A 144,179-nucleotide genomic window follows, 5' to 3' on the forward strand; every position below is an offset into this window, starting at 1 on the left:
TTTTTTTTTTATTTGTGTAATATGTAGATCAGTGGGCCCAAAGATGATTCTGGGTCTCTAAGAGATAAATTCCATCAATTTCAGTCGTCCCACGCATGGTCTTAGCTAGGGGTTCCATAGCTAAAATGTACAATAATGGTGACAATGGACACCACTGTCTGGTACCCTTAGACAACAGGAACGTATCAGAAACAAAGCCTGACACGTATATCCCACCTGGTCATTTTTAACAAGCGACTGAACAAATAAAGCCATTTGGTTCACTTATATTTTAGCATAGAATTTAGTTCGGTTTTTATTAATGAGATTAGACGAAAATTAGAACATTTGTCTGTTGACTTTTATTGGCTTTGACAAAGTGACTATTCTGACTTTTAAGGCCTCTTCTGGTATAACACCCCCCGGTGGTAAAGCGCCCTCTAGCGGTAAAGTGCCCTCTAGTGGTAAAGGTCATATGTTGCCTTTGAGACCGTATGGTAGCCCAGGAATGAAAATTACCCCCATGATGGCATACCATTTGCAATATTAGACAACCCAAGGTATTGCAAATGGGGTATGTCCAGCCTTTTTTAGTAGCCACTTAGTCACAAACACCAGCCAGAATTGGCGTTCAAATTAGTTTTTTGTATTTTTCACACATAAACAAATATTAACACTAACTTTGGCCAGTGTTTGTGACCAAGTGGCTACTAAAAAAGACTGGACATACCCCATTTACAATACCTTGGGTTGTCTACTTTTGCAAATGGTATGCCATCATGGGGGTAATTCTCATTCCTGGGCTAGCATACGGTCTCAAAGGCAACGTAATCAATCTGGCGAATTTCAATGTGAAAAAACTGAAAAATGAAACATGCTATATTTGACCCTGTAACTTCCCAAAACACCATAAAACCTGTACATAGGGGGTACTGTTTTACATGTGAGACTTTGCTGAATACAAATATGTGTATTTTATTGCAGTAAAAGCAAACATTATTATGACATTCACAGTTAAAATGTCACATAGAACTAAAAATGTTTTTTAAATTCTTATTTTCTCCATGTTTTTATATTTTATTCATAAATTATGTTTCATACCTAAATAAAAAAAAAAGCCATGTTTCCCCTGAATAAAATGATATATAATAAGGGTGGGTGCATTTAATATGAAAGAGGCGAATTACGCCTGAACAGACATATAGCGCAAATTCAAGTTTTTGTTTACATTTTGTTTTGAGCACAACATGTACATTTGGCTCAGTCCTTAAGGGGTTAAAGTAATTGTTACAGTTTTTTTCAACTAAGATTTTATTCTCACCCTCTGCAATTAAATAATTACTCACCTTCCAAGACCTGTGTGTGTTTGCCAAAAATTTCACAGAAAGATGTAAAATTAAGGGAGCGTGACCAGACCAGCTGATGGGTAGAATATCAGATCTTGTAACAAAGGATACCTTGGATTCATTAACCAAGAACCTGTCAATTCCTATAGCAGTATATGCAATAATTATTGCCATTAACATAATTATTATTTTAGTGCTTTCCTTATCCATATCCTTATGTTATGTCCTTTTACATGCATGGTTTGCAAAACTGGACATAATGTTGTAGATCTCCCCACTGATCAGTAAATTGGATATCAAGTGGCTGTATACATCTAGTTGATGTCCTGTAGTAGATCCTGCACTCTAAGTGGAAAGGGTTTCATTGCATACAGTTTTTAAAGATGGTATTGGTATTGGTAGTCACAGAACTCAACTTAAAGGAACAGTCAGGGGACCGTAACAAATTCACCACGAACAGCTTGAGAAAAATAGGCACATGTCTCAAGCTAAATGGGGAGCTACTGTTTGAAGAATCTGTGAGCAGGGGAAGGACATAATTTGAAGCTAAACAGACGACAACGAGACGATATTGGGGTTAAACCACTCATGAAAGAATTAGCCCTAAAGGTAAGCCAGAGCCAGGGACTTCCTGGCACCAAAACAATTTAATTAAGATGAAGCTGTTATGGTTGCCAAAGGTTCCCTATAAATTCTCATGTGAGTTTATTAGACCATATGGCCAGATTTGACTGCTACTAATACTAAGCTATAAAGCAAGTTACATTTAGTTGCAAGAACTCAAACCCTGTGAGGGAAAACTGTAAGAAAGGTTAAAGTATTAAAGAGAAACAAAGACTCACTATGAATACAAAATAGGACAATGACCTAGATTAGCACTAAACTCCTCCCTGATTTCAATTGTTAATGAAACGTTTTAAAGTTAATGGTTCATGTTCCTACTTTAGTTCTCATCATTAAGTAATTTTGTATTGGCAGACACGCTCAAATAAAACAATGAGATGAATGTTGTGATAGGTGCATGAAAATACATCTCAACTACGTCTGGGTAATTGGATGCAGTGGCGGGCAGGCAGACTTGTCAGGATTCAATTGTTATTGCCAAATGTAAAATTGTAAGACATGTTTTTTTTCCATTGGGTACACCCTTGTGTTTTGTTTTCAACCGTAGACTGTTTGTAGTTTTAATAAACAGTATACCATTACAATTATAAGACTACTATTGCGAACATGTTAAAGAATCAGTTATGCAACTTGTGATGAGACTTCGCTGTCAGACTTAGACCAATAATACATGTGATTAAGGTATACTGACGCCACAGACAATCAGATGTTTCTATAAAAGATCTATGATTTTCTTTAAAGCCTACAATAAGTTGCCAGAAGTCAGAAAAATAGCTAGAAAGAAAGTGCCTTAAATGTGGAAATAATTAAATTGCGATGTGTAATTTCAAGTTACGACTAGTGAGCGAAGGTTGTTAGATTTTATTGGCTTTCCTTTTGTGGAATCAAAACATATTATTTTTCTACTTGTATTAAAATGGAAAAAAATATTTTCCATAAATACCACATTTATAGAATAGAATAGATCCTTGTCCAGGATTTTTTTAGATGGTGTCACGGAAAAATAGTAAGTTATTTTAACCTTTTCTGTAGCACAGCAAGTTATTTTAACCTTTTTTTCTATCCAGGCATGATAACCATAACATTTACTATTTTATAATATGTAAGACCAATGTATTCACTAATTATTAAATTGTAGTGAATTGAAAGTGAAATTGCAAGATTTAGGCCAAATAAGCTGATTTGGAAAACATTCCACTTTGTCTATGGCTAGTTTGGTTTAGTTTAGCCTTAGAATTTAGTGATCTCATTTAAAGTGATTTTTGGCTAAACCTGTTTTTTTATTCATACTGCCCTATTGGGCTATATTCACTTGGTCCACCTCCTCCTTAAGTTAAGTAAATATGCAATAAACTTACCTGAAACCAGCACCTGCCATAGTTCCCTTTGTTGGTCTCCATGCCCCATCCTCACTCCATCACCAGCTAAGAGTGCAAACGTGTTCTGAGCCAGAAAGGGCAGAGGGAGTGGACTGGAGAGGGATGAAAAAAAAATTGAGGAACATTAAGGACTACCAGGAGGCGAGAAGTGCTCAAAGAAGGAAGGGAGGAGATTTAGGTAACCCCTTGCAGGCTGTTACAGCTGTTGTCAGTGCACTGTGCATGCTGATGACAGACTTAATTTGTGCACGTCTGGAAACCAACCGGAAACTTTGTTCTGGGCTGCCTAAGTCTCGTGTCCCAAGGGTGTAACCAGGGCTGGTGAAAGGATTTTTGCCGCCCTAGGCAAAATAAAAATTTGCTCCCCCCATATGCGCTGCCCACCATGTGACATCACAATGCCCCACCCATATTATCTGCCATATGAACCAATGCCAGTGCTGCACACAGTGTGTGTTCACATTAAAAAGCCTGCAGGGACAGGCTATAGTCACCAGAACCACTTCATTAAGCTGCAGTGGTTCTGGGGACTAAAGTGTCCCTTTAATGTGAGGTAAATTAGAGATTAGTGCCACAAATAATATACTAGATTGCCTACTTACAACCAGATGAAGATGGTGATGGGCTCTGGCTGCAGTTTGGCTCCACTGGTCTGGTGTAGAACAGGCTCTCTGGAGGCTGTTTGTAACTGTGGTCACAAAATTCAATGTTCTGGGGGAACGGGAAGCAGCTCCATTTTTGGGGCCCCTTACACAGCTCAAGGTCTGGGCGACAAGGCCTGTCGGTAAGTATGCCAATAAGGTCCACCCATAAGTCCACCTACATGTTCCACCCATTACTTCGCTTACAGGGAGTGCTGTGTGTAGGGGATGTGTTATGTGTTATTGTAGAGGATCTAATGTGTGTGCTTATGGAATGTAGAGTCTCCCCCCCTCCCCAGGTGGTCTCTATTCTCCTCTCTCCCCAGGTGGTCTCTCCTCTCCCCCCACCCAGTCTCTCCCAGGTGTGCCTCCTACCTCTAGTGTAGCGTGGCCGAGCTCTGCTCCGGTCCGCTGTACAGGAGCTTTTGTTTCCTGTCACTGAGTGTGCACTTCCTGTCAGTCTGGCTGGGTACAGGAAACGGATGCTCCTGTACTGCGGACCGGAGCAGAGCTCGGCCCCGCTGCACTGAGGGACTGACAGGAGGGAGCACTGTACGCTTCCCCCATGCCGATCACTCATATCTTGCACCCCCGGGCCAGTGCGCCCTATTGGACCCTGCACGGGCAGTCATGCAGCCGCCTAAGGCTCTCTATAGTCGCCTATAGGAAGCACCGGCCCTGGGTGTAACTAGACCCCAACACATAAGTGCAGATTGCTCCTTATGTACAGCATCTCAAGCAGAAAATACACACATACAGATTTCTTCCTCCATGATCACTTCTAAAAGCAGAGGTGGTCATGGTGCTTGGAGTAACTCTTTACAATTCCCCACAATTTACTGATTAATGAATGAGCCCTATAATATTGAAGACTGAAACTCCCAATGCATTCAATATATTTACAGCAAACAAATGAAGACTCAAATAGAACACAAACAAGCCGTCTGATTAAATGCTATGAAGGATTTTAATAAATACTATCAGTAAAGAAATGGATGTGCCGCTGTTGGGTTTTCTGCCAAGAGAAACATGAGTACAAGATTAGAAGAATGAAAAATCACATCATATTTAGAATCTACAAGAATAATTTACACATTATATTAATAGTTTGCTGATAATTTACATTTAGTCATTAGCTAGCAGTAGTTAATTTTAACAAGGCAGAAACCTAAATGAGGGGAGAGGTTGAACATCCCCAGATTGGTATATTTTATTTGACCATACCTAAACAAGCACATCATAACTTCTTCAAGGTCATGTTATTGACAATGATATTTTATCGTGTATATATACAAAATACCATGCGAGTTCATCATAAACATTCAAAATTCATCAGATGACATATAGGACAATTTGACTTCACCTGGATCTAGATTGCACACAGTGATTGAGGTATGGATGCCAACTTAGCCTTCAAGACTAAGATCTTGCAATTTAGGTACCATATGGGTTTACTTCCACTAAATAACTTCCATTATATTTATGATCTAATTAGAAAATATTCATGTTACCAACCAGAGAATGAAGGAAGAGCTATAGGTTGTAGTTTATGCCAGGATCATGGTTTGTGACATTGCTTGTGTCCCTTTAAGTGTAATGTAGCTCTCTTGCTTAAAGAAAAAAAAATGATATGGCCTAAATCAGGCTTCCCCAAACTCCGGCCCTCCAGATGTTGGTGAACTACAACTGCCATGATTCTATAAATGAAATAGATAGGCTGAGAATCATGGGTGTTGTAGTTCCGCAACATCTGGAGGGCCGGAGTTTGGGGAACCCTGGCCTAAATGAACAGAATTCTGTTTTCACTAACATGCTATATGACATGCCATATTGTAAAAGCATTATATTTGGCTGTTTGTACTAAACATACAGCTTCACTTCTCCGCAGATATTTTGTACTTTGTTATGAGTCCATAAACTCATTGGGGTAGGATGTCTCTTTATCTGTATCCATTGTTATAACTTGTTACAACAATTACTTGTATGTCTTGTTAACCCACTGTACAGCATTGGGGTTCGGTTGTGATTTAATAATAATAATAATAATAATAATAGTATAATGTAGACCTACATGCCAGTACAAGGATTTTTATTTTCCCATGCAAACATCAAATAAATTGCATTGAAATATACATATAAAATCTTTTAATTTTGCTAATTTGTGTATATATTGGCTATTTACCACTTATTTTAGTATGTTTAACGTTATGATTATTTGGCATTAGAGATGTCCCAAACTCTTCGCCGGGAACTGTTCGCTGACGAACATAGCTTGTTCGCGGTCGCCGCGGCGGGCGAACATATGCGATGTTCGGTCCGCCCCCTATTCATCATGGAGGTGGGAGGGTCTGGGAGGGAGGGTCTGCTGCTGATTGGCTGGAATGTGTCTGCTGACTGTGAGCTACAGGGTCAAAGTTTACTCAATGATGACGAATAGGGGCGGACCGAACATCGCATATGTTCGTCAGCGAATAGTTCCTGGCGAACTGTTTGGGACATCTCTATTTGGCAGGTAAAAGTTATTTTATTGGTTTAAAAATAGCAGCATACATTAATGCAGCTGAATTAACTTTTCTCTTTTTAGTAAGTATTTTTAATGTTTTAATGGCTAAAACATAACAGTTTACCTTTCTTTCATAGGTTATAGAGATCTCTCTCGGTTATATTTAATTAGCTTGCATTACAAACAATTCTAACACTTTGTCAATCTCATTATAAAGTACGCAATCAATTTGTGACCCACATTGCACTTAGGTCCATGCAGTTTTTTCAAACACGGTTTAAGTTAGTACCACTTAACCCATTTTGCTTGAAACAAAGGAAGTTATTGTTAACCCACATGGGAAAAGAAACCTCTTATGTCATAACTAAGAGCTGTGAGGACTGCAGAAGGACAGGCTATTGTAAGGACTGAAATTCCAAGCATCACAGCCCACATCCATTCCACTAAGCATAGATATTAGTTTCAAACCCAGTTTCCTGGAGAGATTACACTCGGATGCATATTCAGTGGTGGCCAAAGCTGGCAAACTCTCTACTCTGTTAGGGAACACAAGAGACCAGCAGTAAACTAGATGATTTATCTTAGGATGAGAGCTGACAATGTGTAGTTGATCTAGTTCTGAAAAGTCAACTTCTCATCGCTTGATTGAAACACTATTCAATTTATTTAAACAGGTTGAGTGGGACCACATCAACAGCACATATCATCCTCATCTATGCCCAAGTTTTAACACATTAGTGCATACTTAAAAAAAAAAAAAAAAAAAGCTTTTTTAAAGTGTTATCCATTATACTTGTGCATGGGGGGAAAAAAATTGTTTCGACTGAACCACTTTGTGTGACAATAAAAAATTATTAGGACAGCCGAATTTCGGACATGTGGCAGTTCGGCGCATCCAAATATCTTTAATGAAAAAAAAATATTTCCGAAACTAAATTAGACAAACCAAATTTTGCAGTACACTTATAGATGCATTTCTCTACTATTTTGTTCACAGATCAGCTAAAACAGGATCAAATAGAGGGAAAAAGAGGAGCAGTAAAAAAATATAATCTTTCCTTATATTTATTGTATATTTATTAAATGTACAATATATAAATATTTTTTACTGCTCGTACTCTTTTTCCCTCTATTTGTCACTTCTCACTTGATCTGTGCATAAAATCAATATTTAGTGGCTGTCCTCTAGCCATCAATCATCATTTTCCCATCAATTATCTCTTTTTGGTGCCATGAACAGAATTTCAAATCAGAAATCAAAACCCACATGCTTATCCATTGCGCAAGCCATTTGTGTCTATATTAGTTAATATGGCGGTTTGGGAATTCATACAATAACCTGATTGGCCCAAATTTGGACAAACTACAGTACATAACAAAAAATATGTCTATCACCCATTGATATGAGAAGTTAACTATTTAGAACTAGGGATGTGCAAGGGGAAAATTTTCGGTTTGGTTCGGCATTCCGAAATTTGGGACTTCGGCAATTCGGAACTTCGGCATTTCGGCATTTCGGCATTTCGAAACATCGGCATTTCGGGACTTCAGGAGTTCTCTTTCAGCTGCTTAGTAGATAACTCCCTAATTCCCATGGTATTAGGGAGTTATCTACCAAAAGGCTGAAAGATCTAAATTGGTCTTTCAGACAAATTTACTAATACTAAGCAAAAACTACTTAGTATTAGTAAATTCTGCCCCTACTTGCTATACTGCGAGTAGGGGCATGTCTATCAAACGTGGACCCCTCCCGAGCCCGCATCTGTGCCGTGCGAGTGGGGGCTTTTAAACTGAAGGGGGGACCTATTGCCCCCCCAGCCCCCACCCCTGAGCGGCGGGTGGGGGCCCTAAATCGGAAAAACGAGGAGGGGACCTATTACCCTCCCCCTGTCCCCCACCCCTGAGCGGTGGGTGGGGGCCCTAAATTACTCCAAGGGGGGCCTATTGTCCTCCTCCCAGCCCCCACCCCTGAGCGGCGGGTAGGGGCCCTAAAGAAGAATAAGGGGGGACCTATTGTTCAGGTTAGAAACCCCCACTTGCGCGGCATGGGTGGGGGCTCGGGAGGGGGGACACTTTTTTTTTTTACAGTGAGAAGCCACAGGCTGCTCACTGTTTACTAGACATGCCCCTACTCGCGGTATAGCGAGTAGGGGCATAATTTTCTAATACTAAGTAATCTTTACTATTAGTATATTTGGCTGAAAGACCAATTTAGGTCTTTCAGCCTTTTAGTAGATAGCTCCCTAATACCGTGGGAATTAGTGAGTTATCTACTTATTCATTCCTGTCATTACATTGACAGGCTAAGTAACTTACATTTTATATGAATGTATGTTACTTGATTGTTGTAAGTGTTGCAAATGCTTACAGCTGAATCCTGGCTATGTTTGTATACTTTCTATTTAAACTTGCATACAATGTAACATTCTTCATTCTTCCACTGGGTAGGTATATTAGTACTTCGACAACACTGTGCTTTGGAACTTCGGCACTTCGACACTTCAGAACTTCGGTAACTTCGGCACTTTAGCACTTCGGAACTTCAGCACTTTGGAAATTCGGCAATTTCGGAACTTCAGAACTTCGGCAACTCGGAACTTGGCCAATTCAGCTATTATCAGAATGTCAGAATTGCCCAAAATTCGTCCGAATTAACATTCGGAATGAAATGAATTGCACATGTCTATTTAGAACTGTTATGCTGTAGGATATGTTAACTAACCAACTGGTATTTTAAAGGTTAAACCTACTTAATTCACTGTCATCAAGTAGTAAGAAATGGTGGCAACACATAAGATGCTGACACCTGTAGTATGTGTGAGATCTCTATGCATTGAATTCATCATACCATAGTCATGCACAGCCTGAGCTATAAATATGTTAAAGGGGCACAACAGTGTCAGGAACACAAATGTGTATTCCTGACACTACAGTTCTAAAACCACCATTTAGGTGGTTAACCCCCCTAACTTCTGTTGAGGAAGGTGATTAACTCACCTTTTTCCAGTGCTGCACGGAGCTCCTCACATCTAGAGCTGCCCCAATCCTCCTCCTTTGCTGATATTGATGATCTCAGCAAATTAGAAAGGCTTTCCCATAGGATTGGGGAAAGGACAGCCTCTCCGTGCAGAGCGTGGAGCCACTGAATGGTCTGAACCAGGGAGCACCTCTAGTGGCTGTCTGTGGAGTGGCCACTAGAGGTGTTCCTATGCTGTAATGTTAACACTGCCTTTTTTCTGCATCATGCATCCAAACAGTGGGACAATGTCATTGCAACTATGTTTTTGAAGCTGGTGCGTATGCATCTTGTGTTATAACATATTTATATTACAAATTATATTCTATACGGGTTTCCTTGTTTCTGATTCACAATTATAAGAACATTGAAATGCATTGTTTTTGTGATTGCAATTTCCTAACTTGACAAATTATTCATTCAGCTTTAAAGAGTTTGTATCTTAGAAAGAGTTTATATCTCAGAAAGACTTTGTATATGAGTTTGTATTTAAGTGTGGGAAGGAGTCCCTCTCAGAAATTACTCTGGAATGCCATGTCTGGATAGAAATTGGCATAGCTCTGTAATAAAGTTCTCATAGTAAAGAGACTTAGCCCTTTGACATTAACCCTATGAATTATATCCAGTGTTCTCCTGAGGTCTCTTTTTCTGAGCACTTCTGTTTGCTTTTCTTACATACAGACACAGAATTACATTGCAGTTTTATTACAGTAATTGGAATCCTTCAGACCTACAGTTGTGGGGTATTATTTATGCTTTCTTGCTTTATTTCCATATACTTTGTCACTGCAATACTGTACACTTGAAATAAAGCATTTATTATTTTCATGATGCAAACAGTGGTTGTGAGTGGGATACAGCATGAATAATGTAATACAAATATAAAAAAGAGACTGTATTAGAAGAGTCTATGCAAATGTTGACAAAATAATTTCTGGTGCATTTAATAGATTCAAAAATCTCTTTTTTAAAAAACAAAATTATTGTTATAAAAACTAAAAAAGTCACATGTCCATTGGAACACTGCTGATGAGATGAGATATTCCGATCTGGTCTTTGTGGACAGCATTTACTTGTCCAGAAAAGAATTATCGGAAATGTAACTTATTCCAAAGAACAATTTCAATCATCACATTGTATGATTTAACCCCTTAAGGACACATGACATGTGTGACATGTCATGATTCCCTTTTATTCCAAGTTTTGTCCTTAAGGGGTTAAACTGCTCTTTCAACTGATAGTACCTATACTATGGATACTGTCAGTTTATACACAGCCTGGTTCACTGTGTATTGAACTGTTCAGGGAATGGAGAGAGAGTACTGCCTATTGTTCATATGGCATGCAGATGCCTCACAATAGGAACAAAAGTGGCTACAGCAACCAGGAACTAAATGTGGCTGGCTGCAGTGACTGGCTGGCTGCTGCTAGCAGCTGTGGCTTGCAGACTGGTGTGGCTGGCAGGCCTCTTTCTTCCTGCGGCCCCTATGTGCAACTGTTTCTCCCCTCCCAGTGGCGTACCTACCACGGTCGCAGGGGTTGCAGCTGCGACCTGGCCCCTCACTCCAGGGGGGCTGGTTGCAGCCACAACCCCTGCAACCATGGGCCGCCTTGATACCTTCCGGACCGGTGCACAGGTCTGCGGGTGTGTGGCAGGAGGGGAGAGCTGTGCTGTCTGAATGTGTGTGTGTATGTGTATGTGTGTGCCTGTAAGTGTGTGTGTGTGTGTGTGTGTGTGTCTGTGAGTGAGTGTATGTGTGTGTGTCTGAGTGTGTGTGTCTGTGTGTGTCTTAGTGTGTGTATAATGTGGGTGTCTGTGAGTGTGTGTTTGTGTGTGTGTGTGTGTGTCTGTGTGTGTGTCTGTGTGTGTTTCTGAGAGTGTGTGTATCTGTGAGTGTATGTGTGTTTATGTGTCTGAGTGTGTGTCTGTGTGTGTGTATGTGCCTGTGAGTGTATGTGTGTATATGACTGTGAGTGTGTGTATATGAGTGCATGTGTGTGTCTGTATGTATGTGTGTGTGTATGTCTGTCTGTGTGTCTGTATGTCTGTATGTGTGTGTGTGTGTTGCTACATGTAAATGTGTGTGTGTCTGTATGTGTGTGTCTACATGTATGTGTCTGTGTGTGTGTGTCCAGTGGCGGCTCTAGACTTTGTGAGGCCTTAGGCGAAACTCAAACATGAGACCCCCACTAACACCTAAAGTTAAAAATAGGGGTTGCATTGTGTGTATAAGGTGCTGTTGTTGTATTTAAGGACGAGCTTGCAGCGCTGGATACAGAGAGCTAGTCTCTGTATTCATCGTTCAGAGGCTTGCAGTGTAGCGGCTCCCTGTGCCGCCGCATTATGATTTCTCTGACTCTAGTTATGACATAATATGAAAACTAACTTAATTTGCAATAAACAAATTTCATTAGCAATTATGCCAATCATTTATACATGACTGAGGGGTATGGTTACATAGCCTTGCAGTCGTGTATACATAAGTGCCGGTGTATGTATATATGAGTGTATCTGGCATTGTCTACCTATGTGTGACAGGGTTTGGGGTGAGTGTTGCACAGTTGGAGTACAGGATTGTAAGGGTTTATGTAATAGGGTGAGTGTGGCATGGTGAAGGGGGTGAGTGGGACAGACTGATAGAGGATGAGTGACAGGGTCGGGGGGTGAGTGTGACAGTGCAAGAGAAGGTGAGTCTGACAGGGTTGATGGGGGGGTTATTGCAATAGGGTAGGTGTGGCAAAGCAAGGAGTATTGTATGGTTGCAGTGGGTGAGAGTGACAGGATTAGGAGGGGTTATGAAAGTTTGGCTGGGTGTAGGGGGCGGCAGTGTGTGGGGTCTGAAAGTGTTTGGGAATGGTGATAGTGTATGTGAAGGGGGTGTCAGTGTGTGTGGTAATAGGGTACGGGTGGGGAATGACCAGGTGTGCGGTGGAAGGCTGTGACAGTGCGTGTGTGTGGGAAGGCTGTGATTGGGTGGGTGTGGGGTGACAGGGTAGAGGATCTGTGAGAGGGTAGGAGACTTTGACAGGACAGGGGGTAGTGGGGGGGCTGATGCAGGGGGTGGTGGGGCAGGTGGTGGTAGGGGGCTGTGACAGGGTAGTGGGGTGGTAGGAGGACAGTAGGAGGGCAGAGGGTGGCTGGGGCAGAGGGTGGTAGGGTTCCCCTGGGGCAGGGGGGTTATGACAAAGCACGGGGTGGGAGGACGGCAGTGACAGGGTACGGGGTGGTAGGGTGGCTGTGACAGGGGGTTGCAGGAGGGCAGTGACAGGATACGGGGTGGTAGGGAGCAGAAGGTGGTAGGGTGGCTGTGACAGGGCAGGGGATGGTAGGGGGCATAGGATGGTAGGAGGGCAGAGGGTGGTAGGGTGGCTGGGGCAGGGGGTGGTAAGAGGGCAGAGGGTGGCTGCGCCAGGGGGTGGTAGGAGGACAGAGGGTGGCTGGGGCGGTAGGGGGGACTATGACAGGGCAGGGGGTGGTAGGAGGACAGTGACAGGGTAGTAGGAGGGCAGAGGGTGGCTGGGTCAGTGGTGGTGGGGTGACTGGGGCAGAGGGTGGCTGGGGCAGTGGTGGTGGGGTGGCTGGGGCAGTGGTGGTGGGGTGGCTGGGGCAGAGGGTGGCTGGGGCAGTGGTGGTGGAGTGGCTGGGGCAGTGGGTGGCTGGGGCAGTGGTGGTGGGGTGGCTGGGGCAGAGGGTGGCTGGGGCAGTGGTGGTGGGGTGACTGGGGCAGAGGGTGGCTGGGGCAGTGGTGGTGGAGTGGCTGGGGCAGTGGGTGGCTGGGGCAGTGGTGGTGGGGTGGCTGGGGCAGAGGGTGGCTGGGGCAGTGGTGGTGGGGTGACTGGGGCAGAGGGAGGCTGGGGCAGTGGTGGTGGAGTGGCTGGGGCAGAGGGTGGCTGGGGCAGTGGTGGTGGGGTGACTGGGGCAGAGGGTGGCTGGGGCAGTGGTGGTGGGGTGACTGGGGCAGAGGGTGGCTGGGGCAGTGGTGGTGGGGTGACTGGGGCAGAGGGTGGGTGGGGCAGTGGTGGTGGAGTGGCTGGGGCAGTGGGTGGCTGGGGCAGTGGTGGTGGGGTGGCTGGGGCAGAGGCTGGCTGGGTTAGTGGTGGTGGGGTGACTGGGGCAGAGGGTGGCTGGGGCAGTGGTGGTGGAGTGGCTGGGGCAGAGGGTGGCTGGGGCAGTGGTGGTGGGGTGACTGGGGCAGAGGGTGGCTGGGGCAGTGGTGGTGGAGTGGCTGGGGCAGAGGGTGGCTGGGGCAGTGGTGGTGGGGTGGCTGGGGCAGTGGTGGTGGGGTGGCTGGGGCAGAGGGTGGCTGGGGCAGTGGTGGTGGGGTGGCTGGGGTAGTGGGTGGTGGGGGCAGTGGTGGTGGGGTGGCTGGGTCAGAGGGTGGCTGGGGCAGTGGTGGTGGGGTGGCTGGGGCAGAGGGTGGTAGAAGGGCAGGGTGGGGAGCAGAGGCATAAATACCTTAGGATCCCTGGTGGTCCAGTGGGCGGCCAGGCTGTTTCCCTGGTGGTCCGGTGGGCTCCCTTTACGGTCTGCAGCTCCGCCGGGTGCAGAGCTGCAGACCACGTGGTAAGTTTAGTCTCGCGATCTCAGCCAGTCAGAGCGTTGCCGTGGTAACCCGCGGCAACGCTCTGATTGGCTGAGATCGCGAGACCCACTCAGTCTGCAGCTCTGCGCTCGGCGGAGCTGCAGACAGGCTGGCTCTCCCGGGCAGGCATAGGAGGGGCCTCGCACCCGGCGGCATTAAGGGCAAGCCGCCGGGCACCCTCCTGTGTCGGGTCCTCGGTCTGTGACCGAGGACCCGACCTGTCACACTGCCCTAAGGCGATTTAGGCGGCCGCGAGGCCCCCATCAGCGCGAGGCCTTAGGCGGCCGCCTAAATCGCCTAATTAGAGAGCCGCCTCTGTGTGTGTCTGCATGTGTATCTATTTATTTGCATGTAGGGGGACGGGGATGTATGGGGTGGGAGGTAGATGTATGGGGGGGTGCCCAGGACAATTTTTACACCGGGGCCCCATGATTTCTAGTTACACATCTGCCTGCCTCCTGTGTGTCTCTTTTCCTCCTTTCCCTCTGTGTGTCTCTTACCCCCAGCCTTCCTGTGTGTCTGTTTTTCCTCCCCAGACTTTCTATGTGCTTCTTTGTCCCCATCAAGCCCCACTGTGTGTCTCTTTTTCCCCTAGCTCTTCAGTGTGCCTCTTTGTCCCCCCCTCAGCCCCTCTGTATGTCTTTTTGTGCTCCTCAGCTCCTCTGTGAATGTCTTTGTGCCCCCCACCCACCTGTGTGTCTCTTTGTCCCCTAGCCCTTCTGTCTGTGTGTGTGTGTGTGTTAGTCCCCCCTATCTTACTCGGCCTCTCCACGTGTGTCTTTGTCCCTCCTCAGCCCCTCTGTGTCTCTTTGTGTCCCCTCAGCCCCTCTGTGTCTCTTTGTGCCCCCTCAGGCCCTCTGTGTGTCTTCCCCCCCCCTCAGTCCTTCTGAGTTTCTTTGTGCCCCCTCAGCCCCTCTGTTTGTCTTACTTCCCCAAGCCTCTCCATGTGCCCCCTCCTTTTGTGCTCTTCTTTGATCTCCCACACCTCCTGTACACTTATTTTGCCCCCTTCCCTCCTATGCCCTTTTTTGTCCCCCCTTCCCATCCTGAGCCTTTCTTTTATCTGCCCTCCCTCCTGTGCCTGTTCAGTCTCACATCCCTCCATGTAGAGTGGCCAAGTCCTGTTACTTCCTGGTGGTTTAGCTATCTGGAGCTGATCTCAAGATGCAGGCAATTGCCCAGAGGACTTGCCTTGCCAAGACTTCTCATTGGGAAGTTTGTGATAGGTCAGCCACAGAAAGTCTTGGCTGGGGAAGGCAATATATCTGCAGCTTTTGCAAGCTGCTTTTGATATACCTCCAATGGAAAAACTACATAATTAAATGCATACATGTTTTCTAGGGTTATGTGACGAGACCAATCTCGCCACTGTGCATTGGAGGAGCCTTGTTGCCTGCCTGCTGCCTTTTGACTATGGACCGGCATTTAAATACTTTATTTTCCTATGCAGAAAGGTCTATTCATGTATTTCTGCCCTAGCATTCGGTAGATTCTCGGATTTACAGAATGAACTCATTTAACCAAGATAGCTATGCCATGGAGCCTATTCGTGTAATAAAAGACTTTGGCTCCATGGCAATTGAACTGTATGTGTGTAGTCTGAGCGCCATTCAGTAATAATGTGCGCTCAGACCTAAGCTATCTGGGGATATGTTGCATGTCTGTATTTTATGTAATAAATGTAACCTTGTGTATTTTATTGGATTTTACTGTATTTTGCTACCATGTGGCTAATGGAGTTTTGCCTCTGTCCTTGGAGATAATTGGATTACTTCTCAATTATCTCCAGGATAGAAGACTCTGTGGAACTGGTTTTGGGCAGAAAAGCCATGCTTCATTTGGTCACAAAGGACTTTGATCTATCTTTTGAACCACTGGACCAATTTGTATGATTTTGACGTATGTTTGTATTTGGAGTATGCTGATTCTGAAAATGTAAGTTTTATGTGAATAATGTGGAAGAACTGTATTTCTCTGCCTGTGATAATTACATTACCCATTGTGTAAGGTAATTGTATCACAGGCAGAGGGGAGGATTTTGTGTGGGAGTGTCTGAGTGTATTGTACATGTTTATTGGTTGTTTTCCAAAACCCTGTGGGTGGTACTAATGTGTATATAAGAACAATAAACCCATAGCTCTGGCTGTTCCTGCTTGACCCTCAAAATGGAGCCTTGTCTTGTTCTTGGGGGGATTTATTGTATGCTGTTCCAGTTTGACTGCTAGGAGTATAAACCTATTCATATGGTTTTTCCTATTTGGCTGTTTACAGCATTTGTATGGTTCCGGTTCAGTTGTTTACGGCATTCATATGCTTCTCTGGCTCGTTGTATTGGTGTCTACAGTAGCTGTGCCTGTGTCTCTGGAAGGGAAGATCTACTAAACGGCTGTTAACCCCCTTTTATGCCTGGGGGTGCCGTTACAGGTTATAGCTGCTAAATAGTGGGGGGGGGGGGAGGGGGTAGGGGGGGAGGGGGGGGAGGAGGGTTGTTTTTGTTTAATTGGGCGATGCATTGTCCATTTAAGGTCTTATAAACTATCAACCTTTCATAGGTATGGAAACCCAGATGCAAAAAAAAATTAAAAAAAAACGTTTCACAGCAGTAGCCTGACAAAACCATTGTGAATTCATTATATTAGCTCTTTGTAAAACTAGCAGTGTTTTCAGTAAACAGTGAATTTTTGGGTAGTAGCCATGGACTTTCACATTTTTAGGCTAGCATAACCAAATCTCAATTTTTTTTTCATGCTTGATGATCCTGGTGAAAAATGTGAAAATCCTGTGTTAGTTCTCTACAGGAATAAAACTGTTTTTTGTTGTATCTTTTTTCTATGGATTGGTTGAAGACCACCTGGATGGAGGAGAAGACAATCAAACAGTTCTTTCAAATATGGGGAACTTACAGTCACACACTGCATGATTACCTAAAGCGTATACTGAAAGCAGCTTATATAGGACTCAAATGTACTAGGACAATAGTCCCATACATCTCTAACAATAGATGGTCTTAGGGACATGAGAAAGTCATGGTTAGCGTGACTGCTGACAAGTGTGAAATCACCATTGTTTGGAGTGTCATTTTGTTATTCTTTTTATGTTTTGACATGTTTTTCTGCCATGTCAGGTTGGTTGGTAAGGGGAGTGGGGAGGGAGATCTTCAAAAAAAAAACCACACAAACAAAACTTTTGCTATGACAACATATTGCTCACAATATGTCATGATGTCAATCTACAGCTTCCATATAAATTGCTTCATACCTGTATTTCATGGGTTACCCTGTACACATGTGTTCTGTACTTCCTTGTATTGGAACAACTTAAAATCAAAATCTCACAGAGCTGGTTTAGGTCACACCCTGCAAAATAACCTTTCAATTCTAATGTTCTGGAAAAGATCAATATAATAATAATAATAATCTAGCTATGAGCATCAGATTGCCTGCTACAGTGTGATCCCTTCAAACATGTAGTTGTGATTTGTTCGGCATGTAGGATACATTGAGGATCCAATAGTTTTTTTGGTTGCAGATTTCCATTAAAGAAGGTCTCCCTTGAGGCCAGTGTTTTGTGATCGTTTAAGTAACTTTAGAATTTAATTTAAATGCAGAATGCATATTTATTTCACAGAAGAGTAACAGGTGTTGGCAGCGTTCCTATTGCAGGAAGTCATCAATCTTCATCCAGGCATGATTTAATTAGAATTAAAATTTGTTTCTAAAGGAAGGATGACTTACCTACCGGGAGGTAATGCAGTGTAACAATTTCACTAAATGATAAACTTAGCATTTTGGCAATGCGATTACATTACTTATGTCTCATAAGTGGTCAGTGGCCTTAGAATGATTTGTATCATAGACATTGTAACTGTATATTGGGCAAGAAAAACACTAAAGGATAAAGTAGACAATGTTGGCCTTTTTTTTTAACTGAAATCCTATGTGGATTAGATGCAGTATGTTATACTTAAAGACTAGATTTAACCTGGAAAGTGACATTATAATTGTTATTGTGTGAGACCACAGGAAAAAAGTTAATATATGAATATAAAGGCTTTCATCACCAGACTGCATGGGTGCTTTGGAAATGCATTTGGAATTCTAGTCGATTAAGATGTGTCGTGGTGACTGCTAGCAAATTAGCTAGTAATTAACATGGGGGTTAATAACAATTTATGGAAAAATCTGTTGCATCTGCAGTGCTTGATGTAGGAAAATGGTTATGAACTGCATTTTACAATAAGCCCAATTTGTACAAATGACTGACTAATATCATAAAAAGCGTATTTCACAAAATTAGGGGTAGGAGTAGGGGTAGGGTTATGGGTAGGGTTAGGGTTAGGCTTAGGGGTAGGGTTAGATTCCTGTCATCATTCCCTTAATTTTCCCTCCCTCTTCTGTTTTGCCACTTTAAGAAATCCAAAGCACTTCGGCACTTCCGAAATTCGGTACTTTGGCATTTCGGTTCGGCACTTCCGAAATTCGTCAATTCGGCACTTCGGCAGTTTGGTTCGGTAAAGCACTTTGGAAATTTGGCACTTCGGAAATTCGGCAATTCAGACATTCCGAAGCATCCAAATGTCCGAAATGCCGAAATTCGTCCGAATATAAATTCGGACCGAAACAAATTGCACATGTTTAGTTTACACAGTGGAGTTCCAGGCTGGAGTAAGTCTGTTACTGAACTGGTACTAAGGATCATGTGAGAAGATAAAGTGCCTAGCCTCATGCACCAATTAGAGATTTCACCATACCATCTCCCAGTGTCCTTGAAACTAACAAGGAGCAGAAATGGAAGCCATAGGAGCTACCTCCACAAATCGAAGTTATCCATTGGTGCATTAACTACATGCCCATCGTGGCCTTCTGGTAGTTGTTATGAAAGTGCTGGGGGGCTGTAGTCTGTGCAAATCCACCTTAATAGGTGAGGAGCTACGTGCAGTGCACCTGTCTTGATTCACTTCTGGTGCTGCCCCTCTCTTGACTACGGCCAGAAGGCCATGGCCTTGTGGAAAAGTCGGGCCTGAATTCGGAGAGCCTCTCTCCCTTTTATAGGGCATCTGGAAAATTAAAAGAGCCATGTTAGTTCCAAAATGGAGAAGATAATGTAGCCTGTCCCTTGGGCAACATAGGATACTGTATTTTTACATTAGATTAACAAGGGAAGATGACAATCTAGCCTTTCTTTTTTGCTGAATTGTTGCCAAAATCAGACATTGCCCTTGGTTATCAGGATCCAATCCAGTGCACCAAACTTTCTCTAAGCTTTATGTAAGAGGGAGAGCTGTTCATATACAAACCTATTAATATAATGTAACCACATTAATTCATTTGATGCTCTTTCTTTTTCAATTGAATGAACCATGTTTTTTATGTTTAGGTTTCATTGAAATATGCTGCCATTCTCTTTTCTTATTCTCAAAGGTCAATTACACTCATTTACACAGCTTCTGACAGAGAGCAGCCGTTAATTAGAGATTGTTTTAATTGAATAAAAGACGCAGTTTGAATAAGTTAATTTAAGGTCATTTATGACTCACTAGTGTGATGCAGTTAGAAGATAAATTATTTTTCTATGAGTATCCTTATCTTCCATTGCACCTTCCAAAACGGTGTGCGATTGCATTTATTTATCAAGTCAAACGTAATTTATTTCATATATGTAATAGACTTAAAAATACATAATGCTTCAGCATTAATATGAATCTGAATTTTCATTGCATTAATCATTTTCTTGGAGAATTATAAATACACATTTGACACCATAATAAAAAAGTATTACTATTATTATTGGAATTATTATTTATTATTGGAATTTATATAGCGTTAACATTAGCAATTAGCAGTGCTTTAAAAAATTTATGTGAGGACCAATCTAATGTTCCTCATTTACATTGATTTATGAGGACACTTGAGATGATTTGTGTAACTATAGTGGTTTGGGTGACTATAATGTTCTTTTGATAATTTTAGATAAGCTGATTTTAGTAAACTGAACTAAGAGAATCTGACTACTTCATGATCTGCACCACAAACAGATCTATATCAAACTCAAGCCCTGCAAGTCAAGTTGGTCTCCTACCTGCATGTTTAAAATCAGGACTAGTCAAAAAAACCTCAACTGCTGGAGTGAACCAGACTAGTTAAGTGTACAACTGGATATGATGAACGAAATAATACTGGTAATGTGACAAATACCGTCTAGTGAAACACCAATAAATAGTAGTGAGAATCTAGCCAAAATGGCTTACCTCTATGTACAAACAATAAATAAAAGAATGATGCCTATGGACCTACAGGGCTCCCGAGTAGCTAACTGGCTGGTGACTTTAATCAGTACAAAGAAATGGTCAAACCCAGAGCTAGGGGCCCATACAGTAGGTATGAGTCAAATGACAAGCATAGGTATCAGGGGTGCTGTCACGTTCAGCTAAACACGGTGCTTGGATCGTGCAGCTGCAAGAGGGGCTATGAACTTGGTAACCAGTATAGTATAAAATCTGATCGGCGGTATACCAAGCGATAGTCCCACTGAAAAGGGGGGTGTCAAAGATGAGTTAATAAATACTTCACATAGATGACATAGGGAAGAGGCATATAAATAGGACCTCCCCCTCTATAACTCGATACCTGTAACGCTGAACAAATAATGGTTACAGTATATAGTCGAGAAGCCCCAGTCAGTACTACTGAGGTATACTCAGCAGATACAAAACGTGACCCAAACCCTAGTACAGATGGGAGGTAAAAAACACACAAAAGGGTGACTACATGTGCATAACCATACTTAGTATGTTGGTTGCCTACACATGGTGATAGAGATCCCTAAGTGAAAAAAAGTGAGTAGAACAGAGAGCCCTTAGAGCCCGACGCGCGTTTCGGTGCTCGCTCTGGATGCACCTTCGTCAGGGGCTAATTTGAGACTGGTCAGAAGTCTCCTTTTAAATGTATTCAAGTCCCAGCCACTTGCTAATTGTCCAATGGAACCGCCGGAATTCAGCGCCAAGCCAACCACGTGGGCGTATGTAAATGCCCTGGGTGGATGGACCAATCACTAATCTTCACGTCAGACGTCATCTGACGTTTTCTTTCGTATACACTTTTTCTTATTAACACCAGTTTGTTAACCCAATGTGTACCGAGTGGATTTTGTCCTTTTGGCTACTATCATAACGATACATGTGTGGAGTTGTAGCATTTTGCTACAGAACCGTGTTATTAATCTAATCTTTAGATATTGTTACGGGTTTCAGATACACTTAGATCGAGAGTTCGTCTAAAGTGTTGACATATAGTATTTTGCTTAGCTCTTCCAGCCTCGGAAAAAACTGAACACATCCCCATCGCTCTGTCCGATTTGTCCCTTAGGGTATTAAGATCGGATGGAGTGGCTCCTAACATGTAACGATTACTGAGAACCTCCACTGTATTTGGAGTGCCAGTCTTATGCTGACAGCTAGTATAGCATGATAGAGAGATCCTTTCATCTTAGGACTAGGGAGGGTCTAACAGTTCCCGAAATATCTTTAGCATCTGCATCTAGACTGGGTACACAGCTTCCCTATTGCAAAAGAGCTTCGGATATACTACCCTTTAAATAGCGAGGGATGTCAATAAAACAAGCCTCATGCTGTTATGTAGGGTATGTATACCTCCACATAGGAAACTTGTGTTGCCTAGTGCATGTATAGGGTTTTGATCGTGAGCACCATATATTGAGTGGCAGTGCTAGCTGGCAGAGCGCCGCAAAATGTACCAATACTCGCCCTACCATGTCCACCAGGACCGATAGAAAGATAGTACGCATAGTGTTCTATTTGTACTGTGGCTATGTACTGGCGTGTTACAGGTTAGGAGGTAGATAGTACGCCCTACGTGTGGATGATCAAATAACGTTGTGATGCTTTGGAGTCAACTCCCTTAGGTCATCTTGGTGCAAACAACTCCATAGACATACATACTATGTTGGGTAACAACCCCTCTGTTACATAGGGGATAATGGAAAGTAATCACTTATTAGTGTATAGATGTCTATACACAGGTAGGTGTATGTCATCCAGTATACTGTGCACCATTTGGACATAGTGGGTTCTGTCCATTATCACCAGGTTCCCCCCCTTGTCTGATGGTTTGATGATGATCATTTCATTTCTTTTGAGTTTACCTAAGGCTTTCATTTCCAAGGGGTTCAGATTATTTGGCTGAAAGGGGTACTGGGAATTCGTGTCCAGTGCTTCAATCTCTTTACAGGATAGTTCCACAAATAAGTCTATATACTTGTAATCAGGTATATAGGGTGTAAACCTGCTTTTTGGTTTTAAATTGGTGAACGGTGCTTGCTGTGTACTGAATGGTTCATTATTGCTGAGCAGTTCTACTAAGCTGTCTAGCAAGTCCATGTCCCTCGCTTCCAAGCCTAGTCTTGATGCTTGTTTAGTTCTTTTAATGCAATGATATTTATGGAGAGCTAGTTTTCTAGCAAATAAGTGGATATCTTTGGTCCAACTAAAGCTATCGAATGTCGGTGTTGGATAGTGAGTTCATTTCATCCCAAGAAGTATTATACTGGACATACACAGTATTTGCGGATGAATGTCTCGCCATTCCTAACCAATACTATGATCCGTACCCTCCCGTAAAGTGCCTTGATAAATCCAGCTTCCTAAAGCACGCTATACTAATCACTACCAATTTTAATATAAATGTATATACTGTAAATACCTGTAAATATCTAGTTCTATTAGTCACTACTATAACTATCACCTTTTGTATTCCAAGTCCTTTGCCCAACCGCCCAGCCCCTGCACAGCCTCTAATCTCCACCCCACATAGTATAGACATCTATACACTAATAAGTGATTACTTTCCATTATCCCCTATGTAACAGAGGGGTTGTTACCCAACATAGTATGTATGTCTATGGAGTTGTTTGCACCAAGATGACCTAAGGGAGTTGACTCCAAAGCATCACAACGTTATTTGATCATCCACACGTAGGGCGTACTATCTACCTCCTAACCTGTAACACGCCAGTACATAGCCACAGTACAAATAGAACACTATGCGTACTATCTTTCTATCGGTCCTGGTGGACATGGTAGGGCGAGTATTGGTACATTTTGCGGCGCTCTGCCAGCTAGCACTGCCACTCAATATATGGTGCTCACGATCAAAACCCTATACATGCACTAGGCAACACAAGTTTCCTATGTGGAGGTATACATACCCTACATAACAGCATGAGGCTTGTTTTATTGACATCCCTCGCTATTTAAAGGGTAGTATATCCGAAGCTCTTTTGCAATAGGGAAGCTGTGTACCCAGTCTAGATGCAGATGCTAAAGATATTTCGGGAACTGTTAGACCCTCCCTAGTCCTAAGATGAAAGGATCTCTCTATCATGCTATACTAGCTGTCAGCATAAGACTGGCACTCCAAATACAGTGGAGGTTCTCAGTAATCGTTACATGTTAGGAGCCACTCCATCCGATCTTAATACCCTAAGGGACAAATCGGACAGAGCGATGGGGATGTGTTCAGTTTTTTCCGAGGCTGGAAGAGCTAAGCAAAATACTATATGTCAACACTTTAGACGAACTCTCGATCTAAGTGTATCTGAAACCCGTAACAATATCTAAAGATTAGATTAATAACACGGTTCTGTAGCAAAATGCTACAACTCCACACATGTATCGTTATGATAGTAGCCAAAAGGACAAAATCCACTCGGTACACATTGGGTTAACAAACTGGTGTTAATAAGAAAAAGTGTATACGAAAGAAAACGTCAGATGACGTCTGACGTGAAGATTAGTGATTGGTCCATCCACCCAGGGCATTTACATACGCCCACGTGGTTGGCTTGGCGCTGAATTCCGGCGGTTCCATTGGACAATTAGCAAGTGGCTGGGACTTGAATACATTTAAAAGGAGACTTCTGACCAGTCTCAAATTAGCCCCTGACGAAGGTGCATCCAGAGCGAGCACCGAAACGCGCGTCGGGCTCTAAGGGCTCTCTGTTCTACTCACTTTTTTTCACTTAGGGATCTCTATCACCATGTGTAGGCAACCAACATACTAAGTATGGTTATGCACATGTAGTCACCCTTTTGTGTGTTTTTTACCTCCCATCTGTACTAGGGTTTGGGTCACGTTTTGTATCTGCTGAGTATACCTCAGTAGTACTGACTGGGGCTTCTCGACTATATACTGTAACCATTATTTGTTCAGCGTTACAGGTATCGAGTTATAGAGGGGGAGGTCCTATTTATATGCCTCTTCCCTATGTCATCTATGTGAAGTATTTATTAACTCATCTTTGACACCCCCCTTTTCAGTGGGACTATCGCTTGGTATACCGCCGATCAGATTTTATACTATACTGGTTACCAAGTTCATAGCCCCTCTTGCAGCTGCACGATCCAAGCACCGTGTTTAGCTGAACGTGACAGCACCCCTGATACCTATGCTTGTCATTTGACTCATACCTACTGTATGGGCCCCTAGCTCTGGGTTTGACCATTTCTTTGTACTGATTAAAGTCACCAGCCAGTTAGCTACTCGGGAGCCCTGTAGGTCCATAGGCATCATTCTTTTATTTATTGTTTGTACATAGAGGTAAGCCATTTTGGCTAGATTCTCACTACTATTTATTGGTGTTTCACTAGACGGTATTTGTCACATTACCAGTATTATTTCGTTCATCATATCCAGTTGTACACTTAACTAGTCTGGTTCACTCCAGCAGTTGAGGTTTTTTTGACTATTCTAAGCTATAGGGGTTAAGCCCCAGGACACCCCTGGAGTGTCCCAATAGGTGCTCCTCCACCAGTGAATTGGTCCATATTCGTTTGGACCTTCCTCACAGGTGGAACATTTGTTAAATTCATTAAAATCAGGACTATTGTATATTTCGTTTTGTTTTATTAATGTAAGTACACTACTGTATATCATATCGTATTACGGTTTACTGTGGCACAACCTATTTTTATTTTTACTGTAAACTATTGAGCTTAATGTAACCTGTTCATTTATTTTACCAGTTTCTGCAAGTGCTCACAATTTCAGGCGGTGTCGTCAGGGCCGGATTAACATAGGGGCTGATGGAGCTGCAGCTCCAGGCCCAGGCCCATGGAATAGGCCCATTGGTTTAAAAAAAAAAAAAAAATTTTACTTTTTTTTTTTTTTTTTTTTACACACTACTCTTAGGGTTGCCAGGTATTTCTCATGTATTTCTTAGGGTTGCCAGGTATTTCTCAGAAGTATTTCTCAGGTATTTGAGGCTGCCTAGCCGGTGCTGGTATTGCAGTAATACCGGCAATACAAATGTCTGTCTCAGTATAAACATAGATTATTCTGCAATACCAGCGCCGGCCAGTAGGGGTCGCTGTTTGTGTGGAGAGAGGCAGTGATAAGAAGTTACGGCATCTCTCTCCCTGCCTCTCTCTACTCACTGATCCGTGGGGAGCAGCTCTGCACAGAGAGTCCAGACAGCAGCTCCGAGACATGGGGACGCTGAGACATTGGGACACTGGGGAACATGGGGACCCTGAGCATGGACGTCCGCATGAATTGTTCCGGGGGGGGGAAGGGGAGGCATAATTGTAATGACATCCATGCTTGGCCCCTTTTTGACAGTGTCATGAAGGGGAGGAGCATAGTCATTTTCACATAAAGCAAGGATGAATAGCGTTTTCACAACTATGGTGTCAGGAATATATGTTTGTATTCCTGACACTATATTGTTCCTTTCATCAAATTACAGGAACATTCTGGTCACCATAACAACTTTATCTAAATGAAAATGCTGTGATGCAAGGAGGCCCCTGGGTGCTCTTTCTTTGAAGGGGTGAAACCGCTCTCAAATGGTTTACCCCCAAAGGCTTCCTTCAGCTCCAGATCTCCAGGTCGCTCAGTGGTATTCGACTTCTGAAACAGAGTGTCAGGAAGTGCAGATTGACGTTGGGCATGGGTGCCGCTGCTTGGCTAGAGTGGTCAGCTGACACTCTAAGCCAATCGCTAGTTCCCGATTCATAAAAATGTTTTAAGTGGGGAGCTACTGATTGGCTTAGAGTGCTAGCTGACCCATCTAGCCAATCAGCGGCACCCCTACCCAGCGGCCCTCTGTGTTTCCTGACACTCAGTAAATAAAAGTGAACACATTAACAATGATATTGTTTGTTTTTACTTGGGGAGATGAGAAGGTCCAAAGTTTCCCTGCCAGGCCCAGGTACCAACGCCTTATGATGTGGTGTCCAGAATGAAGTGCTCCAATCTCATTTTCTTCTCCTTCATTTGACACAGTCTTCTTTGTCTTCTGAGGCTCCTTCTGCTCCTTTCTGCTTATTTTGCGCCCTTCTGCTCCTTTCTCTTTCTGATCCCTTTCTGCTCCTTGATGGCTCTTCCTGCTCCTTGATGGCTCTTCCTGCCCCTTCCTGCTTCTTGCAGACCCTTCCTGCTTCTTCCTGCCCTTCCTGCTTCTTTCTGCCCCTTCCAGCTTCTTGCAGCCCCTTGCTGATCCTTTCTGTTCCTTCTGATTCTTCCTGCCCCTTCCTGCTCCTTGCTGCCCCTTCCTGCTCCTTGCAGACCCTTCCTGCTCCTTGCAGACCCTTCCGGCTTTTTGCAGACCCTTCCTACTCATTTCTGCCCCTTCTTTCTCCTTGCTGCCCCTTCCTACTCCTAGCAGACCCTTACTACTCCTTGCTGACCCCTCCTGCCCCTTGCTGACCCCTCCTGCCCCTTGCTGACCCCTCCTGCCCCTTGCTGACCCCTCCTGCTCCTTGCTGACCCCTCCTGCTCCTTGCAGACCCTTCCTGCTCCTTGCAGACCCTTCCTGCTCCTTGCAGACCCTTCCTGCTCCCTCTTCCTACTCCTTGCTGCCTCTTCCTACTCCTTGCTGCCTCTTCCTACTCCTTGCTGCCCCTTCCTACTCATTGCTGTCCCTTCCTGCTCCTTGCTGCCTCTTCCTGCTCCTTGCTGCCTCTTCCTGCTCCTTGCTGCCTCTTCCTACTCCTTGCTGCATCTTCCTACTCCTTGCTGACCCCTCTTGCTCCTTGCAGACCCTTCCTACTCCTTGCAGACCGTCCCTACCCCTTCCTGCTGCCCCTTCCTATTCCTTGCTGACCCCTCCTGCCTCTTGCAGACCCTTTCTACTCCTTGCTGACCCCTCCTGCTCCTTGCTGCTCCTTCTACTTTACCCTCCTGCTCCTTGAAAACCTTTCGACCCCTTCCTGCTCCTTGCTGCCTCTTCCTGCTCCTTGCTGCCTCTTCCTACTCCTTGCTGCATCTTCCTACTCCTTGCTGACCCCTCTTGCTCCTTGCAGACCCTTCCTACTCCTTGCAGACCGTCCCTACCCCTTCCTGCTGCCCCTTCCTATTCCTTGCTGACCCCTCCTGCCTCTTGCAGACCCTTTCTACTCCTTGCTGACCCCTCCTGCTCCTTGCTGCTCCTTCTACTTTACCCTCCTGCTCCTTGAAAACCTTTCGACACCTTCCTGCTTCTTGCTGCCCCTTTCTATTCCTTGCTGACCCCTCCTGCCCCTTGCAGAACCTTTCTGCTCCTTCTACTTTACCTTCCTCTATGCGGTCTCCCCCACCCCCCATGCCTCACTTACCTGCTCTGTAGGCTGCTTCTGTGCTGCTCCCCTGCAGTTTCAGTGATGAGAGAGAGGCAGGGATAAGCTGTAGCTTCCTGCCTTTCTCAATTCACAGTGCCACCTACTGGCCAGCGCTGGTATTGCACTGTATTCTCACACTAAAATGAAAAATAGCAGCACAAGCTGAAAAATCCGGGGGGGGGCAAGTATCCCCCTTAACCCCCCCACCATTCGGATACCCATGACCCTGAGACACTAGGGACACAGTGGCCCCTAGTCTGTGTCCCCATGTCTCCCAGCCACTGTCCCTAGTGTCTCAGTGTCCCCATGTCTCCCAGTGTCTCCTAGTGACATCAGGACACTGGGAGACATGAGGACACAGACTCTAAGGGACACTGGGAGACATGGGGATACAAACACTAGGGGACACTGGGCGACATGGGGACACTGAGAGGCATGGAGACACAGGGAGACATGGGGACACTGGGCGACTTTGAGACATAGGAGACATGGCAGTGTCCCCATGTCTCCCAGCCAGTGTCCCTAGTATCTCAGTATCGCCATGTGTCCCTGGTGTCTCTCAGTGTCTGTAGTGTGCCAGTGTCCCTAGTGTCTCAGTGTTCCCTAGACTCCGAAAGTCCCCTAGTCTCCCAATGTCTCTGTGTCCCCATGTCTCCTAGTGTCTCAGTGTCGCCTAGTATAAAAGAAAAAATCTCAGGCACTCACTGTGATAGATTTAGGCAGGTTTATTGGACACCGCAACGTTTCGACCTGTACCCAGGTCTTTATCAAGTCTCCAATGTCCCCTATGTATCAGTGTCCCCTATGTATCAGTGTCTCAGTGCCCCATGTCTCTCAGTGCCCATAGTGTCTCTGTGCCCGTAGTGTCTCAGTGTCCCCTAGTATAAAAGAAAAAAATTTCAGGCACTCACTGTGATAGCTTTAAGCAGGTTTATTGGACACCGCAACATTGTGACATGGGGACACTGGGAGACATGAGGACACAAACACTAAGGGACTGGGAGATATAGGGACACAGACATTCCCCCTTTTTGTGTATGTTCGCCCTTTCGGCCGTTCTGGTTATGTGATTTGTGTCAGTAGCCCACCTTTTTACCGCATCCATAGACTTCCTGCTTTACTGGACACTGCTGTTAGGGGGTATGGGTTTACTTGAAAGATGAAAGCATGAGATTAGCAAAGGGTATGTGTTTTCTCATAGTTGCATCCTATGAGTTTCCCTACAGCATCATCTCCATCAGACACATGACGCTTAGGAGGTAGGACTTTTTTAGTGTTTTTGGTCAATAATATTTTCTAATTAGGCCCATCATAATTATCAGCACCAGGCCCACTGGGCTCTTAATCCGGCCCTGGGTGTCGTTGTATGACCCGCTACAGACACGAATGTATATCTTCTCTTAAATCAAAATAGGCATTAATTTGTTATGATGTCATACATCTTCTAAAGCTATAACAGAAGCAAGGATAAGGGAAAATAACAAAGGGGAGAAAAAGAAAAAGGGAATATTTTAAAGTCGCTCAATCGTGCAACGGTCTATAATGCATACTATGCGTATATCTTTTTTGTTAATTTTTCTTAATTTGTTCTCTTTATTATATTAGACTGATACGACATATTTCGGATGGCAATAACCTATGATTTATAGTTAATTAACCTTGCCAAATTCTTTACCACGCAGGTCTGCCTTATCACATATTGTGCCTTATTGCCATTTACTAACGGTAGTATCCAGTTTGTTGATGGCCATATGCTGTTCCTTCACATGGTGATCATGTGATAGGCTGCGTCCCAGATGCCTAGATCATAAGCCATGCGACTAGCCTACTTGTCTAGACCTAGATAGGCGGTGGCGCAACCGGGACAGGCACTTTAATGCAACACCGGTTTATATACTTCACCGTGAGCCTAAAGATGCCTGCACATTCAGTTACCAAGTTTTAAGCTAACGACAACAACCACAGGCTATCTTGCCATATGCAGAAAGGGGTGCGGGGAGACAGAGTCTGTAGAATTGTTCTCAGATCCAGTGATATATAGAATGAACAAAGAAACTTAAAATAGTGTAGTATATTAAAAATCTTGGTGAAGTATAGATAACAGAAATGCACTTACAATTTTCTGGAGCTTATGTTCAGCTCCAGATTGATGCGCATGGACGGAACAATCCCCGTCTGTGGATATAATGGTAGATCCAGGTACTTCTTGGTGAGTTTTTTGTTCTCAGGTTGTGAATTGTTGTACCATTGGTCGGCAGTCAGATGTCCTCAGTATACAGGGATGATAAAAACAGACTATAGTGCTCTCTGTATGTAATGAGCTGATTTAAAGAAAAAAAAAAGTACCAACACCAACAGAGAGCAAATACAGGTATTGCTCAATCCTATAAGGCTTGGGTGGTATGATCCCCACCAAGGATGTTCCTGTGAGAATCTTCAGCCTGTGGCTGCTCACTGTTAAAAAATAAATAAAATAGGTCCCCCCCTTTTTTTTTATTGCGTCGGTTATTATGTTTTTTTATTTGGCCTTTTTTGGGGCTGAAAAAAAGAAGATTTTAGAAGAAAGAAAACATTGAATGGTACTTTTTTTGTGTTTTTTTACAGGTACTTAGTTAAAGGTCCCCCCCACTCATTATTTTTAGGATGAGGGGGGTAGGTAGGGAAATAATTTATTTGGGGGGAGAGGGGATGACTAGGGGTTTGAGGACCCCTAGTCACCTGGGGGGGACATTTTTAGGGCCCCTACCCGCCGCTCAGGGGTCGGGGGGAGGACAATAGGTCCCCCCATTGGTATTTAGGGCCCCCACCCACCGCTCAGGGGTGGGGGCCAGGGGGGAGGACATTAGGTCCCCCCTTATTCCAATTTAGGGCCCCCACCCGCTGCTCAGGGGTGGGGGCCAGGGGGGGAGGACCTTAGGTCCCCCACCTTTATTAGTATTTAGGGCCCCCACCCACCGCTCAGGGGTGGGGGCCAGGGGGAGGACGTTAGGTCCCCCCCTTATTCCAATTTAGGGGCCCCACCCACCACTCAGGGGTGGGGGCCAGGGGGGAGGACATTAGGTCCCCCCTTATTTTACTGTAGGGCCCCCACCCAGCGCTCAGGGGTGGGGGCAAGGGGGGAGGACATTAGGACACCCACCTATTATAATTTAGGGCCCCCCACCCACCGCTCAGGGGTGCGGGCCAGGGAGGAGGACTTTAGGTACCCCCACTTATTAGTATTTAGGGCCCCCACCCACCGCTCAGGGGTGGGGGCCAGGGGGGAGGACAATAAGTTGTTGTTTTTTAACAGTGAGCAGCCACAGGCGAGTAGAGGCAAAATTTACTAATACTAAGTAATTTTTACTTAGTATTAGTAAATTGGGCTGAAAGACCAATTTAGGTCTTTCAAGCCTTTTGGTAGATAACTCCCTAATACCGTGGGAATTAGGGAGTTATCTACTAAGTGGCTGCAAGAGAAGTCCCGAAGTGCCGAAGTCCCGAAATTCCGAAATGCAGAAGTTCCGAAATTCCGAAGTTCCGAAGTGTCGAAGTGTCGAAGTGCCAAAGTTCCGAAGTGCTGAAGTGCCGAAGTTCCGAAGTTGCCGAAGTTCCCGAAGTGCCGAAGTGTTGAAGTGCCGAAGTCCCGAATTGCGAAAGTCCCGAATTTCAGAATGCCAAACCGAACCGAAAACTTTCCCATGCACATGCCAAGTCTCACCAGTGTTCTGTATAATGGCATGAGCACTTCCCTCTTTCTATTGCTAATACTTCTCCTTATACAACCAAGAATTCTGCTAGCATTTCCTGCTGATCTATTAGATTGTCTGCCTACCTTTAAGTCATCTGAAATAATTACTACTAAATCCCTTTCCTCAGATGTTGAGGTTAAAATATTCTGTACTCTGCCCTTGGGTTTTTACGTCCAAGATGCATTATCTTGCACTTATCCACATTAAATGTCAGTTGCCACAACTCTGACCATTTTTCTAGTTTACCTAAATCATTTCCCATTTGGCTTATCCCTCCTGGATCATCAACCCTGTTACATATCTTAGTATCATCAGCAAAAATACATACCTTACTATTAAGACCTTCTACAATATCACTAATAAAATTATTAAATAGAATGGGTCCAAGTACAGATCCCTGAGGTGCCCCACTGGTGACAAGACAATGCTTCGAATATACACAATTGACTACAACCCTCTGTTGCCTGTCACTCAGCCACTGCCTTACCCATTAATCAATATTGGAATCCAAACTTCAAGATTGCAGTTTATTGATAAGCATTCTATGTGCACCAGTTTTTAAAAGCCTTACTGAAATCTAGGTAAGCAATGTCTACTGCACCACCCTAAACTATAGCGTTAACATAAGATTTGCTTTGGTTAGAATCTTATAGGGATAATGATAGAGTAATGATGGACTGCAGATACAGTCCGTGTAGTAATTGTGGCTATGTAGTAAAACTATTCCCACAACTTGTTTAGATCTCATAAGAAGTTGGAATGTCTATTTTTGCATTTAATTCTACCCCACCTGCAGGAAGGTTATTCCATAATAATTGTTGGTTATTCACCAGTTAAGTGAGAGACGTTTTCTAGAAAACTTTCAAGGTTTTTGACCTTCTGGTAGAAGAGCTGACAGTTGTCTCCAGAAATAAAGTGTTCAGTTAGAGGGATGTAAATACTCCTTTGTCACCTGTTAGTCGCCCATTTAGAACTTTACAGCCAGTATGGGGAATTACTCAAGTATGTAGGACCTGGAATAGCACAGCACATAGATAGTCTTTATGAGGAGCAGATGTTATTAATTACTTCTCCTATTCCTATCTTCTTTGCCCTTTGAATGCTTGAAAATTGCATGAGGTCACCTCCAGTATTTTATCAAAGTTGGCTTTCATGCAAAGTTAAAATGGCAACTGCCTAAAACTGCATGTTTGGAATGGACATAAATAAGCCTTCACCCTTTGCCCATTTTCCTGTACCTCAGTAATAACACAAGCGAGTAGTGATAGGCAGGCTATGTGCATTTTCTGGCACACATCCTCTGAGTTGAGGGGACCTACTGAGTGAACACATGGAGGAAGATATTAACCTTCAAAAAAAACTAATACTGTTTCCTTCAGTGCTCTTCTGTGCCCATACAACGTGTAATCCAGCATTGTCTTACAATGGTGGTGATATTTGCATAACATTTAAGTCAAGGCCACTATTGGTTCTCTCATCATCATCGGCATAGTATCACGACTACTAATGTGATCCAACACACAAAATTATGTAACATTTACATAGAATAGAAAAATAGACAGAACGTAAACCAGTCCTTAGAATGGCCAGATTAATACGTTGAAAGACAGAGAATGGTCAAGGGAAAGCTGAGGTCAAGGAAGCCAGAAATACACAAGATTGATAAGAAAGCTAAGTCAGGGAAACCAGAGATCGGAATAGTCAGGAATAGCCAAAGTCAGAATACCGGGAATATAAATAACAAGGACAAGAAAACGCACTTTCGGGAACCAGGAACGGAAACCACGACAGATCAATGAACTAGGGAATTTCAGGGGTTTAAATATCCCTCCTTGGGCTGTGATTGGTCAGGGCATGGCCTATGACCCCAGAACGTGGGTGTGCGTCGAATTTGTGATGATACACGCACATTCGCGTGACCTTTGGAGACGGAACTACAAATGGCCACGACCTCGTGGTCGGCGCCATTTTGGATCCCGTGTTTAAAGGGGATGGACGCCCCAGCGGGTCGGCTCCTGGCTTGCTGCTGAACAGGTAATCTCTTAAACCTGTCAGTGTGATCTCACCGATCGGGTGCAACCACTTGCAGTCGCGAGCCGTGGGCCGTGACAGTACCCTTCACTTGAAGACTACTCACCATGCGGGAAGGAGCCGGCTTGTTAGGAAACCGGTTGTGGAATGACCGGACAAGATGAGGAGTGTGGTCTCTATCAGCAACGATCCAAGAGCGTTCCTCAGGTCCATAACCATTCCAATACACCAAATAAGACAACACGCCTCTAGGCACCCTGGAATCCAGTATGGAACGGACCTCAAATTCCTCCTGGCCTCCAACAACCAGATAAGGAGGAGGTACGAACTGCTTGGAGTACCACTTGCAAGTAAGCGGTTTCAATAAAGACACATGGAATGTGTTCGATATCTGCAAATGTACAGGAAGAGTGAGAGAGTACGACACAGGATTAATGCGCCGAAGGACTCAGAAAGGACCCTTAAAGCGAGGAGCCAATTTTATGGAAAGTACATTCAATTTGATATGACGCGTGGAAAGCCAGACCCTGTCCCCAACTTGATAGACAGGATTGGCACCACGCCTCTTGTCTGACTGAACTTCACTACATCTGAAGGCTCATTGTAACACTTCGTGTACCGAAGCCCAAGTTTCATGGATAGAAGTCAAACGGACGTCTAAAGCAGGAATGTTAGTGTCTGAAAAATCAGAGGGTAATACAGTGGGGTGATAACAATTATTTAAAAAAAAAGGAGTTAACCCCTTAAGGACCAAACTTCTGGAATAAAAGGGAATCATGACATGTCACACATGTCATGTGTCCTTAAGGGGTTAAAGGACTTATGGGCTGCATTGTTTCTAGCAAATTCAGCCATGGGCAGGAGTTCTGACCAGTTAGTCTGATTGGCATCAATAAAGCAACATAAATAGGACTCTAAGGCTTGATTGTCTCTCTCCGCCACGCCATTAGTCTCAGGGTGATACGAAGAGGAAAAAGAAAGTTATATGCCCAACTGTTTGTAGAAAGCATGCCAAAATCTAGAAATACATTGGGTACCTCTGTCTATGAGACTATGTTTTTCGGTATCCCATGTAGCCTAAAGATTTCACGTAAGAATACTTGGACAAGATCCTGGGATGATGGCAGTTTTTTGTGAGGTATAAAATGTGCCATCTTGGAGAAACCGTCCACTACCATAAAGATAGTGTTATACTCATTAGAACCTGGGAGATTAACAATGAAATCCATTGCCATAGGCGTCTGGTATTGGAAGTGACTGTAACAACCCAGGAGGTGATTTGTGGGGAACCTTTGACACAGCACAAATTCTACATGCTCCCACATAATCCTTGACATCACCTCTAAGTGACGGCTACCAAAACTTTCTAGTAAAGGCAGAGAGGGTGTATACCAGGATGTCCAGCTGTTACGTTATCATGGTATAACCTGAGTATCTCAGATCTCTGTGTTGGTGAGGCAAACAGTTTATTTGAAGGCTTCTCTGCTGGTGCCTGAGTTTGATCTGCTATTATGGCACAAAGGAGCGGAGAAGACAATTCCGAAACTGTCGTAGCTATAAGACACTCATATGATAGGAGATGTCTTTTGGTCTGGAAGCTCATCAGTATCATACTGTCTAGACAGAGCATCGGCCTTATTATTCTTAGTGCCTGGTCTGTAAGTAATAACAAAAAGTGACCATCTAGCCTATCTGGAAGACAATCTCTTAGCGTCCCCAATATAAGCCAGATTCTTATGATCCGTGAAAATCAAAAGTGACTCTTTGGAACCTTCTAAGAGATGCCTCCATTCTTTAAGATCTAGAATAATGGCCAATATTTCCCTGTTCCCAAAGTCGTAGTTTTTCTCAGCAGGAGATAACTTTTTGGAGAAAAACCCACAGGGATGCAGAGCCTTATCAGGGTTTTCTTGTTGAGACTGGGTGGCTTATACACTTGTCTTGGACGCATCGACCTCTAAAATAAACGGTTTGGCAGGATCTGAATGTGCTAAAATGGGTGCTGAGACAAATAAAGATTTCAGTTTTTCAACTGCCTCTATTGCTTCCTTTGGCCATGAATTACTGTTAGCTCCTTTTCGGGTAAGGTTGGTGATAGGAGAAATTTCAGATGAGAAGCCTTTGATGAACCTGCGATAATAATTAGCAAATCCAATAAAGCGTTGTACGGCTTTATGACCCTTGGGTAAGGCTACTGTAATACTGCGTCCAGTTTGCGTGGGTCGATCTTAAAACCAAAGGGGCATATTACATGTCCAAAAAACTGGCACTTTTCTAACTTACCTTAAAGGTAATTTTTTGCAGGGTTTTAAGTAGGGTTTTCACATGTTCGTGATGGGTACGAAGGTCTGGAGAATAGATGAGAATGTCATCCAGGTACACCAACACGAACGTGTGGAGTAATTCTTTTAGGACATCATTGATCAGGTCTTGAAATACCACTGGAGCATTGCACAAACCAAACGGCATAACCAGCTACTTATAATGCCCCATTACATAGTTACATAGCTGAAAAGAGACTTGCGTCCATCAAGTTCAGCCTTCCTCACATATGCTTTTGCTGTTGATCCAAAAGAAGGCAAAAAAACCCAGTCTGAAGCGCTTCCAATTTTGCAACAAACTAGGAAAAAATTCCTTCTTGACCCCAAATTAGCAGTCAGATGTCTCCTTGGATCAAGCAGCTATTACCCCACTAATTAGAAATTGTATCCCTGTATGTTATGTTTTTGCAAGTATTTATCCAATTGCAATTTAAACATCTGTATAGACTCTGACAAAACCACCTCTTCCGGCAATGAATTCCATATCCTTATTGCTCTTACTGTAAAAAAAACTTTTCTTTGCCTTAGATGAAATCTCCTTTCTTCAAGCCTAAATGTGTGACCTCGTGTCCTATGTATAGCCCTGTTTATGAATAGATTTCCAGATAATGGTTTGTACTGGCCCCGAATATATTTGTATAATGTTATCATATCCCCTCTAAGGCGCCGTTTTTCCAAACTGAAGATATTTAAATGTTTTAACCTTTTTTCATAACTAAAATGCTCCATTCCTTTTATCAATTTTGTAGCTTGTCTCTGCACTTTTTCTAGTGCCATGATATCCTTCTTTAGAACAGGTGCCCAAAATTGCACAGCATATTCAAGGTGTGGTCTTACCAGCGATTTATAATGAGGCAAAATTATATTTTCATCTCGAGAATTTATGCCCCTATTTATACATGACAAAACCTTACTGGCCTTAGCAACGGCAGATTGACATTGCATATTGCTACCTAATTTGTTGTCTATAACAATTCCCAAATCCTTCTCATGTGTGGTAGTTCACTACCATTTAGGGTGTAAATTGCTTGTGCATTCTTAACCCCGAAGTGCATAATTTTGCATTTTTCTACGTTAAATTTCATCTGCCATTTTAGTGCCCAGTCCCCCAATCTATCCAAATCCCTCTGCAGCAAGGCAACATCCTGCTCACATTTTATTACTTTACAAAGTTTTGTGTCATCTGCAAACACTGATACATGGCTTTCAATGCCCATTTCAAGATCATTTATAAATATGTTAAATAGAAGCGGTCCCAAAACAGAACCCTGAGGGACACCACTTACCACTTTTGTCCAGTGTGAAAATTTACCATTTATGACAACTCGCTGTACTCTATCCTTAAGCCAATGTTCTACCCAAGAACAAGAATATTCATCTAGACCAATTTCTTTTTAGTTTGAAGACTAACCTATTGTGAGGAACCGTATCAAATGCCTTGGCAAAATCCAAGTAGATCACATCCACTGCAACACCCTGATCTATATTTCTACTTACTTCTTCGTAGAATGCAATTAGGTTAGTTTGACATGACCTATGTTTCATAAAACCATGCTGATTATTGCTAATAACACAGTTCTTCCCAATGAATTCTTGAATATTATCCCTTAATAGCCGTTCAAATAATTTCCCAGTCACAGAAGTTAAGCTCACAGGTCTATAATTTCCAGGCAAGGATTTTGAACCCTTTTTAAATATAGGAACAACATCTGCCTTCCTCCAATCCTCCGGTACAATACCTGAAACAAAAGAATCTTGAAAAATTAAATACAGAGGTTCACTTATTTCCCCACTTAGCTCCTTAAGTACTCGTGGGTGGATACCGTCAGGCCCCGGAGCTTTATTTACATTAATTTTCTTTAATAGCTGTAGCACCTTGTCTCGAGTTATCCAATCACAAGTTATCTGCAAGTTTGTTGCAGCAATCATATGCATATCTCTTGCCATAGGATCCTCATTAATATATACCGAAGAAAAATAGTTATTTAAAATGTCTGCCTTTTCCTGGTCTTCATTGACTAACAGACCCATCTCTGTTTTCAGTGTACCTACACTTTCATTTTTTGTTTTTTTAGAATTAATGTACTTGAAAAAATGTTTGGGGTTGGTTTTGCATTCTTTGGCTATCAATTTCTCATTTTCTAGTTTAGCCACTTTAATTGCCTTTTTGCAAGTATTATTGGCTTCCTTATATCTTATATAGGATGCATCTGATTGGTCCGATTTAAATGCTTTAAAAGCCCTTTTCTTATTTTTAATCTCTTGTTTTACTTCTCTACTAAGCCACATTGGTTTTAATTTGTTTCTTTTATATTTATTAAACAACAAAAAGGACAGATGTGGTCAGATTCAAGAAATCAAATGAAACTAACCGCATCTCTGGAAATAACTATAGCGGCAGTGTCTAGGATTATAATGCTGGCTGTCGGTAACAGGTGTAGCTGTGAACCGCTAAGGGTGTCACTATAGACCCATGAGCAGAAAAAATGCTACTAAATACCAAAATGAAGTATATACAAAAAGTTACTGCTAAATGCAAAAAATAAATAAAGTATATACAGTGGTACTAGGATTCCACGCCTGTCAATAGAAGGATATGTATAGGTAGGGATATAATGAGCCAAATGGCAACAGCAACTCACCCCTAATTATCAGCTTTAATATAGTGCACTATAAGGAGATGAGAAAAATCCCCAAGTCCCAACCATAAATACCTCCTATAGAGATAGTAGTAGATACAGGGTAAACAGAGGCTCCAAATGAGGCTAGTACAGGGGTGAAGGGAGATTGAGGAGGGTATGCAGTGTTAATAGCAGTCAAATTCGGACTGCTAGTTTTAAATTTAAACAACCTCTCTCCCTGTAAATCCTGTACAAAAAGGATTATAGGTCCCCAAATCACAACCATAAATACCTCTTACAAAAAAATACTAATGATAGGTAACAGGTGTAGCTGTGAACCGCTAAGGGTGTCACTATAGACCCATGAGCAGAAAAAAAAAAAATGCTACTAAATACCAAAATGAAGTATATACAAAAAGTTACTGCTAAATGCAAAAAATAAATAAAGTATATACAGTGGTACTAGGATTCCACGCCTGTCAATAGAAGGATATGTATAGGTAGGGATATAATGAGCCAAATGGCAACAGCAACTCACCCCTAATTATCAGCTTTAATATAGTGCACTATAAGGAGATGAGAAAAATCCCCAAGTCCCAACCATAAATACCTCCTATAGAGATAGTAGTAGATACAGGGTAAACAGAGGCTCCAAATGAGGCTAGTACAGGGGTGAAGGGAGATTGAGGAGGGTATGCAGTGTTAATAGCAGTCAAATTCGGACTGCTAGTTTTAAATTTAAACAACCTCTCTCCCTGTAAATCCTGTACAAAAAGGATTATAGGTCCCCAAATCACAACCATAAATACCTCTTACAACAAAATACTAATGATAGATACAGAGTAGACAGAGGCTCCAATTGGAGCTAGTACAGAGGTAAAGGGAGATTGAGGACGGTAGACAGTCATAATAACAGTCAAATTCGGACTGCTGGTTTAATTTATAAAGCCTCTCTCCCTGTTAATCTAGCTAGACAGGCATAGAAAAGAAAGAGTAAATCAAATATACATTAAGTGATTAACATGGTGCTAAAACCACCAGTGCCCAGTGCTCATATCCGTGATATGAGGAAAAAACAAATTGCCCAACGTACGTTTCGGTGCTAAAAAGGAGCACCTTCGTCAGGGGCTAACATTAGACTGTTAATGAGTCTCTTTTATATGTGATGTGCCAGGAGGCATGAGTACCTTTGACCAATAGGAGCAGGGGGAGTGTGATATCAGCTGTACTACATTCACTCTAATCTCCAGGGTAACATGAGATGTTGTGGGGGCGGGGCTTGATGCCGGTCACATGGTCCGACGTGTCAGACCCTATCCATCTGAAGTTAGTGGGCGGGTCGTGAGATGAGATGGGCCGGCCAAACCCCCATTTAACCCCATATATTACTGTGACAGCTCTAAAAACTCACAAACCCTGGATGTAAAACACTGCAGAAATGCAGAAAATGAATGTTCCGATATATCCGGACCTGGTACAGTCAATTCTGCATCCCTATGGTCCTATGTAAGGTATTCATGACAAAAAATTAATAATAAAGATGAAAAACATGACAGAGTAAAAAATAAAAAATAAATAAGTAAAGAAATATATACAAATCTACACTAAACACTACACGCTATATTACAAAATGTACAAGTGTATCAGGCAAAAATGAGCTTAATTAGATATAAATTGCAAATATGTCAGAGATCAATGGGGGTGTGGGGACATAGTATCCAGTCTGTTGCACTCAATCTTCGATGAAGGGTGTGTATGAAAAACCCTCGTTGAGTCCAGATGGTGACAATGTTTTAAGTTTATAAATCCAAAAACTCTCCCTTTGGAGTAGTTTTTTGTCTAAATCTCCCCTTCTTGGACCCAGGGTGACACTTTCAATTCCGCAAAATCTTATCCCCTCAGAAGATCCCCCATGATGGAGTTTCAAATGTTTTGAAACTGGGGTGTCAATTAATCTTTTTGGGTTAATAGAGGTCACGTGCTCCCTTATCCTCAGTTTAAACATACGGGAAGTTTTTCCCACGTATAATTTGTTGCATGAGCATGAGAGTAGGTATACAAGACCTTTAGATTGGCAATTGAAAAAGTGGCGAACTTTAAATTCTTGTGTCCCTAGGGAGTCTGGAAAGGTTTTCGAAGGACGGCGTATGAATTTGCACGCCTTACACTTTCCACATTGATATGTGCCTAGGACTGGAGACTTTAACCAAGAAATTTTCTGGGTGTTCGATTTCAGGTGACTTGGGACTAGGATGTCCCTAATGTTTCGTCCTCTGCGTGCTGTTACAGACGCCTTAGTTGTGATCACCTTCTGTAGGTGTGGGTCTTGGTGCAATAGGGGCCAGTATCTATCCAGGATACTCATAATTTGATGCCAGCCTGCATCATAATTCCCTATGCATCTTATGGTTTCTTGATTAGACTGGACGTTTTTATTAGTTAGGAGGTCTTTACGGTCTACCAACAGTGCACGTTTATATGCGGATTTAAGGCATCTGTTTGGGTATCCTTTTTGTTTAAATTGAAGCTGTAAGGTTTTTGCCTTCAATTTAAAATCTTCTATAGTGGTGCAGTTGCGTCTTAAACGCAAATACTGCCCTATTGGGATACCTTTTTTAAGGGAGGGTGGATGGTGACTTGTCCACTCCAATAAGCTGTTGGTTGACGTGGGTTTCCGGAAGAGGGTAGATGTGAGTACCCCCTTGTCTGACAGACAGATAGTTAAATCAAGAAAATTGATTTGGTTACCACCTAACTCACTTGTCAGTCTCAGATTGATGGAGTTAGAGTTCAGAATGTTTACAAATTCTAGAAAGAGGTCAGGGGTGTCTGTCCATATGATCAACACATCGTCGATGTAGCGTTTCCATATTTTTATACACTTAGTGTATTTTGTCATGTGTTCATTAAATACCATTGTACTCTCCCACCACCCCAGGTGGAGGTTAGCATATGAGGGGGCACAAGCCGTCCCCATAGCAGTGCCTCTCACCTGGTGGTAGTGTTTACCCTGGAAGATAAAATAGTTATGTGTCAGAATGAAGGACATCAAGTCTTGGACCAGTTCATTATGTCTAAGTGAGACAGGAGGTTTGCTATCAAGTATTGCTCTAAGATGTCTTAGACCCACCTCGTGTGGTATTGAGCTGTAAAGGCTCTCCACGTCGAGACTACACAAAATAGCGTGGCCATTGATCTTAATTCCTTCGATGGTATTTAAAGTATGCTTGGTGTCCCTTAGATGTGAGGCATTACTTCCTCGGGTTATCCGGGGTTGTCGGCACAGGTGTACACCCAGAGACACTGAACTTTTTGTTCTCTGTTTTCCCGTTTTATATTTATTACCCAATGGTACATACTGTGAAATGTACCTTTCTAATATTTGTTTGAATAGTTTCCATTTTTCCTCAGTGTTTTTATCACTAAGGCGTTTATGCCAGTCGATATGTTGTAGAGCTGCCCTAATTAAAATTGGCTTTTTTAAAATTATACGTTTTAATATACCCCACATGCTTTTGCTTTTTTGAGTTTATTTCAAAAGTTACCATATTGTGATCACTATTTCCCAAATGCTCCCCTACTTGAATGTTGGTTAAAAGATTAACATTGTTTGTTATAACGAGATCCAGACAAGCATCCTTTCTAGTTGGTCCTTGCACCAGTTGAGACATAAAGGTGTCATTTAACACATTCAAAAAACGGATTCCTCTAGCTGAAGTACTAGTCCCTCTATCCCAATTTATGTCCGGGTAATTAAAATCTCCAATAATGAATGTGTTCCCCCGATTTGCAGCTTCACCAATTTGCTCTAACAGCAGTTCTTCCTCATTAATATTTACATTTGGTGGTTTATAACATATCCCAACCAATAACGTATTTCCCTTTGTTTGCCCCAAACAGATATCTACCCATAAAGCTTCCACATTTTCCTCGTCACACTCCACATGCCTAAGATTTGACTTGAACTCATGGCTGACATACAAACATACCCCACCACCCTTCTTGTTTTTCCTATCCCTCCTAAATAATGTGTACCCATCTAAGTTAACTGCCCAGTCATGTGTCTTATCCCACCATGTTTCTGTTATGCCTATTATATCGTATTGTTTAGTGTATGCTATTGCCTCTAGTTCCCCCATTTTGTTATATAGGCTCCTTGCATTAGTAAGCATACATTTAATATTACCATGAGTCATTTGTACTTTTTGTGAATCAATATTACATACCTCCTCTGTTCTGAGCTTCCCCCTCCCCCCATCTCCACCACCATTGTTCTGGTATTGAACTCCGTCTTCCACTCATGCCCATCCTTAATTCTAACTAAATTATTCTAGGTCTCCCTTTTTTTTAGAGACAAAGAAAATCCCATCCCCAGCAGGAGAGGAGGATCTCCGTATGTGCGCTTTCCTCAGAGAGTCTTTTATGTATTCCTCTAAACAGATCACAGAGTTTCTTGCGGAGATAGTGCATATACTCCTCCTTTCGGAGGCATGGTTCCGGGCAAAAGGTCAATAGAACAATCATAAGACCGATGAGGTGGTAAAGTCTCTGACTGTACTTTATTGAATACCTCTTTTAATTCCAGATACTGAGTTGGAATCTCTCTTTACAAGCGAGGGGCAGTAGGTACATTGATAGTGCCAATGCGTTGTGGCATAAGGCTCTTACAAAGACCCTTGCAATCCTCTCCCCATTCCACTATCTCCCCTTTGATTCAGTCTAGGTGAGGGTTGTGTTTCTGGAGCCATGGGAAACCGAGTATTATGGGACATGAAGGAGATGAGATAACCTGAAAAACCATATCCTCAGAGTGTAATATGCATACTAAAACAGTGATAGGAAAGGTCTCCTGGGTGATAAGAGGCTGAGAAAGAGTTCTCCCATCAATGGCTTCAAGTGCTATAGGTCTGTTTCTCGGCCTTAATGGCAAGAGGTGTTTAGCAGAGAACTTCCTATCAATGAAATTCTCCGGTGCCCCAGAGTCAATCACAGCCTCACACTGAATAGTGGTGTCATTGCACCGGAGACTAAGTTTAACCAGGAAACGGTTCTTAGTTAATTTAGGGGACATATACATCACACCTAAGTCTGAACTGTCCTTAGGTGCGCATGTTTTCTGGACGTACAGGGCATGAAATACTAAGATGGCCCTTTTTGCCACAATATAAACATAAACCCTTGTTTCTTCTATACTGTCTTTCTGCTTCAGTAAGTTTGGTTACCCCAACTGCATGGGTTCAGTTTCTGAAGGTGGAACAGGAACAGATATGACAGGATTAGAAAAACGAGGGGCTAGAGACAGGGTAGCATGTCTAGTTCATTTGTTTCTCCCTCTTTCTCTCAATCTGTTATTTATGTCAATCATATAGGTCAGTGATGGCGAACCTATGGCACGCGTGCCACAGGTGGCACGCCGGGCCCTTTCTGTGGGCACGCGGCCACAGGTCCGCCATCACTGCAGAGTAGGCACCTGCCTGCCCGAAACGGCAGGCGCCTACTCTGCTTCCGGTTCGGGAGGCAGGGGAAGGATCTGTGATGCTGATCCCTGTCCTCCCGCGCGATGCTGTGTGGAGCGTTGCCGAGCGTTACCATGGCAACGCTCCACACAGCATCGCGCGGGAAGACAGAGGGTTCAGCATCACAGATCCCTCCCCTGCCTCCCGAACCGGAAGCACTGCCTGCCACCACCGGACCACCAGGGATGGCTGTGTGTCCCCCCCCCACTTCATTAAAGGTAAGATGGAGGGGGGGGGATACTGACACACAGCACCCCTACCCCCCCAGAAGTACCCTTACCCCCCCATCTCCCCAGCACCACCCCTAGCCCCCACAGCACCACCCCACCCCCCAGAAGTACCCTTACCCCCCACAGCACCCCCCCCAGAAGTACCCTTACCCCCCACAGCACCCCCCACCCCCCAGAAGTACCCTTACCCCCCACAGCACCCCCCCACCCCTCCAGAAGTACCCTTACCCCCCAGCACCACCCCTCCAGAAGTACCCTATCTCCCCAGCACCACCCCTACCACCCACAGCACCCCCCCAGCAGCACCCTACCCCCCCAGAAGTACCCTTACCCCCCACAGCACCACCCCTATCTCCCCAGCACCACCACTACCCCCCACAGCACCACCTCTACCCCCCCAGCAGTACCCCTACCACCCCCAGCAGTACCCCTACCCCCCCACACACAGCACCCCTACCCACGCACAGCACCCCTATACTCCCCCAGCAGTACCCCTACCCCCCCACACAGTACCCCTACCCCCACACAGTACCCCTACCCCCCACACAGTACCCCTACCACCCCACACAGTACCCCTACCCCCCCACACAGTACCCCTACCCCTCAGCAGTACCCCTACTTCCCAGCAGTACCCCTACCCCCCACACACAGCACCCCTACCCACACACAGCATCCCTACCCCCCCCCCCACAGCACCCCTACCCCCTACAGCACCCCTACCCCCCACACACAGTATCCCTACCCCCCACAGCAGTACCCATACCCCGCCAGCAGTATCCCTACCCCCCAGCAGTACCCCTGCCTCCCACACAGCACAGCACCCGTCTCACACCCACACAGCACAGCACCCGTCTCACACACACATACAGCACCCCTACCCCACGCACAGCACCCCCCTCACACACACACACAGCACCCCCCTCACACACACACACAGCACCCCACACACACACACACACAGCACCCCCCCCCAAACACACACACACAACACCCCCCCCCCACACACAACACCCCCCCCACACACACACACAGCACCCCCCCCACACACACACACAGCACCCCCCCCCACACACACACACAGCACCCCCCCCACACACACACAGCACCCCCCCAAACACACACACACAGCACCCCCCCCAAACACACACAGCACCCCCCCCCCACACTTACACAGCACTTACACACCACACAGCACCCCCCCAAACACACAGCACCCCCCTCACACACACACACAGCACCCCCCCCACACTTACACAGCACTTACACACCACACAGCACCCCCCCAAACACACAGCACGCACAGCACCCGTCTCACACACACACACAGCACCCCCCTCACACACAACACAACACCCCTCATACACACACACACTTACACAGCACCCCTCATACACTTACACAGCACCCCTCATACACACACACAGCACCCCTCACATACAACACCCCCCCCCCCACACACACACGCACCCCCCCCCCTCCCCACACACACACACGCACCCCCCCCCCCCACACGCAATTGCCGTGTTGGCACTTTAAGGAAAAAAAAGTTGGCATGTATTGCGGTTTGGGCACTCGGGCTCAAAAAGGTTCGCCATCACTGATATAGGTGATAAACCTGTTAAAATTGACAGGAAAGTCTCTAGCTGCGGTCTCATCAAATACATTCTCAGATAGACCCTCTAAAAAAGCAGTAACCAGCCCGCTGTTGGTCCAGTCTACTTCAGAGGCTAACATTCTAAACTCAATGGCATAATCAGTCACAGAGCGATTACCTTGCTTGATTCTCATCAAGGCTTTGGCTGCATTCTTTTCTCTTCCCATAGGTTCAAAGGTCGCTAATAATGAATTGTAATTACGGGCGATGAAGTTGCCGCTTTTCCAGGCTTACCCATTAGCTGGTTCATAAGGTAGCCAATCTTTGATCTATCTGATGAAAAAAAAACTAGGAGAAGCCTCGAAATGATATTCAATTTTGTTGAGGAATCCCCTACATTCTTTAGAATCACCTGCAAAATGAGGAGGAGGAGGAGAAAAGGTTATGGAGGGAGCTTTATAAACCATAGGGACCGGTGGCAGAGTAAGTGGCTGTACTTGAGGTCACTCAAGATGAGACATTTGTTGGAGCAAGGTCTGGAATGCTTGGGCAAATTGGTCTAGCCTGTGATCCATATCCTCCACCCTACTCTCACAGGCTATCATATGCTTACATAGTTCTGCAGGATCCATGGCCATGTTGTAATATTACGACTACTAATGTGATCCAACACGCAAAACTATGTAACATCTACATAAAATAGAAAAATAGACAGAACGTAATCCGGTCCTTAGAATGGTCGCATTAATACGTTGAAAGACAGAGAATGCTCAAGGGAAAGCCATTTCAAAGAAGCCAGAAATATAAAGGGGATGGACGCCACAACAGGTCGGCTCCCGGCATGCTGCTGAACAGATAATCTCTTAAACCTGTCAGTGTGGACGCACGATCGGGTGTGACCAAGTGCAGCCGCGAGCTGAGGGCCGTGACACATAATAATTTCTCCTCATTCATGATGACTGTAAGGCAGTTAATTAAATGACTGTAAGGCAGTAACTCACAATCAAATGCTTTTATTTACATCCATTTACATCCATTTAAAATGTATAACAAAACAAAAGCAAAGAGGAAAAAGGAAACTTTGAAAACTTACAAACTCACTATCCAGCAGGCCAAAAGGGCAAATTTACTCGCAGGTCTTGTGCGGTAAAAGGACCTCTATGCCGCTATATAGCACTGTACCGAGTTGTTAAAGTACAGTGAACGAAACTGCTGCCTTGCCAGACTCCACAGGAATGTACTGAAACACAATGGGACTGTTTAATTTTAAAGCATGGACCTTGCCCTTAAACAGAAACAATTGCAAATGACATTTTAGCACTTATCGACTTGGCTGCGAGACAGTGTGATAAGCATGGGAAAAGTCCTAATCCTTTAATTCAAAATATGTGCTGTTAACGACCAACTATCTGAAAATTAAGTTTTTAAATCTACAGTTTCACTGATGGTCTCATGAGTTAAAAAAAAAAAAAAAGAAATACATTTCACAATGTTTATTGATGTTAAAAGCTCTTCTATTTTAGCTGTGGTTTATCTTGAAGCATTCTGGCTTGTGCCTTGTTTTTCTTCAATTTATTTGTTGCCAATTTCAACAAAGCTAATTAAAATCCAATGCAACAAGTTCTTAATTATTTGTTTTTCTTGACCACTTTGTATCTTTATGTATTAGGAAATAGATATTTAATATCAGTGCTTGTATTTATGTTCTTGCTGTTGGCCAACAGATCAATAGAATTTCTGGAGCAGGCCCAGCCATTGATTTATTAATAGTTTTTTTTTGTTTTTTTGTGAAGGAAAATAGTACACAGCAGGACATAAAAAATAATCCTTTATATAATGCTGCATCATGAGTAACGTCAAATTATTTTTCTGGTTCTGAATTATGTAGATCAAACAGCTGGCTCGAGAAAGTAATTTATAATGAACTTGAATACCAAAAGTATTCAAAAAAAGTAAATTAATAAGATTGTCGTATTTACTGCTTGCTTTATTTTACCATAAGCAAACTCTGCTGTTTAAGAATAATAAAACTAAATTAATTGAAGAATCAAAGGGACACTGTAGGCACTCAAACCACTTCAGCTAATTGAAGTGATCTGGGTGCTGTGTCCCTATTGCACTTAGTGCTGCAATGTAAAATATTGCAGTTCCAGAGAACTGCATTGTTTTCATAGCAGCTCTAAGTCTGTCCTCAATGGCTATGTACCAGACAGCTACTGGGGGTGCTTCTGCAATCGAAAGGGACCTTTGGTCCGTTATCTGGCGCTGGACGTCTTCAAACTCGGTATAAGGACCTCCAGCATCAGATTTTCCCCACAGGAAAGCATTGAATAATGCTTTCCTATGGGGAAAGCCTAATGCGAGTGTGGCCATTGCCCCGCATGCGCATTGTGTCTCCTCCGCTGGCTGAATACGGTGGGAGAGGAGCGTTGGCGGAGCCTGACCTAGCGCCAAGGGACATCAACGCTGGATTCAGGTAAGTAGATGAAGGGATTTAAATCCCTTCAGCCCCTAGGGAGAGGGGTGCGAAAGAGGGAAGCTCATTAGAAACCTATACAGGGAGTGCAGAATTATTAGGCAAGTTGTATTTTTGAGGATTAATTTTATTATTGAACAACAACCTTGTTCTCAATGAACCCAAAAAACTCATTAATATCAAAGCTGAATATTTTTGGAAGTAGTTTTTAGTTTGTTTTTAGTTATAGCTATTTTAGGGGGATATCTGTGTGTGCAGGTGACTATTACTGTGCATAATTATTAGGCAACTTAACAAAAAACAAATATATACCCATTTCAATTATTTATTTTTACCAGTGAAACCAATATAACATCTCAACATTCACAAATATACATTTCTGACATTCAAAAACATAACAAAAACAAATCAGTGACCAATATAGCCGCCTTTCTTTGCAAGGACACTCAAAAGCCTGCCATCCATGGATTATGTCAATGTTTTGATCTGTTCACCATCAACATTGCATGCAGCAGCAACCACAGCCTCCCAGACACTGTTCAGAGAGGTGTACTGTTTTCCCTCCTTGTAAATCTCACATTTGATGATGGACCACAGGTTCTCAATGGGGTTCAGATCAGGTGAACAAGGAGGCCATGTCATTAGATTTTCTTCTTTTATACCCTTTCTTGCCAGCCACGCTGTGGAGTACTTGGACGCGTGTGATGGAGCATTGTCCTGCATGAAAATCATGTTTTTCTTGAAGGATGCAGACTTCTTCCTGTACCACTGCTTGAAGAAGGTGTCTTCCAGAAACTGGCAGTAGGACTGGGAGTTGAGCTTGACTCCATCCTCAACCCGAAAAGGCCCCACAAGCTCATCTTTGATGATACCAGCCCAAACCAGTACTCCACCTCCACCTTGCTGGCGTCTGAGTCGGACTGGAGCTCTCTGCCCTTTACCAATCCAGCCACGGGCCCATCCATCTGGCCCATCAAGACTCTCATTTCATCAGTCCATAAAACCTTAGAAAAATCAGTCTTGAGATATTTCTTGGCCCAGTCTTGACGTTTCAGCTTGTGTGTCTTGTTCAGTGGTGGTCGTCTTTCAGCCTTTCTTACTTTGGCCATGTCTCTGAGTATTGCACACCTTGTGCTTTTGGGCACTCCAGTGATGTTGCAGCTCTGAAATATGGCCAAACTGGTGGCAAGTGGCATCTTGGCAGCTGCACGCTTGACTTTTCTCAGTTCATGGGCAGTTATTTTGCGCCTTGGTTTCTCCACACGTTTCTTGCGACCCTGTTGACTATTTTGAATGAAACGCTTGATTGTTCGATGACCACGCTTCTGAAGCTTTGCAATTTTAAGAGTGCTGCATCCCTCTACAAGATATCTCACTATTTTTGACTTTTCTGAGCCTGTCAAGGCCCATTTTGCCAAAGGAAAGGAAGTTGCCTAATAATTATGCACACCTGATATAGGGTGTTGATGTCATTAGACCACACCCCTTCTCATTACAGAGATGCACATCACCTAATATGCTTAATTGGTAGTAGGCTTTCGAGCCTATACAGCTTGGAGTAAGACAACATGCATAAAGAGGATGATGTGGTCAAAATACTAATTTGCCTAATAATTCTGCACTCCCTGTAGTGTCAGGAAAACGGCTTTAATTGGTTTAATTATCATTTGATTCATTTAATTTACTTTAAATTCCTGTAAATTCACATTTTTGTGAAAACCCTCCTAATCATTCATATGTTCATTTCTTTAGTTTTTCACATTTGTTCCTGTGTCTGGGGGATAAGCTAGTAAGTTTACTTACTTGCATGGAAATTACATAAAACAGAAAAATGGACTGCAAGTATTTTACCAAAATAATCAAATTTGGAGAGAAAAAAGTTAAGTGAGTAAAATCCTGCACATTGCAACTCTGTACAGCTTACACACAATCACCTGGCTCATAACTCATTTGTGGCTTTGCAAAGCAGACTGGCTTTTGTGAGTAAAGGGTAAGGGAGGTGCCACTGTTGAAGAATGGCATCCGCTTGGCTGATGCCCAGCTCAACTCAGTTTTGTTTGAACACGTTTTAAACGTAGATGTGTAATACACACATATAATAACTCTTACCTCAACTCTTACATAAGTTATGACTAATCATACCCTTCCTAGCCTGCTAACCTTCTGCCACACAAACAACGCAACCAAACTATCATATAAGGTTTAAATGCTTACTAACATCCACAAACACTGATGGAAATGTGGTAAGGGAGCGGTCTTAATTTTTTGTATTTAGAATCTTTCCATCCATTGAAATTCACTATTATACTGCTCTATATATTTTTATTTTGTTCCAGGTATCGTGATTTTTTGTTAAATATATACAGGTTGTATGTATATATTTATTATTCACTTTTTGGTGATATTTTACGCGGTTTTCCCTTTTTAAATGTATTCTGTTTTTCTTGCATTATTATTGAGTGTCCAAAGGGAACACTTTTTCCATCAAGGGTCTATTTGTGTTTTAGAGCATTTAGGGATTGTTTTCTGTATTTTGCACTCTGATACCCAGCCCAATTTAGCTCTTCTCACCTTAATTACTTTTGCTGGCTGGCTTCTGCAGTGGCTGGTTGGGTGTTGCAGCTGGCTCGCAGTCTAGATGATATGTCCGGCTGCCAGGCACGATGCTGTGTCCGGCTGGCAGGCTGGCTAGTTGCTGTGGCTGGCAGGCTGCTGTGACTGGTTGGCAGGCAGGCTGGTTGCAGTGGCTGGCAGGCCTTTTTCTTCCCTCAGCAGGAGTCTCTTCTCCCCCAACCCCTTTGTGTGTCTCTTTTTCCCCTTCTCCTCTGTGTGGCTCTGTTTGTCTTTGTGTCCCCCGCTCTTCTGTGTGTTTCTTTGTGCCTCATCGCCCCTTTCTGTGTCTTTTTGTGCCCCAGCCCTTCTGTGTGTCTGTTTGTGCTCCCTCCTCCTTTGCCCTTCTTTTGTCGCCCTCCCCTTGTGTGCCCTTCTTTTGACTTCCCAACACTTTGGTGCACTTCTCTCCCCCCTCCCGTTCTGTGCTCTCTTTAGCCCTTTAGCTCCCATTGTGTGCATAATTTAGCTCCCCTCCAGGGATTTTAATTACCTCCCCTCCCCTGCCCTCCTTTGCCCACCTCACCTTCTGTGCCCCCTTTAATCCTCCTCACATGCTGTGCCCTTATTTGGCACCCCTCCTATGCTTTTATTTAGTCTCTCTCATTTTCTCTGCTCCCTTTAGCCCCCTCCACTCTATAGATCCTCTCACCACTACTCCTTAGCCCCCTCCCTTTCAATCTTTAGATCCCCTTTCTTTCACTTTTAGTCCCCCCTCTCCTTCACTCTCTAGTCCACCTCCCCTTCAATTGTAGTAACCCTTCCCTTTACCCTTTAGCCGCCCTCCCCTTCAATCTTTAGTCCCCCTCCCCTTCACTCTTTAGCCCTCTTCTCTTCAATGTTTACCCTGTTTTTCAATCTTTAGCCTCCTCCACCTCAATCTTTAGCCCCCATCTCCTTTACTATTTACCCCCCTCCTCTTTACTCTTTAATCATCCTCCCCTTTAATCTTTAGTCCCCCTCCCGTCCACTCTTTAGCCCCTCTCCCCTGTGCCGGCTCAGTCCACGTCAGAGGAGCCTCTGCTTCCTGTACCTGGTCTGACAGGAAGCAGTGTATGCTTTCTCAATTTAGTGTAAAAAAATTAAAACCACTGGTCTTTTTTAAAACAATGAATCATACAAAAAATGGTCTACCATTTTTTTTTTTTCAGACAGTACCCGCCAGTAGATTTCTATTGCAGTTCCTGTAACTCAGGCCTTGGTACATTAGTCATCATCAATGTTTTCTCTTTTCTCTTCTTATTTTCTCCCCTTTTTCCTTCCTAATAAGTCCACCTATCTTATTAAAGTATATAAAACATTTATCTATCAAAAAAAAATAAAAAAATACACTACAAACACAAAGATGGTGACAAATTTTCTTTCTATTGGTCCTCTATAATATTCCTATATTAATACTTGGGTTAGCTTTGTTATTACTTTTACTTTATTCTCCTTGTATTTCCTAATTTATTTGTTAGATTAAGTTACACAGTCAGCTTATTTAGCCATTTATCTATATCAACAATCTTTTTTTTCTTCAGATTTCTATTTACACCTCCTTCCATTTTTAACTGTAGGATTAGTTGTTTTTTTACAGTTAACCCAGTTTGGTTACTTCTATCTTCTATCTTCTAGATATAGAAATCTTTGCTGCTATTAAGGCATGAGTAAAGAAATATTGCAGATCCATGTTGTATTGGCTAAAATTTAGGTGCAGTATAAGCATTTCAGGAAAGAAGGATAATTTAGTTCCAGTTATTTCTTGAATTTTACTTAGAAACAATTTCCCAAATTCTTTTATCAGAGGACAGCTCCATCAAATATGTAACGAGTCTCCTACCGCTTTATCACACCTCCAACAGATGTCTGATATGTTCTGATCTATTTTATTCATACGGCTAGGAACCAGATAGAGTCTGTTTATTATCTTAAAATGTAACTCCACTAAGTTTAACCCCTTAAGGACACATGACGTGTGTGACACGTCATAATTCCCTTTTATTCCAGAAGTTTGGTCCTTAAGGGGTTAAACATTTAATATGTTTAGCAACTGTTAGCCATGCTTTTTTCCCACTCTTTTTTGTCAAACTTTTTTATTTTCAAATCTTTCTCCCATTTCTCTATGGCCGGGAATGTAAGATCTTCTTCCCCATGTCTAAGTATCGAGTTGCACTTTTTTAATAGATTTCTCATATCTTTCGCTTTTATTAAGTTACTTAATTTACAATTAGCTTCTGATTTTTCTCTATCTAATACTTTACTTAGGTAGCTTTTAATCCTTATATAATTATATTTTTCATTTTCTGGAAGAGCAAATTTAGTACGTATTTGTTCATATGGTTTGAGATTTGATCCTGTCATTAAATCTTCTATAGTTTGTATGCCTGCTTTGGTCCAATTTTTTAAATTTAGATCCTCCATGTTATTTTCCAGTATTAGGATCGGTAAAGTGTTGATAATACGATTTTTGAGTCCCATATTTTTCCTTATCTTACTCCATGATTCTCTAATATCTTGTAACACCATGCTTTCGGAGCTTGGCTGACAATTATCCGTATTCTTTTTTTGAGTGAACCAAAAGAGAGGTAGCAGATCTTTATTATTTGACATTTCTTTTTCTATTGCATACCATCTCTCTAATTTAGACTTGTGAAATAATACAATGAAAAAGAGTACTCGCTTGGTAATACTGTTGAATTATTGCAAGTCCTACTCCTCCATTGGCTTGATTTATCGCTAAGAATTTTCTTGCCATTCTTGGTTTCTTTGCTTGCCATATAAATTTGGAGAAGAATTGTTGGATTATTAACAGCCAACTATCGGGTACTCTCAAAGGGATCATTCTGAACAAATACAACCACTTTGGCAGGATATAAGATCTAATTATATTTATGCGGCCCCACCATGAAAATTCCAGATTTCTCCAGTCTTTTAGTAGCTTATTCATTTTGAGAAGTAATGGGAGAAAATTGATCTCAACTATTTTCCGTTGATCTGTACAAATATTTATTCCCAGATAATTAAATGATTTCTCAATCCAGACAAAATCAAACCTCTTTTTTATCTCTTTTTTTCTTCTTCAATATTTACGTTACTCACTAGGATAGTTGATTTGTCTGTATTTACTTTATAACCTGAGGCCTGTGAGATTTTTTTTTATAATTGTCATAAGCTGTGTTATTGATTGTAAAGGGTTTTCAAAAGTTATAATCACATCATCAGCGTAAAGGTTTATTTTTATATTTTCTTTCTTATGATCAAAACCTGAAATTTTTTTTTCTTGTCTAATGGCTGATGCCAGAGGTTCTAAAGATATTATGTAAAGTAGCGGGGATAAGGGACACCCCTGTCTTGTTCCATTGGACAATGGGAACCACTCTGATCTAAAGCCATTTCCCATAATTCTTGCTGTTGGTACGGTATATAGAGCTGAGATATTCTCGAGAAGTCTTCCCTCCAATCCAAATGACTGTAGTGATTGTCTCATGAACTCCCAGTGGACCCTGTCGAATGCTTTCTCTGCATCCAATGACAGGGTCAACATGGGAGTTCCTGTCTTCCAAGCGGAGTTCAAAATGTCAACTAGTCTTCTGATATTATGTGTTGGTGACCTACCTGGGACAACCCCAACTTGATCTCTATTAATCACCTCTGATATAATTTGTTTTAAACGTTCTGCTATCATGGCCGAGTACAGTTTAATATCAGTATTCAAAAGAGAGATTGGACGATAGTTCTTTATTTTCTCTACATCCTTTTCTTGCTTAGGGATTGGTACTATATTTGCTTGCAGCAATTCTGCCGGTATGCTATTAGGTGTTACAAAAGAGTTGAAGACTTCAGTTAAATCCATTTTGATATTATCTCTTAGTAATTTATAAAAAAAAAAAAGGTTGTCAAATCCGTCTGGCCCTGTGGATTTATTATTTTTTAATTTGTTAATACAAAAGATCAGTTCTTCTTCTTGAAATGCTTTATTGAGCGCATGTAATTGTGTATGCGTAATTTTTGGACTGTTAATGTTCCCAAGGAATTCGCTGATATTCGCCTTTTCAATAGGATCTTGGGTATTATATAATTCCTGATAATAATTCTTGAAGGCTTCTGCTATTTTTTCCGGTCTTATGGATGATTTTGGTAATGATTCTTTTAGATTTTTCTTTTTTTAGTCTATTTGTCATTAATGCTTCTGCTCTATTTCCGGTGTAGTACCATTTCTGTTTAAAGTAAATCAGAGCTTTATTAGCCTTTTTCTTAAGATGTTCGTTTATTAATTTTTCAGTATCTGTTATTGAGTTAGTGATACTACACGATGGGTTCTTTCTATTTTGGTCAAGTAAGTTGTCTAACTTTATATACAGCTCTGCTAAATTAGCTTTTTTTTTTAATTTAGTTTACTTTCTTTAGCTGATAAACTTATAAAAAGGACCCTTATTACTGATTTGTATGCACACTAGATCATTGCTGTAGAGACTTCTTTATTTCTATTTTCTTTAAAAAAAGAATCTGTTGTTTCTTTAATTTGTTTAAGATTATCTTTATTTTTCAGCATCCAATCTTTCATTCTCCAGTCTGCTCTTGTTCTTTGATGTTGTTCTTTTATATCTAAGATAACCGGGTTGTGATCTGACCAGGTAGTAGCTATTATAAAAACCTTTTTAATTTGACTCGCTAAGTTTCTATCCCCCAGGAACAGATCAATTCTAGAATATGAACAGAAGGATTTTGAGAAACAAGAAAAATCCTTTTCTTTCGTGTGGAATATCCTCCAATAATCCAGTAATTGAGCTTGTTTGATTAGTTCTGAAATTTATTTAGCATTCACCTTCAAGTTTCCATAATTGCTACTTTTTGTTTTGGAGCTCCGATCAAGCTCTACATCAAGAACACAGTTGAAATCTCCCATAACGATAACTCGGCCCATTTTACCACGCTCAGTTTTATTAAGCACTTTTTTTATTAATGTAATTTGTGATTGATTTGGCGCATATATATTAACTAACGTATATTTTTGATTATTCATTTCTGCTACTAAAATAATGTATCTGCCTTCTGTATCTAATTCCTGATGTAGAATTTTTTGTGAAATATTTCTTGAAAATAAAAAGGCTACTCCTCTTTTCTTTTTTTGACTCAAAGAGGCGCTAATTATAGTTTGAAAAAACTTAGATTTAAGATTGTTTTTTTCTTGTATTTTCCAATGGGTTTCTTGGAGAGCTGCTATCTGAATTTGTTCCTTTTTTAAAAATTCAAGGATTGTATATCTTTGAAATTGTGAATTAATCCCCTGTGCATTGATCGTTGCTAATCTCATGTTATTTTATGAATCCTATTTCTTTTAATTAGAGGACTAAGAGGTTCACCATCCTTACTAACAAACATTTAAGACACAACAAAATCGTACATTTTCTGCCTTTTCCTAGACTTAGACCTATGTACCTATTGCCTCCCTTGTCTTTCTCTCTTCCTGGATCTTCCATTGCCTCCAGGGGGGAGCCCCGACAAAAATAGCGAGAGAAAAAAAAAAAATGACACTAACTCTCTACTCAGTGTCGTATATATCCCCATTCTCTAAGCTCGCAAAAGGTTTCAATACTGAGATCTGCGAGCTAGAGTACTCTCCTTGGCCAGGAGGATTGATAGTTGTTTGTCTACAAGAAGGAAAAAAAAAAGTTTTCCCTTTTTCTTTTCCTTTTTTTTCCCTCCCCTTCCTTCTCTCCTCCTCCTCCCTCCTCCTTTCCCCTATCTCTACCATTAAACTTGACAGACATATAGGCAATAGTTTGCTTACTAAACTGTTCAAAACTAGAATCCAAATTTAAAAATTAGACTAATATAGTCAAATTGTCGCTTTAGCTTATTTAGAGATTTTTTTTCCAGGTCAGCTATTTTTTCTTAATTTTAGCAAAAAATATATACACCCTATACACAATATACCAGTGGATAAAACACAAGTGGGTATATATACAATAAAATTAATTACCCAAATGATATATGGGAGTATGAAGATTCCTCAATATCTTCAGGAAAAACACAGTATATAAAAATATCTCCCAATATAATCACGTCGGGAGGATCGGTATAGTCTTCTTTCTCCCAAAGATTAACTTAGAGGGAAAAATAAATAAAAGAACATAGTGTACCACTTTAAGAATATAGGAAACACTTTATTGTCTGCACTTACAAAATGCAAGAAGGTTAAAAGCCCATCAGATACTGCTGTGAATTTCTCGGTGGATCCCAGAGTAGAAGTACAGGAACCCAGGTTGAAGAAACACAAACAAAATAAAACCTTTTAAAATACAAAATCAAAAGTCCGTAAAATAAAGTATTCCTGCCGCCCTACGCGTTTCGTCCTCAGACTTCGTCAGGGGCATCCGGCTTGTGTGGTACACTCTGTGGTCTTCCGGTCTTTTAAATGTCCCGCCAGTAAAACAATCCTTTCCGTCAACCAATGAGAATCAGTCTCGTATCATGCGGCCACCTATCAAAAAGGTGCGTCTGTACAGCCAATGGGCTGCTCTGAGCTATAGTGTGTCCAAACCTCTCGCGAGAAACCCGAAACCTCACACTACGGTGAAACGCAAATGCGTTCCAACACTCGGGTGGGAGTGGTCTCGCGGAGGAAATGAACAGCACAAGAGTTCATTCGGAGAAATGGGACAAAAAGGATAAAATTAGTATAACTGGACGTATTTGCAATACAAAATAAATAGATAAATAAAAGATGCTGTAGGTAATATATAAAAAGAGAACCATACGAAACAAATTAATAATACCGTCATAATAAAACTTTTAACATATCTCTAAAATAAAATATCGTAAAAATCATAAAAAGCAAACCATATCAAAATCTATATTCATACCCTCAGGTTGCATAGTACTGAGGGTATGAATCCAAAACCCCTCTCTTTGCCTAAGTTTGAGTAATAAATCGCCGCCTCTTTGATCTAAAATAACTTTTTCAATAGGAATACAGATGAAATTGTGGAAACTAAAGCTAGGGCACCTATTGCAATGTAGGGGAACTGAGTGGGTGGTAATCTTCTTTCTAATATTATTCCTATGTTCTAAATATCGTTTTTTAACCGGTCTAGTAGTTCTACCCACATATTGGGCACCACATCCACATTTCAAAAGATAAACTGTATTGCTTGTATTACAAGTAATATGTCCTTTAATTTTAAAAGTTTGGCCAGTCACTGTACTGTTAAAATTCAGAGTTTTCTTAGAGACCTTTTCGCAACTCTTACATGCACCACTGTGTTTTTCTTAATTTTGCAATTTTGATTTTCTCTTTTTCAGAGTTTAGTGAATGACACTGTAGGTCTAAAACAGTAAACCCTTGATAGAGCCCACAGAGAGGATCAAGTGTTTCCTTTGTTCAAAGATTGTAATTTTACTAAATAGACAGGTATGTAGGAGAGCAGGTATATGGCAGTAAGGAGGGGATCACCGCTTAAGATTAAATATACATATGATACAGATGATGTTCTAAGTATATGAATCTATAAGTACAAAGCAAGAAACAGATTATGGTGCAGTACAGTAGATGTTTGTGAAGGGAGTACATATGGGCAAATGTTCACACTCACACTTTTTAGAGCTGTCTCAGCTCTAGTATGAAGGCCTGGATGGAATAATCCCCGTCTACGGATATAAGTGGGTTTTCAGGATAGGTATTTGTGAAAAAAGACAAAATAGGACATCCAATGGTATAGTATATACAAACAATTGGTATTGATGGAGGAAATCCTACTTATGTCACCCAGAGCAATGTCCTGCTCTGGTATGAAGAACTTAAGGGTGGAACAAGCCCCACCTAGGTATATATGCTGGAACTGGAAGGATGATGAGGGCTGTATAAAGATGTGATTATGTATAAAATAGTAGGTTTATTAAATAAAAAGCTGGAAACAACAGCTATATAAGTAAAAACAAATAAACAAACTGTGTGTAAAATAAGTCTCACTTAACGCGTTTCGCCAAAGGCTTTCTCAAAAGTGACTTTGAATCCACGATGCACACACACATTCTGCATCCACTATACATACACTTCATCCACTTTACACACACTGCATCCACTTTACACATAAAAACACACACATTGCATCCACTATACACAAATGCATCCAGTTTACAAACATACACTCTCTGCATCCACTATACACATGCACAAACACAATGCATCAACTATGCACAAACACAGACTGAATCCACTGTATACACACAGACATTGCATCCACTATACACAGACTGCAGCCACTATACAAACACATATACTCTGTATCCACAATAAACATACAAACACACACACACATACAGGGCCGGTGCAAGGATTTTTGGCTGCACAGGCAAAAATTGATTTTGCCGCCCCCCCCCCCCCCTCCACCTTCCACACACACACACTGGTTCCCTGGGTACTGATAGGCATGCAACACTTCCCCTGCTGCTGGAAAGGCCTACAAGAAAGCTCTGGTTAGTGCCACTGACCTACGCCCAGCCACGCATTAACTCTCTCATTGGCTAACAGCGCTTAGCTGAAGCTCTTAACCAATAAGCGAGGTCCTACATGGCTGGGCTTAGCTCAATAACAGGAGTTTCTGGTGGCAGCCTCCTGAAAATTAACCCCCTCCCTAAGCAATATTAATAATCACATAGGCCTGCAGTTTACTCCATGCCTCCCAAAAATTGGAAGTCCTTATTTCTTTGCAATTATACCCTCCTAAACTAAAATTCCATATTTCTCTGCAATGTACCCCTTTCTCCTCAATTCACATCATGGCTAGCTTCCCATAGCAATTAGGTCAATTAACCCCTTCCAGGTTCCCTGTGTGCACCCTTTTATAAGCTTTTCCTGCTACTTCTGCTCTACACACTTACAGTGTAACAGTCACAAAACACTCACTCACAGATAGGGGCACACAGTCATACACACACTGCCCTCAGTCACACAGGAACATAAATTCTCAGAGATATACATAACAATTACATACAAACACATTCAGTTACAGTCAAATAAAATCACAATCAGAAATATTCTCATACACATTTACAGTGATACACACTCACAGCATACACCTACAGTCACACTCATAGATGCACAAAATCACACAGACACAGACTTACAATTATGCATGCAGGACATGCACACTCACAGTCAGACATTTATACTCTGACACACACAGACAACACACTCACATTCACAGACCCTGATACCAATCACTTTCATACACCAGACAACACACTCACATTCACAGACTAAGATACCCACTCACATTCATAGACCAGATACTCACTCACAGTCACTCATGGAGACACACCATAGGTGATCCACCATCAGACCTTGTAGCTCCTCCTCATGCACACTGAGCTCCTGTTGCTGAGAGCTAATAATTCCTTTCTGCCCCATAGTGCTCCTCACTGTAACAGGCAGTATGTGTGTTGTGGCAGCTCCCACCTGTAGGAGCTGGAGCCAGCCTTCAGAGTGGGAGCTTGTTTCCCACTCCCTCGCGGTCTGATGACATACGTCATGTTATGGGAGGGCTGATTCAACAAGGGGGCGTAGCTTTGCAGACAGCAGCCAATTAAACCTCTGCAGGGCTGTTACAATGCCTCAGGGAGGCCCTGCAGCATCCAGGCTTCCATAGTGTGTCTCCGTAGCAGCAGCTCTGCCCTTCAAAACACCGGCAGTATGTGAGTTGTGAGGGGCGGCTGCTGTGGGCTTAGGGTGTCAGAAATATTTAAAAATCCAAGTCTCTGGCCAGGTGCCAGAGATTTGGATTTTTGCGCCCCCCTTCTGTGGCGCCCTAAGGCGGCCGCCTGTGCCGCCTTATGGACGCGCCGGCCCTGCACACATACTGCATCTACTATGCACACACACACTGCATCCACCATAGGCACACAGCACCTACTATAAATAAAAACACACACACTGCAGCCACTTTACACATACTACAGCCACTTTACACACAAGCTCACAAATACACACATGGAATCCACTTTATTAACACACTCTCTGTATCACTATACTATACAAGCACACGCACAAACACACTACATCCAATATACACTATACACACACAAACACACTGCATCCACTATACACGCACACTAAATTCACTGTATACACACTGCACCACTCTATTAACACACATACTTTGCAGCAATTATCGAAACACACATACTTTGCATCCACTATAAATATACATACACACACTTTGCATCTACTATGCACACACATCACATACTCTGCATCCACCATACACTCACAGCATCCACTATAAACAAAAAACACATATACTCTGCCTCCATTTTACACACAAACTCACACATACTGCATTCACTATACACACAATGCATCCACTTTAGTAATACATACTCTCTGCATCCACTAAACACAAAAACATACTCGGCATCCACTATAGACACATACACACCTTGCATCCACTATGCACATACACAAACACTACAACCACTATATACACACACAAACACACTGCATCTACTGTTTTTACACTGCATCTACACTGCATCTACTTTACTTATTCTTGTGTGCATACTCTGAGGAGGGCCGTGTGGATGGACTTGGGGGTGGACCTTGTGGGCAGACTCAGGGGCAGGTCTCAGGGGCCATGGTCTTCAGCTGTTTAAGGGGCCCAAAATATATGATGGCAGTCCTGCTCATAGGCCCACTGATAGGCCCACATTTGGACAAATTACAGTTTGGAACTAATTGAATCTCCAGCTCTAGTGTAGAACAAAATAGCACATCTTGAGGACAAGACTACTTGCACCTTCTGGATCTGAAGATTATAATGCTACAATGTAGAATAATGCTTAAATTCTACAGGTACTTGAAAACAGCTCTAGTGTAGAACAAAATAGCACATCTTGAGGACAAGACTCCTTGCACCTTCTGGATCTGAAGATTATAATGCTACAATGTAGAATAATGCTTAAATTCTACAGGTACTTGAAAATACCAGTTTAAAAACTTTACCAAAAATGTACACCAAAGAGAAGAATTAGATTTCTTTTATATATATATATATATATATATATATATATATATATATATATATATATATATATTTATGTCATCTCTGCAAATTAAGACGTTTAATAAGTTAAAGTTTTTTTTTTTTTTTTTTTTTTACTTTTAATAACCATTATTACAAAACAGTATTAAGCTATGCTGTTTTTTTTTTTTCTTCTCTTTGTGGTTTAGCTAAAAATTCTTTAAAGAAGGCTGCCACAGCCTAAGAACTGAAATCTATTAAAAAAAAAAAGGACAGCTGATATACTATAAGGGTTGATATTTTGAAACAGGACCACTGGTTTTATTTGTGCTATTTATACTTTATAGGCAGGTTTATACATAGTAGTTTCTTAATTCTACATTGCATATATTCCAGTTTTTGTTTTACTTTCTGGCTGTTAATGGCTGTTAATGAACATATTATTTATTTGTTTTTGTTTTTTATAGTAAGTTTTATATGTTAGGATGTATTGTTTTTCTAGAACAGACTTGATATATGGTAAGCAAATATGTCAACAAAAAGTAAACAAATAAATGAAAGATCAAATTCTGTAAATTCATACTATGTTCCAGCACTGATTTTAACTGAGGTCTGTCTGTCTATCGAACTATCTGTCTGCCTGTGTCTAAAAATCATTATTTAGGAACATTTTACTATTTTAATAAGTCACCATGATAAACTAGTGAGCAGAGGTGCATCTGGATCTTTCCAAGGATGTCATACTGATCCATGTGTGGTCAATGTAAGACAAATGATCTAGTCACTGCAGGTAGAACTTTATGAAATGGCTAATCTGTGTGAAGAGATATGTTGTAAAAACGTGATCCACAAGGAAGGACATATTGTGCAGATGAGCAAAGAACTGTTTATGCAACTCAAAGATAAATGTAATTTTTAGATAGTACATTATTATATTTGGAAACCTCACAGATCGCTCATGGTTAAGCTTTTCCAGACGGCCGTTTTGATGAGCCAAAAAAAATTACCCAGCAAAGTCACTGCCAGTTTTTCTTCCACTGGGTATGCAAATAATTCTTATTGACTCCAACAAGACAGTTGAGTTAATAAATGTATCCATCTTTGAAGAGTGTATCTGTATATGACTTATCATACCATAAATAAATATATTCATTTTATAAAAGGGTATAAATACTAGACTTGTGCACTATGAAAAAATCAATTTATCTGAACAAAAGTATGTGTTTCAGGCAGTTCTGGATACGTCCATGTTGCATTTTACTTCGTACGAATTTCCACCCAGCAATAGTTTTGGGGAAAATTACTTGGATTAAACAAAATGGTGGAAAAATTGGCCAATCAGTGTAATGAAAAATTTAAATATTATGTAAATATATACTGGTGATACTCGAAAAATGTGAATATTGTGCAAAAATTCATTTATTTCAGTAATGCAACGTAAAAGGGGAAACTAATATATGAGATAGACGCATTAAATGCAAAGCAAGATACTTCAAGCCGTGATTTGTCATACGTACGATGATTATGGCTTACAGCTCATGAAAACCCCAAATCCACAATCTCAGTAAATTAGAATATTGTGAAAAGGTGCAATATTCTAGGCTCACAGTGTCCCACTCTAATCAGCTAAGTAAGCCATAACACCTGCAAAGTGTTTCTGAGCCTTTAAATGGTCTCTCAGTCTGGTTCAGTAGAAATCACAATCATGGGGAAGACTGCTGACCTGACAGTTGTGCAGAAAACCATCATTGACACCCTCCATAAGGAGAGAAAGCCTGAAAAAGGTAATTGCGAAGGAAGTTGGATGTTCCCAAAGTGCTGTATCAAAGCACATTAATAGAAAGTTATGTGGAAGGGAAAAGTGTGCAAGAAAAAGGTGCACAAGCAGCAGGGATGACCGCAGCCTGGAGAGGATTGTCAGGAAAAGGCCATTCAAATGTGTTGGGGACTTTCACAAGGAGTGAACTGAGGCTGGAGTCAGTGCATCAAGAGCCACCACACACAGACGGATCCTGGACATGGGCTTCAGATGTTGTATTCCTCTTGTCAAGCCGCTCCTGAACAACAAACAACGTCAGAAGCGTCTTACCTGGGCTAAAGAACAACAGACCCGGTCTGTTGCTCAGTGGTCCAAAGTCCTCTTTTCTGATGAGAGCAACTTTTGCATCTCATTTGGAAACCAAGGACCAAGAGTCTGGAGGAAGAATGGAGAGGCACACACTGCAAGATGCTTGAAGTCCAGTATGAAGTTTCCACAGCCTGTGTTGATTTGGGGAGCCATATCATCTGCTGGTGTTGGTCCAGTGTGCTTCATTAAGTCCAGGGTCAACGCAGCCATCTACCAGGAGATTTTGGAGCACTTCATGCTTCCTTCCGCAGATGAGCTTTATGGGGATGCTGACTTAATTTTCCAGCAGGACTTGGCACCTGCCCACACTGCCAAAAGCACCAAAGCCTGGTTCAATGACCATGGGATTACTGTGCTTGATTGGCCAGCAAACTCGCCTGACCTGAACCCCATAGAGAATCTATGGGGCATTGCCAAGAGAAAGATGAAAGACATGAGACCGAACAATGCAGAAGTGATGGGAGTGAGCGCAGGACTTGTTTTTTTTGTATTTGTATTCACTTTTTGAAAAATCTCATAGGCAAAATGGCTGCATAGCTTAAGCGAGAGGAAGTGAGGAAAGACAGGAGTACTTCCTCTCCAGCACCATAGAGACTATAAAGGACAGACAAATGTTACCAGCAACAGTAAGTCCTCAAGCACAGTATGTCCTCAAATTAGGTACTAGTGATTATTACTAACAAGCTAAATGTAATTCCATTAAAACCCTAAAACACATTTTATTCACAAAAAATATCAAACCATGTCAAACAGAAATATAAGTAAAGAAAATGCTAGGCATGATATAAATGCTAAAATCATAAAAAATAAAGTGCGCTGTGTCTTTAAATTGTGACTTTGATTAAAAATTATATTGTGCAATATATATTTGAAAGTACTTAACAGCAAAAAAGTGCTTTTGCAGTACTGTGAAAACATACATTAACTTGTGTATAAGTGCAAGGAACAATAAGTGCAAACCAACAATATTACTGGCAGTGCTTATGGTGTCACTCCACTCCAAGTTGTAACACAGATAAGATATTATACTTGCATTATGCAGAGTTCCATATGAAAAAGAAAAAAATAGAGAAACATAGCATGATATCGTTTAAAAATTTAATAGTATAGTAAAACCAGATATGTCCAACACACTCACAAACATGGAGCAGGTACAAGACTGCTCAGGCTATATGCGCTCTCAATATAACTCCTCCTTTGATAGCAGGAAAACGATGGAATTCCGAGATCGCGATATAAACACACTTTATTCTATAAAAGCAGAGACACGTCTTTATATACTCCAGTCTCACCAGTCCCAGATGAACCTTGTTACAGTCTCTGGTAATGTCAGTTGCCGGCACTTCTGACTTCCCAGGCTGCAACATTCGAGCTGGTGGGCGGAGCTTGACTATGTCCTCAGTATTGCGTACTTGCGCTCAGTGTGATGACACGTTTCAGCACTCCTGGCTTCCTCAGATCACTACTCCCGGTCTGTATCCATCAGTATTTAAATGAGTTTTGTGGGCATGTTTAGTCTACGCCCGGCATTCCGAACTCTCAGTTGGATGTATTATTCAAAGTCTCATTCATCCACATTCTTATATGCCATAATCCATACTATTTTAAAACTAATAAAGAAAAATTCCCAAACGTTAGGATTCCTGGAAGGGAGAGCAAAGGTCCGGCTTCCAACAAACACTAACAGAGGGTGTGCCCATACATAGGGATAAATAACTCAAGTCCCATTAAAATGATATAAAATAAAAACGAACCAATAGAATATAACCCAAATAAGTGCAAAAAAAGTGCTACACACACTGGGTCTAAATCTTAGATCAGGTCTATATTGTAAACCTTTGGTATAGTGAATACTTAATACAAAAGGACCATACATCTGCCTGGGAGCGTGAATATGGCAACGTAAAAGTACTTGTAAAGGAAAAAGACTTGCATATATTGTAATTATAAAAAGAAAAATATATATGTAAATAAAGCAAAGTCCCCTCCTTATAAACTAAGACTAGAAACAGTCACAGGTTACCCAAATAATAAAGAGAGGCAAAAAAGTGGTGTAAATTGCCTTCCTATTTAAGATTAGCCTGTAGGTAAATGTCAATGGGGTAGATAAAGATATAAAAGATACAGGTATCTTAAATATGTCTCTTTTTCAACAAAGACAGAACTGGGGGAAAAAATGCACTTAAAAGGTTTGAAGGTGATAACCCCGAAGTAAGACAAAATATTGTAGTAAGAGATAATTTGGATGAAATGATGAATCTACTAGAGAAATTAATGATTAGAGAAGTAAAAATTAAATGGGAGATTTTTACCCTAGAGAGATATCTGGAAAAAGAGATCACCCCAGGGGGTTAAAATTTACAAAATTTCCAACATTCAATAGAGAAAAAAAGAGTTTTTTAAAAATCAGCCGTGGAATCTTTCTCTGTAACAATGATTAATATCATTGTTCATGAGAGGAAAGAGAACCTGGTAGAAATTGATACACAAATTAGGGAAATAAAATCACGCTTAGAACCTTTTGTAGGTACAAAAGATTTCGAAAGTTTGGCTGAAAAAATAAAAATGAATTTATAAAAAAACTGAAAATTCCCTTATTAATAAAAAAAAAAAAAAGTTCCAAAGAGATATGGATGATTATGCCCATAGGGTTAGAAAAAATCCCTATAAACAGAAGGATCAAAACCAAAATAAAGTGAACTAACAGAGTATTAAGAAAAACTATAACAGATACCCAACCAAATCCCCAAACCGCAATTACTATTATGAAAGACCTATCCAAACCAGAGTGAGACATGAGGATAATAGGTTAGTTAGAAAAAATGGAAAGGAAAGAGAAAAAGCAGAAAGGGCACCAAGAGTCACTAGCCCGAGAAATAGGCCCTATAATACAGAAAGATATAGGAACCAAGAAAACTGGAGAAAAAGTCCAGTAAGAAACAACATCTATCAGAAGAAAACCAGTTTTGAAATGCCCCTAGAAAATAGATTTGAACCCTTAAGAATAAATAAGGAAGAATCAAATACTTTTTTAGAACAAAGACAAAGATGGACAAACCATCCAAACAGCACACCTCAAAAAAGACACAGAGGAATAGAAGAGGAAAACGAGGAGGGCGAGATTATGCTCGGAGCAAGGAGAAAACGGCTAATGACATAGAGGTTTTTAATCTATCAGAAAAGAACCTATCAGACATGCAAACTAGAGTTTTAACTAAAGGTTTTAAGTTCGCACCAAGTTGCTCTTTAAACAAATTTGAAACCTTTTTAGATATTAATCGTTTTAGTCGAAAATTGTGTCTTACATTTTTTTTTAAAAGAAAAGCGCTAGAACCTAATGTGAACCTCATACCTTTTAGTAACGATGATAATACAGATATCGTCCATACAGATTTTAAAAAGAAATCTAATTTCTATCCTGCACACCTCAAATCTGACCCAATAAAAGTTTTTGAGAGGTCATGTTTGGACAAAATATATAAAATAAAACCCCTTTCCAAATATAGTCTAAACTTAACATTTGAAGAAAAAAAGAGTTTAGAGGAATTAAGAAATGATAGTGCAATTGTCATTAAACCGGCTGATAAGGGTGGGGGGGTTGTTATAATGGATAAAATTAAATATTTAGAAGAAATTGAAAATCAACTTAAAGATACTAACTGTTAGTGGCTACTAGGGGTGATTTGGGTTGGAACTCAACTGCAGCTTGTAAACTCCCTAATTACAATAGTGAAGAAATGGAGAATCCTTAAGTATCAATACTGTAGCTTTAAGAAAAGAGAGAATCACTGTTAACTTGATTCAACCGAAGTTTTAATAAGTGTTAAACTTAAATGAATTGCATTTAGGCAATAATCCAATAATAAGAAGTGCAAGTAATCAACAACACAAAGTTCATTATTAAGTATTTCTTCAGAGATGCATTAAGTAACATTAGTTCATGAGAATAATCTTCACTAGGAACAATAATCAATTAGCTGAGAGTAGTTGCAAAGCAAGAACAGTTCATAGTGAATAAGCATGATGGGAGTTGTCCTTCATGAGATTAGTAACTTGTAGCAATGGAAGTATTTGCAATGCAAGAAACAGTTCATAGAATAAAGTTATACATACGGTTTATATGGGTAGTCCTCCAATAGTCCAGACATATGTTCCACTTGTAAAGTAGCAAAGTATCCTTTCTCCAGTAATCCTTTATGGCTTGCAGCAATCCTTGCATTTGCTCAAAGGCTGGAAGGGCTTTGTCTGGTGGAAGAAGTTGCCAGTAGCTGAGCCTGTGGAGCTCCAGGAGGCAGCTCACACGTTAGCTCAAACAATCACCAAGCACCCTCCCTCTGGCCCAGTCTCCCTAAATACTGTCAGAGCTGTGTCAGAGGGGGGCGGAATCAGGCTCCTCACTGCTGAGAACTTAACCCTGAAGTGTTACTCCATGACACTAACACTTATAGAAAATTAAAAAAGATCCTATACAAGAAATCAGGACAAATTATCAAAGCCTGCTTGAACAAGGAGAAAGAGCAAAGATTCTAAACAAGGGAGAATTAGCTTTTTTACTTTTAGACCACCCTCGTATACCCAGGGACGTTTTAGCCGCGAGGCAAACAAGGCATTTGCCTTGGGCGCATTTTCCAGGGGGCGGCAAAAAAAGCCGCCCCCAAATGCCCAGGTCAAATGTCTTGTTAGCCTTGCGGCTAACTGACATGCCGGTCGGGCGGGCGGCACTGGCGGGCGGTGATACCGGAGAAACTGACGGAAGCCAAGCACAGAGAGATGGACACAGGTTTCTTCAGGAAGGAAGAGATTCTTTATTTGATTCACCGACCGGGACTCAGAGGGACTAATGTCACCAAAATACAACAAGATCTGAGCCCCGAACAATAGTGTAGGTTCCTTATATAGGCATGTAACTCCTCCCATAATAAGCTCCACCCACACATACTCTTACCCAATCAATCGAACGAGAACTAACTTCCTGTTTGACCACATGGCTTGCCCAGCACAATGGAGGAGGGGAATACTACATCCTGTATTCTCGCACATGCTCCGTACACTGCTGATTGTATCTTTGCCACGTGCAACCAACCGACCGATACACCAGTATATGCACATACACATGCCACGTGGTAATCTTGGCCTACTAAATTTATTTTTACCGAGATTCCACCACATTCCCCCCTTTGATGCTTCTGATATTTTCACAATTCCAGAGGCATCACTTAACCATAGTTTGCATATACCTCAGGTTGCCATGAACCAGACCAGACTTTGCGACTCCCTAAAGACATGAATCCCTCAACATTCCTCTTCCTGTACTGGTTCTCCCTGATTTAGAGCCTCATATCTATATATAGCCATTATCTGTGCAGCAGCCTTTCTCTCTGCTATATTTTCTATAATGCCCTGCACAGACCTAACTACCAAAGGAATAAGACATGGCAGGAGAAGACACAGCATTAAGATTAGCATGACTCCACCTACCAATGCCTTAAGTCCTCCAAACTGCTCATACCAGTTACCAAACCAACTACTTGGATTATACCCTTTCCATACCTGAGTAGGCACATGCGCTAGTTTAACCATATGGCTAGTAAGCTCAGCTATTGCTTGCCCTTCATCATCTATTTGAAGACAGCAATTGCTTAGGTTAAACTTCCCACATACACCTCCCTCTACTGCCAATAAGTAATCCAAAGCTAATCTATTTTGGTAAACGGCTGTCCTCATCCTAGTATTATGCTTCGCTAGGAGATTGAGCGCTTGCGATGTCTCATTGGTAATTATCTCAACCACTGCCTGTAACCTTATAATACGATTGAGCATATATATTGGGGTTCTATATCCAAAAGTACCATCCTCTGCCCATGTAGCTGACCCATAATAATCTATAATACGCTGGGGAGGCCATTCATTATCTTCCCAGGTACCTATCTCTAGGGGTCCTCTTTTCTTCCTATGATTCACATCATATACCTTAACTCCCAAAGTCTCTCCTGTTTCAATAGGCAACAAGAAGAAGGATGGTTTGAGCATACCTAACACACATGCCCCTTCCCAGTCCTGTGGTAATTCCGAATAGGCTTTCTTACCACAGATCCAGTACAAACTTGCTGGGGCTTTCCAACTAGATGTAATAGATAGATCAAACCACACGTCCTTTAAATTGGTATAACTTGCAAAGGGGTTAGGTGGTTCTGAGACATTTGAAGCCGACCACCAAGTTGTATTCTTTGTATTATCATCATAAGCTTTTTGCCCTAGACAAGTCAATTCTCCCACAGATGTGTTAAACATTATTCATTTCCTTGCTATGCAAACATAACCTATAATGGAGGTCTTTAATCGCCACTCAGATTTACCTCTAACACTCATTTGATAATCGGCTTGAGAAGATATTATTTGTTCAATTGTCTCAGAACCAGAATACATTACCTCCTTTGCTTCCCAAGGCCATTGGTCTCCCATATTAGTACCTCCACACACATAGCAGTTGGTCACATTAAGACTACCAGCAATACTTTCAGCTAAATCGATAAACAGGTTCTTAGCATTATGGGGGATCTTATTTTCTACACTCATCTCTTCATAAAAAGAATGGAAAACCTGATGAGTTTGGAATGCTACGGTATCGGTCTCTATCCCTATAAATAATATTGTCCCAGGATCCAAACCCGTCCCATATATCTGGAACCCAAATAAGTTTCCGAACCTATCCATAAATTGTTCAGGATTATTGATAAGTATATGGACTGGGTTGCATTCCATAGACTTACAATATGGTTTGGTAGGCAACTTAGTTACAATCATATCCTTATCTACTGTCTGTCCCCAAGTTGCCCACCCTACACAAGACCAATATGGACAATAATTATAATCCTTATTTGGGCATTTTGGATTTACATACTTGTTTTTACTACTGGGACAAATATACTTATCATTAGACCCATACGTTCTCTCCCACTTAAGATCCCCACATACATTCCACGGTTTTCTACCACTTGATATCGCCTTACACGCATCAAATAGCAGAACACCCGAAGAATGTACGGTTTCTAATACTGTCTTATTTATTAGGGTCCCCTGTGAATCTCCATTCCGGAGGGTCAACCAAATTGTACGGGGTTGATACTCTGGATTGAAGCACTTAGGTTCTCCTACTCCTAAATGGCATACACTATAATCTATACCTAAGTATCTACACTTAGATACATATCCTTTACACTCATATTGTGAATGCCAGATAAGGGTATGGGGAATATGATTACCTGTTTTAGTAGCCTTAATGCAAACCTCACAGCCAGGTGTGTCGGTACCTCTTCCTTCCTGAATAATTAAAAACACAAATATATACATTATCAAATGCATCTCTCTTGACGTCTTCATCCTCATTCTTCGTCCGTGCGATGGCACCTCAGCTTCCAGGAGGTAAGGGCTGCAAGGAATGGAGTTCTTCAAGTCCTCTCTTCCCTTCACAGAGGTCCCTTCAAGACACTCTGGCTATGTCACATGGGTAAGTGGTCAGGCTTTATTATGGCCGTCAAAACACTTACTTGCTGATCTCTTTAATTACACTTGAAACCCCAATATCTCCTCGTCACTCCGACTGAGTTGTGCGCTTTAACCGGATCTTGCAGGGATTCTCTGGATCTGGTGTAGCTTGCCAAGAATCTACTGATGCTGGTTTATCCCTGGAGTGATGAATCCACGGAGTCACTTCAGCCACCTTTATAGCTGTAGGGGTAGACAAAAGAACAACATAAGGACCCCTCCACTTAGGCCCCAACGGTACACTGTTCCACTCTTTTATCCATACTTGATCTCCTGGATGATAACTATGAACAGGGGGATAAATATTCACAGGTAATCTATCTTGTACCCATTTCTGTAACTCCTCCATAGTTTTACCCAACTCTACAACCTGCTGCCGGGTAATTGCTTCTCCCAACTGACTCAAATCCCCCCTTAAGTTACCAAGTACGGGAGGTGGACGCCCATACATGATTTCAAAAGGTGAGAGACCCATCCTTCTGGTAGGTGTACTACGAATACGCAACAGAGCTATGGGCAAAAGAACATTCCACTTAAGCTGAGTCTCTTGACACATCTTTGCCAATTGGTTCTTAATAGTTCTGTTCATCCTTTCTACTTTCCCAGAGCTCTGAGGTCTATATGCCGTATGAAGCTTCCACTTAATACCAAGCATATGAGTCAGTTGTTGTAGGCACTGGTGAACAAAGGCTGGACCATTATCCGATCCTATAGAGCATGGTAGTCCATATCGGGGTATTATTTCTCGCAACAGGAATCGCACAACTTCTCCTGCTTTCTCTGCATGAGTAGGACATGCTTCTACCCAACCTGAGTAGGTACACACAACTACTAGTAGGTAGCGATGTCCACCGGATTTAGGCATTACCGTATAGTCTATTTGAAGATCGGACATAGGGAGTCCCCCCATATACTGGACTCCCGGTGGTTTCACTGGTCCTTGCCTTGCGTTATTCTTGGCACATATCACACATCTTCGTACAATGGCTTGAGTCAAGTTGGACAATCTTGGTATGTAGAAATGTTTCCTGAGAGATTCTTCCATACTATCTCTTCCAGAATGTGTCCCGTTATGATAATTCTGGACAATATCTACAGCTAGTGATGCTGGAATGACTATTCTTCCATCTTCTAACTGATACCAATTGTTCTCCAGGTACTTCCCAGCTTCAGTCTTTAACCACTCTTCTTCTTGAGCTGTATAAATTGGAGTCCATTGAGACAGTGGGGTCGGTATAAGAGCAGCTATATGTGTCAGGGTACCTGAGGTCTCTACCTCTAAAAGAGGTAGAGACTTAGTAGTTTATCCGTCCAAACGAGCTGTTTCCTTCGTTCCTCGCGGTTCATCCAGTCACTTAAACACCGACCGCGAGGAATCCACGTCCTTTTCTAGCGGGACGCTCAATACGTGACGTCATGACGCTATCACGAGCGACCTGCCACTCAAGTGTCCGATATCCAATCGGTACTTGTCAGAGGCGTGTCTACCATCCGGAGCCAGGGTATTTAAGCTTACTTCTCACTTCAGCTCATTGCCCTGTCGTGGTTCTAGCTTGTCTAGTCACTCAGTGCTCTGGTATTCTAGTTTGCTCTATTGGTTTTGACTCGGCTTGTTGTACTACCCTGCTTATCTCTGTTATCCCTTGACCCGGCTTGTCTCTCGCTTATCTGTCTTCTCGTTCCCTCGACCTCGGCTTGTCTCTGACTATTCTCTATTACTCTCGGTACGTTAGTCCGGCCATTCTAAGGCCCGGTATACGTACCTTTCCACTCTTTGTACTCTGCGTGTTGGATCCCTGTCCCGATCCTGACATTACGACAGGGCCAATGGATCCTGCAGGTACAAACAGTCAGCTTGGTTCTTCTGATCCCAGGTTTGACGCCATGGAGCATAGGATGGATCAGATGGCTCTAGCACTACAGGCACTTTTGTCTCGTGCTAGTAACCCACCTGAGGAGACACGTACTCCTTCTATTTCTCCTGCAGTCTCAGGTCTAGAGGTAGCCACTGTAGGTGCTTCTTCCCGTATTACCCCACCAGTACGTTATGGCGGGGCACCGGAGAAGTGTCGTGGCTTTCAGAACCAGATTAGCATCCATTTCGAATTACAACCCCGCTCTTATCCTACAGATAGAGCGAAGGTTGGATTTGTTATTACTTTACTCATTGAGAAAGCTCTGAGATGGGCCAATCCTTTGTGGGAGAATGATAATCCACTAGTCTATAATTATAATGCCTTTGTAGCTGCGTTTAGAAGAACTTTTGACCCTCCTGGTAGAAAGGTCAATGCAGCTAGATTACTGTTGCGCCTTAGACAGGACGATCGAACACTTGTGGATTATGCACTAGAGTTCAGGTCCTTGGCGGCAGAAGTTAAGTGGAACGAACAGGCTTATATAGATGTGTTTCTGAATGGGTTATCAGATGTAATTCTTGACGAGGTCGCTACTAGAGAACTCCCTGAGAATTTGGAGGATTTAATTTCTTTTATATCTCGTATTGATGAACGCCTAAGAGAGAGGCAGAACACTCGAGATAGGACCCGTAGACCCTCCTTTAAACTAGCGCCTACTTTTCAAAATTCTGAGTTCGAGGACTTACGTATTTCTGAACCTATGCAGATAGGCAGTACTCATCTCACAGAGAGGGAGAGACAGTACAGAAGAAGGGAGGGTTTATGTATGTATTGTGGAGTCAGAGGTCATTTACGCCTAAATTGTCCTAATCGTTCGGGAAACGCTCGCACCTAAGTTTCTCTAGAGGACAGGCCTTGGGTGTTTCTACTTTGTCCTCCATTCACAACTACAAAGAGTTCAGGCTTCTGTTACCCGTTTCTTTAAAGTGGGAAAAGGGAGTAGTTAAGACTATGGCACTAATCGATTCTGGAGCTGCTGAGAGCTTTATAGATCAGGGTTTTGCTGCCAAGCATGCTATTCCATCCCAGTTAAAAGAGACACCACTGGCTGTTGAGGCCATCGATGGTAGACCGTTACTTGAGCCTGTTATTTTCCGTGAGACCATACCGATTAACTTAACTGCTGGCATCCTACATAGAGAGGACATATCCTTACTGCTCATTTCTTCTCCGTCTATTCCCATAGTCCTGGGGTACTCCTGGTTGAGGAGACATAACCCTATTATTAATTGGGAGTCAGGGGAGATAGTTTCATGGGGACAGAATTGTCAAGAGAAATGCTTGCGGAAGGTCTCACCTCTCTGCTTAACCAACACCTCGGCTAACTCTGACAATCCTACAGAGACACAAATCCCGTCTCAGTATCTAGATTTAAAGGCAGTATTTGACAAAAAGAAAGCCGATACCTTACCCCCACACAGGTCCTTTGATTGCAAAATTAACCTACTCCCTGGTACCATGCCGCCCAGAGGTCATGTATACCCGTTATCTACGAAAGAGAACTCAGTTCTAGAGGAGTATATTCACGAAAATTTAGACAAGGGATTCATTAGGAGGTCCTCCTCTCCTGCCGGGGCTGGATTTTTTTTTGTTAAAAAGAAGGATGGTTCTTTAAGACCTTGTATTGATTATCGAGGCCTAAATAAGATAACCATTAAAAATGCCTACCCGATTCCCTTGATCACCAAACTCTTCGATCGTTTGAAGGGCTCTACAATTTTCACCAAGTTAGATCTCAGAGGGGCATATAACTTGGTGAGAATCCAGCAGGGACATGAGTGGATGACGGCATTCAATACTCGATATGGCCACTATGAATATACAGTTATGCCTTTTGGGTTATGCAATGCACCAGCTGTATTCCAGGATCTGATAAATGAGGTTCTTAGGGAATTTCAGCAAGATTGCGTCATTGTATACCTAGATGATATACTCATACATTCTAGTGAGATTGAGACTCATCACAAGCAAGTCAGGAGGGTTTTGCACAAGCTTCTCCAGCATGGCTTGTACTGCAAGTTGGAGAAATGTAGCTTTGATCAAACCCAGGTAACCTTTCTCGGCTATGTGATCTCTGGGGAGGGATTTAAGATGGATCCGGATAAGCTCCAGTCCATTCTAGAGTGGCCTTTACCCAAAGGTCTTAAAGCCGTACAGAGATTTATTGGTTTTTCTAATTATTATAGGCGCTTTATTAAGGGTTATTCTTCAATTATCGCACCTATCACCAATATGACCAAACAGGGGGCTGATACTAAGAATTGGACTACTGAAGCTCTTCTTGCGTTCAAAACTCTCAAGGAGCTTTTCGCTTCCGCTCCAATTTTAGTTCACCCCGACACTTCCCTGCCTTTTCTACTTGAGGTAGACGCATCAGAGACTGGTTTAGGTGCTGTCCTATCTCAAAGGTTGGGTGTTGATAAACCATTACATCCATGTGGATTTTTCTCTAAAAAATTGTCTGGTACAGAGAGCAGATATGACATTGGTGACAGAGAATTACTAGCGGTTATCAAGGCGTTGAAAGAGTGGAGACATTTATTAGAAGGTACATTACATCCTGTTACCATTCTAACGGACCACAAAAATTTGTCTTATATCGGAGAGGCCAAGCGTTTGTCCTCCAGGCAGGCTCGTTGGTCATTATTTCTTACCCATTTCAATTACGTTCTGACTTACAGACCTGGGTCAAAAAATTCTAAAGCCGATGCACTATCTCGCCAATATGAGCCTTCTGCTTCAGTTGAACCACTTTTGTCCTCCATTGTACCCAAATGCAATATTATTGCTAATACCAGTCTCAAAATCCACTCTCCGCTACTTGACCAGATCTTGAAGTCACAACATCTGGCACCCGGTAACACTCCTGAGGGAAGAAACTTTGTCCCTCCTGAACTCCAACTGGAGCTCTTACAATGTTTTCACGAAAGTAAAGTAGCTGGCCATCCTGGTATTCGCAAGACATACTCTCTGATATCCAAGGATTTCTGGTGGTCTTCACTACGAAGAGATATTGAGGAGTTCGTCGCAGCCTGTGAGACTTGTGCCAAGACTAAACAACCTCATACATCTCCTTGTGGACTGTTACACCCCTTGGACATTCCTGAGAAACCTTGGTCCTGTTTGTCCATAGACTTTATCGTAGATTTGCCTGCTTCCAAGAGACAGACTGTTATTCTCACGGTGGTGGATAGATTTACTAAGATGGCCCATTTCGTGCCATTACCTAAACTTCCGACTTCTCCTGAATTGGCAGAGATTTTTGCGAGAGAAGTTTTTCGCCTACATGGGATCCCTTCGGAGATTGTTTCTGATAGAGGTTCTCAATTTGTCTCACGTTTCTGGAGATCCTTTTGTTCTCAAATGGGTATCAAATTGAACTTCTCCTCTGCCTATCACCCTCAGTCTAACGGAGCTGCTGAACGTACCAATCAAAAGATCGAGCAGTATCTACGTTGCTTTGTTTCCGAACACCAGGACGATTGGGTCGGTTTGATTCCTTGGGCGGAGTTCGCACACAATAACCTTGTTTGTGATTCAACTCGCTCTAGCCCTTTCTTCATGAACTATGGCTTTCATCCTTCAATTTTTCCTTCGGTTTCCTCTTCTCAGGGGATACCGTCGGTTGATGATCATGTCGCCAACCTGAAGAAATTATGGGATCAGACTCGGCAAATTCTGTTACATAATTCCTCATTGTTCAAGAAACACGCTGACAAGCATAGAAGAGCGGCTCCTGTTTTTGTTCCTGGGGATAGGGTGTGGCTGAGTACTAAGAATATTCGCCTAAAAGTTCCATCTATGAAATTTGCTCCTCGCTACATAGGTCCTTACAGGGTTCTCACTCGTATCAACCCGGTTGCGTATCGCCTTGCTCTGCCACCTGCCTTACGCATTCCTAACTCTTTTCATGTCTCCTTGTTGAAACCTCTTATTTGCAACAAATTCTCCTCTAAGGTTTCCTCACCCCGTCCTGTTCAGGTGGAGGGTCGGGAGGAGTACGAGGTCAGCTCCATCATTGATTCCAGAATTTCAAGGGGAAAATTGCAATATCTGGTCAACTGGAGGGGATATGGTCCTGAGGAGAGAAGTTGGGTACCTCAGGAGGACGTTCATGCCTCTCGCCTTCGCAGAGCATTTCACCTTCGCTTCCCATCTCGTCCCGGTTCCTTCCGCCCGGTGGGCGTATCTGAGAGGGGGGGTACTGTCAGGGTACCTGAGGTCTCTACCTCTAAAAGAGGTAGAGACTTAGTAGTTTATCCGTCCAAACGAGCTGTTTCCTTCGTTCCTCGCGGTTCATCCAGTCACTTAAACACCGACCGCGAGGAATCCACGTCCTTTTCTAGCGGGACGCTCAATACGTGACGTCATGACGCTATCACGAGCGACCTGCCACTCAAGTGTCCGATATCCAATCGGTACTTGTCAGAGGCGTGTCTACCATCCGGAGCCAGGGTATTTAAGCTTACTTCTCACTTCAGCTCATTGCCCTGTCGTGGTTCTAGCTTGTCTAGTCACTCAGTGCTCTGGTATTCTAGTTTGCTCTATTGGTTTTGACTCGGCTTGTTGTACTACCCTGCTTATCTCTGTTATCCCTTGACCCGGCTTGTCTCTCGCTTATCTGTCTTCTCGTTCCCTCGACCTCGGCTTGTCTCTGACTATTCTCTATTACTCTCGGTACGTTAGTCCGGCCATTCTAAGGCCCGGTATACGTACCTTTCCACTCTTTGTACTCTGCGTGTTGGATCCCTGTCCCGATCCTGACAATATGTTCCACATACTCCTGTTTTCCTTATTCAGCGGCACGCTTAGCTGCATTATCTGCCATCCGATTTCCTTTGGTTACATCACCATCACCTTTCAGATGCGCTCGACAATGTATGATACCAACTTCTTTCGGTTCCCATACGGCTTCCAGTAGTTGTAATATCTCAGCTGCGTACTTGATTTCTTTACCCTCTGAATTCAGTAGTCCTCTTTCTTTATTCAAAGCTCCGTGGGCATGAGTGGTTAAAAACGCATACTTTGAGTCCGTGTAGATGTTCACTCTTAAACCTTCAGCCAATTGTAACGCTCGTGTGAGTGCAATTAGTTCTGCCTTCTGTGCCGATGTTCCTTTTGACAATGGCCGAGCTTCTATCACCTTGTCTATGGTTGTTACTGCATATCCTGCATAGCGAATTCCTTCTTTCACATAACTACTGCCATCCGTATAGTACTGGACATCAGGGTTCTGGATGGGAAAATCACGAAGATCTGGTCTACTTGAGAACACTTCATCCATCACCTCCAGGCAATCATGTTGACTCTCAGTAGGTTGTGGCAAAAGGGTAGCTGGATTCAAGGTATTAACAGTCTCTAGATGCACTCTTGGGTTTTCACACAACATAGCTTGATACTTAGTCATGCGGCTGTTACTAAACCAATGATTGCCTTTATAGTCTAGCAACGTTTGTACTGCATGCGGGACTCGCACATAGAGTTCCTGACCCAGAGTGAGTTTATCAGCTTCAGCTACCAGCAGGGCGGCGGCAGCTACAGCTCTCAGACAAGGTGGAAGACCACTGGCCACTGCATCCAGTTGTTTGGACATATATGCAACAGGTCGTTGCCATGATCCCAAGTACTGTGTCAATACTCCCACAGCCATTCTTCTTTGCTCGTGTATATATAAGTAGAATGGGCGTGTATGATCAGGTAGACCTAATGTTGGGGCACTCATCAAAGCCTTCTTCACATCTTCAAATGCCTTTTGCTGTTCAGGGGTCCACAGTGTCAGGATCGGGACAGGGATCCAACACGCAGAGTACAAAGAGTGGAAAGGTACGTATACCGGACCTTAGAATGGCCGGACTAACGTACCGAGAGTAATAGAGAATAGTCAGAGACAAGCCGAGGTCGAGGGAACGAGAAGACAGATAAGCGAGAGACAAGCCGGGTCAAGGGATAACAGAGATAAGCAGGGTAGTACAACAAGCCGAGTCAAAACCAATAGAGCAAACTAGAATACCAGAGCACTGAGTGACTAGACAAGCTAGAACCACGACAGGGCAATGAGCTGAAGTGAGAAGTAAGCTTAAATACCCTGGCTCCGGATGGTAGACACGCCTCTGACAAGTACCGATTGGATATCGGACACTTGAGTGGCAGGTCGCTCGTGATAGCGTCATGACGTCACGTATTGAGCGTCCCGCTAGAAAAGGACGTGGATTCCACGCGGTCGGTGTTTAAGTGACTGGATGAACCGCGAGGAACGAAGGAAACAGCTCGTTTGGACGGATAAACTACTAAGTCTCTACCTCTTTTAGAGGTAGAGGCCTCAGGTACCCTGACAGTACCCCCCCTCTCAGATACGCCCACCGGGCGGAAGGAACCGGGACGAGATGGGAAGCGGAGGTGAAATGCTCTGCGAAGGCGAGAAGCATGAACGTCCTCCTGAGGTACCCAACTTCTCTCCTCAGGACCATATCCCCTCCAGTTGACCAGATATTGCAATTTTCCCCTTGAAATTCTGGAATCAATGATGGAGCTGACCTCGTACTCCTCCCGACCCTCCACCTGAACAGGACGGGGTGAGGAAACCTTAGAGGAGAATTTGTTGCAAATAAGAGGTTTCAACAAGGAGACATGAAAAGAGTTAGGAATGCGTAAGGCAGGTGGCAGAGCAAGGCGATACGCAACCGGGTTGATACGAGTGAGAACCCTGTAAGGACCTATGTAGCGAGGAGCAAATTTCATAGATGGAACTTTTAGGCGAATATTCTTAGTACTCAGCCACACCCTATCCCCAGGAACAAAAACAGGAGCCGCTCTTCTATGCTTGTCAGCGTGTTTCTTGAACAACGAGGAATTATGTAACAGAATTTGCCGAGTCTGATCCCATAATTTCTTCAGGTTGGCGACATGATCATCAACCGACGGTATCCCCTGAGAAGAGGAAACCGAAGGAAAAATTGGAGGATGAAAGCCATAGTTCATGAAGAAAGGGCTAGAGCGAGTTGAATCACAAACAAGGTTATTGTGTGCGAACTCCGCCCAAGGAATCAAACCGACCCAATCGTCCTGGTGTTCGGAAACAAAGCAACGTAGATACTGCTCGATCTTTTGATTGGTACGTTCAGCAGCTCCGTTAGACTGAGGGTGATAGGCAGAGGAGAAGTTCAATTTGATACCCATTTGAGAACAAAAGGATCTCCAGAAACGTGAGACAAATTGAGAACCTCTATCAGAAACAATCTCCGAAGGGATCCCATGTAGGCGAAAAACTTCTCTCGCAAAAATCTCTGCCAATTCAGGAGAAGTCGGAAGTTTAGGTAATGGCACGAAATGGGCCATCTTAGTAAATCTATCCACCACCGTGAGAATAACAGTCTGTCTCTTGGAAGCAGGCAAATCTACGATAAAGTCTATGGACAAACAGGACCAAGGTTTCTCAGGAATGTCCAAAGGGTGTAACAGGCCACAAGGAGATGTATGAGGTTGTTTAGTCTTGGCACAAGTCTCACAGGCTGCGACGAACTCCTCAATATCTCTTCGTAGTGAAGACCACCAGAAATCCTTGGATATCAGAGAGTATGTCTTGCGAATACCAGGATGGCCAGCTACTTTACTTTCATGAAAACATTGTAAGAGCTCCAGTTGGAGTTCAGGAGGGACAAAGTTTCTTCCCTCAGGAGTGTTACCGGGTGCCAGATGTTGTGACTTCAAGATCTGGTCAAGTAGCGGAGAGTGGATTTTGAGACTGGTATTAGCAATAATATTGCATTTGGGTACAATGGAGGACAAAAGTGGTTCAACTGAAGCAGAAGGCTCATATTGGCGAGATAGTGCATCGGCCTTAGAATTTTTTGACCCAGGTCTGTAAGTCAGAACGTAATTGAAATGGGTAAGAAATAACGACCAACGAGCCTGCCTGGAGGACAAACGCTTGGCCTCTCCGATATAAGACAAATTTTTGTGGTCCGTTAGAATGGTAACAGGATGTAATGTACCTTCTAATAAATGTCTCCACTCTTTCAACGCCTTGATAACCGCTAGTAATTCTCTGTCACCAATGTCATATCTGCTCTCTGTACCAGACAATTTTTTAGAGAAAAATCCACATGGATGTAATGGTTTATCAACACCCAACCTTTGAGATAGGACAGCACCTAAACCAGTCTCTGATGCGTCTACCTCAAGTAGAAAAGGCAGGGAAGTGTCGGGGTGAACTAAAATTGGAGCGGAAGCGAAAAGCTCCTTGAGAGTTTTGAACGCAAGAAGAGCTTCAGTAGTCCAATTCTTAGTATCAGCACCCTGTTTGGTCATATTGGTGATAGGTGCGATAATTGAAGAATAACCCTTAATAAAGCGCCTATAATAATTAGAAAAACCAATAAATCTCTGTACGGCTTTAAGACCTTTGGGTAAAGGCCACTCTAGAATGGACTGGAGCTTATCCGGATCCATCTTAAATCCCTCCCCAGAGATCACATAGCCGAGAAAGGTTACCTGGGTTTGATCAAAGCTACATTTCTCCAACTTGCAGTACAAGCCATGCTGGAGAAGCTTGTGCAAAACCCTCCTGACTTGTTTGTGATGAGTCTCAATCTCACTAGAATGTATGAGTATATCATCTAGGTATACAATGACGCAATCTTGCTGAAATTCCCTAAGAACCTCATTTATCAGATCCTGGAATACAGCTGGTGCATTGCATAACCCAAAAGGCATAACTGTATATTCATAGTGGCCATATCGAGTATTGAATGCCGTCATCCACTCATGTCCCTGCTGGATTCTCACCAAGTTATATGCCCCTCTGAGATCTAACTTGGTGAAAATTGTAGCGCCCTTCAAACGATCGAAGAGTTCGGTGATCAAGGGAATCGGGTAGGCATTTTTAATGGTTATCTTATTTAGGCCTCGATAATCAATACAAGGTCTTAAAGAACCATCCTTCTTTTTAACAAAAAAAAATCCAGCCCCGGCAGGAGAGGAGGACCTCCTAATGAATCCCTTGTCTAAATTTTCGTGAATATACTCCTCTAGAACTGAGTTCTCTTTCGTAGATAACGGGTATACATGACCTCTGGGCGGCATGGTACCAGGGAGTAGGTTAATTTTGCAATCAAAGGACCTGTGTGGGGGTAAGGTATCGGCTTTCTTTTTGTCAAATACTGCCTTTAAATCTAGATACTGAGACGGGATTTGTGTCTCTGTAGGATTGTCAGAGTTAGCCGAGGTGTTGGTTAAGCAGAGAGGTGAGACCTTCCGCAAGCATTTCTCTTGACAATTCTGTCCCCATGAAACTATCTCCCCTGACTCCCAATTAATAATAGGGTTATGTCTCCTCAACCAGGAGTACCCCAGGACTATGGGAATAGACGGAGAAGAAATGAGCAGTAAGGATATGTCCTCTCTATGTAGGATGCCAGCAGTTAAGTTAATCGGTATGGTCTCACGGAAAATAACAGGCTCAAGTAACGGTCTACCATCGATGGCCTCAACAGCCAGTGGTGTCTCTTTTAACTGGGATGGAATAGCATGCTTGGCAGCAAAACCCTGATCTATAAAGCTCTCAGCAGCTCCAGAATCGATTAGTGCCATAGTCTTAACTACTCCCTTTTCCCACTTTAAAGAAACGGGTAACAGAAGCCTGAACTCTTTGTAGTTGTGAATAGAGGACAAAGTAGAAACACCCAAGGCCTGTCCTCTAGAGAAACTTAGGTGCGAGCGTTTCCCGAACGATTAGGACAATTTAGGCGTAAATGACCTCTGACTCCACAATACATACATAAACCCTCCCTTCTTCTGTACTGTCTCTCCCTCTCTGTGAGATGAGTACTGCCTATCTGCATAGGTTCAGAAATACGTAAGTCCTCGAACTCAGAATTTTGAAAAGTAGGCGCTAGTTTAAAGGAGGGTCTACGGGTCCTATCTCGAGTGTTCTGCCTCTCTCTTAGGCGTTCATCAATACGAGATATAAAAGAAATTAAATCCTCCAAATTCTCAGGGAGTTCTCTAGTAGCGACCTCGTCAAGAATTACATCTGATAACCCATTCAGAAACACATCTATATAAGCCTGTTCGTTCCACTTAACTTCTGCCGCCAAGGACCTGAACTCTAGTGCATAATCCACAAGTGTTCGATCGTCCTGTCTAAGGCGCAACAGTAATCTAGCTGCATTGACCTTTCTACCAGGAGGGTCAAAAGTTCTTCTAAACGCAGCTACAAAGGCATTATAATTATAGACTAGTGGATTATCATTCTCCCACAAAGGATTGGCCCATCTCAGAGCTTTCTCAATGAGTAAAGTAATAACAAATCCAACCTTCGCTCTATCTGTAGGATAAGAGCGGGGTTGTAATTCGAAATGGATGCTAATCTGGTTCAGAAAGCCACGACACTTCTCCGGTGCCCCGCCATAACGTACTGGTGGGGTAATACGGGAAGAAGCACCTACAGTGGCTACCTCTAGACCTGAGACTGCAGGAGAAATAGAAGGAGTACGTGTCTCCTCAGGTGGGTTACTAGCACGAGACAAAAGTGCCTGTAGTGCTAGAGCCATCTGATCCATCCTATGCTCCATGGCGTCAAACCTGGGATCAGAAGAACCAAGCTGACTGTTTGTACCTGCAGGATCCATTGGCCCTGTCGTAATGTCAGGATCGGGACAGGGATCCAACACGCAGAGTACAAAGAGTGGAAAGGTACGTATACCGGACCTTAGAATGGCCGGACTAACGTACCGAGAGTAATAGAGAATAGTCAGAGACAAGCCGAGGTCGAGGGAATGAGAAGACAGATAAGCGAGAGACAAGCCGGGTCAAGGGGTTATCCCCTAAGCAGGGTAGTACAACAAGCCGAGTCAAAACCAATAGAGCAAACTAGAATACCAGAGCACTGAGTGACTAGACAAGCTAGAACCACGACAGGGCAATGAGCTGAAGTGAGAAGTAAGCTTAAATACCCTGGCTCCGGATGGTAGACACGCCTCTGACAAGTACCGATTGGATATCGGACACTTGAGTGGCAGGTCGCTCGTGATAGCGTCATGACGTCACGTATTGAGCGTCCCGCTAGAAAAGGACGTGGATTCCTCGCGGTCGGTGTTTAAGTGACTGGATGAACCGCGAGGAACGAAGGAAACAGCTCGTTTGGACGGATAAACTACTAAGTCTCTACCTCTTTTAGAGGTAGAGGCCTCAGGTACCCTGACACACAGGAAGGGATCGTGTTCTGTACCTTTTATAGCTGCATAAAGAGGTTTCGCCAATATCGCATAACTGGGAATCCATATCCTACAGAAGCCTGCTGCCCCCAAGAATTCCCGCACTTGTCTTCTATTCTTGGGTATTGGTATTTGGCATACAGCTTCTTTTCTCTCTGGCCCCATTATCCTTTGACCTTCAGAGATATGGAATCCCAGATACTTGACAGTTGGCTGACACAACTGAGCTTTCTTCCTGGACACCTTGTATCCTGCCTTCCAGAGAATGTGTAGTAAATCATGTGTCGCTTGCTGACATATTTCTCTTGTAACTGCCGCTATCAACAAATCATCTACGTATTGTAATAGTACACACTCTCCTGGGATGGACTGGAAATCCAGTAAATCTTGACTTAAAGCTGATCCAAATAAACTCAATGTTTAAGCTAATTAATATATTACACTTTTGTAATCTTCTTATGATTATCTTTTTAACCAAAAATGTGCCTGCTCAGTGATAACCATGACCTGTAAAATGAATGTTTCGACTTATACTCTGCTGTCGCTGTTGTGGCGCACCGGGGCTTACTGTTCTTTCTGTGCACACTAAAAATAAAGAATTAAAAAAAAAAAAAGCTGATCCAAATAGGGTAGATGAATTTTTAAACCCTTGGGGCAGTCTTGTCCAAGTCATCTGGCGTTTCGAGCCCGTTACAGCATTTTCCCATTGGAATGCAAAGATACACTGGCTTTCCGCAGCAATTCGAAGGCAAAAGAAGGCATCTTTGAGATCTAGGACAGTAAAATAGGTAGCCCCGCCCAGAATTAAAGCAAGCAGGTTATATGGATTGGGCACAACTGGGTGTATACTTACGACCGCATCATTGACTGCTCTCAAGTCCTGCACAGGGCGATACTCATCTGTACCGGGCTTTTGAACAGGCAACAATGGGGTGTTCCAGGGGGAAGTACAGAATTTTAGGATACCATACCTTATGAACTTATCCAGATAGGATTGTATATTTTTCTTGGCCTTTTGTGGGATGTGATATTGTCTTAAGCTCACTGGATAGACCCCAAGTTTTAGTTAAATTCGAATTGGTGGAATATTGCGAGCAAGTCCTGGTGGGTTGTTCTCTGCCCACACTCCTGGTATATTGAACATGGATTCATCACTCTTAGGGTTTTGGCTAGTAAACACTGTATAAAGTCGCCACTCTTCTTCCTTTGGTACAGATATTGTCATTATACCTGAAGGTCCATTGAACTTTAAAGATGTTGTTTCATTAGGTAGAAACGTTATCTGTGCTTGTAATTTTGACAACAAATCACGTCCTTGCAGTTGGACTAACTTCCTGTTTGACCACATGGCTTGCCCACAATGGAGGAGGGGAATACTACATCCTGCATTCTCGCACATGCTCCGTACACTACTGATTGTATCTTTGCCACGTGCAACCAACCGACCGATACACCAGTATATGCACGTACACATGCCACGTGGTAATCTCGGCCTACTAAATTTATTTTTACAGAGATTCCACCACAGCGGCTGGCGAGGGAGCACTCTGCTCAGCTCCCTCGCGCGCCGCAGAGTGAGGATGGGAGCCGGAATATGATGTCATATTCCGGCTCCCAGCCTCACTCTGCGACGAGCGAGGGAGCTGAGCAGACAGCTCAGGGGAAGTGCTCCCTCGCCAGCCGCCCGCCCGCCGATGCCGCCCGCCAATGCCGCCCGCCTAGCAGCCACTGGACCACCGGGGAGGAAGAGAACACCCCCCCCCCAGCATTTCCAAAGGTAAGGAGGCTGGGGGGGGGTTACATTTAAAAAACAAATATGTGTTAAATATGTGAGTGAGTGTGTGTGTGTGTGTATGTCTGTTAGTGTGTGTGTGTGTATGTCTGTTAGTGTGTGTCTGTGTATGTCTGTTAGTGTGTGTCTGTGTGTGTGTCTGTGTGTCTGTTAGTGTGTATGTCTGTTAGTGTGTGTGTATGTCTGTTAGTGTGTGTGTATGTCTGTTAGTGTGTGTCTGTGTATGTCTGTTAGTGTGTGTCTGTGTGTCTGTGTGTCTGTTAGTGTGTGTCTGTTAGTGTGTGTGTGTGTGTGTGTATGTCTGTTAGTGTGTGTATGTATGTCTGTTAGTGTGTGTGTGTATGTATGTCTGTTAGTGTGTGTTTGTGTGTGTGTGTATCTGTTAGTGTGTGTGTGTGTGTGTGTGTGTGTGTGTGTGTGTGTCTGTTAGTGTGTGTGTGTGTGTATGTCTGTTAGTGTGTGTGTGTCTGTTAGTGTGTGTGTGTGTGTGTATTTAGAAGGCGGGGGAAGGGTTGGGTGGGGGTGACGCAGGCGGGGGGAAGGGTTGGGTGGGGAGGGCGCGGGCGGGAGGGGGCGCCTGAGTTTTGTCCTGCCTAGGGCAGCACAAAACCAGGATACACCACTGCGTATATCAGTAATCTATATACTACCCAAGCAACATAAGGATCCGGTAAACCCACCAGGCCGCCCTATAATATCTGGCATAAATTCCATCTTATCACCATTGTCGCAATATATAAACTTTCATCTACAACCCCTGGTCAAAAATTGCCCCTCTTATCTCCAAGACTCAATGAGTTTGCTAAACATATTGAATGCTTTAAATGGGAAAATTATTGTCTTCATATTACTTGTGACGTAACCAGTCTATACACTATCATCAAACATGAGAAAGGGTGCGAAGCAACTGAATTTTTTCTGCAGGAATCTAAGAAATTTAATGAAGCCCAGCGAAACTTCATTTTAGACGGTATCCATATGATTTTAGACAACAACTATTTTTGGTTTGAAGGAGATTTTTATTTGCAGATTAGAGGTACTGCCATGGGGACCAGGTTTGCACCCAGTTATGCCAATCTTTTTATGGCATATTGGGAGCGTACTTTTATACACCAAGGGCATGGCTGTGGTGCAAACCTGGTCCTATACAAAAGATATATTGACGACATTTTTATAATCTGGAAAGGGTCAGAAGATCTTTTTAATGTATTTTTTAACTCTCTTAATTGTAATGATTGGGGAATCCGTCTAACCAAAAATGCTAGTAATACTAGCATAGACTTTTTGGATTTAAACATTTTTACAGATAATAATCAATTAAACACTTGCACTTTCTTTAAACAAGTTGACGTCAACAGCTACATAGAAATTAGTAGTTGTCATCATAAACCCTGGCTGACTAATATCCCAAGGGGACAATTTTTAAGGCTGCGTAGGAACTGTACAAAGACAGGCTGGAGTTTTAAAGAAACAATTTATCCAAAAGGGATATGCCGGAAAAGATCTTGATACTCAAATTCAAATGGTATCATCGCTAGACAGATCTCCCCTTTTAGAATATATAAAAAAAGAGAAATCCCTATTGTTGTTAATACTAACCAACAAATTCCACTTATTTTTAACTATTCAAGCAATATAGGCGCTGTCAAAAAGATTATAAATAAAAACTGGAAGATTTTAAGTCAAGACGATGAAATATCATAATTTTTAGGTTCCAAACCAAAATTTATTTTTAAGGGCGCAAGAAATTTTAAACAAATTTTAACCAATAGTTTTATTGAGAAAAACCCTCTTAATAATAGTAATTTCTTATCTAATTGGTCAAAGACCCAAAAAGGTTTTTATCATTGTGGGATGTGCAATGCATGCAAAAAAAAATGTAACCACGTTTATGTCCGTGAGTGCAAAAAGAGAGTTTAAAATTAAGTCAATGATCACTTGTCACTCTAACAACGTTATATATCTTTTAAATTGCACATGTGGCCTACAGTATATAGGCAAGACTTCGAGACCACTAAAAACACGAATAAGCGAGCATGTTAGAAACATCCAAAAAGGATTTTTAAACCATAGCGTATCCAAAAAATTTTTGGAAAAACATAATTCAGATCCAAAGTTTCTTAATTTTTATGCCATAGAGAAAATAGAATCCCATTGGAGAGGAGGGGATATTGCTAAGAAGTTAAGTACTCAAGAAGCCAAATGGATATTCGAAATGCGCACTTTGATACCTCAGGGTCTTAATATTGATTTTGAAATTAATAGTATTTTATGAGTATTTTTATAATTAATATTTTTGCAATTTTAATATCCATTTTTGGTTTATTCTATTACTTTTTATGGAATTTTACAAGTTTGGCTATAAATATTTAACTTCACCAATATATATTAGGTTTGAATGGGTTCTGGACTATTTTTCTGCACTTGTTCCGTTTTCTCCCTGTTCTAATTAACACAGTGGTTACACAGTATAGTATTATTACTAAATAGGCCACAAAGTAGATATAATTCAATATGTTAATATATGTAGACATCTAGCAAGTGTATAATGTCTCATTATGTTTTATTTTCCTTCCTTTTTCTGGTTTTTATGCATTTGGACACTAATATAAAGGACTATGGGCATTTTCCCCTATCTTCAGCGGACTCAATTTCTCTTCCGCTCATGTGATTCCCCTGCCCATGTGATGCTATATACGTCACAAGAGGGACGTCTCGGTTGCTATCCACGTGATCCGGTCAAGCACAGTGATCGTCACGTTGGAGGATATGACGTATCGGAATCAAAAGCCGGAAGAAAACTAAGAAATAGAATCGTGGACCTACTGATATAGCGGACATGTTTTGGGAGGTTGGTAGGGAATGGTTCATAGCTGGATGTGCAGCCATCTTTTATCCTAATCTTAATAGCTAATCCTAATCTTTAATCCTAATCTTAAAGGGACACTATAGTCGCTTGAACAACTTTAGCTTAATGAAGCAGTTTTGGTGTATAGAACATGCCCCTGCAGCCTCACTACTCAATCCTCTGCCATTTAGGAGTTAAATCTGTTTGTTTATGAACCCTAGTCACGCCTCCCTGCATGTGACTTGCACAGCCTTCCATAAACACTTCCTGTAAAGAGAGCCCTATTTAGGCTTTCTTTATTGCAAGTTCTGTTTAATTAAGATTTTCTTTTCCCCTGCTATGTTAATAGCTTGCTAGACCCTGCAAGAGCCCCCTGTATGTGATTAAAGTTCAATTTAGAGATTGAGATACAATTATTTAAGGTAAATTACATCTGTTTGAAAGTGAAACCAGTTTTTTTTTTCATGCAGGCTCAGTCAATCATAGCCAGGGGAGGTGTGGCTAGGGCTGCATAAACAGAAACAAAGTGATTTAACTCCTAAATGACAGTGAATTGAGCAGTGAAAATGCAGGGGAATGATCTATACACTAAAACTGCTTTATTAAGCTAAAGTAATTTAGATGACTATAGTGTTCCTTTAATAGCTAGTAAGAGATTCAGGGATTACTCTGCCTGGGCACTATACCGATCAGAATCAGGCAAGAGATACCCCTTGGTGTTGTACTTTACTTTGCATTTAACTTTAATCTTAATCTTACTAGCTAGTAAGAGATTTAGGGACCGTTTTGCCTGGGTTAACATTGACTAGAATCAGGCAGGTGATAGTCCTCGGTTTTGCACTTCATTTGGAATTAATTTCCATAGCAACCAGTGACTGCCTCATATTATTTTGTTTTCTCCTTGCAATCAAGTATCTTTATTTCGATACTGTTATTTATTTAGGAGGGCAGTGAGTCACTTTTTTACTTTCCTCTGTATCTATATACAGGAGTTGCTGTTTTATACTTTGTATAAGTGAAGACATTTGGCAGCCTGGACTCACAGTGGGGTATTCTTATAGCTACTTATTTAAGATACCCCATATCTTTTATATCTTTATCTACCCCATTGACATTTACCTACAGAATAATCTTAAATAGGAAGGCAATTTACACCACTTTTTTGCCTCTCTTTATATCTGGGTAACCTGTGACTGTTTCTAGTCTTAGTTTATAAGGAGGGGACTTTGCTTTATTTACATATATATTTTTCTTTTTATAATTACAATATATGCAAGTCTTTTTCCTTTACAAGTACTTTTACGTTGCCATATTCACGCTCCCAGGCAGATGTATGGTCCTTTTGTATTAAGTATTCACTATACCAAAGGTTTACAATATAGACCTGATCTAAGATTTAGACCCAGTGTGTGCAGCACTTTTTTTGCACGTATTTGGGTTATATTCTATTGGTTCGTTTTTACATTTTTCTAATAAAGATTTTTTATTTTATATCATTTTAACCATGGGACTTGAGTTATTTATCCCTATGTATGGGCACACCCTCTGTTAGTGTTTGTTGGAAGCCAGACCTTTGCTCTCCCTTCCAGGAATCCTAACGTTTGGGAATTTTTCTTTATTATTTGTAGCTCTGGGTTAATGCCCACTTTTGTCGCCCATTTAGTCCCTTATTTGACTTCAGGGTCAGTTCTATCTTACTCTGCAGTCATTTTTCTTATACTTACTATTTTAAAACTAAACACTTACATTTGCAAAAATTGTCTCACAGACATTTAAATCCATCTATTTATACATTCACAAATTGTGAATAATAAAACAATAATAAAGTCTTTATCCTATAAAACAGATTTTTTAATTAACCCTTTGCATTAAAAGGCACAATTATAGGGATAAGAGAAATGAAGAGAACAATTAACACAAGATAATATTCACCCAAAACATACAAATATCAAGATTGTTGTATAAAAACTTCACTATATATAAATACTGAATAATTTAATTCTAAACACTCAATTTTATAAAAACATTTTTTATAAAAAATTATAAAGGTCAAACTCCACATTGAGTCCATATGGTGTTAGCGTATTTAACCTATACACCTACTTCATTTCCTCCCTTCCAATATTCTGAATATGATTGCCCCCTCTCCATGCTTTTTTCACATTTTGTATGCATCGGAAGGTTAAGCCACTTGGGTCTATCTTGTGGCATTTCTTAAAGTGTGCTGAAACGCTGTGTTGCTCGTACGCTTTTTTATTATTATTATTATGTTATTATTTATATAGCGCCATCAAATTCCGCAGCGCTTTACAATGGGTGGACGAACAGACATGTATTTGTAACCAGACAAGTTGGACACACAGGAACAGAGGGTATGAGGGCCCTGCTCAATGAGCTTACATGCTAGAGGGAGTGGGGTAAAGTAATACAAAAAGGTAAGGATAGTATTAGACTAGTGACAGTTGCAAAAGAGGAATCAGTTGGGAGCTATTTACAGTTTAATTGATACGCTTTTATGAAGAAGTGGGTTTTTAATGATTTTTTTGAAGGAGTGGAGACTGGGTGAGCATCTAACGGAGGAGGGAAGTGAGTTCCACAGGACCGCTGCAGCCCTCGAGAAGTCTTGAAGGCGAGCATCAGAGGTGGGAGTACGGACAGAAGATAGAAGTAAGTCTTCAGCAGATTGTAAGGGCCTAGACGGGACATACTTGAGTATTAGGGAGGATAGATAGCTGGGAGCAGCATTATGTGGAGATTTGAAAGCAAGAACCCAAATTTTAAATTGAGCCCTCTATCTTACAGGAAGCCAATGTAGGGATTAATAGAGATTCTTCATTTCCTAGACCAGAACCAACACCATACGGATAAGACCAATAAGGTCAAAACTGTCTATTGGTCCTTTGGATAACAATCTTTTATTTAGAAAGCTGTGTTTGTCAGTGGATAGCACTATATGCCTACATAGCACCTGATACTCAATACTGAATGAGGCTCTCAATCTCCTCAAACTGCTTGAAGTGCAGGGAAGGGGCTGACTTACTGCGCTGCTTTTGCTGCTGTTTGCGAATGAGGGAGTTTTGGGGGAAAATGAGAGAATACTTAGAGACAACACTGTATATTTTGGCGCTGTTCCCAGAGCTGTCCATCTTTGGAATCTTCCCTGCCAAAAACCCAAGACACGCCAGGCTTATTCAGATGGTGCTGGTGGCGACCAGACAAACCATTGCATGGATTCTAGTTGATAAGTCAACCCTGGCATTGAATCACACCATGCTGTCCTATGTATTTAGAATGGACAGGATTGAAGACTCCAAACATACAGAAAGTAAGGTCTGAAAATGTAAGACCTGGGAAACATACAAACCTCTGACATTGACCATAGAGCACTTATTAAAAAAACATTTAGATGCACTAACTGGTATTTCCTGAGAATACTTCAGGGACGGCCCCCAATCAGACTATAATTATGTGGAGTGGGGTGGAGCACTACTTGAAAATGGGTCTCGAGAAGTATTCTTCGCCATCCTCTTTTCCTAGCTTGGGGACAGTATCCCTATATTTTACCAAGGGACCAAACTTGTTCAAGCTACCTGCATTATCCTCCCTAAACAGGAACATGGGTACTGTTTGTTTCACAACGATTTCTCTGGCGTCTCTCTGATGGAGTCCCTAATATATATGTCTATATATATATATATATATATATATATATATATATATATAAAAATAAAGAGAAAAGGCTGTGTTTAAAACAGTGTACCATTGATAAGGTTGAATGCAGAAATTCAGGATGAAGTCTGTAACACGATGCCTGTCTATGCTCATTTGTATGTCATGTGGGGAATTCTCGGAGACTTGTGGAAACATAATTTCTCAGAAATACAACACCCAAGGTGGACTTTTCCCCAAGGTTCTACTTCAGATATGTAGATGATGCAAAGCAGTCAATTTTCAAACAGCTTGGGGGTGTTAGTGTTTGTGATCTTACCTCAACTTATTACGTACATATCATTTATTACTGTTTCAAAATGAAGTCCTTGCCAGTGACGACAGAAACTGTAAATATTCACAACCACAGATAATGAGGATGCTTGAAATTCATAGCCGAAAGGAAATCAACACAATATATGCCAATGAATTACAAAGGATTTGTTAATGGAGTAGTGTTTGAGCGTTTTCAATGGTTTTCTAGTAGTAATACCGTCAATATTATATTTAAGGTATGGCACCGTATTTGCCTTGTGCAAAAAGTGGAAATGTCTCATTCAATGTAAATGAACATAATAATTAAATATATAGTTTATGTTGATAGAATTATAATGTATGCCCTATGTCTTTCTTAATATTATTAACATGTTCAGCTATCCTTTTATGTAATGGGCGTATAGTTCTTCAAACGTACTGTAATCCACAGGGGCATATTAACAAATATATTACGTCTCTAGTAAAACATGTTGTAAGATCATTTTCAAAAAAAATCATGTTTATCACATTTTGTCCTGAACTTATTAATACTTTTTAACGATTTATTCTTACTGTAACTGCAACCTATACACTTATTACAGGAATAAAAACCTTTTCTCCCCACTTAAAAATTCTTACCAGTCTTATCATTATTAATTTTATCAGAGGGTTGAATATGGGTTAAAATACTTTTAAAATTTGGAGCCCCTCTAAAAGTTATAAAAGGTTTATCGGGTAATTGTGTCTGTAACACCTATCTTTTTTAAGAAGGTGCCAATGTTTATTAATAATGTATCTTTTTTCCTTAACGCTATCATTAAAATCAAATACTAGGGGAATATTTTCACTATTTTTACTTATTGCCTTGTTATTGTTTATCAGATCATCTTGATTCAACTTCCTACATTCTTCCTTAGCTTTTAAGAGGAGCTGACTAGGGTAATCCTTTTGTATAAATCTTTCTACCAATATTTCTGCCTGTTCATCATACACTTCTGTGCTGGTACAATTCCTCCTAACCCTTTGAAATTGACCCTTGGGTATATATTGGTAAGCCATGGTGTGTAATGCCCACTATTGAATAATACATAATTGTTGGCATCCACCTTTTTATTTTTATTTTTTTATTGTTTTAATTTCTCTACCTTCGCTTCCAGATCCAAATAAACAGCCTTATTCTTACTATACTGGCTGGTAAGGGAGATACCCCAATCATTATTATTTATTTTACTTAAAAATGTATCTAAAAGTTCTATAGGTCCATCCCAAATAAAAATCAGGTCGTCGATGTATCTTCAGGGCTGTCACATGTGTGACATGTCATGATTCCCTTTTATTCCAGAAGTTTGGTCCTTAAGGGGTTAAAACCTTTATAATATCCACTGTATCCTTCACATATGACGGCATCACTTTCACTAGATCCTGTAGATAAATGTCAATAAATTGTGAAAGATTTACAGAAATTGAGCCAATACCTGATACTATTGGTCTACCTGGTGGACAATCCCTATTCTTATGGACCTTAGGTAAAGTGTAAAATGTGGGTATTCTAGGGTATTCATTATTTAAAAATTCACATTATTTTTCATTTAGGATGCCCAATGCTTTACCTCTATTTAAAAGTTCCCCTAATGATTTTTGTATTTCCACTGTCGGATTTTTGATGATTTGTTATACACTACTTCATCATTTAATTGGCGATGGCACTCTTTTAAATAGTCTTGTGTATTCTTTATCACAATACTACCTCCTTTGTCCGCAGCTTTGATTATGATATTTCTATTTTCTATTAGTGCTATAAGAGCATTTCTTTCATTAAAACTTAAAGTTATCATTATATTTTGTTTAATTCTTATCCTTCCTTAAAATCACCAGTTACTGATTTTTATCAATGTTAGCATATTCTTTGTGTTTGACTTAATTCTGCATGTTGGGCCACAGCCCCATCCTGACAGAAACAACAAGATCCTGGAAGATATATAGAGACACAAAGAGGGGCTGGGGGACAAAAAAAACACACACAGACAAAGAGAACCACAGATGGGTTTAGGGGTGACAAAGACACACACACAGACCTGGGGGACAAAGAGACACACAAATGGGCTGGGGGACAAAGAGACACACAGATGGGTTGGGGGAGGAGGGGGACAAAGAGACACACAGACAGACTGGGGATACAAAAGAGGCACACAAAGGGCTGGTGGTAAAAAGAGACATACAGAGGGACTGGGGACAAAGAGATGCACAAAGGGACTGATGACAAAGAGATACACAGAGGGACTAGGGACAAAGAAATGCACAAAGGGACTGGTGACAAAGAGATACACAGAGGGCCTGGGGACAAAGAGACACACAGAGGGAGAGGGGGGACAAAGAGACACAGAGAGGGACTGGGGTACAGAGAGGCATGGAGAGGGGCTGTGGGGACAAATAGGCACACCTAGGGATTGGAGGGACAAAGAGACACTCTGAGGTAGGTTAAAGTTTAATGCTTTTAATTTTTTATAGAAATCTGTTTTTATAAATCAAAGTGTGTTCGGTTTTTTTCGGGGGGGGGGGGGGTGGGGACAAGTAGCTGGTCTTGCCTAGACTCATAGAGGTACTGGGGAGCACAAAGAGACATACAAAGGGGCTGGGGTACAAAGAGACACACAGAGTTCCTGGAGTGTATGAAGAGACATATGAGGGGTAGTATAGCACCAGCCCTGGCTAAGTGTCAGGATCGGGACAGGGATCCAACACGCAGAGTACAGACAGTAGAAAGATACGTATACCGGACCTTAGAATGGCCGGACTAACGTACGGAGATATAGAGAATGGTCAAAGGCAAGCCGAGGTCGAGGGAACGAGAAGACAGGTAAGCGAGGAACAAGCCGAGTCAAAGGGTAACAGAGATAAGCAGAGTAAAACAAACAAGCCGGGTCGGAACCAAAAGGATAACTGGAATACAAGAGCGCTGGGTGACTAGACAGGCTAGAACCACGACAGGGCAATGAGCAAATGGAAGAAGCACTGTTAAATACCCTGGCTCAGGAGAGTAGACACGCCTCCGACGAGTCCTGATTAGTCTCCAGACAATTGAGTGACAGGTCGGTCCGGGTTGGCGTCATGACGTCGACTGCTGGGCGTCGTGTTACAAAAGGAAGTGGATCCCTCGCGGCCGGCGTGTAAATGACCGGAAGGACCGCGAGGAACGGAGGAAACAGCCCTTCTGGACGGATAAACTTCTAAGTCTCTACCTCTCTCAGAGGTAGAGACTTCAGGTACCCTGACAGTACCCCCCCTCTCAGATACGCCCACCGGGCGGAAGGAACCGGGACGAGATGGAAAGCGGGAGTGAAACGCCCTGCGGAGGCGAGGAGCATGAACATCCTCTTGAGGTACCCAACTCCTCTCCTCAGGACCATATCCTTTCCAGTCGACCAGATATTGTACTCTCCCCCGGGATATTCGAGAATCGATGATAGAGTTGACCTCATACTCCTCCTGACCCTCCACCTGAACAGAGCGAGGAGAGGATACCGTGGATGAAAATCTGTTGCAGACTAGCGGTTTCAGCAATGAAACATGAAAGGAGTTAGGGATGCGTAAGGCAGATGGAAGAGCTAGACGATACGCAACTGGGTTAATTCTAGTCAGAACCCTGTAAGGTCCAATATAACGAGGAGCGAACTTCATGGAAGGCACTTTTAAACGAATGTTTCTAGTGCTTAACCATACTCTATCGCCTGGAACAAAAACCGGAGCCGACCTTCTACGTTTATCAGCGTGTTTCTTAACCAGCATAGAATTGTGCAGAAGAATTTGTCGAGTCTGATCCCACAACTTCCTCAAATTGGCAACATGAACATAAACCGACGGTACCCCTTGGGAAGGAGAAACCGAGGGAAGAATGGATGGATGAAAGCCATAATTCATGAAGAAGGGGCTTGAATGAGTAGAATCACAAACGAGATTGTTGTGCGCGAACTCCGCCCAAGGAATCAAACCGACCCAATCGTCCTGGTGTCCGGAAACAAAACAACGTAAATATTGTTCAATCTTTTGGTTGGTGCGTTCAGCAGCTCCGTTAGACTGAGGATGATAGGCGGAAGAGAAATTCAATTTGATACCCAGTTGAGAGCAGAAGGATCTCCAAAAACGAGAAACAAATTGGGAACCTCTGTCAGATACAATTTGGGAGGGTATCCCATGTAAACGAAAAATCTCACTTGCGAATATCTCTGCCAACTCGGGAGAAGATGGAAGTTTAGGCAGGGGAACGAAGTGAGCCATCTTGGTGAATCTGTCAACCACGGTGAGGATAACAGTCTGTTTTTTAGATATAGGTAAATCGACAATAAAGTCCATAGCCAAGCAGGACCAGGGCTTTTCTGGAACCTCTAAGGGATGCAGGAATCCACATGGAAGCGTATGAGGTTGCTTGGTCTTAGTGCAAACCTCACACGCACCGATGAAATCTTTGATATCCCTACGTAAAGCAGGCCACCAGAAGTCTTTAGAGATCAAAGCGCACGTCTTGCGAATGCCAGGATGTCCAGCCACCTTGCTGTTGTGGAAACATTGTAACAGTTCCAGTTGAAGAGCAGGAGGAACGAAATGTCGACCCCCGGGAGTCTGTTTAGGGGCTAGATGTTGCAGCTTTAAGATCTCGGCAAGTAACGGAGAGTGAATCCTGAGATTCGTGTTAGCGATAATATTGCATTTCGGAACTATAGAGGAAAGAACAGGTTCAGATATAGTAGAAGGTTCATATTGGCGGGACAAAGCATCGGCTTTAGAGTTCTTAGAACCAGGTCTATAAGTAAGTACATAATTGAAGTGGGTCAGGAATAAGGACCAACGAGCTTGTCTGGCGGACAGTCGCTTAGCCTCCCCAATATAGGACAAGTTCTTGTGATCCGTTAAAATGGTAACAGGATGCAAGGTCCCCTCCAATAAATGTCTCCACTCCTTTAAAGCCATAATGACCGCTAATAATTCCCTATCACCGATGTCATATCTGCTCTCAGGGCCAGACAGTTTCTTGGAAAAAAAACCACAAGGGTGTAGTGGTTTGCCCACCCCCAACCTTTGTGACAGAACAGCACCTACGCCTGTCTCAGAGGCATCGACCTCGAGTAGGAACGGCAGTGTCGTATCAGGGTGGACTAAAATTGGAGCAGAGGCAAAAAGTTCTTTGAGAGTCTTGAAAGCAACGAGAGCTTCAGTAGACCAAGTCTTAGTGTCAGCCCCCTGTCTGGTCATATTGGTAATAGGCGCAATAATAGAAGAGTATCCCTTAATAAAGCGCCTATAATAATTGGAGAAACCAATAAACCTCTGAATAGCCTTGAGTCCCTTAGGCAATGGCCAATCTAAAATAGACTGGAGTTTGTCGGGATCCATCTTAAAGCCTTCCCCAGAAATCACGTAACCAAGAAAGTCTATCTGAGACTGGTCAAAACTACATTTCTCCAATTTGCAGTATAACCCATGTTGAAGAAGTTTGTGTAATACCTTTCTGACTTGTCTGTGGTGGGTCTCAATCTCTCTAGAGTGTATAAGTATGTCGTCCAGGTACACAATAACACAATCATGTTGAAATTCCCTGAGAACTTCGTTAATCAAATCCTGAAATACTGCCGGTGCGTTACAAAGACCAAAAGGCATGACCGTGTATTCATAATGCCCATAACGGGTATTGAACGCTGTCATCCACTCGTGTCCTTGCTGGATTCTCACCAAGTTATATGCCCCTCTGAGATCCAACTTGGTGAAAATTTTAGAGCCCTTTAGGCGATCAAACAGCTCGGTAATCAAGGGGATCGGATAGGCGTTTCTGATGGTTATTTTATTCAAACCTCGGTAATCAATGCAAGGTCTTAGGGAACCATCCTTCTTTTTAACAAAAAAAAAACCAGCCCCGGCAGGAGAAGAAGATCTCCTAATGAATCCTTTGTCTAGATTCTCCCGAATATATTCCTCTAGAACTGAATTCTCTTTGGTGGATAGAGGATATACATTACCCCTCGGAGGCATGGTACCAGGTAGCAGATTAATTTTACAGTCAAAAGTCCTGTGTGGAGGTAGAGTATCAGCGTTCTTTTTGTCGAATACTGCTTTTAAATCCAGGTACCGAGGCGGTATCTGTAAATCTGTAGACTGGGTAGAACTACCTGGTGTGTTAATTATACCCAATGGAGAAACCCTCCGTAAACACCTCTCCTGGCAACCCTGGCCCCATGAGAGTATCTCCCCTAACTCCCAATCAATAATAGGGTTATGTCTCTTTAACCATGGGTAACCCAGGACTATGGGAACAGAAGGGGACGAAATAAGCATAAGCGATAAGTTTTCCTCGTGTAAGATACCAACAGTTAAGTTAACGGGTATGGTTTCACGAAAGATAACAGGCTCAAGTAAAGGTCTACCATCTATGGCCTCAACGGCCAAGGGTGTATCCCTTAACTGGGATGGGATAGTGTGTTTAGTAGCAAAGGCCTGGTCGATAAAATTCTCAGCAGCTCCGGAATCTATCAAAGCCATGGTCTTTAGTACTCCCTTCTCCCAAGTTAAAGAAACTGGTAGCAGAAGCCTGTGATCTTTATAGTTATGAGTAGAGGACAAAATAGAAACACCCAAGGCCTGTCCTCTAGAAAAACTTAGGTGCGGGCGTTTCCCGAGCGATTAGGACAATTCAGGCGTAAGTGACCTCTGACTCCACAATACATACACAATCCCTCCCTTCTCCTGTACTGTCTTTCCTCTTCTGAGAGGCGAGTATTGCCTATCTGCATAGGTTCAGGAAACAGTGAGGTAGTGGAATCAGGGCTTTGAAATGCGGGAGCTAATTTAAAGGAAGGTCTAAAGTTCCTCTCTCGAGTGTTCTGTCTCTCTCTTAAACGCTCATCAATACGAGATATGAACGAAATTAAATCCTCCAAATTTTCAGGAAGCTCTCTAGTAGCAACCTCGTCAAGGATTACATCTGATAACCCGTTCAAAAATACATCTATATAAGCCTGCTCATTCCACTTAACTTCTGCCGCCAAAGACCTGAACTCTAGTGCATAATCCACAAGTGTTCGGTTCTCTTGTCTCAGGCGCAAAAGTAATCTAGCTGCATTGACCTTTCTACCAGGAGGGTCAAAAGTTCTTCTAAAGGCAGCTACAAAGGCATTATAATTATATACTAACTGGTTATCATTCTCCCATAATGGGTTGGCCGATCTCAGAGCTCTCTCAATGAGTAAGGTGATAATAAATCCAACCTTCGACCTATCTGAAGGATAGGAGCGAGGTTGTAATTCAAAGTGGATACTGATCTGGTTTAAAAAACCACGACACTTCTCAGGTGAACCACCATAACGTACTGGTGGGGTAATGCGGGAAGAGGCACCTACAGTGGCTACCTCTAGGCCTGAACTCACAGGGGAAATAGAAGTAGTACGCGTCTCCTCTGGTGGGTTATTAGCACGAGATAATAACGCCTGTAGTGCTAGGGCCATCTGATCCATTCTGTGTTCCATGGCTTCAAACCTAGGATCGGAAGGACCAAGCTGACTGTTTGTACTTGCAGGATCCATTGGCCCTGTCGTAATGTCAGGATCGGGACAGGGATCCAACACGCAGAGTACAGACAGTAGAAAGATACGTATACCGGACCTTAGAATGGCCGGACTAACGTACGGAGATATAGAGAATGGTCAAAGGCAAGCCGAGGTCGAGGGAACGAGAAGACAGGTAAGCGAGGAACAAGCCGAGTCAAAGGGTAACAGAGATAAGCAGAGTAAAACAAACAAGCCGGGTCGGAACCAAAAGGATAACTGGAATACAAGAGCGCTGGGTGACTAGACAGGCTAGAACCACGACAGGGCAATGAGCAAATGGAAGAAGCACTGTTAAATACCCTGGCTCAGGAGAGTAGACACGCCTCCGACGAGTCCTGATTAGTCTCCAGACAATTGAGTGACAGGTCGGTCCGGGTTGGCGTCATGACGTCGACTGCTGGGCGTCGTGTTACAAAAGGAAGTGGATCCCTCGCGGCCGGCGTGTAAATGACCGGAAGGACCGCGAGGAACGGAGGAAACAGCCCTTCTGGACGGATAAACTTCTAAGTCTCTACCTCTCTCAGAGGTAGAGACTTCAGGTACCCTGACACTAAGATGGAGGTGTAAATCTGCTGGATAAATAGGTGTTGTTTTAAACCTCATGAATACATATTTGATAACTATATTTGATAAGTATACATTATATTAAAAATCCTGTTTAGTGACAGTTCCCCTTTAACAGGGCAGCCAAACATACAGACAGAAAGTTCACATTATCTGCCCAAACTGTACTTACTTTTTGTAGGATTAGTGCACACTAAATAGCATTGCTGCTTATTAATGTTTTTGCACAAAAGGATTCTCCCATTTTGTTTCATTATGTAAAACCTAATTACCATGTTTTATTGGTGCTCACACCTATTTCACAACATCCCCGAGGGAAGAGATTATGTGCATTAAACCAAGTCAATCCTTACACTACAGGAAGATAATTAAATAAAAGGGCTTAGAACCACTGACTATTATTTGTACCTGTCTGAGAATTGCATCAAATAACAACTTTATTAGTTTAAATGTGCACTATTACAAATATAACTAAACAACATAAGCTAAATATTGTGGTTTTGACAAGTACACAAATGTTAACTCTTCACAGATATGCCTTTTGATGATTGAGGAACAAATACAGGAGAACAACACTGCTAAGAAACTATTCATAGGACAATTACAATTTTTTATATAGTGACAACATATTCCACAGCAATGTACAATAGGTAAAAAGAGACAAACATTGTTTGAATTAATTCCAACAAAACAGGATTGATGTACAGGAAATGTAGGTGAAGACACCTATATATGAATGACCATAAAATGTAAAAAGATGAAAGTGGTACTTGGGAGGAGGTAGCACAGCAGATGAGAGAGGGTAGTTGAAGGTTCTAAGGGATGAGGAGTTAAGGGGTGATAGTGTGCTTTTAAGGATTTTTTTGCAGAGATGTGGAAATTTGAATGTGGCTGGGCATTCCATAAGGAAGGGGCAACCCTGGAGAAGTAAGGCAGGCAAAAGATTGGGGAGTGGTAATGAGAAAGTCATAGTAACAAGTTGTTGGTGGAGCAAAAAGACCAGGCTTGAATACATCTGCTAATGAGAGTTATGTTGTATGTTTTAGAGAGAATGAAGACAATTTTGCCACCCTAAGCAATGAAGAATATATCTCCCATCTTCAGTTGTTCGTTGGCTGAATGATTATGATAGTACTATATGTCTTTTCAGCTTGTAAACAACTCTAGCCTTCAGAAATATCACATAATTAAAGACTCATAAGACTGGCATTACCACCAAGTGGAATACACAATTCAATTATGTGCAATCCAGCACAAAACAGCTCCAAACATCCCACCATTTACAAACCAGAAACACCATACCCCTATGAAAGACATGACTGGAGGTAGCCAGGGGAATATTGTCTCGGAACTGGAGGCCAGTTACAGGTATCATTCTCCAAATCACAACTATTTCAGTAGCTTGGTTCCTCTTTGTTACTGAGACCTGTAAAATGCTAGGAAAATGTTTTACATATTATAAAAAGTGAATTGCTTGTCTGAAATACTGTAATAAATGTGTGATCTCCTTAATTTCAAAGGAAACACTTCTTATCAATATTGTGGCAAATGTCATGCTACCTAAGGTTTAAATCCTGCAATGTGCCCCAGATTCATATTGGATTGATAAATACGCAAGGTCCTTTTTCATTCCCACTCCACGCAGTCAGAGAAATAAAGCAATTTGGCCCAATGAACCAAGTGAGTGAAAGGGGTTGAATTACTAAAACCGGATGTTTGCAGGATAGGTAAATGGCCATGCTCTCCCATATACCAATATGCATGCTAAGGGCTCATTATACCAATCAGATTCTGTGTATTGTTCCTGATCATTCTTTTGCCCATTGAACAGGGTGTAATATTTAGACTTGTGTATACATTTTCAGACGAATCTCAGTTTGGACAAAAATTGCCTTATCCACCCATTCATACAATTAATCAATCGCAGAACCCCACACTGGTAGGATGAACAAATTGTGCAATGAACTAAATTCTTCAGCGTGCAATTAATTTGTTAGTTCATTCTTGAAAATATATAAAAAATATATATACCATTATGTGGGATTACCATACTTAAGGGTACTAAATTAGTGATCTGTTGTGTTTAGTACATAATGTAATTATTTGGTGTCCTTAAATATGGCACTCTCACATTTAGGGAGTTATCTGTTAAACAGTCGAAAGACCAACATTTAAAAAAGGGCATTTCTTAGTTATAAACTTTCAGCCACTTACTAGACTGCTCTCTAATTTGGTACCTTTAAACATGGCAGCCCAACAAAAGGGAATTCCTTTTAATTATGGAGTTATTTACTAAACAACTAAAAGATCAAACCTAACAAATGTCCTCTTATTAATTTTGGTCTTTCCGTTGTTTGTTAGATAGATCCCTAATTTGGCATCCTACAATAGGGTAATCCCACTTAAGGGCACCATATTAGGGAGCTATTTACTAAGAGCTCCCTAATTGGGTATTCGTAATTATTGGCAATCCCACATAAGGGTTCCAAAATAGGGATATATCTACTAACAGCTGAATTTTTAAATTCAGATAACATGTTTTTTTTTTTTTTTTAATATATTTTAGCTGTATAGAAGATACCTCCCAAATGTGTTATCCTTATGTGAGATTGCCATATGTAAGAAAAAGAAAATAGCAAGCTATCTGTAAAGCACTCCATCTTGTTGAAGTGCTCTATGTGTGAAGAGTGTGCCCCTATTTTTTCATTTTACAATAAGTGCAGATTTTCACTAGAAAGTGGCACTTTTATAAATTAGCTTTGTTACAGCCCCCTGACTGTCCATCAGACAATAAGTCTTGTTACTTCCTGGTTTGGTTAGTTAAGTGGCGGTAAACTCTAGAGGCAGCAAATGCCCAGAGCACCTGCCTTACAAAGACCTCTTGGTGAGCTGCATTGGGAAGTCTGTGATTGGACAGACAGAGAAAGTATGGGCTGGGTTAGAAGGGGAGAGGTTACAAAGTCTTCAGACAAGAGATCTTCAGATTTTGCAAGCTGTTTTTAGAAATACACCAATACATTTTATTAATTGGAGTTATATCTACTAAACAAACATAAGGATTTTATTTTTATGTTTTTAGGCAGCAGAATGTCCCTTTAGATACGGAAATTCCACATAAGGGTACCAAATTAAGAACTTTATCTACTTATTTAAAACACTGAAAGAATAGCAGACGAGCGCAACATTTTATTCATCATATTGGAAATCCTGAACTGAAAACACTGGACAAACTTCTTTTGAAACTAATTGACTAATGGACAAAATTCACTTTGGATGAAACAAAATAAATTTTTATCCAAATTCATTTGGATAAAGCAAAAATTGACATCTTGCACAGTGTAGTAATAATTATAGTAGACCAGGCTTATAAATTGTCCTTGGATCCTGTATTAGGCATTCCCCATAGGAAAGCATTGAATCAAAGCTTTTCTATGAGTCGTTTGAAGATGCTGGATGTCCTCTTACAGAGTGTGAGGACATCCAGTGTCATTTCACAAAGTTAAACTCCATATAAATGCAGGAAGCGCCTCTAGTGGCTTTCTGGTAAAAGGCCATTAGAGAAAGTCTTAACTCTGCAAGGAAAATATTGCAGTATCTCTAAAACCAGAATATTTTACAGTGCAGGGTTAAGAGGACTGGGACATTGCACTCAGATCACAACTATGAGACGAAGTAGGGTGGGTGCCTATAGTGAGCATTTTCAAAGAGCCTTTTCAAAGAGCTGCCATGCCCCTGGTTGTGCGGTAAGGTCTTCACTTTATGGCCTTTATATGTTACTACTTTATGTGTCTGCTTAGGGCTGGGTATTCTGGAGATTAATATTATGAGTTTTCACTTTGCTGTTATCTTTTAAATAAACATTTTACAGAGAACACTACAGTTATACGTCACTGCACACATGATCAGTCAACTGGGCTGAATATCTTATCTCTGTGAAAACCCCGGAACATCCCTGAATATACAACGTGCTATTATTTACAGAAGTATCCCTAACACACCATCTTATACACTGATCAGCCACAACATTAAAACCACCTGCCTAATATCATGTAGGTTTCTATTGTGGTGCCAAAACAGCTCTGATGTGTTATGGCATGGACTCCACAAGACCTCTGAATGTGTCCAGCTGATCCTTTAAATCCTGAAAGTTGTGAGGTGGAGCCTCCATGGATTGGATTTGTTGTTCCAGCAGATCCCACAGATGATCAATCGGATTAAAATCTGGGGAATTTGGAGTCCAATGCAACACCTTGAACTCTTTGTCATGTTCCTCAAAACATTCCAGAACATTTTTTGCAGTGTGGCATGGTCTATTATCCTGCTGAAAGAGGGCACTGCCATCAGGGTACACCATCGCAATGAAGGTGTGTACGTGATCTGCAACAATCTCTAGGTAGGTGGCATGTGTCAAAATAACATCCACAGGAATACCAGGACCCAGAGTTTCCCAGCATAACATTTCCTAAAGCATAACTCTGCCTCTGCCCCGTTCTCTTTTGAGAGAGACCTGGCTGGGAGAACACAAGCTGCCAGACCCTGATCTACATGAGGAACAGCCAGGTGTCTTCAAGTCATAGCAGTTCATGAGTGGCACGCAGGGGTAAAATGCATTATCTAGGGTAGATCTGAGTAGTGATGCCTATGTGGCCTGCATTAAGTTTTTCAGCAATTTGGTTTCCCATGTGCATAAATGAGCCTTGGTGGCCCATGATCCTAATATCAGAACACCCCACAAGTTTTGCCATGTTGGAGATTCTCTGACCCAGTCATCTAGCTATCAGTGTTTGGTCCTTGTCAAAGTCACTCAGATCTTTTTGCTTGCCCATATTTCCTGCTTCCAACACATGAAATTCAGGAATATACAGGGCCGGACTGGGGATACAAAGCAGCCCTGGAAAAAAATCTATGCCAGCCCCACATCTATGCCAGACCCACAGTTACTGCGCCTAATACACTGCTGACCACCCTATCAATACACTGCTGACCCCCCCTCCCCACTATCCAATACACTGCTGGCCCCCCTCCCCCTATCTAATACACTGCTGACCCCCCCTGTCTAATACACTGCTGATCCCCTCCCCCTATCAATACACTGCTTATCCACCTCCACCTATCAATACACTGCTGATCCCCCTCCCCCTATCAATACACTGCTGATCCCCCTCCCCCTATCTAATAGACTGCTGCCCCCCCTCTCCCTATCTAATACACTGCTGGCCCTACACCCGCTATCTAATACACTGCTTGCCCCCCTCCCCCCAATTTAATAAACTGCTGACTCCCCCACTCCCATATCTAATACACTGCTGACCACCCTCCCAACTATCTAATACACTGCTGACCTCCTTCCCCCTATCTAATACAGTGTTGGCCCCCTCCCCCTAATCTAATACACTGCTGATCCCCCTATCTAATACACTACTGATCCCCTCCCCCCATCTAGTACAGTGTTGGTCCCCTCCCCCTAATCTAATACACTGCTGTCCTCCTCCCCCTAATCTAATACACTGCTGGTGGCCCCCCTCCCATTAATCTAATACACAGCTGACTCCTCTCCCCACCCCCCAAATGTAATAAACAATAGGTCCCCCAAGCCCCTTTACTCTTACCTGTACTTCAAGATGCAGACACAGGGCAGCTCAGCTCAGTAAAATCCACTAGTCCAGTGATGGTATTCTGACTTCTGTACAAGCAGATCTTGCACTGCGTGCAGCCGAAGGGAAGGGATGCCGCCGGCCCGCCGCTATGCTGCGCAGTGTAGAGCCGCACCCAAGCAGCCGCCGGATATGACGCCATATGACGTTCGGCGGCTGGGTGCAGAAGCAATGGCCTCGACCGCATGGAGGACAAACAGCCACAGTGCAGCCACATCTCAAAGTGGCCCCAGAGCCGGCAGCCTACCGGGAAATTTCCCGGTATCACGGTAGGCCAGTCCAGCCCTGAGAACATACTGTTCACTTGCTGCCTAATATATCCCACCCCTTGACAGATGCCATTGTAATGATAGAATCAATGTCATTAACTTCACCTGGCAGTGATTTTTCTGTTGTGGCAGATCAGTGTATAATCACACAATAAAATGAGCCGTCATGTTGGGTTTCTTAGACTGGTTTATATCCACTTGCACATTCCATGTGGTTTATATGATAGTACTCTGACTTTTTCTCCTTATTCCTGCACATTGAATACTAACTAATTCATCAAACTTTCAAGATTCGGTGGAAACTTTTTATATTAATTTGAATAGTTTTGAAAATACTATTCTAAAAGTCAACTTTTGAACTACTTAATCTTCAGTCAAGTTGAAGAAGCACTCTAATGTTACAAAATAAACATATTTAATATATTGAATCAGCTACCACATTTTATTTAGAAAAAAAATCACTATAAAATTCAGTATTATTCCAGTATCTAGACAGTCTACGCCTAGCAGATGCTACTCCTTTAATTAAGTAATTCATAATGCTGATGTTAGTCTAATCTAATGCTTTGGGGGACATACATTACATTGGCAATAATTGCGGTGTTCCTCAATTAAAAGCCTCTAAATCAGAAGTATTGAGTCCAATCCTTCTCTATGAGAGGAATTACACAAGTTTGGTGTCATTATGCTGAATTTTTGGATGATTTCATAACGAAGAAACTCAAGTGGCTGTCAACTTAACATATATAAACACTGCAATTTCTCAGAAATTGTAATGTTTTACATTGTCTGAATAGAGGAATATCACCTTTCCAGATGAAATGGTTTTGGTGATAACAGTGACTCTTTAACCTTCCCTTAATGGGAATAAAATACTATTCAAAATGACTAACAAATGCATGAATGAAAAATGATTCAGCTATACGTTATTTGCATAATATCATAGCAGTGAAGTCTATACAATTGGAGGTCCAGAGTAGTTGCACAAACCGCTACCTATGCCTTCAAGTGGTGTGATGACCACAACCACTAGTGTGCACCTGCTAAGAATAGTAGGATGTCATTCAAGATGGGACAACTACCCAGATACTCATTACATTCAAAAATGTCTTACTGTGTATTGATGATGCATTTTTTAGGTAGATGTGTCTTTTAATCTACACATTTGCTGGCAATTTTGCTAGAGCAATGTATAGGTGAGATATATACCTACTTGAACAGGAACCTCTCATACAGTGCCTTGCAAAAATATTCACCCCCTTGACTTTTTACCTATTTTGTTACATGACAGCCTTAAGTTCAATGTTTTATTACCGTATATACTCGAGTATAAGCCGAGTTTTTCAGCACATTTTTTGTGCTGAAAAACCGGAACTCGGCTTATACTCGAGTCAATAGTCTGTATTATGGCAATTTGCATTGCCATAATACAGACTGAGGGAGAGGGGGCTGGCAGAGATCTTACTTACCCATCCTGCAGCTCCTGTCAGCTCCCTCCTCCTCTGCGCCGTCCGTTCAGCACCTCGGTCAGCTCCCAGTGTAAGTCTCGCGAGAGCCGCGGCTCTTGCGAGATTTACACTGGGAGCTGACAGAAGAGCTGAACGGACGGCGCGGAGGAGGAGGGAGCTGACAGGAGCTGCAGGACGGGTAAGTAAGATCTCTGCCAGCCCCCTCTCCCCCCCACTGAACTGCCAATGCTGGACCACCAGGGAAGGAGCCCCCCTCCCTGCCATGTATCAAGCAGGGAGGGGGGACGAAAATAAAAATAATAATAAAATAAAAAATACCGGTAATAAGAAGAAATAATAATGGAAAAAAATATATTAAAATAATAAAAAATAATAATAAATAAAATAATAAAATTGCCCACCCCCCCACCACTGCAACACACACACACACAAACACACACACACACACTGCACACATACACACACACTGCACACATACACACACACTGCACACACACACATACACACACACTGCACTCATACACACACTGCACTCATACACACACTGCACTCATACACACACACACACTGCATTCATACACACACACACTGCACTCATACACACACTGCACTCATACACACACACACTGCAATCATACACACACACACTGCACTCATACACACACACACACTGCACACATACACACACACACACTGCACTTATACACACGCTGCACTCATACACACGCTGCACTCATACACACGCTGCACTCATACACACACGCTGCACTCATACACACACGCTGCATTCATACACACACTGCATTCATACACACACTGCATTCATACACACACTGCATTCATACACACACACTGCATTCATTATACACACACTGCATTCATTATACACACACTGTAAATAAATATTCAATTAATATATTTTTTTTAGGATCTAATTTTATTTAGAAATTTACCAGTAGCTGCTGCATTTCCCACCCTAGTCTTATACTCGAGTCAATACGTTTTCCCAGTTTTTTGGGGTAAAATTAGGGGCCTCGGCTTATATTCGGGTCGGCTTATACTCGAGTATATATGGTAATCTGAATTTTATGTTATGATTTAGAACACAATAGTCTAAGTTAAAGTGAAATGAGAAAAATTTATACATAAAACTATTTTTTAGAAATAGAAAACAGGAAATTGGCATGTGCGTATGTATTCGCCCCCTTTGTTATGAAGCCCATAAAAGGCTCTGGTGCAACCAATTACCTTCAGAAGTTACATAATTAGTGAAATGATGTCCACCTGTGTGCAATCTAAGTGTCACATGATCTGTCATTACATATACACACCTTTTTTGAAAGGCCCCAGAGGCTGCAACACCTAAGCAATAGGCACCGCAAACCAAACACTCCAATGAAGACCAAGGGACTATCCAAACAAGTAAGGGACAATGTTGTTGAGAAGTACAAATCAGGGTTAGGTTATAAAAAAAATACCCAAATCTTTGATAATCCCAAGGAGCCCCATCGAATCTATCAAAACCAAATGGAAAGAACATGGCACAACAACAAACCTGCCAAGATACGGCCGCCAACCAAAACTCACAGACCGGGCAAAAAGGGCATTAATCAGAGAGGCAGCACAGAGACCTAAGGTAACCCTGGAGGAGCTGCAGAGTTCCACAGCAGAGACTGGAGTATCTGTACATAGGACGACAATAAGCCGCACGCTCCATAGAGTTGGGCTTTATGGCAGAGTGGACATAAGAAAGCCATTACTTTCATCAAAAAATAAAATGGCACATTTTGAGTTTGCAAAAAGGCATGTGGGAGACTCCCAAAATGTATGGAGAAAGGTGCTCTGGTCTGATGAGACTAAAATTTAACTTTTCAGCCATCAAAGACAGCGCTATGTCACCCCTCCCTCTGGACTCTCCATGGGAGGTGGAGTTAATGTTACGCCTTTATCAGACCCGGAGACGCGGTTGGACGAGCAATGTAATCCAGTTGGGCATTGATGGAGACTGGTAACTCGGCCTAACTGCCACGCCGGGAGCACTCTATACCACCTCACTATCAGCAGCGGTCGTCTTGGGCAATGGCAAATGATAGGCACGTGATGACGAGTTACATGTATATTGTATGGGCGGGAACACTGGCTGTATTGTATCGAAATATACCCTGAAGATGTTCCGGGCCTTTCCCAGGGTCTGCAAGCCTCTTCTTAAGTCTTAAGTAAAAGTTTAACATTGGAGGTGAGAATGCCTATACTTGACACAAAAGACTTTGGTCCTGTCCATGTATGGAAAGCTACATGCTATCCAACTCAACATTAACCGACTGAGGCGTATTCCTTTATTGTTCCTTTCTTTGTTATAATCTAAAAATTGTGCTGTGTCCACCTGTTATTCAGTTGAATATTGTAAATTGCACTCAGAAGCTGGCGTAGCTTTGAGTAAATGTTGGTGATGCATGCACGACAAAAATAAAGAATTAAAAAAAAAAAAAAAGACAGCGCTATGTCTGGCGCAAACCCAACAAATCACATCACCCAAAGAACACCATCCCCACAGTGTAACATGGTGGTGGCAGCATCATGCTGTGGGGATGTTTTTCAGCAGCCAGGACTGGGAAACTGGTCAGAGTTGAGGGAAAGATGGATGGTGGTAAATACAGGGATATTCTTGAGCAAAACCTGTACTACTCTGTGCGTGATTTGAGGCTAGGATGGAGGTTCACCGCCAATGACCCCAAACACAATGCTAAAGCAACACTTGAGTGGTTTAAGGGGAAACATGTAAATGTGTTGGAATGGCCAGTCAAAGCCCAGACCTCAATCCAATAGAAAATCTGTGGTCAGACTTAAATATTGCTGTTCACAAGTGCAAACCATCCAACTTGAAGGAGCTGGAGCAGTTTTGCAAGGAGGAATGGGCAAAAATCCCAGTGGTAAGATGTAGCAAGCTCATAGAGACTGATCCAAAGCGACTTGGAGCTGTGACTGCCGCAAAAGGTGGCTCTACAAAGTATTGACTTAAGTGGGGTGAATACTTATGCACATTGACTTTTTCTGTTATTTTGTCCTATTTGTTGTTTGCTTCACAATAAAAAAAAATAAAAAAAATCTTCAAAGTTGTGGGCATGTTCTGTAAATTAAATGATGCAAATCCTCAAACAATCCATTTTAATTCCAGGTTGTGAGGTAACAAAACACGAAAAATGCCAAGGGGGGTGAATACTTTTGCAAGGCACTGTATATACAAGTTGTTTATGACAGGTTTACTTTAAGCTTGTGAGATGCCCTCAAAATGACTGTCAAGGAATGTAGCAAAACAATACTGAGAACTCAGTAACTGTTTTAAATCACATCAATGTGTCTTTCAATTCCAAATGTAGAATCCCATACGTAATTATTTGGCTCTTCAATAAATACTTCCGACATTACTTTCAATCCTGTTATAACTTCTTCTGCTCTGACTGAAGCCTTGGCTCTTATGGAAGCTCTGGCATGAGCTTGTTTTCCTCAAAAGGAAATGTATTTTTTATTTTGTGACTGTCACGTGCTAGAAGCACGGTTATCCTCATGTTTTACCTGTCCCAAGAAAGCATCCTCTTATTTACAGCCTGACTCACTATGTTTATTCACTAACGGAAAGGAGTTTCATTATATTTTCCATATAAGAAAATATCACCTAATATATCTCACATAAGGTATATCAGATTCTCTGAAATCAAAACACATTCAACATAATAACACAATATTTTGCTATTATTACATTTAAAATAAGAACACAATTGTATTTATAAATGCAACCAATAATTGACGTGGCACTTTCAGTGCAAAAATTCCAATATATAAAAAGTAAAATAAATAACTTGCACACTTGCAGCACGGTGATAGCAATCCTAACATAAAAACAAGCACTTCACAATAGCCATAACAAACAAACCAAATAACTTCTCTATGAGATGGGATTTCTTTGAATGAGAAGACTTTGCAAGGTACATGCTCTGGGTAATTACCTGTGTCTGGAGTTTAGCTCCATTGAGCTAAACTACCAGAAAGTAACAGGACTGATTTTGCTTCAAAATGTGCTGAAACACTATGCTTTAAAGGATCACTATAGTGTCAGGAAAACAAACTCGTCCCCCCACCGGCTAGATTGAGGGGGTTAAAACCCTTTCAGCCACTTACCTTTATCCAGCGCCAGGCACCTCTCCTCCCCCTCCGACGTCAGCAACCGTCTGGAGCCGAATGCACATGCTCGGCAAGAGCCGCACGCATCAGAAATGCTCATAGAAAGCATTTCTCCATGCTTTCCTATGGACGTTCTGCGTGCTCAATGCGATTTTCGCATTGAGCGTCGCAGAAGCACCTCTTGCGGCTGTCAGGAAGACAGCCACTAGAGACTGGATTAACCCTGCAATGTAAACATAGCAGTTTCTCTAAAACTGCTATGTTTACAGCTGCAGTGTTAAAACCTGGGGGACCTGGCACCCAGACCACTTCATTGAGCTGAAGTGGTCTCGGTGACTATAGTATTACATAAATGTTATGTAATACCGATTTATAAACCACAATGGTATCAGAGGAGATATAACACATTATTAGAATGACCTAGCCTTTTGAATTATATGTTGTTGTTTTTTTGTGTAAAATAAAATCCTTTTGTGGTAATTTATATTTTCTTAAATGTATATAGGTTATACAAACCTTCACAACTATATTTTCTCTCTTTAACATAACTCCTTACTATTTCCTGTGTTAGGTGCCTAATCATCTGTTTTTTCCTACTACTTTTAAAAGAGGATCTGATTTTAACCCCTTAAGGACACATGACATGTGTGACATGTCATGATTCCCTTTTATTCCAGAAGTTTGGTCCTTAAGGGGTTAAAATCCCTTACTTCTTGTGTCATTTTATCCAACTCTCCTTATAATGTAAGCATGTTTGAGCAGAGCAGTCATTACCGTTTGTTCCTGTACATCCAAATTGTCTTATTATTATTATTATTGGTATTTATATAACGCCAACTAAATCCGCAGCGCTTTACAATTTAAAAAAAGGGGGAAATTTGGGGGGCGGAGCCTGGACTGCAAGCTGGCAAGACGTGCATCGCACGAGCTCCTGCTGTCAATGCCGAATACCTGGTGATATCCTGGGCTGGCAACCTGGTGACCTCTACTCAAGGGGATTCCCAAGCTGGGGGTACCTAACCCTACCTTAGATACCTTAATCGATGCCCTGAGGCAACAGAAACCGCAATGGCAGGTTGAGGCCTACTGGACTCAGACCGAGGGAGAGACGGACGCTCTCCTTCTACTGAATAAAGCTAAGTTAAGCACGACTCCACACCCCCTCCCCCCTCTGGACCGGCGGGGGATATCCCAGTCCCCCCCTGGAGAGCAGTTAGCTGCACCAACGTTACCCCTGCAGCAGACCGCACAGACATCCCTATTCCCACAATGGCGGACGCACATGGCACAGCTGCAACAGAGGGGACACTGAGCGACGCCTATGCCTACACATTGAGGCGGCTGGATCAAATCTTCCAGGCCTTTTGGCTTAAGGTACAAGCCCGTCTGCAAGCCACTGCTCACAGCTCAGTGCCACGGAAGGGAAACAGGAGAATGAAGCACTCCAGCATGGTAAAGCCTCCTCAGGGCACCAAATATAAAACAACGCTCCCGAGACCTCACTACCGCTCGCACAGGCGGAGAGCCACACGAGGCAAGTCCTCCAAGCATCGTCCACGCGGGTGGAGAACCGCGCACCGGCTGAGACAAATCCTCACTACCTCCGCCACCCCTGAGATGGGGAAAGACTTGGTCCCTCGACGAATCCAAGTCTGTGGTTCACAAATGCCAGCCTTCCTGCAAACCTGGGGCAGAGGAGACAACACGCTTCACAGTGCCACCAACTCCAGTGATCCAGATACCCTACCACCTGACGGGATCGGCTAAGCTTATGGGACTGACACCAGGCTGGACTTTAACGACCTTAACAACCTGAGACGCTATTTTTATCTTTAAATGCCATACACAAAATATTGAGTATTATGTTCTTTTTATAATTTGCTTATCATTTCTGCTATCTCTCCTCACGCTGTCTAATGACACTGCAGTGCGGCGTACTACTAATAATGCACCCAGGGGTGCACTAACTCACTAGCATGTTTACTTACAGTTATACTTGTATATATTAACATGTCTAGCTAGAAGTCTTGGCTCCAAACAATTAACGTGCATAACAAGTAGGATATTGATATACTGTACTTGGCCCTCCTTGCATTACTCTCGTAGTTAGACATGACTGTATAGCTTGAGGCCATCTTGTTTCTATAACATCATAAAATAGCAACTTATGTTTGCTCTCCATAATTTTAAAGGGTAATCCAGACGTGGATCCCTTGCTCACGGTGCCTAGAGAGATATCAGCTATGCCTCACTGATGATGCCTAACAAGGTTGAAACGATCGTCTGGGGTTGCTGTATCTCTCGTGCAGAGGGAACTTGCTGGCATTTCGGATCTGGACTGCCCGTATAGGTGGGACCAGTCTGATATGCTTCAGAGATGTTCTCTCTGTAATGGCACAAGATGAGCTAAAACCAGCTTGAGTTCTGAGCGGGGACCCACCGAAGGGCAGGCTATTTCAGCTGCTGTCCTTCCTCAGTGCACTCTTGCAACTTATGTTTGCTCTCCACAATTTTAAAGGGTAATCCAGACGTGGACCCCTTGCTCACGATGCCTAGAGAGATATCAGCTATGCCTCACTGATGATGCCTAACAAGGTTGAAACGATCGTCTGGGGTTGCTGTATCTCTCGTGCAGAGGGAACTTGCTGGCATTTCGGATCTGGACTGCCCGTATGGGTGGGACCAGTCTGATATGCTTCAGAGATGTTCTCTCTGTAATGGCACAAGATGAGCTAAAACCAGCTTGAGTTCTGAGCGGGGACCCACCGAAGGGCAGGCTATTTCAGCTGCTGTCCTTCCTCAGTGCACTCTTGCAACTTATGTTTGCTCTCCATCATAAAATAGTAGTAGTATTTAGTAGATAGGGGTGTCTTCGAGTATCCATCCATGTGAGTAAATGTCGTGACCCCCTCGTGCAGGTCATGATTAAATATTGTGTTACGCGTCTACAAAAGCCTGTACACTCACTAATGCCATTACTAATATAAAAGCATGCATACGTAGACTAATTACACTATTATAGTCCTACTCAAGTATTCCTAGCCTGTTTACTCTCATAAATATAAAAAAATGTGCTGTATTACTCTGCTATGACAATGTTTGCTATTGAAATGCCTGTACTAGCTGTCGTGTCGCTACAGGCCTATCTGTTATGTTTTCTTATGCACAAGAAAAATAAAGAATGAAAAAAAGGGGGGGGGGGAATTTTACAATAAATGAGACAATTACACAATAACACAGGAACAATTGGTAGATGAGGACCCTGCTCAAACGTGCTCACAGTCTAGAGGAGGTAGGGTATAAAAACACAATGAGGCAGAGAGGGGGGCAGCCACCAAACTTGACAGATATGGATACGTAGATAAGTTACTCTGTGAGTGCATAAGCATTTCTAAAGAGATGTGTTTTGAGGGACTTTTTAAACAAATTTAGACATGGGGTGAGTATGATGGGTGTAGGCTTTGTTGCAACTATTTATATTTAAGTTTACCTATTGGAGAGCACTGGGGAATTTGTTGGAGCTTCATAAATAATAATATTTCATTGTATATTTTAAGGGGGGGAGTCATATTTTTCTCTTCAAAATAGGATGCTTAAATAGAAGCTTGCTCATCATATTTTTTTCGAATCACTACAATTTCTACATCACTCTAATAAATTGTCCCTTTGGTACAATTTTGCAACCATGGATAAAAACGATAACGCTTTGTCTATATAATTTTCATTTACACTGAATCCAGATATTAACCCTTCAAGTATCATTCTCACAGTGGAATAAGGTAAAATTGTCTGTAAAAAGTAATCAGCACCGGTCTTGGGATGTGTTAGCTGAGGCGGCACAGGGCGCCATAATTGCAGGCAACATAGCTTGCACAAACAGGGGCAGAGTTTCGAAAAATCAGCCACAGCTAAGGGGGTTGAGCTAAATATGATGTGAGTGGAACTTAATGCACAGCTGGGGTGGAGCTTAATGCAGCCTGAAGCAGTTACCCTGTTAATGCTGCACACTGAATGGCAAGCAGGAATTAGTATAGTCCCTACTTCCCCAACAACTAGACACCAGGAACTTCAGTGTCTCCACTTCTCCCCCAGTGCCCATAAAAGAGGTAAGTATGTGTGTGTGTGTGTGTGCGCGCGTTTGTGTGTGACTGTCTGCTTGTAACTGTGTGTGTTTGACTGTCTGCCTTTTAAACTGTGTGACTGTGTGCCTGTAACTTTGTGTGTGTGACTATCTGCCTATAACTATTGTGTGTAGTGAGGGGGGACTGTCTATGACTGTATGTAGGTGTGAGTATGTGACTCTGCCTGTTACTGTGTGTGGGGGAGGAGGGGTAGACTGTCTGTAACTGTCTGTGTGACTGTCTGCTTGTAAATGTGTGTATTACTGTCAGCCTGTATCTCTGTGTGTGGGGTGGTGGAAGACTGTCTGTGACTGTGTTCCTTTAACTGTCTGTGTGATTGTCTGCATGTAAATGTGTGTGTGACTGTCTGTCTGTATCTGTGTGTGAAAACCCATTTTGTGTGTCCCTTCCTCAGCACCTTTTGTGTGTCTCTTTTTTGTTTCTTCCCCAGCCCCTCTGTGAGTGTCTTTTTCTCTCCCCAGACATTATGTGTCTCACCCCCAGCCCCTCTGTGTTTCTCTTCCCCCCCCCCCCCAGCCCCTCTGTCTCTTTCCTTCCAACACCTTGTCTCTTTATCTCAACCCCTGTGTGTTGTCTGTCTGTGACTGTATGTAAGTGTGAGTGTGTGTGTGTGTGACTGCCTGCCTGTTACGGTGTGCGAGGGGGGGGGTGGGAGGGAGGTAGACTGTTTGTAACTGTCTGTGTGACTGTCTGCATGTAAATGTGTGTGTTACTGTCTGCCAGTATCTCTTTGTGTGGGGGAAGAATGTCTGTGATTGTGTTCATTTGACTGTCTGTGTGATTTTGTGTGTGTGTGTGTGACTGTCTGCCTGTATCGGTGTGTGAGAACCCTTTTGTGTCCCTTCCCCAGCACCTTTTGTGTGTCTCTTTTTCTTCTTTCCCATCCCTTCTGTGTGTGTCTTTTTCTCTCCCCAGCCATTATGTGTGTCTCACCCCCAGCCCCTCTGCGTTTCTCTTTTTCTCCCCTAAGCTCTATTTGTGTGCCTGTTTCTCCCCTTCCCCAGCCCAGGCCCTCTGTGTGTCTAGCCAGCAAAATTTGTGTATCTCATTCTCGGCTTCCTCTTGTGTGTTTCTTTCTCCCTCCAGCTCCTCTGTGTGTCTCATTCCCCCAGTACCTTGTGTCTTACCACCCATCCCCTTTTGTGTGTTTCTTCCACTCCCCTCCATCTCTTTCTGATTTCTTTCATCCTCTACCCAGTCTCACAGGAAGCTGTTTGTTGCTGCTGGCAAGCAGCTTCCTGTCAGACTATGTAGAGGATAAATAAGATCATCTGCCTAAGTCTGCACTATCATGCTACATGGTGTGACTGGCAGGAGGGGGTGCTGTGTGTTCCCCCTCCTGCCGAGGACCTGGACATTGCCCCCCAGGCCGGTGCGCCCTAAGGTTGTGACGCCTCTGATTATTATCTATAAACCACAATGGGTCAACTCTACAGAAAGTGTGATCCAAAGTAATCTATGTTTCAGACTTGGTATTGAATAAAAAACTGTATTAATAATAACAACAAAGTATTTAATCTTCATTCTATTTTGTACTTGGCTTCATGTCTCAGTACTTAGCAAAAGCCATACACAAGTAACTTCAGCACACCAATTATGCGCGAGTTGCTTAACTAATTTATCGGTAACAATTTCCGTGTTTATGAATATATTTAAGAATTTCAAATATTTTTATAGTGTCAACATATTCTTCAAGCCTGCACATGGCATGTAAATAGAGAAACAAAATGTATAATGATTAAAGTAGCATACCTCCCAAGTGTCCCTCTTTAGTAAGGAAAGTCCCAATTTTAAACCCAACCCCCTCTATCCCTCTTTTCTTTTATAACTTTTCTTGGAGTTCCATATTGTGGCTCCAGAGCAATAAAACGCACAGCAATGTGTCTTTAAACTACAAATAAATGTGTTTAGAAACCAGTCTGTGCAAATAAGATACATTGTTCTTATTCTAAATTACATTTTAGTTGCATAAAGTGTTATTAGTAAGTCAGCTAATGTTTCTAACAACAGCCCTGCCCTTGGCCACACCCAGGGCCGGACTGGCCCACCAGGGTACCGGGAAATTTCCCGGTGGGCCGCGGCACCTGGGGCTTGGCTGACAGCCCTTATCAGTGATTAGGCTCCTGTGATCGCTGTGCGGCCGCACTGGGCCCCATGGGAGCAGGGGGAGCCAGGCGGCCGGCACACCTCACACATGGCCGGCATCATTTAAAAAATTTCAAAAAAAATTGGCGGAGGGGGCGGAGCCTAGTGTGCGGCGGGGCAGAGCTTGCTGTGCGGCGGGGCGGAGCTTGATGTGCGGCGGGGGCGGAGCTTGATGTGCGGCCGGGGCCTGGTTAATGCAGCATGGGAAGCAGGAAGGAGTCCCTGCTTCCCCAACACCCAGCCTCCAGGAGCTCCAAGCAGGAGGTAAGAAGCAGGTCAGTGTGTCTGTGTGTGACTGCCTGTGAGTGTGTGACTGTGTGTGTGTGTGTGTGTGTGTGTGTGTGTGTGTGTGTGACTGCCTGCCTCTGTGTGTGTGTGACTGTGTGTGTGTGTGTGTGTGTGTGTGACTGTCTGCCTGTGTGTGACTGCCTGTGAGTGTGTGACTGTGTGTGTGTGTGTGTGTGTGTGTGTGTGACTGTCTTCCTCTGTGAGCGTGTGACTGTGTGTGTGTGTGTGACTGTCTGCCTCTGTGTGTGTGTGTGTGTGTGACTGTGTGTGTGTGTGTGTGTGTGTGTGTGTGACTGTCTACCTGTGTGTGTGTGTGTGTGTGTGTGTGACAGTGTGTGTGTGTGTGTGTGTGTGTGTGACTGTCTACCTGTGTGTGTGTGACTGTGTGACTGTGTGTGTTTGTGTGACTGTCTGTGTGAGTGTGACTGTCTGTGTGTGTGTCTGTCTGCCTGTGTGTGTGACTGTCTTCCTGTGTGTGACTGCCTGCCTGTGTGTGTGTGTGTGTGTGTGTGTGTGACTGTGTGTATGTGACTGTCTGCCTGTGTGTGACTGTCTGCCTGTGTGTGTGGCTGTCTGCCTGTCTCTGTATGCGTGGATGTTTGCCTTGGTGTCAGTGACTGTCTGCCTTTGTGTGTGTGCATCTGCTAGTGAGTGAGCGAGCAAGCTTCTGTGTGTGTGTGTGCGTGCGCACGCATCTGCTAGTGAGGGAGCCTCTGTGTGTGCGCCTGCTAGTGAGTTTGTGTGTGTCAGTGAGCTTGTCTGTAGTGAATCTGTGTGTTTGCGAGTTCTTCTGTAGAGAGCATGTGTGTGTCAATGGGCTTGTCTGTAGGGAGAGTGTGTGCGCATCAGTGAGCTTGTCTGTAGTGAGCGTGTGTGTGTGACAGTGAGCTTGTCTGTAGTAAGCTTGTGTGTGTATCATAGTTTGTCTGTACTAAATTTGTGTGTGCCAGTAACCTTGTCTGTGTGTGTCATTGAGATTGTCTGTCAATGAGCCTATTTGTGTGCATCAGTAAGATTGTCTGTGTCTGTGTGTGAGTATACTTTACTGTATAATTTAATTACCCTGAAAGAACTAATATTTTGAATTAGAAGAAGAAATGTATCAAATATATATAATTTTTTTTTATTGTGTATTTATTATATATATATATATATATATATATATACAGGGCTGCCATCAGGGCATGACAACCATAACGGTTGTCATGGGCCCGGCGGTCCTGGGGGCCCGGACTGCTCAGGTCATCCCAGGCCCCACATTAGCTATGTGCATACATATATAGCGATTAACGTATATATAGCGATTAATTGTATTCTGCAGGGGGCCCAGCACACTTGAAATATACTGCCCAGCTACTCTGCTCTGTTGAAGTCAGTAACCTTGTCTGTGTGTGTCATTGAGATTGTCTGTCAATGAGCCTATTTGTGTGCATCAGTAAGATTGTCTGTGTCTGTGTGTGAGTATACTTTACTGTATAATTTAATTACCCTGAAAGAACTAATATTTTGAATTAGAAGAAGAAATGTATCAAATATATATATATTTTTTTTATTGTGTATTTATTATATATATATATATATATATATATATATATATATACAGGGCCGCCATCAGGGCATGACAACCATAACGGTTGTCATGGGCCCGGCGGTCCTGGGGGCCCGGACTGCTCAGGTCATCCCAGGCCCCACATTAGCTATGTGCATACATATATAGCGATTAACGTATATATAGCGATTAATTGTATTCTGCAGGGGGCCCAGCACACTTGAAATATACTGCCCAGCTACTCTGCTCTGTTGAAGTCTCGCGAGCGACACGATCGTCAGAGCGTTGCCACGGGTTACCATGGCAACGCTCCGCACGGCTCGCAAGACTTCTACAGAGCAGAGTAGCTGGGCAGTATATTTCAAGTGTGCTGGGCCCCCTGCAGAATACAGGTAGCGAGGGCTGCACCATGCCTCAGGACCTCTGGCTCCAGGGCTCCAGCCAATGTGATCTCCCCCACTCCATGGCCATAATTGAGATACAGGGAGGGGGGAATAAAACATTACTATTAATGGATGGAAAAAAAACTGTAGGCTTTTCCCCCCACATTTTGCAGCCCCATACATTTGCACACACTATACACTAACATTTACACACACTATACACTAACATATACACACGCTATTCACTAAAATTTACACACACTACATCCTTACACAAACATACACTCTGCAGTCAATACACACACACACTACATCCACTACACAAACACACACTCTGCATTCACTATACACATCACATGTAATACACACAAACACTACATCCACTACACAAACACACATACACACTCTGCATTCACTATAAACACACACTACATCGACTGCACTTTGGGCGAACTCGGGTGATCTGTGTCAGGGGCCCCAAAATTTCTGATGGCAGCCCTGTGTATATATATATATATATATATATATATATATATATATGCTGTTGTACCTTGCACTCAGGCTTCAAAGTTGTGTGACCGGGTGCATCACCAGGGCTCCAGTATCCCGGCAATTGAAACAGTTGGCTGCACTCTCATATTTCCTTAATACGTAACTTTTATTGAAATATTTAAGAAAAGATCAACGTTTCAGTCCCTCTTGTGGACTTTCATCACGATCATGATGAAAGTCCACAAGAGGGACTGAAACGTTGATCTTCTCTTAAATATTTCAATAAAAGTTAAGTTTTAAGGAAATCCGAGAGTGCAGCCAACTATTTCAACTGCATATATATATATATATATATATATATATATATATATATAAAAGATCCAACCTCTGGCACTCAACCTCCAATAGTAATAATCCACAGACTTATACCCGGGTGCATCCCAGCAGACATATAAACCAAAAATTGAAGACAGGAGCACTCTCTGGGAATTTTCAAATTTGTATTATCAAAAAATCACCACCTCTACATCAACGTTTCGACCCTTCTGGGCCTTTAAAGGCCCAGAAGGGTCGAAACGTTGATGTAGAGGTGGTGATTTTTTGATAATACAAATTTGAAAATTCCCAGAGAGTGCTCCTGTCTTCAATTTTTGGTTTATATATATATATATACACACACACACCCTACATAGCACAATGACTTATGGGGCTGGCATAGATTTTTTTTCCAGGGCTGCTTCGTATCCCCAGTCCGGCCCTGGCCACACCCCCACGACACCCATAAAATGAAAGTGCCTCTCCTTGTCCATTTTAAATGTTGAAAGGTATTTAGTAGTGTTTGAGAGCCCAGTCCTTGAGCTTACAATAGATACATAGGATAACTTATTAAAAACTAGTGACAATTTATGATTTATTGCACAATACATGTTGGAGATATAGAACATTGAATCTGTATGCAGGATGCACAGTTTATTGCACTTGTCTTCAAGATGAAATAACTAAAATCGAAACTATCATATTGACATAAGTAAATATTAAGCAAATACTACTCATCAATTCTCCTCCAGAACAGAAATCTCTGAACATTGTGAAATCACAGATTTATAAGAACTGACAGTTCTTTTCAATTGAAGTACATTGCTAACCCAGTATTAATTACTGCTGGTAAGTTTATGGCTATACAGCTATACATGACATCACATCCATTCAAAGGCTTTAAAATGCACATTAATCCCCTTCAGTTTATACATATGATTAATAAATTATATGTACAGGTGTATAAGCATAGCCTTTTATTTTTCAGATACATAGATATGATTTTAATTATCAGCTCTGTATAATAATTAGTTGTTCTTTAATCAAAAGTGTTTTTTTTTAATGTAAAAATAGAGTCACTGATCTTCACTATTAATTACATTTATTACCTGGAATCAATATACCTCTTCATCATTGTAACACTACCATGTCTTTTTCATTATACTCCTTTCTCTATACTGATATCCATCCAAAAATCAATGTGTTTATTCTCTACATTTTGCATTCCCTCTAAGTATTAAGGAGCTGTAAAACCTAAACAAATGTGAATTAAAAAAATATTTTTTATATAATTCAAAAGTGCTGCGTACTATGTTGGGCTTGTATAAATGCTAATAATAACAATGATAAAAAATGTGAAAAGAATGAATATATGTTGGGCTGTGCAATGCAGTTCTGTTTATATGGGGTGTCGGGGGTACGGAGTGCCCTTAGAGTATATAGACTTGGACAGATGGCATTTTTGTGTCCCAGAGCTGACCCATTTTTTTCCCTGGAGGGAAAAGAATGTGTTAATTTCCAAGGAGCCAGATCTGACAGTATCATGGTAAGTTTCAAAATGGTCATATTTGTGTATTGTCATTTACAGATCCCCAGTGAAGTATCAACCAACATGTTATTGATTGATATATGCAAAAGAAGGAAACAGCGCTAAAATAGACCAATCCTATAAATAGGTAAAGTAGGAGGCAGCAACCTAAAAATAGGGTTCCCTCTAAGCCCCTTTGAACAAAGGTAATATACAAGACAAAACAGAAGAAGGTAGGGCCAAAGCTGACTAAAGTGCAGCTAGAATGAACAGTGTCCAAAGTGTAAGTGGTGCTAAAACAAAGTCTTTAGTTGGACCTGATGGGGCACCGACGGCCTATGTGGAGGAGTATTCTCTCTAAGGGTCACGTGAAGATGGCTTTCCAGGATCCATATGTAAAGAAAGAAACAAATAAGAGTGTAAATACGTCTGATAAGAGGATGGATATGCAGGAAGAAGAGATCTATGGTAATCCTACTCACGTGTAGTAGAGCTGAACTAGCTCTAGTATGGATGGCATACAGCGGTACAATCCCCGCTTATAGGATACGTAGAGAAGTATTGGTCTTTTACTCCGTAGGTGGAAGAGAAAGACAGTGATAGGACAGTACGTCTGGTAAAGATGGTGTATATAACAACAGAGTCTAATACAGTTCTACTCACGTTTAGTAGAGCTTAAGCCAGCTCTAGTGTGAATAGCGTACAGCGGTATAATCCCCGCATGTAGGATACGTGTAGAGGGTTAAGTCTTTTGCCGATATGTAGATCATAAGGGAGAAGAGAGACAACTGATAGTGCTCGCTGTATAAAATCTTATATAAGGAGTATAAATAGTAAAATGTGTACTCACATAGAATTGAGCTGGCGGACTGCTCAATGACTTAGGCGTGAGTGGTATAATCCCCACCTCGGATGTCTTTGGAGTAATACTCAGCAGGAAAGATAAAATCAGGATACCAAGCAAAAATAAAAATAATAAATAAAATGGCACAATCAGAGTGATTTAAAAGTAGCCCAAATACCTTTATTTGGAGTACAGAATAAAATATATAAAATATCCACAACGCATTTCACCTATAATGGTTTTATCAAGTGGAGACAAAAAGTGGAGATTTATGTATGCTGGAAACCCTTCTGCGGAAGTAATTCAGCATGTTCCTATAGCCACATGAACAGAACATTATGTGATATCCGATGTATTGACCTTTGAATGTACAGATGATGTGTTTTATGTATATACAATACCACAACACATTCTTTACATTCCTAAGCAAGATATGAAATTGTGAAAGTGCTAATTCCCTTTTCAAGTACAAAGTCAAAGCACGCTATAAACGAGAGATTAAGTGGTTTACCTATGTTAATCTGAAAAAAGGAAAGGAAAATATAAACTTTTTGTATTCAATTTTACTGCAATCTACTCGTGTCAAAAATTTAAACTGAATTCAAAGTGAATTTAAAATTTAAGGACAAAGTAGCTAAATTGTAACAATAGTTGACTTGGAGATTTTTCCCAGTTTGTCTACATTGGCCTTAAATTTGAAATTCACATAGAATTTCTGACAATTCCCACTTTAGTGTCTAACCCTGTAATTTGGAAATTTAGTTAGAGATTTTTGTTTAAATTTTGCAAGTCAGTGTCCGACTCACTAGAGCTCAGTTTTGAAGGTTAGAATCCAAAGAGCTTCACTCGCAATCTGCACTCTATCATTGAAAATTAATAAAGAAAATTTTGACCTGATTTCAGAGAGAGGAACTGCTAACGTCATGTAGCAGTGTGAGGAGATTGATATAGACCTCTTAGATGATAAGCTAAAATCTCGAAATGAGACTGTCCAAGCAAGCGTTCAACTAACCAGCTATGAGACTTAAAAAAATTGCTTGTGATTTTTCAGAAAACGTCAAGGGCTGCTTGGTAATAAAGTCAGTTTCTGAAAATGAAGCAAAAGTTGTTATAAAAATGAATGGCCAGTTAAAATTACCATGCACATAAAAAGTAATGTATCTAACTTGAAAGAAATAAAACGATATGCATATTATATATCAAACAAAGTTAGAGTAGAGAAGAATATTTGGAGCTACACAAGGAGATTCAGAGCTATGGTGGAATTTAGTGGATATGGGTGGATTTAGCGGATACACTGGAATTTAGACAATATTTAAGGGATAATTAAAACAACATAGAATAGTGCATTCACTTGATTACACCAAAAGAATTCAACAATGTTCTCAAAGAAAAAAAAGAAAACAGGTTAGCGAACTATAAGTGAATTATTATCTACTAAACACCAAATTGAAATAAAGTGTAACAATATTTGAATATCAGTATGTTTGGATTTCAGTTTGATGTTTGGTGATTAAGCCCTTAATTGTAAATGAGAATGCAAAATATATTTGTCTTTTCTGAATCAGCTCAAATAGGCATTTGAATACTACGAACTGGGTTATTCAAAGTTGTCCTTTTCTATTTTCCATCAAACTTAGCAGTAGACTGTAACGGACCGTTTCAGCATAAAAGGGGAAAAATGCGTTTAGGCGATAATCCCCTTTTCCATAGACCAGCAGCTACCATAAGCACCAACTTCCCGAACTCCCAAACTGCACGAATTCACCAACTCTCGAACAGCAGACACACGAACCCTGGAAGCAGCCGAACAGGAAAAGCAATATGGACAGCTTACACTCCTGGCAGTCGGCATACAGTCCCCTTCCCCCCAAGAAAGAGACACACTCCAGCTTCAGGGTTAAACAGCAACTCATTTACTCAGGGCTACCTGCCCAGTATTTATGCAGGTCTCCCACCTGGTGGACACTCCCCTAGGGGACCAAATGGAAGACTGTAACAAAGGACAGACATAAACCAATTACAGACACACAGCAGTAAACATTCCCACAATGCATCCTGGTTTCCTCTCTTCTGCCCTGGAGATAATTGTAGAGGTAATCCAATTACCTCTCAGGACAAAGACAAGACTCCATTACACATGTGGGGATCTAAATACAGTATTATGCTTTAAAATATATAAAGTCACTTTTATTCCACCCAACACAGACATGTTACATATCCCCAGATAGCTCAGGTCTGGGTGCACATTATTAAGTGACTGGCACCCAGACTACACGAATACAGTTTAATCGCCATGGAGCCAAAGTCTTTAATCACACAAATAGGCTCCATGGTATAGCTATCTGGGTTACTACAATTCCCATAGAAATACCGAATTCCAGTGTTCGGTTAACCTTGTACGATAGGACCCAGGCGACAGACGGCTCAGCGGTGTTCGTGCAATTAAGTGTCCGTTTATAGTTCCATAGAATCCTCGCCGAACACCGCTGGTCTTTCGCACGATTAAAATGGCCGCTACCTCGTGGTCGGCAAACGAACAAAGGCCACCCAGCGTTCATCAATTAAGCTGCGGTTAACCGCAGCTTCTGGGCGGTTAATTGACGGCACACTCCATCTCCTAGGTGGTCCCTCATACGGTAGTTTGTTCGGTAGCTGGAATCTACTGAACACCCCGGCTGAAAGGCACGAATATGCCTTTCTGCAGGTAAAATAAAGCTTTTTAAAGTCTGGTCCATAGTCCAAAGGAAGCAGGCGAGCAACCAGGCTTCTCCAGCCCATAGTGGCGAGGTTGGTTTCGCCACACTTCTCCCCTTTACCAACTAGACTAACAGGGTACCTGACCTCCTGCCGGTCAGTGCCCTGGTTAGTCCAGCAACCCACCCACAAAACACAACTATTAGTACAGCCCCCCCACAATAACTGGGTACTACACCTGAAAAAATTACAAACTTGTCCAGGTCCAGGTGTCTCACCATGACTGTGTGGGGAACAGTTAGGCTGCCTTGGTGGGTTGCTGAGGGGGCAGAGACCAGCGGTATTCTGTCCTGGTGCCAGCACTACCACGGAAGTAGTCTGGTTGGAGCCTGGTTGCTGGAGACTGACTGTCTCCCCTTTAGGTGCATAGCTCGGCTGCCGGAGGGGGAGACCGACTGTCTCCCCTTTGGATACATCGCTCTGTGGCTGGGGGACAGGACCGACCGTCCCTACCCCTTGGGCTGTAAGTACAGAGACTACGGTCCCATCTGCACAGTCGTGGGGCTTAACATCTCCCCTTGGTGGGTTAGGCTGCCGCTGGAGAGAGGGTGTAACAAGCTCCTCTCTCTGGACGGTAAACTGCCGCTGGGGAGAGGGGGTAGCAGGCTCCTCTCCCTGCCACTCTCTCTGCTGGTGGAAAGGGGGACCAGCTGTCTCCCCTTTCATTCTCTTGTCCGGCTGCTGGGGTGCGAGACTGACTGTCTCTGCTCCCGGCAGGACACACTGCCGCTGGGGAGGATGGACGACACCATCAGCTCCCTGGGGTACACACTGCCGCTGGGGAGGAAGGGCGACACCTTCTGCTCCCTGGGACAGACACTGCCGCTGGGGAGGATGGACGACACCATCAGCTCCCTGGGGCACACAATGCCGCTGGGGAGGGAGGACGCTGCTCTCCTCTCCCTTCGCTTCACACTGCCTTCTTGGCATATCACTTTGCTGCTGGGGGGCAGGAACAACAACCTCTGCCCCCTGTAACTCAGCCTGCCGCTGGGGAGGAAGGACTGCACCTTCGGCTCCCTGGGACACACACGGCTGCTGGGGAGGATGGACGACACCATCAGCTCCCTGGGGCACACACGGCCGCTGGGGAGGGAGGACGCTGCTCTCCTCTCCCTTCACTTCACACTGCCTTCTTGGCATCTCACTTTGCTGCTGGGGGGCAGGAACAACAACCTCTGCCCCCTGTAACTCAGCCTGCCGCTGGGGAGGAAGGACTGCACCTTCGGCTCCCTGGGACACACACGGCTGCTGGGGAGGATGGACGACACCATCAGCTCCCTGGGGCACACACTGCCGCTGGGGAGGGAGGACGCTGCTCTCCTCTCCCTTCGCTTCACACTGCCTTCTTGGCATATCACTTTGCTGCTGGGGGGCAGGAACAACAACCTCTGCCCCCTGTAACTCAGCCTGCCGCTGGGGAGGAAGGACTGCACCTTCGGCTCCCTGGGACATACACGGCTGCTGGGGAGGATGGACGACACCATCAGCTCCCTGGGGCACACACTGCCGCTGGGGAGGGAGGACGCTGCTCTCCTCTCCCTTCGCTTCACACTGCCTTCTTGGCATATCACTTTGCTGCTGGGGGGCAGGAACAACAACCTCTGCCCCCTGTAACTCAGCCTGCCGCTGGGGAGGAAGGACTGCACCTTCGGCTCCCTGGGACACACACGGCTGCTGGGGAGGATGGACGACACGTCCCCGAAACGCACTCTGCCGCCGGATAGGGCGACCGATACCCTTGGCTGGATCTGCCATGAACCGCAGGTACTCATCTACATGTCCACTCACAAGCCGCACGCATTTCTCCGGGGGGTTGGGTCCGAAGAAAATCAGTCGTGATCTCAGCTCTTTGTCAAACTCCTCCTGCGTGTAGCTGGGTGCCATGCTTGCTCTGCTGCAGTTGGTTCCTTGTAGATAGGGGCGCTGTACGGGTACTGGCGTTGCCCTCACTTTGTAATCCCGGAATGGTGTTGTCTGTAGCTGTCCCTCTGGTTGTAGGAACGATCCCGCCGCTTGCCACCAATTGTAACGGACCGTTTCAGCATAAAAGGGGAAAAATGCGTTTAGGCGATAATCCCCTTTTCCATAGACCAGCAGCTACCATAAGCACCAACTTCCCGAACTCCCAAACTGCACGAATTCACCAACTCTCGAACAGCAGACACACGAACCCTGGAAGCAGCCGAACAGGAAAAGCAATATGGACAGCTTACACTCCTGGCAGTCGGCATACAGTCCCCTTCCCCCCAAGAAAGAGACACACTCCAGCTTCAGGGTTAAACAGCAACTCATTTACTCAGGGCTACCTGCCCAGTATTTATGCAGGTCTCCCACCTGGTGGACACTCCCCTAGGGGACCAAATGGAAGACTGTAACAAAGGACAGACATAAACCAATTACAGACACACAGCAGTAAACATTCCCACAATGCATCCTGGTTTCCTCTCTTCTGCCCTGGAGATAATTGTAGAGGTAATCCAATTACCTCTCAGGACAAAGACAAGACTCCATTACACATGTGGGGATCTAAATACAGTATTATGCTTTAAAATATATAAAGTCACTTTTATTCCACCCAACACAGACATGTTACATATCCCCAGATAGCTCAGGTCTGGGTGCACATTATTAAGTGACTGGCACCCAGACTACACGAATACAGTTTAATCGCCATGGAGCCAAAGTCTTTAATCACACAAATAGGCTCCATGGTATAGCTATCTGGGTTACTACAATTCCCATAGAAATACCGAATTCCAGTGTTCGGTTAACCTTGTACGATAGGACCCAGGCGACAGACGGCTCAGCGGTGTTCGTGCAATTAAGTGTCCGTTTATAGTTCCATAGAATCCTCGCCGAACACCGCTGGTCTTTCGCACGATTAAAATGGCCGCTACCTCGTGGTCGGCAAACGAACAAAGGCCACCCAGCGTTCATCAATTAAGCTGCGGTTAACCGCAGCTTCTGGGCGGTTAATTGACGGCACACTCCATCTCCTAGGTGGTCCCTCATACGGTAGTTTGTTCGGTAGCTGGAATCTACTGAACACCCCGGCTGAAAGGCACGAATATGCCTTTCTGCAGGTAAAATAAAGCTTTTTAAAGTCTGGTCCATAGTCCAAAGGAAGCAGGCGAGCAACCAGGCTTCTCCAGCCCATAGTGGCGAGGCTGGTTTCGCCACATAGACAATTTATAGATTAGTTGTCTGTACCCCACATCTAAACTTGTGGTACCTATTTAACAATAAATAAATCTGTAATACAAACAAGGTCTGGGTAAGTTTTTCACATTGGCCCTTAATTTGCTTCCATATGTGAATTTAGTTTAATGTTTTCTCTAGTACAACTTAAATTAATGTGGAATTGAAAATGTTAGTGAGTTTTCAATGATTGAGGTAATCTTTTCACATCCTGTTTGGTAATTTTCGAGTTTCGTTTTTAAAAATATGTAATAGTATTTTTCAGTTTCCTTTTTACCAAACTGCACAGTTCAGCTGAAATAGTAGATTTTTGCCAGAGAATGCAAGCATGATAATCAAGTTTGGTTTTAGCAGAAAGAAACCTAAACAACAATGTTCTTCTGACCACTACAACCCAGAGATAGTTTTCACAAAATAGTCCATATTACTGACTATGGATATAGCAACCATATCAAATACAGTGGAGGTTGAGCTTTCTTTTCTTCAATATAGACCAGTGGTTTCCAACAAAGATTACAATGCACTGGTTTTAGGTTTTGTCAGTATGCCCATACAAACAGATGGTGGAAAATACCTAAATCCTGTACTATTGATGAGTCTACCATGTAGTCTACCACCAAAACTCAAGCAGAGTACCATGCTCTTTAAGACTCAGTATGGAATTGCAGCAGCACCATCTGCAAACCCTGTAAATTCAGAACCATCTGTTTGAAATAACAGTTGTCAATATTTTTCTATTATAATATTTAGTGCAATCAATAATATATATATATATATATAAGGCGGCTCAAAAGATTATATGGATGGGTACACATACACACTGACAAATAAAGTGGAAGCTACATTAAATTTCAGGTAATAACATTTCAGTGTGGCAGTTAGAAAGAATAGTGCAGGACAGATAAAATAGAATTTAGAACTTATAATGCAAAGTTACTGTACACTTATTTTGGGCCACCCCTGTGTGTGTGTGTGTGTATGTGTGTGTGAGTGTATATATATATATATATATATATATATATATATATTTATTTATTTATTTTTTTCTCCCAAGTATAGTGCTGTTTAACAATATTATTTCTTGTATTCATTTTTTATTTATTACTAAGACATGTCCTGCTTTTCATTGTTTGTAAATCGTTGAGTTTTTCATTAGATACAACTCTTTATTTCCTGCAAAGCCATGTAAGGAAACAATCTGCTTTCCAAGGACCACTTTGTAATTGAGTTAAAAGAAAAAAATATTGTTGAAATCGGTTTAGTCGTATTAGTAAAGGAGAGCCACAGATTGTTTTTATTTAGTTGTTTATTAACATATATACAAATGTCGTATTCTTTGTTCAGAGACATATGGAACCACTTTGTGGATCTTCATAATAGCTCTACATTGTCTACATAGTAACAATCCCTGGATGTTGGGCTAAGGAAACATCCCCAGGACATACTTGAAAAACAAGAGTAATCTGAATGTACCTTTCCTGGTTAAATACTTTGTTATTATTATTATTATTACCGTATTATTATTATCATTATTATTATTATTATTGTCCATGCTTCAAGTTGTTAGCAAATATCACTCAAAAAATGTATGAGCCATATATATATATATATATAAAGGAACTCCCTTCTGCGTTAGACGCTCACCCAGTCTCCACTTCTTCAAAAAATCTTCTTCCTAAAAGCTGTTATAAATTAAGCCATTAACAATAAAACTGTTAATGGCTCCCTACTCTCCTGCAACTGTAATTTAAAAAAACAAACAAAAAACAAACAGTGAATACTAATTAACCAATCTACTTTTCAAATACTATCCTTACCTTTTGTGTCACTATACCACATCCTTCTTTCAAGTCAATTCTTAATACCCTTTGTGTCCCCCTACCACTCCCAGTCTGCATAGCAGAAAAAAATGAGTTATGCTTCAAAGTCGGAAAAGTAGTTGTGCTGTTAACCAATACAGCTCATGAGATGGTGTCCATGTGTAAAGCACCACTTCCATCAACAACATAATTTCAGTGAAAAAAAAATACACATGGGGTCCATGAGACAGAAGCATTTAAATAGCTGTCTAACCCCTCTCGATTGCATGTCAGGTGGAGACTTATAAAAAGTAGACATTCCAAGATAATGCAGAGGCCCACCATCTTTCCTCAGCCTGTGTGCATTATGGTGGCTAAAAATAATAAACCAGAATATATCTTGTCACATTGTCCTAATATCTATAGGGCCAAAAGGTGCCCAAACTCTATTTCTCGATTTAAAAAAATCAGAGGAAGGAGAGGTAGAGACACAAATTCCTCTAATAAACTCTCCCAGAGCCCAGGGGAGGTCTGGCAGAACTGAATTTCAAACTATATCTACAGGCATGTCCTGAGAGTTGTTGAGTGGGCAAAGGTTGGGACAGAGGCACATTGGAAGGAAATAGATGGAAACCTATCGGGCAAACCAATGTAGGCATTTTTATGGGTAGGTAAGCTGCTTAGTAGCCACTTGGCATCTTCTAATCCTTCAGTGCCAAAGTAAATTCCCCACTCTGGCATTCTTCGGTCACTGGGAGATGACCCACAATAGGAGAAGATTTGTGATTTGACACACCACTGCTCCCTGTACAGTAAAACGCAAAAAATCATCATACAAGTTATTATCTATGGGTACAGAACTCCACAGATTCTTTGCAAGTTTGATCCATCTTTTAGGATGGTGAATGTTGTAGATGCCGTTATGCACTGGGCACTTTCCGACATATGGTGCGATTGCACAGGATTATCCCATTCTGGAAACAAATATATATAACTGCCAAATTCAATGCACTCCTTCAGGGACCGTGGGTGATATTTAAGGCCTGGTGTAGAGTTTTAACTACATTACAATACGGGTTGGACGAATAGGGGACATTTTTCTTTACTGTTCTTTCTCTTAGTTGTACACTAAACTTCTACTTTTTTCAGCAAATACTTCGATACACATTCCCTGGTTGAGAAGCAACCGTAGATAGACAAATGTTATGCTTACTAAGGCCCATTGGCAAATTGCTGAGTGTCTAACATACTGTTATATATCGTGATAGGACTGTGACCTGTAAGTCTCACTGAGCCGATGTCTATGCAATATAAGTTTTGTGTTTGAAGCCTGTGTACTATATTGCTTATTTTATATGTTCTGTCTATTGGAAATTGCTTTCAATAAATAAATATTTATAAAAAAAATAAAAATAGAATTCTGGATTATTTGATTATTTCTTTTTAATGTTCATTTTTGAATGTGGGCTGGGATCCTTTGGTTCTGGTAAGATCGGGTTGGGGGCCCCAAGCTCTTTATTTACATTACTTGCCACCCCTCATGTAAGGGGGTCAAGGATGGCATGTGGGCCATTTACCTGATCTTCTACCAAATATTACTTTCCATGCCACTACATACTGTGGTGGTTCTTGGGGCCCCTACCTGGCTTAGCATCCCATGGAGTGGATGGAAAAGGGAGACATTTGCTCAGCCCCCATAACTTTTTAGTTATTTATTTTAGTCCAGACCCTCTGTGCAGTAAGTAAAGCTGAGAGAGCCACTCAGCTCTCTGAAGATCAATTTTTGGTTCTAACCATTCCTATACACCTTTAATTTTTTCAACATGCATCCCCTTCGTGGCACTGAAAGGGTAAATCAGAAACAGAAAGGCTGCAGTCCCCAAACCATGGATACCTTATAAGGGTGCTACTGGTGACCAATATTTACAAAATTAATCACACTTACTGAAGCCACAAGGATTCTGGAGAATCATAATAAACTGAATGTCTCTACAAACATTAGCTTTTTTGTTATGTGTCTTTTATATGACACAATGTGTTTAAATGATGATTAGTATTAGTTTAACTGCAGTAGTGTAGGGGTTAATTTTTAATTAATTTAAAATTAATTTAATTTAATTTTTTACAGGGTTATTTACTAAAGTGAGAATGCTTCAGAATTCAGATTGGTTTCAAAATAAATTTCAAATGTAAGGCTAAAGTAGCCAATCTGAAGAAAACCTCCAAGTCAACCATGCTTACAAGTCAGCAATTATTATTTTTTTTTTTTTTAGTTTAACTTGCAATTCCTGACAATTCTCACTGCAGTAAATAACCCTCCTAGTGTTAGTAATAGTAAAGTATAGCAGTTAATGTTTAGTGTTAGTGTAGTGTAAATGATAGGGTACTATAGGGTTAGGTGAAGATCTTTACTGAACTGTAAGGGCAGTACTACATGTCCCAGTGCTGCCTGTGATTAGTGGGAGTCACATTGCTAGACAGTAGCTATTTCAGCTGCAGCATTTGAAATTATGGCAAGGGCTACTTGAGAGAGCATGGATATATTTGGTGTTTGTGTTTAATTATTCAAACAATAACTTCCTGGATACTAATTTAAGTTTCCACTTCCAAGGCTTTAAAGCAGCAGTTCTTGGTAATATATGCACATTGTGCAATCCAAACATGTTCTGTGGGCACCTCCATAGATGGGCAAGTAGTTGCAATGTAAACACTGAGCAGGAGCAAAGCAATATACACACAGGAAGGATAGTCTTAGCATGTTGAGTTCTGTCATGAAATCAGAGCAGACCAAAGGCCACTATTAAGGAAATAACCATCAATATTAGATGAGACCTGTGGAATGTAGTCATTAACCCCTTGCAGGTTATTGCAGTTTATTCAATACCTTGAGAAAGAAACAGGATCCTGCCATGTATAACATGAAACAGTTACGTTTTTGCCCATAATTTTACATATAAATTGCACTAACCAAAGAGTTTATACAGACAGAGTTATTCTAAAGTGAGAACTGTTGGGAAGTCAAAGTGATATATATATTTTCTTATATTTAAAGGCACTCCATAGTGTTAGGAATGCAAATCGTATTCCTAATGTTATATTCCCAACTTGTGGGCAAGTCCCCCAACTCAGAGCAAAAAAATAATAATTACATTTTACTTACCTTGACAGCCACTCGAAGAGTTAACCATGTAATGTAAATACAGTGTTTCTTTAAGGCCAAAATAGCCAAACTAGAAACATTTTACTTTGCTTTAAGTTCAGCTACTTTGGCCTTAAAAAGACACTATAGGCACCCAGACCACTTTATCTCATTGAAGTGGTCTGGGTGCTGTGTCTCTGTCCCTTTAGTCATGCAATGTTAATCATTGTAATTTTAGAGAAACTGCAATGAATAAAGGACCACTATAGGCACCCAGACCACTTCAGGTCAATGAAGTAGTCTGGGTGCCAGGTCCCTCCAGTTTTAACCCTGCAGCTGAAAACATAGCAGTTTCAGAGAAACTGCTATGTTTCACTGAGGGTTAATCCAGCCACTAGTGGCTGTCTCCCTGACGCTGGACGTCCATAGGAAAGCATTGAGTAATGCTTTCCTATGGGCGGTTTGAATGCGCGCGCGGCTCTTGCAGCACATGCGCATACGGATCTGACGTCGGCAGGGGGTGGAGAGTTCCCCAGAACAAAGGGAGCCCGGCGTTGGAGAATGGGGGAGAGTTCCCCAGCACAAAGGGAGGAGCAGGAGCAAGAGGGGGGCCCTGAGGGTGGGGGACTGGACCTAATGACCCTATATTGCCAGAAACACAAGTTTGTTTTCCTGGCACTATAGTGCTCCTTTAATTTGCAGGGCTAAGACAGCCACTAGAGACACTTCATGGTGGCTAGGCGACTTTTGATCGCCTAAGTGACGCTGGAAGTCCTCACGCAACCAGCATCACATCGCTTGCAGCGCATGCACATTAGCAATTCTTTCGGATGACATTGGAGGAGGCGAAGCATCTAACCCAGCGCTGAGGGAGATTGGCTCTGGAATCTGGTAAACTTTTTTAACCCTTTCTGAAATGGGGTTGGGAAATGCATGGGGAGGGGGCAGAGGGAACTATATTGTAAGGAATACAACTTGGTATTCCTTACACTATAGAATCCCTTTTCATTTCAAATTCCTCTTAAATTGACTGTGGAGTCTTAATAATTCTCACATTAGTAAATAACCCTGATATATAGAGCAGAAGCTACAAAAGAATAAATTCCTGGCCACAGAGAACGGAGAATAGTGAGGGGAAAGAGACAACGAGTTCTATAACTGTGTATCCTTTTTGTAACTGAGCATGTAGCTGAGCATGTTGGGTGCTTCAGTCAAGAACATCTTTTACCATGGACAGAATTACAGATGTTACAATTAGTGTTCTTCAGTACATCATTTCAGTTTTCAGATTGTTTTATATGTCTGCTTGCTTTGGGTTTTGTGAAACCCTTTAACAATTTCTTGATGTGGTCATTGTCCCATTAACATTATGAATAGCTCTGTTTGCAGTCCACCCCAGCAGTTCCTGTGCCAGAGGTTGTCTGTGCTTGTTAAGGAAGCATTTCATTGCGTGCTGTTTCTTTTCACTGTCACAAGTAGAATCATGTCTCCGGGGCTGCAGCGTACATTTCACAAAGCCAATGGTGACGCAGATGACCTTTAAAGCAAATGAAATCTTCATCCATGTTGCTGCTGAACGTGTGAACTGAAACAAATACAACACGTCTTGTGCAATATCTCTCTTTCCCTTTAAGCGGTATCCATTAGAGGAATGTACTCAATCACTTGCATGTAGTTCTTTCTAGCTGCAAACAAAACACAGAGGGTACTGTGACTATAATTAATGAAAACATGACAGGAGTTTATTATTTCATAATATACCAAAAAGTGCATTTCTACAACTCTAGGATTGCCCTACTAACAAAATGGTATAAACACTATCAACTCTCTGGACTGGTTTTGGATTTTGTTTAGCGTATTTTTTTTTTGTTTGTTTGCTGAAGCACTGCCCCCTCCCCAAACCTTAAATGCATATAATGTAACAATAGTTTGGAGAATGACACCCCTGTAAATGTGCCTTAAGGTAAGCTTTAAAGAGCTTGCCATGTGGTATGTGTAGCTTTACAAGATAAATACCAATAAGGGGCATTGCAATTGAGCATCAAATTTTACTGTAAAGATTCTTATACATTTTTTTAATGTTTACTGCAATGGAAACAGCTGACCAATTGCATATCCATTACCCTCTGCTCCCATCGCACATGGAATACAAAGAAGGGACAGGGGTACTAAAATAGGGCTCCTTGGAAATTATGCTCATATGTTTCAGGAAAGGCCACCACCCTAAGTCCTCCAAGGTTATTAGATGGTCCTAGGTTATACCTGCTAATATTAGGGTGCTGTGGATTCCTAAGATCCTTTTATGTGGTTTTTTTTTTTACTTTAGGAGAGAGTGATTAGTTGCTGATAGATAAGGCAGTAGGTTGCTGGTTGTTTTCTTTAATGTAGACCTTTTAAATAAGTAGGCATGCCATCACTGGGAAAATAAATCAATATGGCAAGTTAAAGTTTAGCTTGTGTTTGTAATTCTGTTCATTGATAATCAAACCATGGGCAAATAAGTTAGACTTAAAGGAGATGCATTCGTTATTGTTCTGTAGCCTGAAAGGATATTGTGACATTAATGATTAAAATTGAACTGTACTGTTGACTGTTATATGAAGGGTAATAGTGTGGTAATGTTGGATAACAATTGGAGAAATTATCATGGAAACTAATGGATTGATCAATGTTATTACCTTCTTTTTATACTTTTAACACAGAATTGATCTTTTGCAATTTATGTTTGCCATGCCACAGTTCGATGTACAGTATTTCTGTGTGTAAATTGAAAAAAGGTTTCTATTTCAGCTAACTCTTATCATGTATGTACAGAGCATCAATGGTCATTTAAAGGCACAAAGTATTCTGGTTTTAAAGACTTACAGCTGTGAAAAGCTCTTAATTCATAGGGGTATAAACCCTAGATATAGTCTAAAATTAAAGGGGTAAAGGTTTAGAAATAATACCAGGAAGTATTACTTTACTGAGAAGGTAGTGGATGTATGGAATAGCCTTCCAGCTGAAGTGGTAGAGGTTAACACAGTGAAGGAGTTTAAGCATGTGTGGGATAGGCATAAGGCTATCCTACCTATAAGATAATGCCAGGTACTAATGAAAGTATTTAGAAAATTGGGCAAACTAGATGGGCCGAATGGTTCTTATCTGCCGTCACATTCTATGTTTCTATGTCTATGTTTCTACTTCCAAATATTACTCAAAATTAACTGCAAATGGTCATCATCTTCAGGCAAAAAGTAATCCTGGCGAGAAATGTATCCAGGGATACAAAGAAGGTAACTATGCACATAAATTAGGCGTTATACTGCCTAAATTCTAGAGAGTAATAAAATACATAACTGAATACTATCTATGTATATGTAAATCGCTGCATGATTATATGAGTAGCCACATGACCCTAAATTACATCGCTTGTGCATCGCTTGAGGAACCAACATTTCTGGCTTCTTTCTCTCTCATTACACCTGTACAGCTAAAATTTAGATCTACAGCCATTCCAACACTGATCTCATTGGAAACATTAAACAGAATACGGAATTCCAGGCATGGTTTTTATTGATAATAAAATTTGTGTATTTATAGACACAGAGACTCCTTGTTAAAATTCAAGAATACATAAAAGAAAGGATTTTCTTTATTTGTGTGCCATTAGATGAAGTCTGAACACAATGTCCTGTAATTATGTCATTTTGCCTGATGGATTTGTTTTTATTTTACAGAACACAGTTATTCCTCTGTAGGTAATCCCAACCATAACTCTACTGCAGTTACTTCTGTTTCTAAAAAGCACTAGGATGTTCCAAATCTGTCCACGCACCACACATTCTGCTTTCATTGAGCCTAGCACACACTGCAGAACGTCTTGATCCTCCTTTTAGGGGATTAGGTGATAATACAGACTTTGGCAACCACATACACACAAGCGCACATTTTTTTTATCGTGGCCTTACAATAGTTTGCAGGCGTGTACAACAGCTAGAGTGAAATATAGGTAAACAAAACATGCGGAACATTTTCTGATAAACACTTTGTAATGCTAAGCTAACACAATGCGTTTGTGATGAGTCTGTATAATTTACTTTAAGTTCGGACATAAAATAATTAAGTAAATAAAAATAAAAGGGCGACATTTTTTAAAAAAAGAAACAGTTTTTGTTTTTTTTTGTTCCATACACTTAAATTTCTTTGCTACAGCTTGTGCGACATTTGTTTACTCTTTGTTTATCACTGCAGAAGATGCGTTGCCTCACTGTATATAACATATCATTACACTGCGTTAATGCTCGCAAGGAAGAAGAAATTTAGTTATATCGGATGAGACTATCCCCAGGTGTAAAAACAAAATGAATTAATTCCTGAGGGAGACAATCACATGAGTCATTTATGACGAGAAAAGGACACTTTTGACATATTATATTACAGTGAAATGCGCAATGTATTCTCCCAACATTAGCTGTGTATGTTTCATTGTTGATCCACTGACTTCTCCTATAACAAATATGTCATGCTTTATCATCTCTACGTTTACTCTAACGTTTACTTTCTACTCACATTATAGTACATTCACATCACCACACTTCTCATTTTACCATTTTTAGATCTTAGTTCTACCTTGAGGGCAAGTATTTTTTTATTTATTTTTAACGTAACTGAGGGAACCCCTTTGTCAAATCTATGAGTAAGCGTTAACAGTGAAATGCGTCAGGTTTGCTCCTATATGGGTGCTTTGTGTTTAGTATTTGTATTTCCTCTTTATGTTTTTCTAAGAAAGAAAACCTGTGGATATTATATAAAGTTTTCTTTCTATTCTTCCTCCTTTGTATCTCTGACCAATGAGAATGCAAGTGGTTAACCCAAATTAGCTGTAGCTTAAAAATATAATGATATACATGATACCTGTTCTGTTTTGTATAGGCAGGAATCTGCTAGAATAGGCTATAGGAGAGAGGGAGCATACACACACAGTTTAATGCTAAATATATGGAGGACATCTGAACCTCTTCAAAAATAAGTTATTTAATAATTTCTTATCTCAGAACTGTAAAATAGAATTTAACAGACATATGATGTATATTGTTGTGGGAATTGTGACAGAGCCTAATCCAGTCCTAAGGGTTAACTGGTGCAAGACTCCAAAATACATTGTCCCCTAAGAAAGCTGATCACTCCACTGGCTTCTGGTTTCCCTTCCATACCCATACATCAAAGAGCGCTCACTCTACCACCTTGGAATGCATGACTAGGCGCCAATCACATGGAACTCTAATTCGGCCTGGTCCGACACGGCTGCCTGGTCAAACTACCTACTACTCATGAGCCCTTAGCAGAGCACCCAGGAGAGCACTTTATGGAGGGGAGATGGGTAAGAGGATAAACTATCAATGCTCACCAAGAGCCAGGGGGTGCCCCATTTTCCAAAGACAGAGACAGTTTTTTTCAGAGACCAGCACTTAGCCGTGACAGCCTAGAGCTCTATGCCGGACCAGAAAGTAGCCCCAGGCCAGTCAAACGTTAGTCAACGATTTCTCGGGCTTGGTACAATCGAACCGGGTGCTTTTTGGACATGTTGCTGGGAAGAGTAAGCCCTGTCTGGAGTTGCCTAAAGGGTATTAATAATGTTCATAAAAAAGTACAACAAATCAAATTATCCTCCTGACACAGCTACACCTGGGCTGTAATCTATTGTCCCAGTTAATGACCGGCTGTTATTGTCCCAAAAAATATGCATGTTTGCTGACAATAAACAGTTTTTGTTTGTACCCTTCACTAAATTTTGTCAAGTGTTTGGGGATTAGCTATAATCACTACAGCACGATATTCTCCTGGCAGAGGGAACTATTATCAGGTACTGAGCCAGAGTACTGGACTCCGTTACAGGAATCTTCTCCATTAGATTCTGATAGGATTGTTTAGTGCATGAGCCTGGTATCCACCTGGATTTACTCGTACTTCTCACCAGATTACAGGACACTCTATAGCCTATCAGGATGCTGCGTGAACCCAGACAATTCTGAGACTTGGCTACCCACATTAATTATCAAAAGGGAGTGCATCTAGTAATAGTTCCACTAGAATTACATATAAGTGCTGAAATTGTTATGGACAACAAGCAATATATTCCTGTACTAGTGCAGATATTTGAAAAACACTGTTAACTCTTTAAAGTGCAGAGGGTGGTTGAAAGAAAAGTAAGCGGACACAGGTAAAAATGAAATAGAAATATTCATGCTCTGGGGCCAATTTATCAGGTAAAGCTGCTTGTTAAATAAACACTCCCGGACTTTAAACACTTTGGCTTTAAGAAGTAAGTGATTTAGATGAAATATTTTTGTCCCTGCAATCTTGATTTAAAATTAATTAATTAAACTTTCTTGTCATCCTTGAGTGATTGACAGCCAGATAGGTTTCCTAGCTCACTCACTTTGAACTGTCGTTCAGAGTGGAAGTTAGTGGCTGTGCCATTCTCAGTGCCTACCGTTCATATACTTCTCATTGAGCTGTAATACATCTAATTGTGATGTGTATAAAATGGCTAGTTGGGCGCATGCTCAATTTTTCAGCTAAGATTCTCATTAAAGGGACACTATAGTCACCTGAACAACTTTAGCTTAATGAAGCTGTTTTGGTGTATAGAACATGCCCCTACAGCCTCACTGCTCAATCCTCTGCCATTTAGGAGTTAAATCCCTTTGTTTATGAACCCTAGTCACACCTCCCTGCACGTGACTTGCACAGCCTTCCATAAACACTTCCTGTAAATAGAGCCCTATTTAGGCTTTCTTTATTGCAAGTTCTGTTTAATTAAGATTTTCCCCTTATCCCCTGCTATGTTAATAGCTTGCTAGACCCTGCAAGAGCCTCCTGTATGTGATTAAAGTTCAATTTAGAGATTGAGATACAATTATTTAAGGTAAATTATATCTGTTTGAAAGTGAAACCAGTTTTTTTCTTCATGCAGGCTCTCAGTCATAGCCAGGGAAGGTGTGGCTAGGGCTGCATAAATAGAAACAAAGTGATTTAACTCCTAAATGACAGTGAATTGAGCAGTGAAATTGCAGGGGAATGATCTATACACTAAAACTGCTTTATTTAGCTAAAGTAATTTAGGTGACTATAGTGTTCCTTTAAGAAGCCTCTGATTGGACAATATATAGCACAGAAGGACAAATCTGTGCTGATCAGAAAGGTAGCATTTACTGCAGCAGCAGAAACTAGCTCTACAGCTGCAGTATGCAAAACCTAAAGGAACACTATAGGCACCCAGATCACTTCAACTCAATTAAGTGGTCTGGGTGCCATGTGCTCCCCATATTAAGACTGCAGCTGAAAACATTGCAGTTCTGCAGGAATGTTTTATTTGCAGGGTGTATATGATTAATCATATGTTCCACAGACACATTCACTTTCTGCTGCTGGTTAAATGTATCATTTTTTTTATTTTTATATTCTTTATTTTTCTTGTGCATAGAATAACAGATAAGCCTGTGACGCCACGACAGCGGTGACAAGCAATTCAACATCATACAATGTCATGACAGATAAATCAGCACATGGGTTGTGGGTAGCCAGCTATGGGTATAAGAGTAGACTATAATTTTAGTGTAGCCAGTCTATGTATGCATACTTAGGTGTTAGTTGTAAAATCGGAGAATATGTGAGTTAAGCAGATAAACATCTGATTATTTAGGCATGTATATGCTTGTAAATGCTTTTGCGCTAACAAGGTGGGAAACCACTGGGAACAAGTTGTTGTTAAAGCAGTAAGTAAACAAAAGTCAAGTAAAATGGCAGACATGAAAACAAGGAAACCGCCGTTTCTCTTAGATCTATTTGTAGCGGTCATCATGGGTTTTGTCCGTCAGAGGGGTGATATAGACTAAATGTATGGCTAACATGAGTTACTTGTTGTATATTGTCCATACAGCGACATGTTAAGTTGCTTGATATAGGTAGTCGATGCAGCGGCAGTTGGAAATATGCCCTCTGGATGCAAGTAAGGCAAGTCCACTGAGAGGTATAGTAGCAGGACCTTCAGCCTATGCCCAATGCAGGGATGTGTCTCTTGTCTTTGTTGTGTGTCTCCTCGATGGCTCCCCCGGACTGGGACTCAGCTCCAGTGGCAATTAGCAGAGTGTTCACCCTAAATGTATCATTTTTAACTAGCAGTAGCACTGTTTATGATGAACCTTCTGGACCATGAAAACATTTATTATTATCATACTTGTCAAAAGAGATAACGTTATCACATTCCTGTTATAACCCTTTAGCTAGAATTCCTTTAGTTTAATTGTGCTAGGCACGTTCTATGGAATCTCACATTTAAAGCTATATTTTCTAACCTTTCATTAAGACCGTAGGGAATTTTGACCACAAATAAAGTTGTATGCTGGAAGGTAGTTTGGAATCACAAAAGTACATTGCAATAATACGTAAGTGTGCAGAGTGTGCATGTGGTACAAAAATCAGATGATAACTTAAAGTACCACTCTACACCCCAAAAGAATGTTTATGGTTCTGCAAGAAGCGTAGCGTTTCACAATATTATGAGAGGGGGAATTTAACTATAAATAGGACAATTACATGAAAACTTACAGGAACGATAGGTTGAAGAGCTTACAGTTTATTTGAACCACAAAATATGTAATACTG

This window comes from Pelobates fuscus, chromosome 3 (genome assembly GCF_036172605.1).
Source record: "Pelobates fuscus isolate aPelFus1 chromosome 3, aPelFus1.pri, whole genome shotgun sequence".
Taxonomy (NCBI): domain Eukaryota; kingdom Metazoa; phylum Chordata; class Amphibia; order Anura; family Pelobatidae; genus Pelobates; species Pelobates fuscus.